The sequence below is a fragment of the Lepidothrix coronata genome, unplaced genomic scaffold, assembly GCF_001604755.1.
Source record: "Lepidothrix coronata isolate B3197 unplaced genomic scaffold, Lepidothrix_coronata-1.0 Scaffold212, whole genome shotgun sequence".
NCBI classification, from domain to species: Eukaryota; Metazoa; Chordata; class Aves; order Passeriformes; family Pipridae; genus Lepidothrix; species Lepidothrix coronata.
In genome coordinates this window covers 144,045-286,219 of record NW_016690392.1, presented here as the reverse complement: position 1 = coordinate 286,219, position 142,175 = coordinate 144,045, and the positions used below count along the sequence as shown (strand labels likewise).

At 47.2% G+C, this 142,175-nt stretch overlaps 2 protein-coding genes across 8 annotated transcripts; both read left to right on the top strand.

Moving 5' to 3' along the window:
- The first annotated feature begins 4,971 nt into the window (after nt 1–4,971).
- Nucleotides 4,972–19,944, top strand: EEF1A2 (eukaryotic translation elongation factor 1 alpha 2). The gene is made up of 8 exons (XM_017833183.1): nt 4,972–5,305; nt 6,853–7,075; nt 11,162–11,341; nt 12,384–12,680; nt 16,943–17,093; nt 18,322–18,578; nt 18,666–18,900; nt 19,593–19,944. Exons 2-8 carry the CDS (start codon nt 6,932–6,934, stop codon nt 19,718–19,720), a joined length of 1,392 nt encoding a protein of 463 aa, XP_017688672.1. The 5' UTR covers nt 4,972–5,305; nt 6,853–6,931; the 3' UTR covers nt 19,721–19,944.
- Nucleotides 19,945–31,678: 11,734 nt separating this feature from the next.
- KCNQ2 (potassium voltage-gated channel subfamily Q member 2) lies at nt 31,679–106,618 on the top strand. 7 transcript variants are annotated; one of them, XM_017833235.1, is made up of 17 exons: nt 31,679–31,974; nt 54,679–54,769; nt 55,971–56,097; nt 57,240–57,415; nt 58,290–58,415; nt 60,697–60,807; nt 61,699–61,794; nt 62,497–62,591; nt 65,901–65,930; nt 70,431–70,499; nt 72,351–72,380; nt 85,107–85,330; nt 86,139–86,244; nt 86,773–86,904; nt 89,787–89,894; nt 95,088–95,211; nt 95,952–106,618. In XM_017833235.1, exons 1-17 carry the CDS (start codon nt 31,679–31,681, stop codon nt 96,648–96,650), a joined length of 2,640 nt encoding a protein of 879 aa, XP_017688724.1. In that variant the 3' UTR covers nt 96,651–106,618. The 7 variants fall into 7 exon arrangements, with proteins under 7 accessions (XP_017688724.1, XP_017688723.1, XP_017688725.1 ...); XM_017833234.1 differs by having other exon boundaries at nt 86,136–86,244; XM_017833240.1 differs by lacking the exon at nt 31,679–31,974 and adding an exon at nt 46,138–46,238 and having other exon boundaries at nt 86,136–86,244.
- Nucleotides 106,619–142,175: the final 35,557 nt, after the last annotated feature.

Sequence of the window (142,175 nt, the reverse complement as noted above, 5' to 3'; positions counted from 1 at the left end):
GCTGTTCATGCCAAGGGCTCATTTCCCAGAAGGCACAGGGAATTGGCATCAGGACCCCCCAAAATTCTGACTCTGATCTGAAAATGGACACATTGGTGAAAGAATTAGGTAGAGAGTCACAAACTGTCTGATTTGCCTATTCAAAAGGGATGTCTCCAATTTGGAAATGCCAGTGAAGAGATACGACAGCTGTTCACTGCAATCCAGAGGCTTTTGGTGAACTTGGTCCCTCAAATTCCTGACTTTTGGTCCCTCTGTTCCTCTGTAAAATTTGGAAAACCATCTTTCAGAAACCAGCAGCAACACTGAGCAGGATCCATCTCTGCAGAAAACTCTTAGACCAGTATCTTCTTTGTGGGACTGGGGGAGATGTCAACTACCAGTCACTACCATCATATGAAAACAAATTATTCCCTAAAATAAATCCTTGGGCTTTGATGGGAGTTGATTCAGCAACAAGTTTTCTCATTATGTTCCCTGATCCTCATTTCACCCTCTGGATGCACCCAGAGCTTATGCTGCTATCCAGGTATTTCCTTTAACACCTCTTCTAAAGCCATCCAAAGACATGGGCAGCCAGGGCTCTTTTCACTCAGTGGCTGTGGCTTTACAGGAAAAGCCATCCCCGGGATTAATCAGGCTTTTCCTAAATGGGAGATGTGCAGAGCTGCCAAAACAAACACATCAATCTGTTGTAGCTTGATACAGCACCAGACAAGCTTTTTATAAACCCAGAGTTGTCCTGCAAACAGCCAGGCATCCTGCAAACAGCCCTAAACCACAGGGCAGAGGTGCCTTATCTCACTTGGGATTGACCTAGATTGGGGTCTGCCCCCTCCTCGGCACACAGGGAGATTTAAGGGATCAACTTCTCACAGCCCCCACAGATGCTGCATTCAGGCACCAGAAATGTCAGTGTCCATGATGAGATTCATCAAAGTGGTGTTTTTCTCCTTCTCTGGTGGTAAAAGATATTTCAGAGCACAGAAATGTTCATCCTGGTTGCTTCTCAGAAGGGCAGCAGCTCAGGCTGAGCAGTTTTATCCTCCACAGCCTTGACCCTGCAACTCAGCCATTTAGTGGAAAAAGGGTTCCTGGAGGAGCATTCCCATGGCACACCTGGAGCCATGTGCTGCCACCCACCCTCAGGATGAATGGGGGCAGTTTTCAAGGCCTTTAGGCATTGTCCCTTCAGCATTGCTGCCTCAGATCACTTTGGACACCTGATGGCTGTAGTTACACCAAAACCTCACTGGGCAGGTCCCAGCAGTGTGAGCAGGATGGTGGGTCCTTGGGTGCAGCCTGCCTTGCATGAGATACACTGCTGATCCATCAGGGATGACACCAGACTCCATCCCCAGCTGGCTGAGTGGCTGGAGGGCTTGAACATCTTGTTATCACTTCCAGAGTTTATTTTTAAACCTGTGGCTCCAATTTAAAGGTATCAGAAGCATGCACTGAGTGCAGGACCTCAAAATACTCTCCTGCTCCTCCTTCCCCTGCCTTTCTGTCCCACCACTCCTGTCTTCCTTTCCCCTCTCCAGACCTACAACATGAGCATGAGCTGAAAAACCTGCTCACATTGAAAGTTCCATGAAATCTACTCGATTCCTGGAAGTGTTCAAGGCCTGGTTGGATGAGACTTTGAGCAACCTGGCCTAGTGGAAGGTGTCCCTGCCCACATCATGGGGATTGGAATGAGATGAGCTTTAAGGTCTCTTCCAACCCAAACCATTTTGTGACTCCCTAATTCTATCATCTTTTCCTATTTGTGCCTCGGGCCAGGAGTGCTGCCAGGCAAACACACAGGGAGAGTCATGACACATCAATATGGGGACCTGGAAAGGCTGACCTCAAAGCCAACCCCAGGTAAACATGCCCTAGAAACCCCTGAGACGCTCAGAGGGAAATCCCATCCTGTCTTAACACCAGCTAATCTGGGATTTAACTGAAATGGGAATGCCTGTTTTATGTGCACCGGCAGTCGGGATTCCCATGGGATGCACGTTGTACACATGGGGAGAGGATGGCCAGTGTCTTGGTGTTTTGAGCCTCCACTTTCAGCAGGTGGTAAATGCTGAAAGAACTGAGTCCAAAGCATCTGCAAAGCCTCCAAAGCTGGTGTGGAAGGAGCTGGAAGCCTTACCATCAGAAGAAGAAAACTTAACACTGTCCACTCTATCCACAAACTGCATTTTGCAGGACAACCTCTGCCCTACCTACCTTTGATATGCTTTTCTGATGGCTGTTTCATGAGCCCAGCATGAGACCCTGCATTTCTTCCTTTCAAGGACTGCATCTCTATTGCTTTGCACAGGAAGAAGGAAGAAAATAGCAATTTACAGCTATTCCTGTGTCCAACCTGAACTTTTCCCCAGTGAGAGCAGAGCTTCTGGAGTGACATCAGGGCTGGCATTCCTCGTGGCTGCCATCTGCCCTGCCCAAAGCCTCACCTTCAGAGGACACCTGATGCATTTTATAGCAACAAACCCTCAAGTACTTAGGGAGCTGAACACGTTATTCCTGGGCAGAAACACCCCCAGTGCAAGGCAAATCCAGGCAGGCAGTCTGGGGTGTTCTCATCCCAGATCCATACAAATTAACAGCACTGTGGATTATTCACTCTCCCAGTCACATCGTGGGGGGTCTCTTTGGGAAAAAAATAAATCCCACTTATTTTTTCTGGGCAAATGAAAATTTTAGCATAGCTTAAAGCACCAAATCCCAGCCTGGGGTCTGTGGGCTGGGTGGGGTTGAGGTGATGATGAAAGGGGTAAGAGGTACTTGCCATGTATTTGTGCAGCCTGCCCATCCCTTCTGGGGGATGGGGCGCATTTCTATTTTCCTGAGTCACCCTAAATCATTTGGTCATGTTTTTTAGGGTGGGGGAATCAAGCCTAAATATGATGCACAGGAATTGTTTCAGCTGGGACCTGAATCTGGAACCAGATGGATGGAGACAAGGCGCTAAACTTCAACCGCCCTCAGATTCTTCTTGCTCAGGTCTCTGTTATTTTACATGGCTGAATATTTAAGGACAAATTGCCACTGTTTTTCAGGAGGGAAAATGATTGCACTCAGGCATGACAGTGGAGCTTGGTGGTCCCCAGGGAGCACATGTGTTTAGTGGAACCCGTTTCCCCAGGCGCCGGCCAGACCTGGGCTCAGAGCTGTGGCTTTAAGCTTCTCGGAGGCTGGGGGTAAAGTGGCTTAACAGAGCTTGGATTAGCCAGGTCTGACAGCCCTCTCTCCTACTCAGGTCCTGGACTATTTATAGCCTGATGGGCCGTCAGGCTCTATTTCAGTGCAGAGGAACAGTGCACTGCCCGGTTCTCTTTTTCCTGCCTGGGAAAAGGGGTGAAAATTAAAATTCTCTTTGCTGGAGAAGGAAAGGAGAGCGGAGAGTTCCATCCCATGCTCACCTGGCCCAGCATCAGAAGGATTTGGATTTCTGTCATCCCCATCTTCACTGGCAAATGCAGCTGTGGCCCTGCTGAGGGCAGTTCCCAGGCTGTCTGCAGCCCTTGTGTAAAAAAGGAGGAGATTATTTATTGTAAAAGCAATAAAATATGGAGAGAAAGAATAAGGGGTTTATATAACTCTCCCTCCCACACATTATCACACTTGCTGTCCATCTCCAGCACGTCCAGACCTGTAATAACACTGCTACCCCTATCCCAAAACAAGGCTGGGGCAATCCCTTTAAATGCTCTTAGATCCTTCTCCTTGGAAGTTTCTTTTTATTTTTTCTGGCATTCAGTGCATATTATGTTGTGCAAGGAATGCTAAATAGAAGTAAAAGATAGCTTTACTATCATATTTCTAAGATAATACCAATAAGCTATGTTATTTTTTAAAGCCTCCCTTTAAGCATTAATGAGAGGTCAGGAACATTTTAATCTACATGATGTGTAAGTTTTTAACCCTCAGTCTAGGAAGGTAAGAGTACCTTCCTAAGGGTAGCTGATTTAGAGGGTACCCCTCTCCTCCCAGCACCTGTGGGAGCACAGCCCTTCTGCACCACTGGCCCCACCAGGGGCAGAGCAAAGGATGTGGTATTTGGTGGCCCTGGGCCCCACTCCAATCCTGGCCCTTCACCCCAAGCTGCCATAAGGGGTCCAAGCCTCACTAGACCAGCACTTCCATAATTTCCTGTTTTTCAAGAAGCTCTTCTTTTTATCTCCCTCCACCCCTTGTCTTCCTCCCATCCCTCTATCTCTCCATCTCCCCATCTCTTCATCTCCCTCTCATTTCTTTATCTTCTTTCTCTCCTATCTCTCCGTCTTTTATCATCCCACCTTACTCCCATCCCTCTATATTCCATCCTGCTCTTTCCCTCGGATTTCAGTCTTCCATTCCTCCATCTTGCCATCCCTCCATCTTCCACCCCTCCATCTCTCTCCCACCTCTCCATTTCCCCCATTCCTCCATTTTCCCATCCTTCCACCTTCCTCTCATCCCTCTGTCGTCTATTCTGCTGTTTCCCTCCACATACCCTCCAGCTGCTATTTTCCATCCTTGTCCTTTCATCTCCATCCTTCCATTTCTCCCCACCTCTCCATTTCTCCCATTCCTCAATCTTCCTCCCATCCTTCTGTCTCAAATCTCTCCATCTCCCTTTCATGCCTTCATCTTTTATCTTTCCTATTTCTCTATCTTTATCCTTCCACCTTCCTCCCAACCCTCTATCTTCCATCTTGCTGCCTCCCTGACTTCAGTTTTCCAACCCTGCATCTTCCCATCCCTTCATCCTCCTCCCACCCCTCTGTCTTCCATCCTGCTGTCTCCCTTCAACCCTTGCTTCCATCCTGCTGTCTCCCTCTGACTCCAGTCTTTCATCCTTACATCTTCCCATCCCTCCACCTTCCACCCCTCCATCTCTCCCCCACCTCTCCCATATCTCCATTTTTTCCCATACCTCCATTTTTTCCCATACCTCCATTTTTTCCCATCCCTCCATTTTTTCCCATACCTCCATTTTTTCCCATCCCTCCATCTTCCTCCCATCCCTTTATCTCCCATCCTTCCACCTCCTCCCCATCCTTCCACCTTCCCTCCCCAGCCCCGTCCCCCGTCTCTCCTGCCTCTCCCTCCTCCTCTTCCTCCTCCTCCTCGTCCATCTCCTCCTCCCCGCGTCCCCCCCCGCGCCTCCTCCTCCTCCTCCTCCCCCGCCCGGTACCGCATTGCCGTAGTGCGGGGGGGCCGCTGCATTGCGCTGCCGCCGTCGATAGGTGGGCCCCTCCCGCGGAGATAAAGCCGGCGGAGCCCAAGCCGGCAGCCTCTGGCCGCCCCGACCGCCGCCCCGGTAAGAGCTGCGGGACCGCGGCGGGATGGGGGGGACAGGCGGGCTATGGGGAGGGAGGGGGGGATCAATGCCCCCCCTCGGGTGTGTAGGTGCTGCCGGCCCCTGGAGTGGGGGGTACCCTCGGGGAGGCAGAGGATGGGGCTGGACCGTTCCTTCATCCCGCAGGTGCTTCTTCCCGCAGGTGGGAAATAACCCGCAACCCACGGTGCTTCAGGGCATGAAATTCCTTCTAAATGTCGTGCATGAGGAGAAAAAAATGATAATCCCCTCTTCCCCCTCCCTGCCCCCCCCAATCCTCATTCCCCTCCTGCCCCCCCCCGCCCCCCTTCGCCTTTAAGATCATAAAACCCTGGAATGATTTGGGTTGGAAGCGACCTTAAAGATCATGTCGTTCCAACCCCCTGCCACGGGCAGGGATGCCTTTAGCAACCTGGGAAAAAAAAGGGGGGGGGGAAATAAATAAAATCCCCAATTCCCAAAGCGACCCCGCATTTCCCCCCTACCCCGGGTGCCGGGGATGGGCAGAAGGGAGAGGGTCCCGCACCCAGGGCTGGGCGCTCCGGGACTGGGCATCGCAGCGGAGACGCAAAATGGCCAGATCCGGGCTGGCTGGGTTCAAGGGCAGGAGGGACGGGGCAGCCGGGGCTCCTGCTGCCCAGGGAGGCTTCTCGCTGGGAATATTATCACTTGCATGACTGAATCGCTATTAGAGCAGCAAACTCCTCCTGACCTCCTTTACTTCTATGGGCAGATTCGTGAAATTGGATTTTATTAGACGTCAGATTAAAGCTCCTAATTGTGCCGGGTTTGTGTGCAGCTGCAGAGCCATGGCAACGCCGGGAGATGCCAAGACAGCTCCCCGGATATACCCATTTGAGTTTTTAGCCTCCTCCCTCTGTTTCATCCAGTTTCATGGCAGCAAAATATAATAAACCCCCCCACTGCAGGCTCAGAGGAGCCCTCGGCAGACCGGCTATTCGCAGCCCTGCTTGGGGGAGCAGCCGAGGGCTATTTTTGTCCACCCCCATTCTGCAGCCACCATGTTGTCACCCGAACTGTGCCCAGCTCGGGAGTGGCGAGGGCAGCCTGGGAGGACGGGCACCCTCGGCTCCTCCCAGGGCACCCACAACATGGAGGAGATGCCCTCGGGTTTGGAAAGAGCGAGAAAGGCAGCAAGGAGAGCAGCCCTGAGCCGGGGGAAGGTTTTCCAGGGAGGAAGGGCACCTTCGAAGCACCGATGACGTAGCCCTGGGAACTGGGGGTCTCCACGAGGAGGGCAAGATGCCGAAGAACATGGCATCTTGCTGAGACTTGGAGGCTGTACATGGCAGCCAGAAATAGCCCGGCTGGCCTCCTCCGGGGGCGGGCTGGCTCCCACCCAGCATGGGCAGAGCTGCCAGACGAGGCCGGGCACCCCCGGCCGGGCTGGGCCGCGTGGTCCAGCGGGAAGGTGGGGCGAGGGGAGGAGAGCCATCCCCGACGGGCTGGGAGAGGGGGCTGGCACGGGGGCTCCTTTGACGTGCCTGCCTGTTCCCCCCCTCCCGCAGCCTCCCCAAAAAGGCAGCTGCGTTCCCACATCCCCCCCCAGCGCCGCCCGCCCCGGCCAGCCCCGCGTAGCCCACCAGCATGGGGAAGGAGAAGACGCATATCAACATCGTCGTCATCGGGCATGTGGACTCTGGGAAATCCACCACCACCGGGCACCTCATCTACAAATGCGGGGGCATCGACAAACGGACCATTGAGAAATTCGAGAAGGAGGCTGCCGAGGTGAGGAGCCCGTCCCCCAGCGTGCCCCCACCCCTCAGTGCCACCCGTGGGGTTGCTCCACGCTGATCCCCACAAGCGTCCCACAGGCAATATTCCCCTTTTGCTGGCGCTGCCCTTCTCTTACCTTCTATTTCTCCCTTTGTTCCCGTCTATTTTTTACCCTCCGCACCCCTGGGTCTTCCCGACTTCTCTGGCCTTGGGAAAATAGGCCATTTGGGCGCTCGCCACCCTCTTTTCCGGAGCTGGGGGACTCCCTGCTGCTGGTTGTTAATGAGGGCAGGGGTATGGTGAGGTCTGCAGGATGGGTTAGGGAACCAGTGGTAAGCGCCAGGATTCTGGAAAAGCCGCAAGCCATGGTGTTTCAGGGCATGAAATTCCTTCTAAATATTGTGCATGAGGGTGACAACCTGATAAATCCTCACTGCCTAGCTCAGGGCTCCCCGAATTTCACTCTGAAACACCAGCTTCCAGTGCCTGCTGGAGAGATGATGCAGCATCAGCTGGACCACTCGTTTGGTCCAGTTAAAAAAGCCATTTTCCTCAAGCAGGTGGTGTGATGTGTAGTGTGATTGCTAGCCTTTAATACAGAGAAGCTGGCTGGAAATTTGAGCCTTTAAGTTAAATTCTGTTGTTTCACTCTTATAATGGTGGCATTTATAACAATTTAATAGTACGTGCATTTAGCAGGCTGTGACACAGCAAAGCACCACCCAGTACCTGTAATGTGGCAAAGCCTGAGATTAAAGAGAAAGAAATAGTCTTGAGAAGAAAAGTGTGAATTGGAAGCCCTGAGAAATTAATGATGGTAAATTCTAGAGAGGTGGGTGAGCCAGGAACAGCCTGGCTGTGTTAAGGATGGGGCAGCTCCTGTCACTCAGAAGATGGCTTGTCGTCATCGCTCCGGGAATCTTTAATGCAGATATCCCTCCTTTTTCTCCTCCCCCCCCCTTTTTTTTTTTTCTGGTCAAGATCATTTTTCATTTAAAAAAAAAGAGATTTACACTCTGAGCTGCCACTCTTGATTTGACATTTTGCTGTCTGTCTTAACCCTTTTAATTTGCCGATGGTATCCGAGCTAAACCCCCCATTTTCCTGCCTCGCTTTCAGCCTTTTTTTTCCATCCTTTAAATGAACACCTTCTTCTTCATACTAAATAATCCTTTCCCCCTGCTTTAAAACAATTGCTGATATCCCTCCATATTTCCCCCCTCCTTTATCTACAGTTCAGATAAGGCATGATAAGGTCATCATAGGTGTGATTGCAGCAATTTTAATTGAACAGACACTTTCACTGACTTGCCAGAATACCCGGGGACCGGAGGCTGCTATTAATAGCCTATTGACTGAGCTTACAGACTCCATTTTCTGATGCAGGGCTGGGGAAGGGTTTTCTTCCATTAGGTGGCATTCACAGGAAATGGAGGCCTGCATGCACCCAAAAAACCAACAAAAAATCCCCAGGGTCTGCTTTTTTTTTTTTTTTTTAAGGAGGGGGGCAGGGTTTTTTCTTTTTTTTTTTTTTTTCTTTTGACTCAAGGGCAGAGGTAACAGTATCTCTGAAAGAAGAGTTGTTCTATTTAAAAAAAATAATAAATAATTGGCATTTGTGGTCTCCGAACAGAAAGTTGTCCCTTCGCTGGGGTTTGTTTGGGGAAAATCAGGCTGTTTTTGGCACTGAACAGGGAAGGTATTGTGCAAAGCTAGATAATACCCTGGGTTTTTCAACACCGGCTCTGGGTAACTGAATATACCCCATGAAAGGAGGAAACTGTTTGCTAAATAAAGGATCTCATTTGTCTTCACGTTACGTGTGATGCTGAACTCTGGGGGGGTTTCATGCATGGTGACCAGCTGTTTGTGTGTGGACGTGGCTGATGGCAATAAGGGCTGATTCCCACTCAGCTCCCACAGGAGAGCAGGGGGTCTACTCTGTGCCTCAGTTTGCCCATCCAGAAGTGAGGGAATAGCCTGCTGATGGGGGAAAGGCTGTGGGATGTGCTGATTGAGCTTCTGCCTGAGAACAGCCCATTGTGGATGCATTGCACAAATGCACCATTCCTTGCTGTGTCTCCGTTTCCAGCATGTTGTAATGACTCCTCCCTGTTCCCCTGGCAAGAGGGGAGTTTGATGTGCATGCTGGAAAGGGTTAACCTTGGCCCATCCCTGGAACTGTTCAAGGCAAGGTTGGATGGGGCTTGGAGCAATCTGGTCTGGTGGAAGGTATCCCTGCCCATTGCAGGGGGGTTGGAATGAGATGATCTTCGAGGTCTTTTCCAACCCAAACCATTTTGTGATTCTATAAACCTCAAAGCTCCTGCTCTACTCTCTTGCTAAATTCCATGTCAGGGGGATGCTCAGGAGCAGAGATTTGATTCTGGATTTTTCCATCCCAGTGAGAGCTCGCAGCTTCCCCGTGGAGATGGGGCAGCACACTCTTGACCTGGTGTCCCCTCTGAGGAGGGGAAGGCTTGCCCCTGGCTTTAGGATTTTGCCTGTAATCCTCCAGAGCAAGCTGCAAAGTCATCGTGGCACTCAGCTGTTATGAAACAGGCTGTCACCATTAATTCCTTGTGCTGGCTAGGAGTGGGGCTGGAGTGTGGGAGCTGGGGCAGACCAGCCCCTGGGCATGGTGTGGGCAGGGCAGGTTCGGATGTGATGCTGCATTAGCTTTCTTGGCCAGGCTCAGCACTGAAGTGTTTGGTACCTGCCTTTGGGAAGCACTTCCCTCTGTTCCATGATTTATAACTGGCCTGAAGAAACCCCAGTTGCAGGGAACAGTGGGATGGATGGATGGATGGATGGATGGGAGCAGGGTATCACAGCTCTGACCTTGCATAGCAGTGGGAGCCCATTAAATCATGCACAAATGGCCTAAATTCCATTCTCTGTCTTAAAAAAAATTCATATCTGAGGCCAAGAGCCGATGATTGATGCTCATTAACCCTTTGCTTTGGCCAGGCTCCCCAGACTGCACCAGCACACAGCGTGGTTGGCAAGGGGTGGGCTCATCCTGCCCCATCTTCACCTTGGCAGGATCCCAGCTCAGACTGGGAGCACCACCTCCACGCTGGAGGGAGATCTGGCTCTCCCTGATGTCATGACGTCAAAGGACACAACCCAAAGGGGAAGGCAGCTCAGAAGTGCCACTGTGATTTACCAGGGAATGTGCTTTATCACAGGGCAGAGAGATTTACTGTAGCTAATCTCCCCCAGCGTGATTTTATGCATTACAATGTTGGCTGAGATTTTGGCCATTTGGCAACAACAGTTGGTCTGGCTGCAGCTCACAGCAGCTTTTCCTGTGAATTTGCACACTCTGTGGCAAAAATCAATCATGTTTCTATTCTGCTCATAGCAACCATCTCTCATTTCATTTTCTTTTAACCCATTCCACTCCTACACCTCCGTCACTCACACGGCAATGCCCTTTTCCACCAACCAGCTGCCTCACAGGTTTGATTCATAGGTTAAAATCGTAGAATCAGAGAACCATTTAGGTGGGAAAAGCCCTCTAAGATCATCAACTCCAACCATTCACCCAGCACTGCCAAGCCCACCATGAGACCATGCCTCTAAACGTGCATCACTGTGAAACCATGGGAAATAGAACAAGATCTCATAAACAGACCTTTTCCAATAACTGCATTAAGATTAGGAAATGGGATAAGTATATAAACATCCTCTCAGTGATATTTAGTGTGACAAGAAGCAGCTTTCCACATTGCTGTGCAGTTCACCATGATTTCCCAGCAGCAGTGCAGGACCGTGGTGTTGCACGGAGAAAACCCCATGGGATGCTGGCTCCAGGTCCTGCCCAACCAGCCCCACTCACAAATTCACTTCATGGCTCTTCTTCCAGCCTTTTCTACACCCTGTTGAGGAACACGTTGAGCACGATATCTCATTTCTCCTGTATTTATTAGTGACTAGATCATGGCTGTCACTGAATTTAGGGAATTTTGCCTTCAACGTTTGCCATGTGACCCTCTGCCTGTGTGAGGCTGGGAGGTGTCCTGGAGGGTGGGTGGCCATCACCAGTGCTGTGGGCTTGGATTTCTCACTGGTTCTTGTCTCTGTGTTGGCCAGATGGGGAAGGGGTCCTTCAAATACGCCTGGGTGCTGGACAAGCTGAAGGCTGAGCGTGAGCGTGGCATCACCATTGACATCTCCCTGTGGAAGTTCGAGACCACCAAGTACTACATCACCATCATTGACGCACCTGGGCACAGGGACTTCATCAAGAACATGATCACTGGGACCTCCCAGGTGAGAAATGGGAGCCAGGGAGTGGAGGGCTGCTGAAGGTGGGAGGCTGAGACTTACTGACAAGCCCAGGGTCACATAGGTGCTGTTTTAGTCCTTTAGGAGGTGGGTGCTAGAGAGACAAGACATAGAGGAGCATTGAGCAGGGTCTACCCATGAAGATGGGTGACACCAGGGCACCCAGCATGCCATAGTTTGGAAATTCCCTGGGCATCTGGGAGGAAGGGTGTTTTGGGGAACAAAGAGGTGGTTTCTCCACCTACATGAGAAGGTGGGGATGAATATGGGCCTCTCTGGGAGCTGGGATGCCGTGAGCTACATGCCTTTGTGTGAGGATATCTCCACATCCTCAGCCAAATGAGGTATACAAGAAACTTTCAACAATCCATTATGTTTTGTTGGATAAAGGAGACTCCACGGATCTTTTTTCCTTTTTTTTCCTTGAAACAGCTGTCTTTGTCCCATAAGCCACATCATATTGCCAGACTCAATGGTCTGCCCTTCCAGGGTAGAGTGGTTTCCCCTTATTACACTGCTGGACATTCCTGCATCTCCCTGTGGTTGATGGGTGCTGGATGAACGCCACTACATGCCCAGTGAGATTCCCATGGTGATGCCAGATGGGCTGGGCATGGATTTCTGTCAAACCCAGGCAGCTTCTGCTGTGGGCTCTGGGTACAGAAGTAATCTGGGGAACATGGTTTCCATGTCTGAAGTCTCACTCATCACCCAGGGAGGTTATTTGCAAGACTTCAGTAGGTTTTTAAGTGAGACTCTGTCTGTGGATAATCAAGATGAGGTCCTGGTCGGAGTCGTGCAACCTCAAGGGATCCATCCTGGTTTCCCACCCATGTTGCAGAAACATATGGATTTGGCAAGTCTGAAACAACATGGTTGGGTCAGTTCTGAGGTGGATCAGCAGGGTTATGGGTAGCAGCTGGCAGAGAGCCTGTCCCAGCCACGAGTAGCACTCATCTGGGACTCACTCAAAGCCCTCAGGGGTGTCACCAGGGACAGCAGCACTTCATTAGCTCTCCCCTCCCAGGCTGACTGTGCTGTCCTGATCGTCGCTGCCGGTGTGGGTGAGTTCGAAGCCGGCATCTCCAAGAACGGGCAGACCCGTGAGCACGCCCTGCTGGCTTACACCCTGGGGGTGAAGCAGCTCATCGTGGGCATCAACAAGATGGATTCCACAGAGCCCCCGTACAGCGAGAAACGCTACGATGAGATCGTCAAGGAGGTCAGCGCCTACATCAAGAAGATCGGCTACAACCCGGCCACGGTTCCCTTCGTGCCCATCTCGGGCTGGCATGGAGACAACATGCTGGAGCCCTCTCCCAATGTAAGTGTGTGTTGTGTTAGACTTCTCCCCCCACCCTGATGATCCTGACCCAGGCTGGACATGACCTCTGTGCTCTGAAAACATTTCAGGCACCTGCTGGGCACAACAGCCTGTGCTGGCAGCAGAGATGATGTGCCATGTGGCTCTGATTGACCCCTGGCAGGATGAATGGGTGCACTATTTGTGGGCACTCTGCGCGCTGTACCCTGGCCAGACAGCCCAGGAGCTAGACATGAGCATCTTCAGGAGATGATCTGTCTTGCTTTACTTCTGGGCTGGGATTTGAAGTTTTCACATCATCAGTCTCATGGTGACGTTGGAGCCTTCCCCTGCAATTGTCACTCTCAGCAGGAGCATTGTGTGTGTTTTTAGGGCATTGTTTTCTGAGGGAAATAACATGAGCTGGTCTCAGGTTTGGAATGGTTCCCACTGTGCAGCCTGGCTCCCTCGTGCTGGGTATCAGGTCCCTTTTCCCATCGATCCTGTGTGCCACTGGAGTGGCCTCATCTCCTGTTCCAGTGCTGGGATCTCACTTCTTAAGGTGACATTTTCTTGAGGAGGTACCAGATTTCCCATGCCCAAACCATAATTCCCTAGAGCATCCATCTGGAGCTGGTCCTTGTCCAGCTGATTTTTACAACACCTCTCCCTCTGTAATGGGGATGGTGGGGAGACAAAGGCAGGGTGCTCTGGGTAGGCCTGTACCATCATTTCATGTGACAGAAAGAAGAGCTTAAGAGGGACAGAGGCTTCTTGGCAGACAGGCTGCTGATAACAGTTGTTACTCTGACACTGTTTTATTGGAGAAAAAGCTACCTCAGCTTTAGTCTACTAAAGAAAAGATGGGCTGGAAAGTTCTGGCCGGAGGAAAGTCCTTGCTCTTCTGATGACGTGTCTGTGACCTTGAACAAGTTGCTCAGATGAGAAACCCGAGTGATCTCTTGTGAAACCAATGGGAAATTTGATGCTTTAAGGGGGCTTAAAGACATCACCTGTGGATTGCTGGGCAGGGCTTTGTGACGAGGGAGGCAATGCAAGAGTACAGCAGCAACTGAGGGAGTCAGGGATCGCAAGCCTGAGCTAGAGGAGTGTGGCAATGCAAACTCACACCATCGTGAAATGCAGCTCCTGCCTTGCACAGGAAAGGCAGCTCTCTTGGGCTGGCTTGGAAGGAAGGAATTGTTGGGGTGCTTGGGAGATTCCTATTCCCTGCAGATCAGAGCTGGGATAAAGGTCAGCCAAGGCCGTGCCAAACCCAGCCCCGTGGTTCCTGGGTGTCTCAAATCAGGCAAATCCCAAATGTCATCAGCTGCTGGGCTGGGAAGATGATCCTGAACAAATATCCTATTAATAGGCTGTAGAGGGGAGGCACAGAGCAGGAGGGGCTCAGTGGCCCCTTTCCTTTGGAGGGGTCTCAGGGCAGGTTCTCAGTGTGATGTGCTGCCCAGAGAAAGCAGGGGCTTAAATAACTGTCCCTGTTGTCATAAGGAGGCAGCTGGCTCCTGGGTGGGTTCCCAGGAGCTGCCTGAGCTATGGAATTGGGAAGAAAGCCTGGCCTGGTCTGGAACAGCATGAAATTTGCTGGAGAGGGTGCAGGGACAGACTCATCTTCCCCATATTGCAACACCTCTAGGCAAGCTTGAGCAGGAAACTGGTGTAGATATCTCTCTTCTCCTTCCTCACCCGAAAAAAGCTCTGATCCTTTTCACTCACAATTTCTGGACAGGTTTCACTGAAGCACAAGGCAGTCAAGTGACTTGTCTGTCAGGGGACTTATCAGAAAGTGGGGATTGGAGCCATGACGTCCCTGCAGCTCCTGTCACCTCTGAGCAAGGGGGGGTGTGGTGGTACATCAGGCTGGAGCCAGCTCTGTGTGGGAGATCCAGCCCACATCCCTGTTGCACAGAATCCCAAGGCCAACTGCAAAAAAAATGACAGCTGGGCCGTACTTCCATCAAAGTTTGACATTTAAGAGCTTTTTGGCAAACGGGGTTTTCTGTGAAGCAGCTTTCTCTTGCTGCAGCTGGCAGAATGGGGCCATTCTGTGTGGTTTGGGAGACTCAACCCATGGGATGCTGCAACACAAACGCACCCATCTGTGGTGCAAGGGAGTGAGATGGCCTGGCTCTGCATCCTCAGCACTGGGGTGTGTGGGTGGGGGTGTTGGGATGCTCATGGGCTGGGGAAAATCAGAGAAAGAGGACTGCTCTGTAAAATAGACTTAGGGTGCAAAAGAGCTGGAGCTCAGCAGTTATTGTGGGGGGCTGGGAGCTGAAGCTTGCCTGCCTTGCAGGGTTTGGCCATATCCTGCTTTTGCCATAGGAGTGGTGGAGTAGGAATTGCTGCTCGGGAAGCAGATTTGGGGAATACATAAGAGAGGTTTTATCATAAGAGAGGTTTTATTTGGTTGGCCACAGAAGGCAGCACAAACCAGGGTTTGCAGTTTCTTCTCACCTTGGAGCCACACTGAGGTTTCACAGAAGAGCTTTGCTCCCAGCAGGTGTCTAAGCGCGCCTTTATCTGATTTTTGGGATGTCAGAACTTCCCTGGATAGATGGACGGCTCTGACAGCCGGGTGTCACAGGCAAAGGTTGCCATTTTCCCATGTCCCCAGGCTGTGAGGGGCAGAGGGATGGGAGCTGCAGGCATATGGTGACTGTCACCCTCGAGAGCAGAGCCCGCGGGCAGGCGGCCGCCGGGGCAGCTGCTGGCACAAGTCCCTGCCCCGCATTTGGGCCATGCAGCAGCAGGCTGGGGGAAGGTCTGAGTCATCCTGTGCATCACATGAGGCTCCCTCACTGGCTGGATGGAGTTATCATTTTGCCAAGCTGTTGCCTGGCACTGGGACTGGCTGCATGGCAAGAGCTGCAGTGCCCTGGGGAGAACCCACTGCAGAAGTGTCCTCAGGCTCCTGCCACTGTCACCAAGGAAGACAAGTGGTGTCGGGCATGACCCCCTGAAAGGGGCTGATCTGAACACCTTGGGTGCAGGCTGAGTTCCCTGGCTGCACCCAGCTCTTTTCCTCACTTCTTCCAAAAAGTAGTACAGATTGCAGAATAGGTAACCAGCCTCGGCATAGCCTTGTCCTCCAGGGATGGTGTGAAACTAGGGGCACTTTAGGGGTCCCGTTTCACCCCAGCCCTATTCCTGTTGCACAGTGCCACTGGTGTTGGTGCCTAAGGGAGAAGCCGTGTCCACAAGGTTTATGATGGATTTGGGACACATGGGAAGCATTTGACCTCAGAATGGGAAAATACTGTCTAACCCTCTCTGTCTGCAGGGAATGGCCTTGCAGACTTTGATCTCTGCTTGGTGTATTAGGGTTGCATCAGAATCAAGACTGAATTTTTCTTGCTGGAAAGCTCCAGGTGTTGCTACAGCTTCCAGATGTGCAGTGTCACACCAAGAAAGCACTGCAGTTTCCTGCATCAAACCACAGCTCCTGCCAAGCACATTTCCATTCATCTCTGCTTCTTTTCTGGCCAGTTTTAGCTTCAAGGGTTCAATTTAGGATTGGAGCAGGGAGCACCTGTGAAAAAGAATTCTGTTCCTCAGCAGCCCCAGTGTAAGGCTGAGTTTCCAGCATCCTCCCAAGCCAGGGTTTAAAATCCAGACCCCAGAGGGGTGATAGCAGGAACAAGTGGGGAGAAGCATCTGTGGAGCTTGCCTTGAAAAAACTTGGATCCCAGAACTGAAGGCTGGGTGCTTTGTAGGTGGGACTTGGCTGCAGAGCCTGTGGTCCCTGTGCTGAAGGCAGCATTGCTGAAGGGCAGGACCCAGGTAGCTGGTACAGTGCCTGTGGATTGGTACTGGAAGTGGGAGCTGTGAGTTTGCTGGTTTTAACCACTTCCCTTCTTTTTCTTCTGTTAATGGATGCCTTATTCATTTCTAGAAGAGAGGGGCAGATTGAGCAAAGGGGGGCAGATAAGCCTGCAGGGATGGTGGAGTAGAAGGTGTTCCCAAGCTCCCAAGTGAAGGCAGGACAGTGCTGGACTGACTCCGTGGAGGTTGCCCTGGTGGGACATCTCTCTGGGTTCACCTCTGGATGCTGAGGACAGGCACACTCAGTGCATGTTGGAAGTGTTCAAGGATAGGTTGAACAAGGCTTGGAGCAACCTGGTCCAGTGGAAGGTGTCCCTGCCCATGGCAGAGGGGTCGAATGAGATGGTCTTCAAGGTCCCTTCCAAGCCAAACTATTCTGTGATTCTGTGATTTTGTGATTCTGTGATTCTATAACTCTGTTATTGCCCCTCTCTTTCCAGATGCCTTGGTTCAAAGGCTGGAAGGTGGAGCGCAAAGAAGGCAACGCCAGTGGGGTGTCCCTCTTGGAGGCCCTGGACACCATCCTGCCCCCGACCCGCCCCACAGACAAACCCCTGCGCCTGCCCCTCCAGGATGTCTACAAGATTGGAGGTGAGAAGAAGCCTTGCCAGTGTCCCTCTTCCCTCTACTTTAACCGAAGTCTTCATTCCATGGAAATTTGGGAATGACATTTCCGGGTGTTGGGAAACTGGAGGGACTAGACTCTTCAAACTAGAGATGATACTGGGGAGAAGGGTGATAGCTCCAGGGCAAAGACCCCATTTGAGCCCAGGCTGTCTGGGGTGGAGGTGGACATGCCCAAAGGTTCTCAGGAGCAGCAGGTTTGTGAGCTCTCCCAGGGAACATGTGATGCCAAAATGGCTGCAAGTCTGTGTGCCCCAGAGGTCATGGCTGGCCTGGTGAGTTGGAGGCAGCAAAAAACATTCTGTGACCCAGATGAGGGACAAGACCAGCAGGGAGGGCCACTGAAGCTGATGCCTCGACCTGCCTGTGCTTCCCAAATGCTGGTGTCCATCATCAGCACCTCCGCCTGCCGAGCTGGACCACAGCACAGCCATGTAGGGAGCGCGTGTCCCCTTCCCTCTGGAGAGGTGATGGGGACACTTTTCTGAGCTATAAATACCCCATGAGCTCTCTGACCTGCTGGCAGCAGTGGGCATTCCTGCTGACTCCCCAGCTGCTGGATTCGGCAGGCACAGCCTTTTCCAGCCCTTTTCCACATTTTTCCAAGGGCGCATGCACTGCAGAAGCCAGGCATGGATTGAACATGGGATTTAGCAGGGTTTTTAACGTAGTCTTTTGTTTGTGATGGAGATGAAAGGTGGTGAGCAGGTCTATGACCTCCCCTAGCTCAGCTGTGTCAAAGAGATCTGGTTTTACCATGAGGCAGATCCTTGGGAAGCAGGGACACTACGAGAAGAGGGGAGGTGAGGCAGCAGGGTGGATGTGGAAGAGCAGATGTCTCCAGTTAACCTTGCCAACCTCTTCTCAAGATTGTTCCTCTAAACAATCCTTCACCTCCCTCCAAAGGTGAATTTTACCACAGTCCCCTGATAACACGGGGTATAAAAGATCCCCTTCATTTAGCAAGCCACCCTGACAGCTGGTGGTGTGGCCACCAGGGATGTGGACAGTGTTGTTGCACACATGCTGTGATGACCCAGCCCTCGATGCAGGAGATGCCACAGCCACTCCAACGGAAGAGCTTTCAGGGCACACGGATTGCTCAGAAGTATCTTGCTTTTGCTGAATCCAGGCTGCGGCCCAGGGATCTACCAAGCAGATTACATTTCGTTGTGCTCTGTCCTTGTGTCCGCAGGGATTGGCACAGTCCCCGTGGGCCGAGTGGAGACTGGAATCCTGCGGCCTGGCATGGTGGTCACCTTTGCGCCTGTGAACATCACCACTGAGGTGAAGTCCGTGGAGATGCACCACGAGGCCCTGAGCGAGGCTCTGCCTGGGGACAACGTTGGCTTCAACGTGAAGAACGTCTCGGTCAAGGACATCCGCCGCGGGAACGTCTGCGGGGACAGCAAGTCGGACCCACCGCAGGAGGCAGCGCAGTTCACATCTCAGGTGAGCGGAGATGCTGCTGCCACCACGCACGGTTTGTCACCGTCCCCCAGCCCCCAGCTTTGCCCTGACACTGCTCTGTCCCACCAGGTGATCATCCTGAACCACCCTGGCCAGATCAGTGCTGGCTACTCGCCCGTCATCGACTGCCACACCGCACACATCGCCTGCAAGTTCGCTGAGCTGAAGGAGAAGATCGACCGGCGCTCCGGCAAGAAGCTGGAGGACAACCCCAAGTCCCTGAAATCGGGTGACGCAGCCATCGTGGAGATGATCCCTGGCAAGCCGATGTGTGTGGAGAGCTTCTCCCAGTACCCACCCCTTGGTAAGGGAATGGCTCTTTGGAGGTCTCTTGTGGAGGAGCATGAAGGCTCTGTGGGTGTGGACCTCACACTAGAGGTGCTGAGCCTCTCCCAGTATCCCCCACTGGTCAGACCGGGGAGGGAGCTGAGGATATTTTGTTGCTCCTCCATATGCTGGTGGGCTGGGATAGACTCTCTGCTAAGCTGTGTTTCCAAAAGCAGGTCTGGGCTTTCCCTCTGGGAGCAACAAGACCTTTCCTTCACAGTTACCAACCTGATAGTTTGTGAACACAGAGGCATTTTTCACTTTCCTCATCTCTGCCCTAAAAGAAGTGGTCAGGAGAAGAAAGAGGGAACTTTGCATAGCAGAGGCCACCTTTTAATTCAGGGAACTGCTGTGCTTAGATCCTAGAATGGTCTGGGTAGGAAAGGACCTTAAAGAGCATCTCATGCCATGGACAGGGACACCTTCCACTAGAGCAGGCTGATGTTGCACATCTGGAAGCTTGGGAGCTTGCAGAGGACAGGCGTGATCTAAATTTAATAAATACTAATTTAAACAGAGGGGAGTCTCAGGACCAGCTTGGTGGTCAGTGTGGGTTGATAGCTCAGGGCTGGTTCCCACGGGAACCTGCTCCAAGGAGATGCGTGTAGATCCCCCATCACCCTCCCAGAAGAGTGTTCCCCTCACGCCTCCCTGCTCTCCATCCCACAGGCCGCTTTGCTGTCCGTGACATGCGACAGACCGTGGCCGTGGGCGTCATCAAGAACGTGGAGAAGAAGAGCGGTGGGGCTGGCAAAGTCACCAAGTCTGCCCAGAAGGCCCAGAAGGCTGGCAAATGAATCGTGGGCTCCCAGTGCATCGCGCAGAAACCATCCCTGACACCAGGACGCTGCCACCGTCTCCCCCGGGCGCACGTGTGCACATCAGCTTGTAAGAGTTTATATGTCAACGACTGGATGCTCACCATTAAGGTCCAGTGGAAATTCTTTAAAAGGAAAAGCATGTTCCAGCGTTTGTGAGGCTTCATGTTAATTTTACCAATAAAACTGGTACAACATCCACAGTGGAAAAAAAAAAAAAACAACAAACAAAACCCAAACAAAAAAAACCACCACCCAAAAAAACCAAAACAAACCAACCAACCAACCCAAAAGGTGTGGAGCTGTGTGTGTGTGTGTGTCTGTCACTGGGAGGGGCTGGATTGGGTGTGGGTTGGGTGGTCCCACTTAGAGCAGATAGTGGGGATGGGCATAGGAGAGGATGGGATGGAAATTTGCAGGAAGCAGGAGAGTTGGGCACTCATTCAGGGTGTCACTCAGCACCCAGCCCTTCCCCAGCTCACACCCCTTAACTGATGCAGGTACCTGGGCTGATTCCCCCGGCCTAAAGCAGCAGCTGCTCTTACAGCAGTTTTAATACTCTCCTTAACCTGCTCAACCTCTGGTATCATCTGTCAGGGCCTTTATTATCATTTTTTTCATGCAAAATAAGTTTAAGTTAACTTCCTAGAGTTATGCCATTGAAAGAAAGGAAAATGGTATCCCCCAGCCCTCCTGGAAGGGTGAGCAGCATCGGTTTGATTTATTGTAATACCCCACCATTCTGGAAGGAGTGACAGAGGCTGCCTTGTCTCTTCACATGCTTCTTCATCTCTCACATGGTGAATCCCCCAGCCCTTTCCAAACAGCACAACGGGAACATTTCTCCCTGATTGAAGCCCAGACATGACTCAAAACTCCCAAGAAGCCCCAAAACTCATGGTCTTCACCCAGGATGGTGTCTTGTCTCCATTACAAACTTGCAGCCTGGGGCAAGGTGTGCACCTTTCCCAACTCCACCCAGTGCAGCTGTCCCAGTCCAAAGGGTTCTGGTTGCTGAGTGGTTAGGATTGATCAAAAACCAACAGCCAGGAGCTCTGAGGAGGGACAGAGTGGGAGCACCGAGTGCAAGGAGGAGCGGGAGGCAGCACAGCAGGGCAGGGAGATGGAGGGAGGTGCTGTGAGAGATGCTGCTTCCACCACAGCACCCCGGGGACATTTCCAAGGGACATTTCCTCCCTGAAGGCTCCATTAGCCATGTGCTGGGGTATCCTGAGGTTGTTTGTGCCCATGACACAGCTTTTAGGAGAAGCCACAGCGCCCCAGAGCAGGCTCCTTCCCAGGAGCTCTCTCTCTCACCACCCCCATCCACCAGCTTCACCTGTAGAAATCAATGTGATGCCCAGGGTCTTTGCAGTATTTGGGCTCTATGAAGTGCCATGTCCCTGGCATGCCACAAATTGGAAGGGGATCTGGGGATCCCTGCAGGCACAGCACAACCATGGGAGAAGGCTGTTTTCCCACTGATAGTTTAATCTCATCTTCCAGCTCCTCCTGCATTTCCCAGCTCCTAAGGCATGTTGTCCCCAGGCCAGCATGGCAGACTTGTGGCCCTTCCTGAGTATTTCCAAGGAGGAGAACATCTTCATGTGCATGTTTTTCCTTCATCCTTAAAAGCACTGGGAACAGGAACTCCTGTGGGAATATCACTCCCACGCTGTTCAGGAACCTCCAGCTCTCAGGTCCCCAGGGGAAGCCAGTCCCTGGCACAGCAGCAGGAGCGGGGACAACCTTGGGGTCAGGTGAGGGGCAGAGAAGAGCAGGCACAAAGTCTGCACCTCTATTGCTATTTTAGAAGCAAAAACAAGTCTGACAAAGCCACAGCTACGTTTCCATAGAAATATGCCAGGGGAGCTGTGAAAGATGCGCTGGTAGCGGCGCACAAGTGGTGTGGTAATTAACAGTGGGACTGCAGAACAGGAAAAATGTAAAACCCCGAGGATTTAACTCAGGCTTGCTCATGGCTCACAGCATGGCCGAATTTTCAGCCTGATTTCACTGTGAGTTGGCACCCCAGGTGATCTGCAGGAGCAGAAAGAAGAGACAGGGCCTGAAGTGAGATGTCAGCAGCAGCAGCATCCCCCATTTTGGGGCATTTGGGTCAGGATCTGTAGAGAGGCAGAATTAACAGAAATATTGTAATTTAAACCCACTTCAAAGCATGAGGCTCAAAAAAGAAAATTAAGTATGCTGAATTTCTGAGGATCTCAAATCAATATCAGATGAAGGCCTCCAGCCAAACCTTGGATTGAATCCATTGTGGATTTGTGTTTTGGGCTTGGATCAATGACCCAACACATGCAAATCACTGCTTGACACCACAGGGCTTGCAGGTGCCCTGGGGATGATGCTTAGTTTGGCATGACCCATTTTGGGGTTCTGCTAAGCTAATAAGCAGCCTGAAATCCCCTTGAACTGGGCTACAAGTTTGGCAAACCTTGTAGCGAGCTCAATTTGATTTGGGAACCATCAGCACTGTACCAGAGCAGGTGGGTGCGTGTGGCCCATGGCAGGTGATGTGTAGGGCTGTGCTGGTGAGATGGATTATAAGACTCTGACGACTCCTCCAATCCCTCCCTGCCATGGCAGGGGCGCTGGGACCCCACAGCCGAGAACTCGGCGGCATTTTTTCATAGCAACTTTTTTTTTTTTTTCTGGAGGCATTTCCCATCCCAGTCCTCCCTGCAGGCGTCGCGGTGGATCCTTCCCCTTCGTAGCAGCCTCAGCAACGCCATCGCGTGGAAGCAGGGACGAAATCCTTCTGGAACAGCTGCCAAGGAGGGGAAGTGCAGACCCACATCCCCGATCCTGGCAGGCAGCGCGTCTGTGGCGGAGCAAAGTGCTTATTGTCATTTCTTTGGGGACCAGTGCTTGCAAATGTGATTGTATTACCTGAAATTTAAAGCTGGTGGGGAGAAAATTACTAGAGGTTGTAGGAAAGTCAAAAAACATCAGACCCGATTTGAGTATTCAGCTGAGGATCAGCTCTTCAAGAGGTTGTTCAAGAAACCAATGGACTTGGAAGAAGAGGGAGGGAGAGAAAGGTGTGGAGGGACTGGATGTGAACCAGCATCCAGTTTCCAGAAAGGACATCCTGTGCACAGCATTGCACTGAGGCCTCGTTTGGGTTTCCTGATGGAGAAGGGAAGATTCCATGAATGGGAACATTCTCCAAGGGGTGAACAGACATTTCTGCACATTCCCAGCCTGGTGCTGGCTGTTCTTATGTCATCCACTAGAGAAGGAGGAAGGAGTCCCTTCTCCTTTTCCACCTCTACTCTCGTGTCTGGCTGTGTGCTGTTAATAATTTAAACTAAGTTTTCTTAATCCACTGGAGCTGATTGGCCAACTCAGCAGGCGTTTCGGGCTGCTTTAAAAAATTTATAAGGTTTTTGCAAGACTGCAAGTGAAATCCAGGCTGCAGATGCTGAGCTGGGTGAATTTGAACCGCCTGCTGCCCTTCTGCACTTAGGAGGCGAATTAAAGCATCAGCCACAACCCCTTGTCAGCTTGGGCACATCCCTGCAGAGACCTGGAAACGCTGGTGTGGAGCCTTTCGTGGCAGCTTGGACACTCAGAAAGGAGTTACAGAACTGCCTCTCCAGTTAAGGCAGCTCCTTTCCCATTGCTCCTTTTGTCTGTCACTGGATTTTGCTGAACCTTAACCCCACAAGGGCAGTGAGGTCCTGCCTGTCTCATGTTGACTCAGAACTCTAGCTGACATCTGGAGCATTTCAACAGCATTTGGAAACACATCCCACTATGGGACAAGACCAAGTAGAGACTTCCTGACCTTCCGTCCCATTCCTGCTCCCTCGGAAACCAATGTCACTGACTGCCAGGGAGGCCAAGGCATCCTTCAGCCTCCTGAACACCAGCATTCCCAGAAGACATCACCCAAGTGGGTCCTGCCATTGCCTGCTGGTGATGGAGGTGCTGAATCATCTGTGGTAGAGGTGGGAATGATGCACATTCAGCACGAAGTGACTACACAACCTCAGAAAGTGGTTTGAGATCCACATTTTCAGGTGCATCTGCAGCTGGAAAAGCACAAAGCAGCAGCTCTGGCCAGGACAATGCACCATTCCCCATCCATCTCTTGGCCTGTGCCTTCACTCTCACACAGAGATATTGCTGACTGGAAGGAGAAACCAGAGCTGTAGCACAGCCTGGGGTCCAGCTCTGGACCAGACCCCCTGTCTCCTGCCTTGGGCATAATTTGGCCACAGCTCCAACATTTTACGTAGAGGTACTGCAGCACCTTCAAATAACTCATTTCAGCTCTGTTCGCAAACACTCCTTTGCTGTCTACAAATTTAGGGTGGCCTGGTTTTGCCTGGTTTAGATGATTTGTAATCACCCCGTGTCTGGCACTGTTCTCATGCCTTATATCTGCTAAATGCTTTCTGCAATCCCAGCCAGCCCCAGCGAGCACCTGCCTGCCGAGCACTTAGAGTGATGAGTTTGGAAGCAGCCAGCCTTTGGGACAGGGATACAAGAAGGGGAAAGAAGGGAGGAAGCTCCCCAGATATCAGCTCTGAGTGCAGGTGGTGGGTGTGACAGCAGCTACTTGGCATTACCAGTTTCTGAGCCTGGGTTTTGGTGTGGACTGGAGTGCAGGGGGTTGTTGTCTGTGCCAGCCCCTGCCACAGCTCAGACATCAGCGTGAGGGGAAGATCCTCTGCGATGTGAGCCTGCTCTAAGGACACAGCGTGGAATCCTCCCCCGGCACTGACCTGGAGGACTGTGGTGACAAGCAAGGGCGGCTCGTGCCAGGCGGGAGGTGGCTGTGATTAATGGAGCTGCACTGGCCTCCTGGATGCTCCGGGCGGTTCCCATTAGAGCGATTGCTGGGAGGGAAGCGTGCTGCTGCAGGTCAATATGCTGTGGTGCTGTCACCAGCCATAGATCTCCACAGGGACCACGGGAAATGTGCAGAGAGCAGGGGCAGGGAGGGGTGGCTGAGGCTGGCCACACCTTCAGGTGCAGGTGAATTCCCTCTCCCAGGGTGGCCTGAGCCGTGGCCAGCTGACAGCTCATTTTTAAAGCCGCCCTCCCCTGCTCTGCCCGCTGCCTGCACACGCAGGCGAGCACACTGAGATGCTGCATGAGAGGTTTTGAGGGCACAGCCAGAGTGTCCAGATGCCCAGAGGACAGGAACATCCTTTGGACCAGTGTGATCGAGACAAAGTTGCAAGAACAAAACAAGGCCTGCATGAAAATCAGGAGGGAAGGGAGGGAAGGGAGGGAAAGTCGTCCTGCAGGCACAGCATTCGCATTGCTGGAGGGGACCTGCCCCTTGGCTCCGTCCTGCCTTATCCAGCACAGAGATGTTTCACAGAGGCTCCCAGCCTCCCACTGCTCCCCACGGGCTCACAGGATCCGAAGTGAGCCCACAAAGAAGCAGTTTCATGAGCAGTAGAAAAGGGTGGGTGTGTGTGTGTGTGTGTGTGCATTTTCCCGTGGATTTATGTTTCGAGAAATCATGGGTGGGTTCTCTGATGTCCATCACAGTTGTGTGGGTGCATCACCATCTCCTGCAGTGAGGAGATTTCAGGGTTTCTGTCCTCTCCTTGATCACATATTTTCACTCGTAGCCATCTAAAAAGTCCCCACAAATCTTTAATGAGGAAGATAACAATTGCCCATAAGCTCTGCAGTTATTAAAGGAGGGAAGAGAGATGCAGATGCACATACACCAGCTTTCCTCAAGACCTCAGGTTAAAGATAAATAAATCATAAACCCCTGCCCCTTTATGTTCTTTTGATTTCCCAGGTGTCCAGGCTGAGAGACTAAAGCAAGCCTGCAGCAAAAGCTCATGGTGCAGAGAAACTACGAATTTAGTTACTTGAAGAGTTTTTCTTTGCAGATGACACATGGTATGCTGTGACAGAGGCAGGAGCATGGAGACAGCCACGTCTGCATGGCAGCTTCCCAACAGAATATTTCCATTCTTTAACCTGAAACATGGATCAAAACCAACACTCCTAATTAAACCCAAAATCTAATAATCGTTCTTTAACATTTTGGAATGAAAAAAGTGAGGGAGCAGAGTTTATTTTACATTTGGAAGGGTTTTTTTTTTAATCTCTCTCAATAATGAAGAGGTAAAATAATTAGCCTTAAAGCTTTTTAGTATTTTAGTGATTGGGTTTGGTTGTCTAACTTGCCAAATGTGGATATTTTGACTTTTCAGCAAGAAAGAAAAAGAATAAAAAAAAAAAAGAAAAAAAAAAAAGAAAGAAAAAAGAAAAAAAGGCTTTTGCAACGGAAAAAAGAAAATAATTTTTCTTCATGCATCTCCCATGCTGCCACCCTCCTTCTGACAGGGAACCTCCCAGCCAGAGCCTTGTACCCCCTTTCACTGCTCCTCCCTAAGGAATACCAAATCCCTGGGGCACGATGGGCTCATCTCCGCAGACCCCTGTGACCCAGCACGGCTCCCCAAGTGCTGTAATCCCAACAGAGCAGGAGTCTCCCCTACACCCCAAACCCCATTTCATGCCCTCAGCACCTACCAAGGTGAGGCTCTGGAAGGTGCCTCCCAACCCAGGACACCTGGGGCCATTTGGATCCTGTTTAATCGAGTTGGTTTCTGCTCCACAGCAGGATAAAGCACAGAGGAATCTGCTGTGCTCCTCCTCTCAGAGATGATGTGTCAGAATCAGCTATTTCAGTATGGGCTTATTTCTTTCTGATGACAACCTCCAGTCCCTAAATATTCATGCAGGTTTCAATTCAGCTTTGAAGTTGATGGGAGGCAGGTGCTTGAATGGGAACAAAGCACCTAATGGGCTTTGTGGGACTGGGTCCCAGCCAGGATGCACTTATGATCCTGGGAGGTGTTTTACTGGGAGCAGAGCCAGTCCTGAGCTGGACTCCAAGCTCTGAAACCTGGCGAGGCTGGAAGAGCTCCTAGGTGAGACCAAGTTAGTTTTGTTGCTATAAGCTGTATTTTGTGAAGGGCACAGCGCTGGTTTGGAGGCACTGGAAAGGGGCTGCTGGTGGGAAGTCTTCCACATCTCTGAGGGGTCACCCCTAAGGAACTTGTGGCCCTCAGGGTATGGGAGGAGGTCCTGGAGCAGCCTTATCTCAGGGAGTGAGGTCTAAGAGCACAGAGGTGATGGAACTTTGATGGCGTGGCTTTGGTCCTTGTGGGTGCAGGAGGAGGCAGAAAACCAAGGAGGTCAGGAGGAAGAATGTGAGCGCTGGGAGACATGAGGAATGACTAAGAGAGCTAAATTTACAGAGTCTGGGAAAAGGAAGGCTCAGGGGCAACGTGGTCATGGGCTAAAAATACCTTCAAGGTAACAAGTATAAATGAAGAAAGGGAATTACACGTGGTCTCAGAGGAGGTGAGGGCAGGAGACGGAGCTGGAGGCTGATGATGGAAGCGTGGAGAGTAGAGATGGGGAAGGAGACCTGGTCAGTGGGGAATTTGCCAGGGGAATAATCTATAGGAGGCTGAGTGGGGCAGAAGCAAAGTGGTAAAAAGGTGACAGGGGAAATAGGGTGGGCACCAGTCCCTGTGTGACCAAGGGGCTTATTTTCAGCTTTGTGGGTGCTCTGAGTGTAATCCAGTTTAACTCAAGAGAATTCACCCCAACTTTGCTTTTTTCCACTTGCTTCTCCTTCCACATGCCCAGTCAAGTAGCTGATCTTTCCAGAAACTGGTTTTCCTTACAGTGAGGCCTCCACAGCACAAATTAATACTTAGAGCTCAACAATTTTTATCACTCTTAGAAAGGAGGAATATAAACTTCCTAGTTAAGAATGGAGTGCACGTGTCTCCCTTCCAGGTGAATTCAGTGTAACTTGGGGAGATTTCTGTTCATACAGTCAGACACTTCCAGCTGCACCTCAAGCTGATCTCATACAGCAGGATTTGTCCTGGGTTTTTCTGGTACAGCCTCCAAGGAGGTCAGTGCTGTCTAAGAACAGGAAGATGGATGGTGGTACAGAAATTTTGCATTCAATAAATATGTAATATAAAATAAGCAGCTCTGTCAGCAGCAGGATGAAGGAAGCCTGGCTTCTTGTCAGCGTGTTTCTTGCAAATTCTGATTGAAGATTTTTAGTGGCAGGGAGGGGTGGCCTCTCATGGGCATCTTTTCCTATGCCTAGTAAAGATGAGAATACAGCTTAAAATCTCCTTTGGAGGGAGAAGGAGGAGTCACTGGGGAGCCACTATCTGTTTAGGCTTCTAATTTTAAAGAAAATTAAGCTGTGCCCAAATCTCCCCATCCCAAATGCTGAAGCCTTCACTGAGCATTGCCTTCTGTTCTAGCCAGAAGTGTGTATCCCCTTGTCATATTCACCTTTCTCCTTTGGAAATCTGTAGATTTCTCCATTTGTGCACATGAATTATCTTTTTTACAGTTTTTTTCCCCCCTGTGGGCTCCACTTTATTCTGAAGAAGCACCACCTTCCAGGTGGAGTTCCTTGTATGAACCAACCTCTCTTGGGTCAGGGCTGCTGGTTTCAAACCCAAAAATGATTTGGCATGTGTTGGAAGGAGTCCCTTTTAGCCAAGCAAGTAAGGCACATGAATAATCAACAGTCATGGGCTCTTGGAGGCTGTTTTCTGCTCAGAGAAGAGGATGAGGTGGTGGGAGGCGAGGGGTAGCTGAAGCAGAAGGAGATGGGGGGACACTGGGTGCAGAAAGACCGAGCTGTTCATGTCTTTTCCCTTGGCAGGTTAGTGTTGCTGGGATGTTGCAGCATCCTGTACAAGGGGAGGTAAAACCATCTGCTTAAGGGTTTGAAAATAGCTCTGGAAGAAAGCTGTGAGTGACAAAACCCAGGCTACGGGTAGCACAGTTCACACAAACCACCAGCTGGGTGGGGATGGAGAAAGGGCTCTCGTTCAGTGTTTCAAGCAGAAATTTATCCCTGGAGTCATTCTACATGTTTCACACCAGTCACTTCTTACTATGTCTCAAAAATTGCCAGGGGACAGAGCATGGACTTTCTGTATCTTAATATGGATTGATGGATTTCATCCTTAGACCTTCAGGGTCTAAGCTATCTGCCATGGTGTTTGTGTTCTGAAGCCATCACTAGTGTTGAAAGTAAAGGACTGACTCAGTAATTCTGTTTGTTTGTGGAGACAAAATGTCCTTGGATCAAATAAAAGCACCTTCTCAGTACTGCTTTTATATACCTCATTAATTCCCAGTGTTAATGGCTGTGTCCTGTCTTCTGCCACCCAGCAGAAGTGACAACACAACTGACTTCATCTCCAAAATTACCTGCTGCGGGCTCTGTGCTGGACATCACAGCTCGATTTATGATTGTGTTCCAGTTGTTCCCATGAGACTGCTGCTCCTCTCAGGGCCACAGCTCACCAGGCACTGTGCAGACTGGAGCAAGGGAGAGCTCCTGTGAGCTGCTGGAGTGGCGTGTGGGGGCGGAAAGTGGAAAGCCACGTGCTTGGGGTCCCAATCATGTGCTTCTGAACACTCAACTACAACTTGCATTGCCAGCTCAGGGAATATTATCCATAGAGAAGGAGTTAGAGGCGCCCTAAGAGTCCAAGGTGAAGAGAAAGAAGGGGCGAGGCTACAGCAGGTCCTCATCCCCAATTTCAGGCCTTTTCTACCTCCCAAGGACTGCTCTGCTTACATAAGGAGGCAATCCTTGATGCCACTTGCTCACAAGACCTTGCTTGTCTTTGAGGTTTTGCTTCCCTCCCGAGTGATGCAACAATCCCTGACAGTGCCTACAAACACAGCATGTCTTTCCTCAGCCCATCCATGCCTTGGGAAGGGTGAAATCCCACCCCTTACCTTTCCCACTCCTGATTTTTGGTGGTCTCAGAGATAAAGGATACCCAAAGCTGTGCTGCAGTGAGACATCGCAAATGACCAACTAATTAGGCAAAGAGGAGTGCGTTGAATTTAGATTCTTCTTTAGGGCTCACAGACTATTAGTAATCTTGAATTTGTTAATTGAAAATTGCTTCCTCTGTTTGTTGTTGGCCTTTTTATGGAGGGGGATATTTCCTGCTTTGGGACTGCGTCACTGGATCTATAATAATGCACTTTGTACATTAGTGCCAGGCACATTTGTAATTGGCCACCCTATTAAAGAACACTAATGATCTTACTAGTGTTCACAAATAATGAATAGAATGGCCCCTCATTGAATTGAGTAATTTATTCGCTGACATACTTGCAGATCTGTTTTTCCAGTATTTAACCCAGCTTTAGTTTTCTGCCTGCCTTGCAGAGATGGCTTCTCTTTGAGCCATGTGTTGGAGAGAATATGGGTCACAGGAAACATACAGTTCATAAAAAATGTAGAGCTTCTCCTCACTGGCCCTGCTCTTAACGTTCATGGTAGGGGTTGGGGAGTGAGAGGCAGCAGCTTTAATCTCAACTCTCCTCTTGTCCATTAGTTGTCACTGGGATTCTCCTCATGAATTAGGAGAGGATCAAAAAGCCAGGACTTGAGAAGTGCACTCTGGAAGGTCATGTTGATTTTCTCATTTAAATATGAATTTCAGGAAAAGCTGGCAACAATACAGAGTGGCAGGATTGGTTTCCCAACTGCTGACTCTGCTAAGAGAGGGAATGAAACACAGCCCTGGATGGTTCCTGCAGCCAGGAAACTGAGGGCAACCATTTTGCTGCTTCTCCATGAATATTGTGCTGAGGTATTTGTGATGAAAGGAGCAGCTCATCTGAGCTTGCAATTCATGTACAAAAAAACCAATCTTGTCCTAAAGCCTTGTTTACTTACAAAGAACATGCAGAGGTGTGCAGTTCAGAAATTATCTGTGACTTGTTGGGTTGTAAGGGATAGAAAAGTCACTGCATAGGAATTGATGATGCTGGGCTTGATCTTATTTGATTGCAGGTCTTCCCACTGCAGTGCAATGAACTCTTTCCGTGGAGGATAACTGTGTGGGGCAGGTATCTCTGCCCTACCTCAGGCTTCTGCAGCCTATTTCTCTTCTCCTGAGTCCTGTGAAGGTGGGAAGGTCAGGAGGAAGTATTGCTTGGGGCAGAACCAGCCATGGAGAGGAAATGGTGCAGCTGGACCATAAGCAGTGGGGTGTTAAAGAGCTGATTTGGGTCAGCACATCTGCAGATGGGCATTCTATGCTGAGAGCTTGGTCCCTGGGTAACTCGGTGACCCCACCCCATCATGGTGCAGCTTCAGGGCATAAAGGAAGCTGAAAATTTAGGTTTTCAAGTCCTAAGGTGGTAGGTTGAACCTTCAGGAAGTGTGGAGAAAGGGAATGACTTTGCACATCGGGATTTGTGGTGAGGGTGAGCAGGTCTGGTGGCCGAGTGGCCAAGTGGAGATGGGACATGGATTGAGTCCTTCCTGGGAAGCTGCAGCAATGTCTGCACCCGCTGCCAGAGGGGCCACATCGAATCCACGGGGATGGACATCCCATGGGCAGGGTGCTGCCCAGCCCTTCCCATGGGGCTCTTGCAGAAGGAGCCCACTCCTTGGTGATTTTTGGGGGGATCCCATAGCCTGATTTGGGAAGGGGACGCTGGACACTGTGCTGGGGGAAGATGTCGGACCTTAAATTGAGAGGGGGATGCTGGAGGGGGAAACAACGCATTTTGGGGAACAATGCCAGATCCTGATTTTCTTGGTGGGGAACGGCCGGAGCCGCTTTTTCTTCTTTTGGCTGGGGAGGGGAAAACCCAGGTGGCAAACCCGGGTTTCTGGGGAGTTGGGAGGCGGAGGGGGGGGGAGCGTGAGATGCTGCCGCCGGCGGGGGATGCCAAGGGTTAAGGGGGCGGGCGGCGGCGGGGCGGCGCTGGCGGAGCCGATTGCAGCGGCTCCTGCGGCTTCGGCTGCGCCGGGTGCGGAGCAGCGGCGGGGAGCGCGGGCGGAGCCCCCCGCCGGAGCCCCCCGCCGCCCCCGGCCCCGCCGCCCTCCCCCCCGCCGCCACCATGGTGCAGAAATCCCGCAACGGAGGCGTCTACCCGGGCCCCGCCGCGGAGAAGAAGCTCAAGGTGGGCTTCGTGGGGCTGGACCCGGGCGCCCCGGACTCCAGCCGGGACGGAGCGCTGCTCATCGCCGGCTCCGAGAGCTCCAAGCGGGGCAGCATCCTCAGCAAGCCCCGCTCCGGGGTCTCGGGCAGCGGGAAGCCCCCCAAAAGGAATGCTTTTTACCGCAAGCTGCAGAATTTCCTCTACAATGTGCTGGAGAGACCGCGGGGATGGGCTTTCATTTACCACGCATACGTGTGAGTAAAAAAGGGTGGGGGGCAAACCTGATGGCAGAGACTCCCCCTCTGCTCGGTCTGCCCTCCTCCACCCCTCCCAGCCCCCCAAATGCGCCGAGGAGGGAGGATGCTCCAGCTGCAGAGCGGGTGCGGGGAGGGGATGCCGGGTGCCAGGGCTGGCTGGGGAGCCCCGGGGGATGCTGCGGGGGGCGGAGGCTGAGCCTCTCCCCCGCTCCAGAGCAGTCGGGCTGCTGGACCGGGCCGCCGCTGCATCCCGCATCCCTCATCCCGCATCCTGCATCCCTCGCCCCAGCCCAGGCGGTGCCCGGGGACGGGGCGGGAGGCGGCGATCTCCATGCGGGGAGGGAGGTGGGGGGGAGAAGCTGCCCCTGCAGAGCTGGCGGGTGGCTCCTCGGAAAGGTGCGATGCACCCTGTTCCCCCTGCCCGCTCCTGCTTGCGGGGGAAGGGGCTGCTCATGCGGTCGGTGCAGGGGGCTGGAGCAGCGGGAGTGACGGGTAGCGACTGTTCCTCCGTCTTGCTTGAAATCACCATAGCAATGCTGAGAGCAGAGGAACAAAAAGCTCTGCTCAGGCACTGTCTCTCCTCCCCCCCCTCCCCCCGCCCCAGCATCCTTTCCCCTCCCCGGCCCCATCTTTGCACGTTGGGTGGCTGAGGAGGGTTTGGGGATGCGTTTGGTTCTGGGGCTCTGCTCAGGGTTCTGGAGGTATTTCTTGTCCCCCCGTGGGAAGCGGCTGAAGTGGAGATGTGTCTAGAAAGAAATGCTAATCAGTGTCTGGGGCTCCCTGCCTGCACAGAGCCGAGCGGTAAACAAAGGAGCATCCCTGGGTGCACATCTCCCCCCCGGCACCGGGTTTTAGGCAGAAATGGCCCAGTTGACCCTCCTTTGGCAGAAGGATGCCCATCTCTGAGGCATTGCTGCATAGGAGAGCAGATGACTTCCCGTTGTTCCCAGGACTGCAAAGGGTCAAGATAAATCGCTGTGTTACTGCAACTCCCTTCCCTCTGGGACTTTCCACAGTCCCACCAGGCTCTTCTGCAGGCCTGGGCTCAGGTTGGGGTGCTCATGCCCTTGGTGTCAATGGTTGGTTTGGGTTTTTTTTGTTTCTGTGTTTTTCATCATGGCCAGGGCCTCTGTCAGCCCCGGCAGGAGGATTTTTGGGGCCTTTTCTGTTTTTTCCCGCCCCTGCCATCCTTTTGGTGTTATGCTATTGTAAAATAAGGAGTTGGGATGTGCTTTCTGGTCCTCAGCCATTTTGTACATTGTACATTGAGGCTTCCAGGGAGGTGTTAGTGGGACTGGTCGGAGAGGTGAGATCCTGGCTGGGTGGAAAGGGAAGCTTTTCCTTGCACTACTGCAAGTTCAGGTCCTTGGGGGATCTTGTGCCCCAAGGGAAACAGGAGAGGAGAAGAGAGAGCATCTGTGGAGCTCAGTTGCAGCTATGATGGGTCCAGTCCTGGGCACCCTGAGCATCCTTCATGCTCCTGGCCATCCTCTGGAGTTGTAGGTGGTTTGTGTCACAAAACCTTCCAGAATCGTGTGGAGGGGTCGAGCATCCACGCTGTGAGCTGGGAGCTTCCCTGTGCGTGTGCCAGGGATGGGGATGTCGTGCAACGTGCACTGTACACTGTGAAACACAGGTGAGAGCCCAGCTTGGGACACTGGGGTGGCAGTGATAGAGATGGAAGGGGCTGAAAGCCAAATGACAAGCAGCAGGGGTAGCCCTGACTGTAAGAGCTTTATAAAAAACTTTGGCTTCTTCAGCTACTGTATCTTAACTTCTGACCTATTTGGCTCTCTGCTTGGGCAGCCAGGAGTGCTCCCAGGGCAGGAGCAGGGTTACCCCAAACAGATCTGTTCCCAGTGCCAAGCTGGGGTGCCCATTGGTTCTCCCAGCCCAAGCAGCTGTGTTTCTTCTGGGCTCGTGACTCTACTTGAGTCTGCTGTGACAACACATGGAGCCATTGAAAACCATCCCCACCCATGCACCTGCTGGGAAAGAAAGGCTGAATTCAGGGCTGGAGTGGGAATTGCCCCAACGTCTGTGAAGCATTGGTGATATAATTATTTTTTTTATGGTCTATTGGGAAGTTATATGAATTCCAGTCTTCTGAACTGTACCTACGATAGGTTTAGCCTTGGCAGTTTCTGTTTTGTTATTTAAAGAGCTGAAGGATTTGGTAAACTTCATACAAAGTCCCCAGGATAAGCTCATGCACCAGTTATCAGCCTTTGCTGCCCGGGTGAGTCTGACATGGCCTGTGTCAGGTCTGTGAGTGTTGGAATGGGGCAGGGAGGGGCTTTCCTGGGTTTCTGTAACTGGGAGTCTCTAAGCCAGCCAGCCAGGACAGATAAAAAGCTTAGTTGCTGCATATTTGAAGATATGGGAGGATGATGAGACTGGCTCAAGGTCATAAAGTTTGTATGGAAGAGCTGGAACCATCCAGATGTCCCGATGGCCGGTGCAGTGCCCTACCTGTGCTATTGGGGTCATTCTGTCTCCTCCTGCCCCAAACCCCATTTTGTGCCAAAGCCTTGAGCACAAAAGCACCTTTAGCTCCCATGCTGCAGGAATGGGAGTCCTGAAAAAGACTGTGGATGAGGGTGCCTTGTTCTGCTACTGTCTTGGGCTCAGTCAGAACCCCACCCCAACCCCACCTGCCAGCACCCCTATTTCTCTGCTCCTGCTGCTCACAGGGACTTTCTTGCAGGAAGCTTTAGGAGCTATTTCCAGTGTGAATGAGTTTGTGACCGTGCAAGGCTGGGTTTTTAGCTTGTAGAGATGCTTATAGACCCAGCTGCGTTTCTAGGTGTGGAGCTGCTCCGAGGCCACTGTGCTGCTCCCTGCACCCAATGCCAGAACACAAACTGTAGGGACTCTCCCAGCATGGAGATGCTTTAACAAATATGAGAGGTGCCTCTGGGTCAGTACCTCCGACAAATGCCTGTCTGCAGAGGCCCATCTCCCAGGTAGGTTCTGCACCAAGTGATCGATGCTCTGCCTTGAGATACCCGTGCAGGTTGCATTTATTTCCAATGTTGCATCCCAGATCCAATCCATCTGATTTCATTCCCCCACCTCTTTCTGTTGTCACTCATTCCCTTCCACACCATTTCATGCACAAGGAACCAGGGAAATTCAAACCAGGGAAACTCCCCCGTTTCCCTCCTCACCCTCAACTCCAACTCATTAACATGGTCTCATCTCAAATGTTACCTCTCTAAAAGTGCTGTGAGCAAAAGTACAGTTTTATATTTTTGTGTTAGGATGCATTTTTATACTTAAAAGCTCTTCCTACACTGACACAACTGGGTGACCTGCTCATGGGAGCTGTGTGTATACAGATCATATGTAATATATATTTTGCATTGCCCCATGGACAGCTGAGCCTGGTGGGCCCCATTTTTGAGTGTGGCTGGAGGTGGACTCTGGTTCCCCTATCTCATCATCTCTCGGTATTCCAGTATTTCTTTCATCATCTTTCTTTTTTATTCCTCCCCCCACCCTTTTTTTTTTTGGCAGATCCTTAATGATGCAGCACGTGGCCTCATTCTGTTCAAGGCTGAGCTGAAACTTGAAAAGTTGAGCTGTGTCTAAATAGCAGATCAGGATTTTTGAGGGATGCAGCAGCACTCGGATCTTGAGGCAGTTTTGTGCACAAGGAAGCAGCTGGCTTCCAAAATGATTTGATTTTATTTCTTTGAATAATCTGTTTTTTTCCTCCTTCTATCCCTTTTACCTTGGTTACTGTAACCTGTCCTGTGCTCAGAGGTGCTGAGTTGGAAGGGCTGCAATACTTGAAAGTGATTTTATTTCAGGAGGGACCACTGTGTTCTGGGCCAGTCTAAGCAAGGTACTTGCAGTGGGCACCTCCAGAGCCTGATGTGTCTGGAAGCCCATTTGCTGATCTGTGGGTGAGCTGCTCATACTTGGCCTCTGAAGAGGAGGGGCCTGGATTTGGGGCAGTGGCAAGAAAACATCCTGGATTCAGGCACTTTTAAAGCTGTGTCCTCAGGAACCAAAATAATTCTTGCATTTCCTATTTAGAATTTAGAACCCTAATGCGCCTTTTTAACTGTGTTAAAAATAGTTTGGGTGCATTTTTTATCTGCATACTGTGCACCATACATTCAGTTAATTAAGCAAGTGCACGGACTTAAATTATAATAAGGAAGAACATTTCCTCTCTGTCTAATTCTCTTAAAATTTCCTTGTACCATCCCCATCCCATTTGTTCTTCCCTTTTAACCCAGCCACAAGCCACCTCTCTCTTCAGAGAGTCTCCTGCCCATGCTGCATCCTGGCATGGCCACAGTTGGCACAGTGGGAGCATGGGGAGTGGATGCAGTTGCTTCCCTGGAGGTCCAGGGTTTCTCAGTGCAAGGGTGGCCTCTTTTGTTACTCCTTCCTCTCCTCGGAGTCTGATGAGAACGTGGTTATTTCACACAGATCCATTCCCAGATAACCTCTCACATCAGAATTTTGGGGTAAAAGTAGTTTGACAGTCTCAAAACTCTGAGGAGTGGGGTGGTTCATGGCAAGCCCTCACCCACAGTGTTATTGCGGGCAGGTACAATGCCACCAAACTCAGCCCATCCTCCAGTGACATACAGGGACCTCCTGGATTCTCCTTCCCACCTCTTAGTTGAGTACTTGGGGTGAAGGAGCCAGCACAGATCTCGCACCGGTGCTGAGCTTCATGGATGTGCTGGGCTTTGACCTGCAGGGCTGGTGCCCTCAGCCGAGTGGTTGTGTCCTCCTGAGGGGCCAGGGGGACCTTCACGGTGTGAAGCCTCACGAGCTCCTCCCCAGCTTAGTCAGAGCTTGGTGGGAGCAACCTGATTTCAGTCGCTCTAATGTGTCACGTTCCAGGCGTCACACTCACCCCACACTGACATTAAGGAAATGAAAAACAAGCTGATCCCCTGGGTGACCTCCTTTTGGTGCTGCACAAACCTCACTCAACCAGATGAGTCTTGCTATAGCTCAATTTATTATTTATTATAAGAGGAAATAACCCGAAAAGCAAGCCCTAAATCATATACTAAAGGGAAGATGGGCACTGCTGAGAGATGCAGTTAGCAAAAATCAGGTTTCTTGATTTTTTTTGCATTGCAGCAGAAGGAAGGGACATCAGTAGGGTAAGAAATTGTGGTTCCTTTGGCAGGGCAGAGGGTTTGCCTGTCAGTTAGGCACCAATGGTGCTTACAACGATAAAAACACCTGAGTTTAGTGTTTGACTTACGGGATTTAAGTAGCAAACACTTAGCCCTTCATAATCCCTGTTAAGGCAGCCCAAATGCTTAGCTGGTTTCTTAGTTCTTGAGGAACAGATTCCTCTTTAGGTTGTGGTGATGGGGAGATGTGCCAGTCCTTTTTCCTGCTATGTGATGTCCTGTGGAACAGATAGAGGAGAGCTGAGAAAGGTGGGGAGTGATTCCTACAAAGGATTAAACTTTGTCTGTGGCCTGTCCCTGTTGGTGTGAGGTCTCTGTTCCCAGTGCATCAGAGCAGTCTCCAGCATCACACATTGCTTCAGAATAATGCAATATTTGTCCAATATTTAATGCAATAATGGTTCAAAAGGAACCATGTTGCAAAAACAGATTGTTGTGGTGGTCTATACTGAGTGTCCTGAATGTTTTTAGATGGGACCTGTGATGAAAGCTGATCTGACTAGTGAGCACATGACAGCAAAACCAGGTAGTGCAGAAGGACAGTGAACACAGTGGTTTGGCTGGTGCAGCTGGGTCCTTCACCACTGTACATTTAAATGGCTCCTAATCAGGTTGCAAGACAAAAAAAAAAAAAACCTCTTAGGCTATTCTGACAGTCACCTCTGGCAAAAGATGGCCCCACTTGGACTGCAGGAGTAGGTATTTAAGTGTGGCCCCTTGGTGGATGTGCCCATCTACCCATATTGAAAGAAAAATGTAAATTTTCTCCAGTAAAAACAAGTTGTGTGACACTTGATCCGACTTGTTCAGCTCGTCTGCTGTGACCTCAGCTCCCCACTTGGTTCTCCTGGCCTTCTCCTGGGTAAACTGCAAATGCAGCCTCCTGTGACACTTACAGTGGAGGTGTTTTGGGGGCGTCATGTGCAATTATTCTAAAGCACTGAAATAATTACTCACAGTGTTTGATGGGGAGCATCTCTCCCAAGGCACTGGCTGGGATGGCGAGAGCTGCTTTATTACAGCCCTGGGGCTTGACAGTCTACCTGTCAATAACTGAGGGAGTGCAGAGCATTCCTCCAGAACTCTCTGGTCTCTCTTGGGCATCACTCCAGCCTCTTAATGTACTTTTTAGATGTGTGGAAAGCTTTGGTGTTGGTAAACATCCATCCAGTAACTTTTTTTAGTGGATTGGATGTCAAAGGACAGCCTTTTCCAAGGCGTGAGAAGCAAGAACACCTCTGAAATCTTCTCACCACTTGCTCTTGCTGCTCTAGGGAGGTGATTTAAAACTCCATCAGAGTCACTGGGGCTGCTGGGTGCAGCAGCAGCCTTGGCTTTGCAAGTGCTGTGACTGAGCAGTCACTTGGTTTGTTTGGGGACTTAAAACGTCCAGTCATTTCAGGTGGAGTGAGCTTTCAGCTTGAATTTGGTGATGCTCAGATACAAGCTGGATTCCTTTGAAAATCCTATGGAAATCCCATAGGAGACTCAGTGCAGGATAATGTGGGCAGGTTTGCCTTCTGGAGGTGCCCAATGGTCTCTGCTGATGGCAGAGGGAGCCTAAGTTCCCTTGCACACCTTAGGGGAGAGTTGGTTGGGATGAGTCCAGACAAGGAGGACAGAAGACAGAGCCTGGCATGATTTCCAACTGAAAACTGGAGTGAGTTGAGGCATCTCCCACCTCCTTCCTCCAGCCCCAGTAGGAACTTCGGTGTTCAGAGCCAGAACTACACTGTGGACACCTCGCCAGGTAAGGTCAAGGTGAGAGATGAGGCTGATCCACACTGAAATGGGATGACCAGGATCTGACATCCACGTTTACTCAGCCACATTTGAGAAGTGGTTTTGAGAAAGGAACCATTGTAGCAAACCCTGATCAGCTCTTGTAGACCTGCAACCCAAGACTCAGGGGAAATCAGGAAGTAATCAAGCCTTGCTAGTACCGAGTGTAGTTCCTAAGCAGCTCCAGTTGTGTTTTGGCTCTTGGAGGGGAGCACCCGGTGGTCAGTCCCCATTCAGAGATCCTCCTTTTTTAATGCCTCCTGTGGGAGGGTAGGACAGGGAAAAGAAACAAGAGGACAGGCAGAGGGAATGACTGAGTTAGGAGGCAACTTCTTTCTGTCTGAGGATCCGGGCAATCCATCGTGGCTGGTGCTTGGTCTCTTCAGGATGGAATTGAAAGAGGCAGAGATTTTGCCTTCCGGAGGGTCTTTCCCAGAGATTCACAAACTCCTCATTTGTAAACAAACACTGATCTGCCTGGAAGTCCTGCTTTCTCATTTAGAGCTCTGCCAGCCTGGGGAGGTGACAGTGTCACAGCAAAATATGGCTGGGGTGGCAGTGGAACTGCTGTCACGCACTGCAGTGGATGAGCACAGCAGGGCAGGCAATCCTAACACAGCTGGGCTGTCACTCTCTATGAAGTTATTATGATGCCCAGGAAAAAAAAAAAAATTAGCTAGCAGAAATCCTGACTCACAGGTGACTCGTGTACATACCCCTCTTCTGTCTCTTGTGTGAGTGTCTGGGTACCTGCTGTGTGTGTTTCTTGCAGCTCTGGTTTGATGTGATGGGAAAAATTAATATGGGGTGCAAAAGAAAAAATTCAGTCAAAGAATAGTTAAAATAAATTGAAGGAAGAAAATAATACTCTGTTAATATTACATCAGTGTGTAAGCACCCCTAATGGAAGTAGAAGTCTACAAGCCTCTGTTTTGTGCATCAAGTCAAAGAGAGCCAGTCCATGCTTTAAGACTTGGTGTATTGAACAGTCAAGACAGATGAAAGGCATAAAGTAGTTGGGGCATTGCTGGTAAATGTTATCTTTGCTCCACTTTTCTTTTTAACAGTATTTCCTGTCACCTTATTTGCTTTTGAATTGGTGGGTTGGTTTCTATTCGTGCTCCTTGGGTTTGCAGAGGAAGTTGGGGTTGGCTTTGGCTACAGCAGACTGTCAGAGACATGGGGCAGCCCATCTCAGTGGGAAATCCCATGGTCTGAAGATCTCAGCAGAGTTAATGCTGGGCTGGGAGGATGAGGGTGGCACATCTTCCCAGGGACATGGATCACCCACAGCGGGGCAGTTTGCTGTGATCTCACTGTTCATTACAGATGCAGCACGTAGAGGGCTGTGCATGGGTCTTATTGACTTTCTCCCGTTCGAGTGTTATATGTGGCAGCAAAATGACAGCACTGGGAGACTTTCTCCTGCATGTTTATGGGCTTTTGCACAACTCAGAGTCTCAAAGTGGCCATTAATTGAGTTTATGCTTGCTGGGAGGTTCGTTACCTGATCTGAAGAATGTAATAAGGGATGTAAGAGCACTCCATCTTTCACTCAAGAGGGGAGCAAAAGAGGTAAATATAAATATCTGTATATTATAGCTGGACAAACAGGGAGTGAGGCTGTGTTGCCTCCTGCCACTCCAAGCCATATGGTGGTTAAGCCTGAGTGCTTCCACGTGGGGCAGTGAAAAACAAAAGCTCCCCCAATAACGAGGTCAACTCATTGGTCTTGAGGCTGGTAGACTGCAGGAAGGGCTTAGGCTGGTGTGCCCATTGCATCAATGTTGGACATTGTTTTTTTTCTGTGGTTACTCATCCTTCCTTTTCCTCCATGTCTGGCAAGGCTGGAAATGCCACGTCATGTCCAGTTAACCCCTTGCTGGGCCTTCCTCCAAGTTTTCTGGGGTTTATTAGCAATAATTCGTGCTTTGAGGACTAGTGAGATTCCTGAGTCATCTCCTTAGGCAGGGAGCTATTTATTTCAGTGTGTGTGTTACACTCCCCGGGAGTGGGTGTCTCTCTTCCGCTTTTGGATCCTGCCCTGACTCTATATAAAGACTCCTGGCTTGAATGAGCAGCAAAACCAACCCTCAAACTGGATCCATCACTTGGAAGGTTCGTGCTGCTGATCCTGTCTCTCCTGGCTGAAGGAGCATGGCCATTTTGAGCATGGGTAGGAGCTTGCATGGGACATTTGTCCACCTCGGGGTGTTACAGCTGCTGGGAGAGCTCATAGGGATGCAGAGGGCTGGGTGTCCCTGTCCAGGAGCATCTCTTGCTCTACAGTGGCTCATGACAGAGGGGTAGGTGTGATTTGTAACCTCTTTCCTCCCCAGAGGTTGATTTGCTGATGCTGTTGGGTTTTTGATCATTGTGGTTTTTCTTACTTAGGAGAGGTGAGATACTGAGTGGTTGTAATTCCCCGTTGGTATTAGAGCAGGGACTGGAGGTGCCATGGGCAAATGTGGAGGGGCTCCTCGGAGACACTGCCAGTGCTGGAGCTGCCAGGTTTGCAGGAATTTCGTTGTGTCATTTTTCCCAGGATGGGCCTTTTCACAGGCATGGTTGTGTGGTGGCCTTGCAGAAAGCTGCCTTGCTGCATGTGAATTTGGGGGTGAAGGAGAGCCCGTCACATAGCACCTCTCTGGGGAGCTGCAGAGAAGCCAGTGTGCTGATGGCAACGTGCATCCAAAAGCTGACTTCACACCCAATTAAGCATCACCCTGAGCCAGAGGGACAAGTCCTCATGTCATTATGTCTTGAACTCAATTGCTGGCACTTCATGAGGGCTCTGTTTCCACAGCCTGAGGGAATGAAGCATTTAATCTGTATCAGCATTAGAGAAACTTGGTTAATGTGACCTCGTGGTTTGGTTCTTGTGGGTAGTGGATGCACATCACTGTGGTTGTCTTTTTCTTAGTTATGGCTATTCCTGTAAGGAAGGAAATAGACCTAAAGAGAAAGGGAATTTCCTGAGCTCTTTGTAATTTATGAGAATTTTGCATTCAATTTTTCTTCTCCACATTTTTGTCTTTAAACATCTAAATGTTTTTAATGCTATCCCTAATTAGCAGCTTCTCGCTAATCATATCAGCTAATGAGGGGTAGGAAGAATTTCTGCACTGACCTTTTGTTGCTGCTGATGTTTTTCTTTTCTGCAGCAGAAATCAGATATAATTTGAAACCTTCTCTGAGCTGTCCCTTCTGCACTCCCTGATGCGTGTTTGTGGGTGGTGGGAGCATCTCGAGTCGTGCTAAATGGCACAGAGTGAGCTGCTGAGGGTTAGTCTGGGAATCAGTAGATCTCCCATCTAAGTCTGTGATAAACAAAATCGTAGAATTGGGTTGGAAGGGACCTTAAACCTCATCTCATTCCACCCTCCCTTCCATGGAAAGGGACACCTTCCACTAGATCAGGTTGCTCCAAGCTCTGTCCAACCTGGCCTTAAACATTTCCCGGGATGGGGCAGCCACAGCTTCCTCTGTCAGATTTAACACCATGTAGATCTGAAACTTAAATTGGTGAAGGTTTAACCAGCCTTAGGATGGAGGGAATGATTTGAAGTTTTGAGTATAGGGAAAGGTAATGAGAGTCTCTGAATAAGGCAAATGAATGGGACTGTTTTACTGTAAACATCTAGGAGTGGGTGAGACATATCCCAACCTCAGATCTTAACCCTGTGCTTTGGAAAAGCCAGATCTAGGAGACCTGCTAGTCCTTCAGGGCTTAACATTGCCTGGACTTGACCCATCCATGTGCAAGAACTTGGGGAGCACCTCCATCAAACTTGCCTTTTTTGCTGCCCCTCTTTGCAAATGCTCTGCAGAGCAAACAGCCTGCTGTGGGTGTGTGCTTGGCAGAGAGTACCTGCCCAAATCCCAGCCCACTGTAGAGAAACAGGCTGAACCTCCAAGGGGAGTTCAGTTCTCCCTAGCCCTCCTCTTCTGGCTCTTCCCCACATGGGAGCTGATGGCTGTTAAAAACCCCAGAGGAACTAATGAAGCTCATGAATTGCCTCCCCATCTGCGACTCTTTAGTCTGCTGCCACATCCCTGTGGGATGTATTGGGAAAAGTGGCCAGAGCCAAACCTGACCTGTGACAGCATTCCCTTTCTGGCTGCAGTGGGCCAGTGGGATGTGAACCCCACCTGGGTAACACAGGGGGCTGGTAGAACCCAGGGAGGTAAGCACAGACCTGATGGGGTTGCTCACTTACATTCCATTTGCTAACAGGCAGCAGGAATTAAATGGAGATTAATTAAATTTTTTTTTCTCCTCCTTCCTGCTTCCTCTTGCTCTTTGCTGTTTCTAGGGAAGACTGAAAAAATGTGCTAGAGAGGAAGCTCAGCTCTGAGCATCCCTTCATGAATTCAGAATATGGCCCCCGTGGGACTGCAGGGAAAGGCCCTCTAATTATAGGGAATGTCCTGTGAGGCCGGGTTACACAACCAGGATGGAGAGCTGCTCCTGCTCTGGTTTAGCAGCAGGCTGATGATGCTGTAACTCCAAATACTACCTGGCTATTATCCATTCATTGCTTTTTGTCGCTGTCGGTGTCCTCAGCGCACGGCACAGACCACTCGCGAGGCTCCGAGCCAAGGAGGAGGTGGGAGGGAGCGTGCGGGATCATAAAAGGGCCATTTGGTACTTAGAGTGCCCGGTGACATAATTCCCAGACAGCCCGAGCGTATCTCGGAGCCGGCTGACGAGTCGCCGGGGAGATTTGGCTCCGATGCCACCGAGTGAAGGTGACTCCTTCCCAGCTCTGGCAGGAGCAGGATGCCCTGATGGGGAATTCGTGCTGTGGCGTCTGCTCGCGGGCTCCGCACCGGCTGCTGCCGCTGGGTCAGGAGCCAAACCACCGTCCGGGAACGGGATTTGGGACTGTTGCAACTGCCCTGAGCTGTTACGCGGGGGAGGACGAACACCTTGGCTCTGGTGCTGGGCATGCCCTGGTGTCACGTGCTGGAGGACGCTGCTCCTGCCTGCTCCCGGGTGGCTTTGTGCTGTCATTTAAGATGCTGTGTTGGCTCTGGTCCATCTGAGCCTTGGTTGCTGGTGTGCTTTGCAGTGGTTTTGTGCCAGGGTTTGTTCTACTCCAGAAGGATTTGTTGTTTGCTGAGTGCCATGGGCATGCCTTGAACTACTCCTGGGCTTAACCTCAGCTGTGTCCCCCCCCCGTGCAGGGGGGAATCATTACCTTCTTTTCCAGTTTGGGAGCTGAGGTAGGGAGGAATTCAGTGACACAGTATGCCTGCAGCATGAAATCCAGCATCCCTGCTCCCCAGACTGTAACCCTAGCCTCTCCCTCCTCCAGCTGCAATAACCATTTCCCATACAGACAGCATGTATCCTTGTCCCATCAGGCCTTCCTAAGCTTTGAATTATTAAATATTGTCTCTGATCTCCATTATAAAGGTTGTTAAAGCACAGTTACTTATCAGAATAGAAAATGCTGATTTTGGCTTTATCTGCTTGTGGGATTTAATTTAAATAAGAAGAGTTTAAAAAAAAAAAAAGAGAGGAGGGCTGGAAGCATTCAAGGCCAGGTTGGAAGGAGCTCGGAGCAACCTGGTCTAGTGAGTGGCATTTCTACTGATGGCAGGAGGGTTGGAATGAGATGATCTTTAAGATCCCTTCTGACCCAAACCATTCTGTGATTCATGAAAAAAAAATCACGAGAAGCTGAGGTTTTAGGTAAACAAAGAGAAGTAACATCTTCACAAGAGGATGTCCAGCTTTGTCTCAGTACCCATGTGATCACTGGTTTGTGTCTTCTGTTCAAAACAAAATCCCATGCGAATTCATTAGTGTTAATAGGCTGAAGAGTGGTTGCAGCTGTGATTTCTGTGATGCCCAATTACAGATTGTGCTCTGGGAGTGCCCCTTCCCACACCCCCGCTTCCTCCTCCTCCCTCAGCTGGCAGAGACCTTGCCAAACCAGCCTTCAAGAGCAAGGACTGTACCTTTGGCTCAGAGGGAGCAAGGAGGAGGTGCAGATGCAGATGCAGAGCAGGAGACCCAGGGCCAGCTGCAGACTCCAACCAGCTGCTTTATTCTGCTGGTTTATCGTGGTTTCTGGGAGCCTGCAGTCCTGGCTGCGGATTGCTGTAATTCCCAAGGTCAGATCCATGCTCACTGCTTGTAAGAAGTCGGGTGGTACCTGCTGCTTTGCAGGAGGCTGTGTTTGAGCAGCAGGAACTCGGGCCATGGTTCTGCTGTTGGTTATTCCATCACTGTAGCAGGGTCTTGCCCCACAGCTGGGCACATCTCTGTATGCCTGAGTGGAACTGCTTGATGTGACCCAGGCAGGTGATCAATCCCCTGTATTTTCCAGGGGTTGAGAGTGAGCTGGGAATTGCAGGCAGGGTCTCACTGTTGTCAGGCTGGATCTGATTTCCTCTGGACCTCATGGAGAGGCACCATCTCCTTCTCCTGTTCCCAGGTTAAGCTGCAGCAGCTCTCCCAGGCAGCAGTACAGCGCGATGCCGCAGGGCTGGGGGAGCTGCTGGGGAACTTGGATCGTGCCTGAGAAAAGGGGGTTAAAAACAGGTTTTCACAAGCCTTTGCCTGCCATTTTAAATGGGGAGGATGTTTCCCTGGCAACGAGATGGATGCTTCCCAGCAGAGCATATGGCTTCCATCGACTTTGATTTACCAGCGTGTTGAAATGGCAGCTAGATAATCTCTTTTCAGCTTTAATGTGTCCATGCCCTGTGTCCCTGTTCCTTATGAGTTTTTAAAGGGTCCACACCTGCAGCGCTGCCCTTGCTCCCATCCCAGGGCTGCAGCTGGTGGGGTCCCATCCCAGGGCTGGGACCTGCAAAGAGGGACCTGCACAGAGGTCCTGAGCATAACCTGGAGCAAAGAGCTGCAGGGCGGGCAGGAAAACCTTCCCTGCCTCTGCTGCCTTTCACGAGCCGAACAGCTCCTCCTCCTCCTCAGAGAATATAATCCACATCCCTCTCTTCCTATTCTCCTCCCTGCTTTAAATCATTTTTAGATGTTTTCCACCTTTCACCACACAATCATCTGCCTCCTGCAGCTTGCTATTTATTGTTGTGTTTACTGGCACAGGGAAATAAGAAGAGGGAACAAACCTGTCATTTGCTGTGCGGGGGAACTTGGGGGAACTGGTTTCTGTGAGCTCGTGGCTTTCCCAGCCTGGTTGCCATGTGCCAACCCCGCCGAGCTCACATGGCAGCCTCCTCCAAGGGGCAAAAGCAGAGGAAAAGAGGTTATTTTCCTCTTTGCTGCCCTTCACTGGCTCTCCATCCTTTGGCAAATTTGATGAAAATCATGTGAGTCTCATCCGTTGCCTTAGAGGTTTATTCACCACGTAATTGATGCTGGTCTGAGCCTGATTCCCATCTGCCAGTGTCTTGGTGGTTCATAGCCACGAGCAGAAGTGAGGGTGCAAAGACAGGCTGTGCCCTGGCAGATCTGGCACTGTCCATGCAGATGTCACGAGCTGGCCGTTCTCTGCCTCGAGCCAACAAGATGCCAGCGTGGGTGGTGGCAGGAGGATGTCCCCATCACTCACAGGGAGCAGAGGGCTGGGGCAAATCTGGCTACTGCTCAGGGAAACTTTGCTGATGGAGGGGGAGATTGGTGCAAAAGGACTTTGAACTCAGAGTTGCAGCTCCCAGGATCCCCAAAATAGTTCTGTTAGTGGTGAAGTTGACTGGCAGCTAGTGTGATGCTCTCCCCTTCTTGTGGTATAACTGGCTGGTTCAGCAATTTTTTAGGGCTAAAGAGCACTGCCTTTTTAATGCTGAACTCTCTGGAGATCCAAATTTGTTCTGCATCCCTTCACCCTGGGCAGCTCCTCTGGGTTGCCTGTCCACATGGCCCAGGTGCTGCTCCTGGCAAAAATGTTCCCATCCCAAGAGGAGCAGCTTCACAGACATGGAAAGCACCAGGGCCATATTCTGCCTCCTCTGCCGTGAAGGATCATGCCCTCCTACCAACCTGGGGAAGGGATGTAGAGCTCCAAAACTGGCCACTGGCCTTTTATTTCTTGTTGTTGGACTTAATCCTGTGTTTTCCCTTGTGCCAAACTCAAGTGTTTCTCAGGCGTTGCAGGGTTTGGACACAGCTGAGCTGGACCCTCTCTTGTGGCATTGCAGCCCCTTTGGATTTCAGGGGGTTATTACTATTTTGCACTGGTGTAAGTAGGAGGGAACATGGTCCTGCTGATTGCAGCATTCCCATTATTCCTCTGGGTATGCTTTTCTACCCAGCTTGGGCATCATTGTTTTCTGGGGACTAAAATCAAAAGGCTGTGAACAAACTCTCCTGGGTCTTGGCTGTGAGCTCCTTCCTGATCACTAGTGGAATAAGAGAGGTAAAATTAAACAGATGTTGAAATTGGCAACTCTTAGGCACATTATACAGGCAGTTTGCAAACATTTCTTTCCTTCCCCCAAGTCTCTGTTAATTAAACAAACCGGTGAGCAAATGAAATTAGCAGGGCTTTGGTAATACTTGTGTTTTTTGCTTCTGTGTTATCCATTAGCCTCTGATTCTGAGAAACCACTTTCTTGTCCTCTAATTACTGAGGGATGAAGCTGGGGATAGACCCTGGGAAATGTCTGGGACATCCAAGTGCCTTCAACATTGCCAATATCTCTTGCCATTCTCCTTCGCTGTTGCTGGGAGAGAGCCCAAGAACACAGCTCTGGGGTCCTGCCTTTACAGAAGCACAAACCATGGGCTGAGGCATGGGAAAATTGAAGTTTTTAAGGGTGACATGAGGATTTTGAGCCATTTAGTTGCCTGCTGTGGGTCTGGGACAGTTAATGCAGCTGCTGAGAGCTGTCAAGCCTCTGTGCTGGCAGCTGCCTGCAGAGGCTCTCGGTGATGATGCTCGTTCCTGAGGTGCTGTAGTTCTGGGAGCTGCAGAACTAGTGCAAAGTCAGAGATGGGGGAGCAAAGCTGGAGGAGCTCAGGGAGATGGAGCTTGTCCTTGGTGGGTGGGAAACCTCAGGCTCCAGCTGAATTGCTGCTTCTGGGACAGACCTTTGAAAAACCAGCTACTATTCCTGTCTGCCACGGGAACCAGCCCTGCACGATTTAAGACAATCTTCCTATCTGCAATTAGACCAGAGCCTATTTTTGTGTAACCCATTCCCTCGAGGAATGTTTAGATGAGATGCAGCATTACATTTTACTGGGACTTCTTGCTTTCAACCCAGTTTTAGAGCTCAGTTAAGTCAGGTCAAGTGACTTGCCCAGGTCAGTCAGAGCAGCTTGACCTCAGCCAGAGAAATTTTGATTCCTGCATGCTCCAACCATGTGGTGTTTCCTTGACTTCTGAAATTTATTTTTCTTGGGGTATTGCAGAAAGGCAGGGCTTAAGAAACAGAAATAGCTTGATCTTTAAACAGAGATAAAGGTTAGCTTGGGAAGGTTTGTATTCCTGTACTCACTAGCAGTGATTCCTCAGAGGTGGGGAGAAAGAGGAGGCTCTTTTAGGGGAATACCTTGTGGGATGAAACAGAGGCAGAGCTCAGATTTCAATCTGAATAATACGGGTATTGCATGAGACAGCAACTTTCCCTCACATTAAAATCGATGAACATGCTCTGAATAAATGGCTGCACAGATGTTTTAAGAATTACTCAAATGTCCAATATTTTATACTCTTAATTTACCTCCCAATGCACTGTAATTGCACCGTGGGCTTTAGGATCCTCTCCCATGGGCTGTTTCTGCAGCTGCATGAACATGTTTCTCCCCACCAAATTTTTTGAAAGAAAGCCTCAGCCCAGCAGCATTGAATCCCAGCAGGAACAGACTCTTCTGGCAGGTGCACAGGCTTGATTAATACTTTGGGTTTTCCTCCAGACATCTGGCTCCTCTGAGGCTGCGTGTGCAGGGTGAGGAGAATACGCAGACAAGCGTTTCCAAGTGATTCATTCTGGGTGAGGACAAAGAGGAACACTGGAGCTAGAACCTTGTATGCAGTCATTATTATTAATAAGGCTTTTATTCAGAGTAAGTTAAATTATTAGAGCCAGCCTGTAAAAAAGCCCAAGCAATTCCTTGCAGTTAACTCTTTTCCCACTGTAAGTGTTCAGATCTTGATCTCCATTCCCTGGTATTTCTAGATGGCTTTTGTTCTTCGAGGCTTCGGTCCAGAAAAGCTCTTAAGCTCACTCTTGCTTCTAAGTGTGAAGATACACAATCCTTTGCTGGACTAGGGACAAGTTATGTCATACAAAACCCATTTCTGCTCAGATTCCTGCAGTTCATGGGTTTGGATCAAGACTCTGGCTCTGGGCACTGGGTACAGATGCTGCTGCTTCTGCTCTCTGACTGTTACGAGCAAGAGCAAAAGGCTGGAGGAGCTCTTGGAGTGGAAAGTGATTTTAGAAGTGGTGGATGTTGAAGGAGGAAATATATGTGAACCTATATCCTGCTCTTATTTCTTAGAGATGTGCTGCCTAAATAGAAGGAAGGCAGGAGAAGAGGTTTTCTTGTGAACACAGGCATCACCTCTGTTCACTGAGAAGGCACAGGATCTGGTAATGCTGTCCCAGACAGGCCTTTGATAATGATTTATTAAAAAGTTTATAAACCATGACAATCCCTGCCTTGGAGCCAGCTGGTGACCAAAACCAATGTTTCCTACCCACATGGATGCTCAGGGATCCTCCAGGCTCATCCAAGGAGCGTAACTGCAGGAGAGGGAATGGAGCTGGGCATGGCCAAAACCGCAGGGAGACACCATCAGGAGGAATTTTTGGACAGGACACCATTTATTAAGGCACAGGACCAAAAGGCAGGACTCCCCATTTCTATTTTCAGCTCTTGTAGTGACAGAATTTGCCTTGGGAGATGATTTTGGCTCAGACCGAGGGATGTGGAAACCTGAGGGATGTGGAAACCCGGAGTGAGGCATTTAGGCTTGTGTTTAGCCTTGTAAATGAACAGCCAGGTTGTAAGTCACTGCAGGATTGCTTACATGAATAAAGATGATAGATGCTCCTGGCTAAGAGTAGGTGCCATATGACAGTTTTTATCCCTGGAAAAGCCATGGCTTTCTCACAGTTCTGCTTTTGATTCAGTGGAGGTTTAAACTGAGCTGTAAATACTCCCATTCCAATTGTGAGGCTCTCTGAGCACTAAAAGGCATTTACCAGTCTCTGTTTCTCTTTGATACAGATGTTCTTTCACCTTCACTCATTGTCATTGCTGCATTTTCCTGGCCTTTGATTTTCATTGAAGTTTTAGGTACTTGAACTGCAGCATTTTACAGAGACCGCAGCAAATGGATTGCTGGGATTGCAGATGGATTGCCCGTAAGGATGTTGGTTTTCTTTTAGCACAATCATCAATGTCTTTTTTTTATATACCCAGAGTAATATTCATTGTGCATCTCCTGAATGCCTGTAGTAAACTGCTCTTTCCAGCTTTGCTCCATCTAATTTAACAAATAATGAACGTCCCAGTTCCAGGGAAGGCCAGCAAAGTGGGCAACAGTTAAAAAGTTACAAGTTTTGTCACCTCCTTGTGTTGTATCCATCTCCATCACATCCAAGAATCTGGTTGCTAATTAGTGGTGCTCCACCAGAGGAACCCCAACGTTTCTGCATGTCAGAGAATGTTATTTGAATATGAGTATTTCAGGAATAAATTCAGAGGTCTTTTTAAATTCTTATGTAAATGGGTGTGTAGATTCCAAGGGGGTTTCTTTTGGAAGGCAAATTAGATGATTAACCTGAGAAGCTTTATGATGATTCCATCATGTGCTTTCACTGAGGAAAAAAAGAGAGAAGGACAATCTTTCCTGTTTCATGCCATTTTAAGTATTCTTTTTCCAAGAGGGAGTTCAGTCATTCCTTTTTCTGTTGCTAACCTGAAGCAGAGTGGATATGAAACACGGATATGCAGATTTTGTGCTGGGATTTATAAACTGTAATAAGAAGCTTGCACGGGTGTTTTAAATCAACATAACCTTTGGATGTAAAGTCAGACTTTGCAGGTCTTTGGATTTATTGGTATTAGCAGCAGTCAGATTTGCACAGCTGAGTCTTGGCTGAGCTTAAAGGTCTCAGCAACAGGTGTGGGGCATGTCAGAACAGAAAGTGGTACTGGATGCCTGTAGGAATGGATGGTGGGTAGAGAAGATGCAGTGACATGAGGTGTCCTTCTCCAGGAGGCTGGAGACAGCTTTCTCCTTGCCATCACTCTGCAGAGGAGACATTACTCCCAAACTGCCAGCTGCCGTTTGCATCCTGTCTGGGATCTGGGAGAGCCTGGTGCTGACTCCAGCCATGCATCATGTAGGACCCAGCTCCTGTCTGCTCAGGAGGAGGATATTGTCTTCTCCAAAGCTCTAAGGAGAATTGGCATCTTTAATGTAAAAATCATTAGGTGGGACCTAATTAATGTTCCTTATTACACATTAACATTTCCCAGAGTCAGGCTGCAGACATAATTTGCTTTCATTAGATATGTAGCTTTAAAAATTAGATTCATCCCAGTATCTACACTATTTATTGGCTTGTTTCCCTTTCCTTAGCTATCCATAATTATCTGAAGCCCTTTCCTGATCTGTCTGGTTAGATTAGGTGGAATTAAAGCAGAGTCCAGCTTCCTGTTCCCCACTGCCCTCACTCTGTGGGAGCTCAGAGGATACACACAGTCTCCAACACAGACACAGTTCTTAGCTTGCTTCTTCCACTCCTCTATCCACAAGGGTTCTGTAGATCCCTCAAAGCCTCCTAGGAGCCATACAGACCCCAACCCCCTGAGTTCAGTTTGTTTGCAGAAAGGTTTCATTCTCTGAGTCTCCTTTTTCAGCCTCCCAAAGATTTGTGGACCACAGGGTCAAGCCCAGCAGCTGTGCATCACCATGGAGCTGTTTTGGGATGCTTGTGCAGCTCACCCTGTGGTGAGCCAGAGCCTTCATCCCTTGCTGTCAGGACCATTCCTTACCTGGGGGCTGGGACAGGGGGTTCCTTACTCATCAGGACTGAGACAGGGAAGGTTTTTGTCCACGTGGGATTTGGCCATGGAGCTCCCATGGCTTCACTGAATGAGCTGGTGCGTTCCCTGTTGCCTCCCATGCTTGGCAGTGCAGTAATTAATGCTGGCCCTGAAAGAGTGATCTGCATCAGGTCTCCCTGGCAATGGGAGCCCTGGGGAGCCCGGAGCTGAAATTACAGCAGTGCTGAGCTGGCCCTGGGGAAATGAGGAGAGCGGAGAGGCCGGGGATGAGGCTGCAGTGATGTGCTGGGGAAGGGAAGAAGCAGCACCGACATGTCCAGCTGCCCCAGCAGTGCCCAGAGCTGCCCCAGCTCTCCCCATAACCATGGTTTGTACAATCCATCCTTGGCATGTGGAGTGATAAAGCAATTTCTTTTCCTTTTTTTTTTTTTCCTCTGTCCCATCAATATCTGTCTAGTGACAATTGAATATACAAAAATCTTTTTTTGTGGCATGTGTCCCTGCCAGGACTCATCATTTAAGAGTGGTTTCCTTCTGGATCCATCCAAGGTGGTCACCTGAGCAAACACTGTGCAAGCCTGTGCTGGTATTTGCACTTTACTTTCAGCGTCTCCTCAGGCATTTTACAGTGATGTTTGGTCACAGAAAGAAATGCAACTCACATTCTGCTTATTTAATCAGAAAACCTAGGATTTCTTTTCCCTTGATCCCTTTCTATTATCTTTTTTTTTTTGTTTGCTTTTTTTCTCTTCTCTTTCTTCTCTCATTGATTATTCATTTGTTTCTCACTTCAACACAGAAGTTTGCAGCAAAATCTGGGCCACCCCAGGAGCGGGGCTGCCTGACCCAGTTTCAGCTCCTTCTCCACTGGGGTGCAGGGCTCTGCTCCCCCTGCAACAGTACAGGCAGCAGCAGGGGTCTGTCTCCACTCCCAGGGCCTGGCCCAGGCAACTCAGAGGATGTTGGGATGGATGGAGTCCATTTGACTGCAGGGCAGGTTGTGGTAGGATTGTTTATGGCAAAGGTTTTAAATAAACAGCCTGGGGAGAAAAGATGTTTAAGTGAGACCTAGAGAAGACATTAAGGGACATCATGAGTGAGTTTGAAAGGAAAGTTTTCTTACTCTCTTGAGGTTTTTTCCGAGTGTCTGGGTACCAAACCTGGTGTTAGAAGAGAAAATTTGTAGTGAGGAATCAAGTAATTATCCTTATCTGCTCTGTGCTGAATTCATCTTGTGGCTGACAAAGCTCAGCCTTGGCTGAGATGGCTCTGAAGGTCCCTTACCTCCAGCAGTCCCTTACCTCACCACCACATTTCAGCCTGTGGTTCGAATAAGTACTGCAAATCTCCCTATTTTTACTTTTTGGTGTGACATTAATGGTCACTGCAAAGCCACAAGCACGACCTGTCGGTGTGAAACTCCTTTTCTTTATTCACCGAAGAGGAGCAGCCCCCACCAGCAGAACCAAACCTTATAAATATTCAAAATTCAGTTTGTAGGAATGTGAGACAAAGTCAGACAGATGAATTATTTAATGCTCTTAAAGAATGCAGCTTTTAGTTTCTCCTTGCGCTGGCCTACTTTATTCTATTAGTAAATCAATCTCCAGTAAATTAATTTCCCTCCCTTTCTTGCAGCAAGCAGTGGGCATGGGTGGAAACCTCCATCCTTGAGCAGATGCCAGGACACCTCTGTAGCTGTGGACTGAGGCAATGAGTGTTGGAGGAGAGTTGAGCTCCTGTCATTCATTTTGTGCTCTTTGATGTGCATTAGAACACCCAGCACTCAGGAGAAGCACAGAGCATTGATGGGGACAGGCTGTGAGTGACAGGCTGGTGTGGCGCTGCTGAGGCTTTTGGGAGGCTGCCCGTGGATGTAGATGTCAATGAGACCTGGATGCACGCTGGGTTTTGAGAATTTCCCCTATTTCATGGCAAATAAGAGACTGAGAGCGCTGATATCAAAGTTGGGTCTTCCCCAGCTCATGGCAGGATGAGGCTCCTTTTGTCCCTGCAGGGCTGGGACGGAGGCCAGCTCAGGTCCCTCCCCAGTGGCAAGGGTGTCTCTGGCTTCGTGGTACCAACAACTCCAAGATCACATTCCCTAGGACTGGATCAAGCCCTTACTGTGTCACGTGACTGGCCACAGAAAAGCAGAGTAACAACTACCAACCTCTCACTGATGCTACAACAAACCCCAAAAGTCACCAGCTTTTCCAGGCAGTGAGGAGTTAATGTGGAGTACCTGCCTAAGGAAGGAACATTAAATCCACCCAAAAATGTCCTACCCCGACAAGAAATGTAGTCCCACTCCTGTGTGAGCTTTAGTAGATGTAGAGCATCAGTGGAATTCTTTATGGGTTCGTGCTCAGCCTGTGCTCCTGCCTCTCAGCCAGTCTGCTCCCTCTTATCCCAGTTAGAAATGTTCCTGTTCATTTGGATGCTTATTGAAAGCGTGTTGCAGAAAGACCTGACAGTTCCTTAGGGAAATAATGTCAGAGGTGATCAGAGCTGCCAGCTGGGAGGGGAATCGGACTGGCACTGACCAAACTGGGAGCAGTCCAATGGGTCTATCCACGCATAACCCTTTCAAAACTGGCCACTTTACTCACCCTTTTTACATGGTGTGATAGCAGCAGTGCAGTAAATACTCATAGAGAAATAAGTCCAAAATTGCTCTCTGGACTACTTTGATGAGTATGAAAAAATCCTGCCCTGAAGACTGACCTTCTCTCTCTCTCCCCTTTTTATTTTATTTTTTGTTTTAATATTTGTGTTATGTAGTTTTCTACTAGTTTTCTCCTGCCTGGTGCTGTCTGTCTTTTCGACCATTGATGAGTACCAGAACAGCTCAGAAGGGGCCCTTTATATCCTGGTAAGTGGGGGCCAACAGTAAGGTATTAACATAAAGGCAAAACCACACAAAAACCTGAGATTGGGGGTGTTAGAGGCAAGGATTTAAACTGTCACTTGTGAGAGGGGGACCAGTACAACCTATGGGTAAGAAATGTGAAAAGGAGAAATCTGTATCAGGAATAAACTAAAAATATTTTGAAGGGTCTTTTAAAACCTTTCTTCCTAGACTTTTTCTCTTTCTTTTCTTTTTCTTTCCTGAATTTATCTTCAATTTCAAAACGCAGTAGCAAGACTGATCCCAGCTGAAAGCTCCCAGTATTTAAAGCTGCAGACGCTCTGCGTTGGGAGCAGCCGGCGGAGCTGCCTCCTCTCCCACACTATCACATCCCTGCAACTATTTGATCCACCATGAAGCTGCAGAGTTTTGTTCCTGAAATAGCCCGGCATCCCTCACACTGACAGTGTGGCTTCTGCCACCAAGAGCCAGCAGAGATCCTGCCACCACGGCAGTGGTGCAGGGCTGCCAGATTCACACATCTTTACTTTTGTCTGTCTTCCTCTTCCCCAGTCCCTGCCCTACATCGACATCAAAAGGTGCTGCAGACTAATTATGGGTTCATCAGGTTTGACACATGAGAAAGCTGAGAAAAGTGCTGCTAGTAAAGAACTCAGAGGGAAGGGAGCGTGCATGGGATGTTCAGATGGTGATGGAAAGAGCTCGCGTGGCATTAAAGGATGGAAAATCTACACCCCCCTGCACCAGATAGCCCAGCACACTCAGGCAACCAGGCCACTTTTCTAGGGAAAAAGCTGAAATCCCCTTTGAAGAGTCCTAGGATGATTCCCGACCAGTGATTCCCATTTCTGCTCTTCCCTGAGCTGCTCAGCACTAACCCAGTCGAGTCCTGGAGACTAATGGCAGGGAGACAGGGAGGTGCTTGCCAGTCCTCTGATGGGGGACACAAAGACAATAGGGACAGTGTAAAACTCTAGTTCATGGCTACAACATGCAGTACCTCTCCCCACCCTGGGTGGGGTGAGGGAAGACACAAAAGCAGAGATCTGATGATCCTTCAAGCCTGGGCTCTCTGAACGGTGCAGACAGCTTGGTGACTTGTTGTCCGAGGTGTATTTTCCTGAGGTCACGTGTTTGTCCCTGATTCTGGAGCAGGCTCTCCACCATCCTTCTTTCCCGACTAACAGCGTTGTCTCCCTCACAGGAAATCGTCACCATCGTGGTGTTTGGGGTGGAATACTTTGTGAGGATCTGGGCGGCCGGCTGCTGCTGCCGATACCGGGGCTGGAGGGGAAGGTTAAAATTTGCCCGCAAGCCTTTCTGCGTCATCGGTAAGACCTCCTTCCCTGCATGAGATTCCCCAAACCACGATGGCCACTGCAAGCAGTTGCTTGCACAGGGCTCTGGTGTCTCGCATGCATTTTGGGGGTTGATCTTCAGCTGCTTCGTGATCAGGAAAAAGCACAAAGGCAGAAGTCCTAATCCACGGACGTGTTTTTTTGTTATTCATCACGGCGTGTTCCCTGTTTTCTGCCAACCTGGGAGCCATCCCAGTGCCCTGTGTACCTCAGGCATCGCTGACAGCTGCGCAGAAAGGGGGGTTAGCCAGGAGAAGCTGAGCATAGGAACTGGGATCCTGCAATCCTGTGTCCAACCTCCACACTGAATCGTTCACGAGTCACTGAAGCTCGGTGTGTCACTTTGCCTTCCCTGGTGCTGATGAGCTGCCTCACAAGGGAGTTATGAGACTTAATTAATTCTTGTTTGTAAAGTACTCAGTGAGCCTCCTATGAGAGGGGCCATCTGGGCACAGCAGTGATTTTTTTCTGGGATAAGAAATGGGCAGAGAGGCCATGCCCTTCGCTATGGAAGCTGCCTTCAACTGTCCAGGAGCTGGCAATGGTCATATGCAGGATTTGAGCTTATTCCACAGAAAAAGACTGCTATAAAATTTGCACAGAAAATTAGGGAAGAGGGAGGTTTACCGAATCTTCGTGTATATAGAGAGAAAGGCTTTTTTTTTGGCCTATTTCTTGGTCTTTGTCTGTGAGCACCTTAGGACTGCTATGCAGGACCTGGAGATTTTCATTCCCAATTTAGATGGTGTAATTCCCAGCTTTGTGTAACAGGCAGCTATGGCTGATAAAAAAAAAAGGCCAAGCATTTTGCAAGGATTTAACCCAGTTTAGCAGTGTTAACACTGAATCATATAAAAATTCAGACTTCGCAGTATTTGACACATTTTTTATGGATGACGAGCGTGGAGAAGGAAACCAGGATATTCCACAAGGTGTGTAGTAGCTCCTTTCATCCAATTTAAGATTAATGCCATGTCCTTCCAGCACAGAATACAAGTGACCAGGAGATCATTCTCATGCACAGCCTTCTGCTGCCCGAGGCAGTGGGAATTCCATCCCCTTTGGTAGTGGTCCAGCAGCACTCCTTCAGCTTTCCCTGCCCTCTGTTCCTGCAGACATCATGGTGCTGATCGCATCCATCGCCGTGCTGGCAGCGGGGTCCCAAGGGAATGTCTTTGCCACCTCAGCACTCAGGAGTTTGAGGTTCCTGCAGATCCTGCGCATGATCCGCATGGACCGGCGGGGCGGCACCTGGAAGCTCCTGGGCTCTGTGGTCTACGCACACAGCAAGGTGAGCAGGTCCCAAGCAGGGATATCGAGTTGCTCTTGGTGTTCCCTCCCCCACAGAGGCACTGCTTTGGTTCAGTTCTCCTTCCCAAAGCTCTCCCAGGCCTGAGGAGATCGGAAAGACACCGTAGGTAACTCGGGAAGGGATGCAGAGTCAGGGACAAGGTCTGATGGAGTGCTTTGACCAGTCAAGGAGAGAAGGGAGAGAGAGGTTCAGTCACAGAACTGATCCCTGGTATAAGGTGATCGGTTTGGGAAGAGTTTGTTGATAATTTTTTGTTTACTGCTTCTGAATTTATGAATTTAACGTTTCTCCTGTTTCCTGCACTTTTTCTCCCCTGAAAAGCTTAGTCACCTTAGCCAGAACTATCACAGGGAATTTGTGGGTCCCTTTTGTCCACCCTTGCATTAACCTAATCCACAAATAATCACTTCTGTGAATTCTGAATTAAAAATTCTCTGCAATTGGGGTATATTGCATCCAGACCCCAACTTTGCAGCTCCTCCTCTGTAAGTAGAAGCCCCAAGGATTTGAGGATTCCTATTTCAGTTCTAACTATGTGAATTGGGGAAATGCTAGAGTTTTTTAAGTCTCAGGTCCATATCTTGCAATAATGGAGCTATTAAATGCCCTTCTCCATTTGCTGTATGTGTTTAGATGTTGGGGTCTTCAGGACAGGGATTGCCCCATGTGCTTGGCAGAGCCACCACCTCATGGTCCTATCTCAAAAAAGTGTCATTACTGGCCTCTAACCAAAGCCCTCAAACCTAAACAAATGCAGGGAAAGTTCAGATCCAGCCGCAATCAAGTAACTCAACGTTCAGAGATGCGCACCAGGGTTGCAATTATTCTCTTCTTTCCTTTAATGATCTCGCAGGAGCTGATTACTGCGTGGTATATTGGCTTCCTGTGCCTCATTCTGGCCTCTTTCCTGGTATACTTGGCCGAGAAAGGAGAAAATGAGCACTTTGATACATACGCAGATGCACTTTGGTGGGGTCTGGTAAGTCATTTTCATAGAACAGCTGCTGGTTATTAAAATAAAACGTCCATTAACCCTCCATCTTCTATCACTTACGTGAGGCATCGACTTATAGAGTGCTTAGTTAACATTTTTATTAAATGGCTTTGGGCTGCTCCATTTAGCTCTTTTTCTTATACAAACCTCATAGAAAACGTTAAAGGATCACATTTCTGCATTAGCTGGAGCTGCAGGGGAACGGGGCACTCACGTGCTCCCAGCTGTGGGATTTAGCTCTGTCGTGACAGCAGAGGCAGGTCAGACAGAGACCCCACACTGCTTTGATCATTGTTTTGACAAGTATTGCTGCCCTTTAATTATTTAAATTGCACTTGGGCAAGGCGCTGTTAAACACGCAGGAATAAAGTTTATAAAATTAATAGGGTCTAAGTACCAGAAAGACTCCAGCGGGGCGAGCGCTCCCCTTCACATCTCTGCTGACAGAGGAGGAAAGGGCAATACTTTTGGTTTGCTCTGTGTGTGCGTGTGCATGTGAATTATTGGATTACTCAATTAACAAAGAGAGAATTAATGACGTTCTAATCTTCTTGCGTTATTGTTCTTCTGCTCCATCACTAGTTTGGCCTTGATTACAAAGCATGTAATGAAAATCCCCGATCTGATCAAATCCCAATAACAGGCTTGGGGAGGAATCGGCTGATCAAGCAGCTCCTCTGTTCCAACAAAGGGGAAAAAAGCAGTAAATTGCTTTTAAAGTCCCTTAGTTATGACAAAAAAATAAAAACAAAGCCCAATTTGACATAACCAGAAATTAAACAATGGGGGAAAAGTGACAGCCCAGATTAGAGCTTAGTCTGGGGAGAACCATCGGCAGATTTATCCCTCCTGCTTCCCAGGCTCTGCAGGCCTTCAACAGAGGATCATTGCTCTGCCTTTTGGGATGCAGAGATGCACCAGACTGTTTTGCCACTGAGAAACACAGAAAAAAAATTGAGCCTCATTAAAATAAGTAGTTTCTGTCATTGTCCAGCTCATGGTTCCAGTACAGGCAGATGTTAAGAGATGGGATAAATCAAATTTCAGGTTCATAAACTCATCCTTTTGTTGATCTTGCTGCATCCAATCCTTGTAGTTGTCTATAGAAATTATAAAAAAATTGTAAACCAATTTTGCAGTGTTTATGGAGAGAGCATTGCTCCGACTTTGTTTCAGTAAGAATGAGGCATGTAGATGCATTTTTTAACCACTTTGTCAAAATAGCATCTAATTGATAAGGCTTTTAGTGGGCCTAATTAAAGGGCGCTTTGGGATCATACTTCCATTTGTGTAAAAGTGATTTTATTCTGAATGAAATGCATATTTCCAATGCCACATCAGTGTGGTGTCAGCTGCCATCCCTGGGGCCAGCTCTGTCCATGGAGGCTGTGGGACAGGGACACTTCCATGTGTCACAGGGACCTTTGGGATCAGAAGTCTCAAAGATGTTTCTAATCAGACCACTCCTCGCTGCCTTGCCCTGCCAGACCCAGGCTCTCCAAATCCTCTTGGAAGCCCTGGGGGAATACCCAGCATTTCCCACTGCTGATGTCTGTGGACTGAAGTGGGTAAAGGTGTCTTCTCCTGCAGTTTGACATTCAGGGGATTCTGTCTCCAACAAATCCCTCAGATCTTTCCCCAAAATACAGACAGCAACTTGCCAGCTCTCTCTTGCCGCATTGCAAAAATGCTGAGGAGGGGAAAAAACATTCCTAAATGAGGTGGTATGAAGGAGCTATAATTCATCCTCTTGGTCTAATAGGCTGTTTTTAAATAGGAAGGGAGACCAGCTAATAGGTACTGCTGGGAGGATTGGGAACAGGCAGAATCAGGTCTTTATGCATGCAAATAGCCCTGCCTGTTTTCCTGAGATGCCGAAAGGGAGTTTGGGGGAACGGTGCGGGTTCGCTTCCCCTGCCGAAGGCACAACCCCGTCTCCCGGGGGAGGTTCCGAGCTGCCGCCAGCCTCTGCACCAGATGGCAGCTCTCTCCGTGACAGCAAAAGGCACAGAAAATGCTCCCAACTGGTGCGAAAACCCAGCACGTGAGCAGGGCGGGTGTCGGGGCATCTGCATCCTGCAGGGTTGCCCATCCCTGCTGGGTCCTCCGGGTCCCCGAGCTGCGCCTTCCCTTGGTCAGCTCAGGGCACGCAGCGATCCCGGCTCCTCCATGTCCCTCCCGCTCGGGTGTTGCGGGAGTTTTGGCCGTGTCGTTTCAGTTTTAAGGCTGTCTGACCAAGGGCTGGGCACTGATCTCCTCCCTGCAGATCACTCTCACCACCATCGGCTACGGGGACAAGTACCCGCAGACCTGGAACGGGCGGCTGCTGGCGGCGACCTTCACACTCATCGGCGTCTCCTTCTTCGCCCTTCCTGCCGTAAGTGGGACGGTGCTGGGAGTGAGGTCTCACTGGGAGGGGGTCTGACCTCCCTTATCCCCAGCCCCTGGAGCTGGTGCCGCTGCAACAGCTGCATCCAGCAACGTGATGCACCCTCCTGGCTGCAATGGTCTGTGGCTTTTGAATCAAAAAATTAGGGAGAAAAGGGCAAACCCTGTCTGAATATCCACAGCTGGGGTGCTTTGAGCAAACGGGGTGGAAATTCTAGATTTGGCTCTGCACAAATATTTATTGGGGCAATATAAAGGATTTTTTCCCTCAGAGGGCTGTTCTTGGGGGTAATTAATAGCTTTAAACTGAAAGAAGGTAAATTTAGATTGGCTATTAGGCAGCAATTCTTCCCTGTGAGGGTGGCGAGGCACTGGCACAGGTTGCCCAGAGAAGCTGTGGCTGCCCCGTCAAGGCCAGGCTGGACAGGGCTCTGAGAAACCTGGTCTAGTGGAAGGTGCCCCTTTCCATGGCAGGGGGGTGAATGAGATGAGCTTTAAGGTTCCTTCCAACCCAAACCAGTCTGTGATTCTATGATTACACCGTTTCAGCAAATCACTCACAGATGCATTTCAGAGTGTTGCACTGATCTGGATCCCTGTGGGGATAATTTGATGAATGCCAACACTCTGGGGTTATTTTGTGTTTTATCAGCTGGCTGGAGGTGGTTTGGGAAAAGCTGCAATTCCAGTGGGTACCAGCAAAGTCTGCTGCCCCTTGGAGAATGTCTGCCAAGGCTGCTGGGTTGGAGGCTCCTTCCTTCCTCTATGTTTGAAACAAAAACTGAGCCAGAAAAAAAACTTTGGAGGGAAAGCTGGCCACAACTTTCAAGTGAAAGCTGAGCTAAACCCCTGCTAACTGCAAATTGTTGTTCTCTTCCAGGGCATCTTGGGTTCGGGGTTTGCTCTGAAGGTTCAAGAGCAGCATCGACAAAAACACTTTGAGAAGAGGCGAAACCCAGCAGCGGGCCTGATCCAGGTGAGGATCACATCCAAGGAGCCTTGGGGTTACATTGTCCTGGTTTTGGGGGGCTTGACAGACTTTTAGAAGTTGGGGAAGAAATGGGCTGGTGAAAAGTGGGGCCATGTGTTTAAGGTGTGAGACAGCAGCTGGTGACTGGTTTTGTCTGGGAATAAATGCCAGGAAATCAACCATGGGAAAATAGCATATGTGGCAGGGAATCTAGGGGAGAAAAGGAATGAAATTCAGCCCAGCACAGCAAGACAAATGCATTAGGACAGTCTGTTTTCACTCATTCTTTTTCCCCAAAGAGAATATTTATACTGATATAAAATTACAATTGGGAGCATTTTCTTCATGATAACAGATGTCCGTGCAGAAGGTTGGCCTTGGTGTACATCTTGGAGATTTGAAAGTAGTCATTTTACATTCCCCTGCTCCTCTCTTTCCAAATTTTTAACTCCTTAATAGGCAACAACACCCACTTCATCCTGCCAGTGTATGCCTGAGACCCACGAAATTTTTAACCAGGCTCACATGGTGAGGAGTATCATGGTGCCACCCCAAATTTGTCATGTATCAAATCAAAGAAGAGGCAAAATGCTGGATCCATCCCATAGAAAACAGAGGGAGGAGTCAGAGTTGGCCGAGGTTTATAAACCTGAGGGTGGTGCTGGCCATGCCTGGGTCCACAACCCCACTGTGTCTTGTCCCCCACAGGCGGCTTGGAGATTTTATGCCACCAACCTGTCCCGGACGGACCTGCACTCCACCTGGCAGTACTACGAGCGCACCGTCACCGTCCCCATGTACAGGTACCTCCTCCTCCAGCTTCCTCTTCCACTGCCTTCCTCGTGATGCCACTGCCTCCACAGTTATTTCCGTTATCTGGATATATAGTTTCATTTATTTGTTTCTGAGTTTTTTTCATTGAAAAAGTTGATTTCAAGAGGCTCTTAAGGGCTGGTGTATGCTTTGTCTTTCAGAGTTTTTTTGCTTTGTATTTTTTGTTGTATTTCTTTTTGACTTGATTTTAATTTTCATGTTGCTTTTTTTTTTTTTTTCTTTCCATGTCTCTGTGTGTTGTACATGCTCTTCTTTTCCCCTTTATTTCTCCATGTCTGCTGGTAGTTGCATTGTGTTGTGACAGTTGCCGTGCCCAGGTGTGAAGACCTCCCTCCAAGCTGCTCTGGATCGTAGGTAAAAGCTGCCCTCACCCTACTTGCAGCTCCTCGTGCCCTTCCAGGCTCTCCTTGCTGATCCAACTGGTCTCTAATGGTCCTTCTGCCTTTCAGCAAACTTTTCTCCCTCCTTTGACCAGCCTGGTACTCTCCTGGGTGCATTTGCCCTGTGTCCTCCTTTCCTTTCCTTTTATTTCTCTGAGATGAGGAAAACCAACTCAGGATTCAGTGAGCGTTTTCCCATTTCTTATATTTCATTTATCCATCCCAGTCTGTTGACAGGAGTAGGGAAGGATGGTGGAGCCTTGATGGATGAGGCAGATAAACACCACTGAGTTTTGGCAGCATCCATCTGCCTTGCTTTACCTGCTCTACTTATTGTACCCAGGCATTTTGTTAAGGTTAGAGCAGTGCTGTGGGAATTCACAGCCTCTTGGGATTTGGAGTTTCATGGAAGTGGGGACAGAGTTCCCTGTCATACCTCAGTGCCCTCTGGGACATGGGGAAGTACTGCATCCTTTATGTCCCTCTTGGGCTTGCTGGTATCTAAGGAGGAGGCTTCCTCAGAAGCTAAAATGCACAGTGTTGCTATTCATTTTCACCCCACACTGCCCTGCGTCCTGCATCCCTTTCTGGTGTGTTTTTTGGGGCTACCCAGGTCCCTCTGGGTTTGTAGTGGGGTTGAACATGTTGGTTAGATGTTCCTGTGGGGTTTTGTTGGGCATGGTGGGGCTCCCTGTGCCCCATCTCCCTGCTCCCACACAGGGCTGTGGTCCAGCACTGGGTTGTGCCAGTGCAGGTATCATCCCTTCCTGATTTTTCCCGTGTTACTGGTGTCTTTTAGCCCTTGGGCAGACAGTCTGGATGTATTTCCTGGGGTAAGCATTAGTATATATTTAAAACACAGCAGCCAGCCTCTTAATCCAGCATAAAAACCTGTTGGAAGTCACATTGTTGTGGTCAGTTAGTTTTTATTGGATTCATTCCCAGTGTGTGTCCGATTGGTTGCTTTTTCCCTGGAAATTGATGAGCCAACTTCAAGATTTTCTCTAAAAAACCCAAAACAACAACAACCCAACAAACCAGAACAAAGCTGTTTTCCAGTAGCATTAAACCCACCCATTGAAGCTCTCCCTCCCAGTATCTGATCTTCTGGCTGGGATCAGCTACTGGATAGGGTGAGGATGGAGCCTGGCCCAAAGTCCACTGCAAACTGCAGACACCCAGGGCTTTTTTTCAGTGGATTTTGCCAGGTTTTAGTTCTCTTTGAACTACTGAACTTACCACGCAGCCAGACATGCAGTGACACCCTTTTGATTGCAGAGTACTGGGGTTACTTAATTACCTGTTACTTAATCCGCTCCTTAAAACCTGTATTTCCAATGGAGCTGGTCCACAGGAGGAGAACTAAGCTAAAGAGCTCCAGGAGGGACTAAATAAAAACTTTAGGGAGGAGAAAGAAAAAAAAAATGTAGTTAAAAGAGCCCACTTATCTTGAGTAAGAAGCCAGGACAGATGAGTAGCAGGGTTGTAGCAGTTTTGCTGGCTGATGCTGTGGGTGCTGCTCAGCCCCACTCTGCAGTGTCACCCTGGGCTTCCCTAGGCATGGGTTTCACTGCAGTCCCAGCTTCTCCCTTAAATCCCAGCTCCTGAGCAAGTGAACTGTGGGTGCACTGATGGATTCAGGCATTAGTCAAACGGCATTTTTTACCAGGAAAGGAGTGAACACCTTCTGAGTATATTTTGGGTGCACTCAGATAAATTAATTGGATTTTTTTTTTTTTTTGAAAAGGGAGTAACTGTATGTTCTGGCTGCAGCTTCTGTCACTCACACTGACCATCTCTCCTTGCCCACCCACTTCCCTGAGCTGGCTGGCAGGCGCTGGCAGCCCTGTGCTGGTGCTGGTGCAGCCGTGGCAGCACGTCAAGCCCAGCACCACATTAAAGTGATGGCTGCTGACACGTGTCTGCAACCCACGGTGTGGTTTGGAAGTGGGTTGGAGGAACACAACATCCCCCTCCCTGGTGCCCCGGGGGTGATCTGCAGTCACCAGTACCTTGGCACCCTTTCTGCTCAACATCAGGCTGCTTATTCCTCATAGCAGGAGCCCTGTGCCTTGAGCTCATCCGTCTTCCCAAGGCATCTCTGAAAAGGCGTGGCTGCTTGATATGAGCAAATTGTTACACATGCCTTGGAGGAGCTCACGTGGCTCCAGAACATCACTTGAATCACTGCAGTAGAGCTGCTCTATCTTGTTTGGGGAAAATATGGTGGCTTCTTAGAGAATCTCAAATTTAACCTTTAAATCCAAAATGTCGTAGAACCAAATCTGAAATATGCACAAGGCTTCATTGTGAGCAGGTGTGGCTTGGGTTGTGATGCGTGGGTAACTTGGTGCACTCAGACATCCTAACCTGTTCTGCATCAGCCACTGAATTTACTGGGAAAAAAAGTTTGCTCTCGTTGTCGTTCATGAGAGCAGAGCCTTGATCTCAACTACATTCATATATTGGTCTTCACTAAAAAAAACCACAAACCCATGGGGCACATCCTGCCCAAGTCAGCAGCCCAGCCCGAGGAGCTCCTGGCTGGCGGGACCGAGGGCTGTGGATGTCCCATGGAAGGTCTCTGGGAGGCCCCCACACTTTCCCTGCTCTGTGGTGCCAATTTGCTCTTGGAGCAAGGTGCCAGCTGCCTGTCCCCGAGGGTGACACGGGTGTGTGGTGGTTTCTGAGCCAGCCACAGCGGGGAGCGAGCTCAGCCCACCCTCCCGTGCTCACCTGTGAGCCTGGCCACAGCATCTGCTCCCGGGGAGACACTTCGTTCATATGCTAATTTTCTTTATTCTGTTTCTTTTTCCCCTTTCCTCCACCCCACCTCTTCCCCCCCTGTTTTTCTTTCTCTTATCCCTTTGGTTTTCTTTGGTGAAAACTCTTGAAAAGCACGCAAACGCAAACGTATGGTGCCTCCAGGTATGAAGTGCATGTGACTCTGAAAGTGTGTGTCATGTCACTCCTTGTTCTTCATTTGGGACTGTAATATGCAAAGCCTTGAATTAAAAAAAAAAAGAAAGAAAGAAAAAGAAACCTCTGAAGATGAGTTTTTTCAAAGGAATGAGTGAAAGCTCAAAGCAGACGCCCCCTCCTGCTGCTGACAGACTAACCCCATGCACCTCCATGGCCATTTTAGCTATTGGTACACTCAAGTGTTGGGAAACTCTGCCAAAATGATGATGTAAGGAAGGAGAATGGTAGAGTGCTTGATAAGCTTGCTTTTTTAAGGATGATTTCTTGATGGTCTTACCCCCCTCCTCCAATCCATGCAACGCTTAAAAGGGAGACGTCCCCGTTCATACTTCCATTTCCCTCTGCCATCACTCCTGCGTGTTCCCTTTCTCCAGCCCTCTTTTCCCACCCTTCATTGTGTCATTTATCTGGCTCTATGCTGCAGGAGCTGTGCCCACCCAGTAATGCTGGCTTTGCTGAGTTTGCTGGTGTGGTGGCACCATGGGACCCATCAGTGGGAGCACAGAATAAAATCTCCACAGCAGCTGTGCCTGCTTTTGAGGACAGCATGTGGAGGAGAGAAAGATCTGGGATGCTAAACTGAAATAGTCATTCATTTCTTTGAGTAATCCAGTCTGATTTTTGGGAAAAAGATGTTTCATCTCAGCAGGACTTTTCCATTTCAGTTTTTCCTTCCAAGACCAACCTAGAGCCAAGCAGTTATTAGCCACAGTTATTCAATCTGGGACTTAACCTTTTGGGACCAATCCAAATGCAAAGACCTGGATGTGACTGTGTAAGATTTATGATAAATAATGTTATCTCAGGTTCTGCAGAAAGGAGTAGATTTGCAAATCACAGGCATATTTTAAATGAGATGGGTATCTGAAGGTGTAGTCAAGTTAATATTTTAAGATGGGGAATAAATGACTTGCATTTCAAGACTGCAGGCCAAGCTCTCTTTTTAGAGCAGTTTAAATCCTCACTAGAGGCAGTAATGCCATTAGAGCTGATGTGATTTAGTGTCTGATTTCCAAACCCAGCTCCAGTTTTCACAGATGTAAGTTTTATAGCCTTAGTAAATCACACTTACAGCTTTGTGTGCTTAATTTACACCAAATTGCATCAATGAACTGCAAGTATAATGTTAAAAATATATTTTCCTGTTCTGCTGAACAACAGTCTGTTTTGAGAATCAGACATTTTTCTACTGCTGGGAGTGAAATAAGAATGTGCCACTTCCATCCCATTTGTTGTAATAAAGTATTTTATGAGTTTCATAAATGTTCTCAGTTGTGAAAAATAGCTTTAGCCGGAGACATAAAGTCATGGTTAGGGTAAAAATTGGCTGCTCATAGGAACTCTAGCATAGCATGGAGACTCATTTAGGCCCCCATCCCATTCCAGCATCCATCTCCTTGCCACCCTCTCCCTAACTGTTCCTACTGGGACTGTTCAAAAAAATCATCGTTGTCTCTGTGTGCGTGTCGTGGTGTGTGTGTGTGTCTGTGTACGCTCCCCCCTGTGTTGTGTCCTGCTGCCTTCCCCTGGTGTTGTGGGGTTCTGGTGGTGTCCTGGCCCGAGGCATGATATCCCCACTGTCCCCTAATGCTTGACAGTTATCTGTGCTGCCAGGAATAGCGGGTCTGCCTTCCCTCTGGATGTGGTAGCCGGCACCTGGAGTTACTGTGGCGTTTCTCTGTGCTCCTCTGGGCGGGGTGATGGGAGCAGCTGTGGGTTCCCCTGGGTCCCCCTGCAGCAGTGTTTTTGTGGTGGGTGGCATGAGCTGTGTGTGTTCCCTGGTGTGCAGAGCTCCTCACCCAGCTCCCCCTTAACCAAAACGTGCTTCCCTTGCTAACAAGTGACACACGGACCAGGAGGAGAGAGAGAAAACAAGAGGCGCCCCAGCCAGGGGTGCTTTCTGCACGTCTCTGGAGGACACGGTGGCACCTGCATCACCTGCCCCCTGGGCACACACACCAGGGCAGGGGGCCAGGCATCCAGCATTTCATAGCAAAGCTCAGTTAAAGAGCTGTGCAGAGTTCTGCCTTTTGTTTGTTTGTTTGTTTTTGAGGATCTGGAGAAATGGTGCGATGCAGCAGCTGTTCCCCAGGCTGCTCTTGCAGTGACAGGTTAGGCTGAGCATTTAATTGAGATTAAATTGAGATTAAATTGAGTACATGGATGAGTTTACACCCATTTTTAATAATTATTATTATTATTATTATTATTTCAGTAAAATGTTGCTTATTTCCATCTCATGTTTACCAGGCCCATCAACCAACCACAGAAATGGTGGATTTCTGTGTTTGCTGTGTCTCTGTACCTTTGCATGGAAACATGGCCACCAAGAGGTGGCCACTTTCAGCACAGTGCAGACCATGGGCTAATGCAAAAGAAGTAGCTCCTTTTGGAATCCTGAATCCTTCAGTTTAGTGAGCTGATGAGCTCTTCAGCTGAGACTTGCATGAGTGAGAGCCCTGGATTTGTGATCCCAGCTGGAGAAAGTAGGGCTGTGTTCTGCTGGGTATGGACCTCCCTGAGAAGCTAACTCACCAAAGAACAGTTGTGCACCCTTCATTAGCTGCTGAGTACACTTTGTGCTTGATTTTATGCACCACCGCTCCCATCTTGGAATGAATCTCCAACCCCTACGGTGGTTTTGAAGGGAGGTAACAGCCCAGCACTCATGCACTGCTCCACTGAACCAAGGTCGGCTTCATCCTGATGACTGGAGTGAAGAGGATCATTAATTCAGCAGATCAGGATGTGCTTTTCTCTGGATGGAAGCGAACAGAGCTGGACTGGGGAGCTGAGCCAAAATGTTCAGGCCTATTTTTATTCTTTTCTCCATACTTAGAATTGGAAAATTTTCTGATTGCCTGAATCTTGTGAACACCAAATCTCTGCTGAGCAACTGTGGTTTTGAGGATAAGTTTCATGCATGCAGAGGAGAAGAGGCTTTTCCAGTTGGTTGTGGTTTTTTTTTTTTTTTCTGAAGTGTAAAACTACTGGTCTCATAATGGCTGAAAAAAATGTGGGCATGAATATCTCTGCCTTTATTTTACAGTAAGCAGGAGCCCCATTTCTTCCAGCACCTCAGCTGAGACCAGCCTGTTAGTCTGCAAGCCCCTGCACTCCTTTCCTTCCCATCCTGAGTTGCAGTTTTGGGACAGTTTGAGTAGATCCTTCTTGCTTCCATTAAAACCTACATGGCTCATTTTCCAGCCAAGCCATAAGTACAGGCTGCCTTTGGGCTGTGGCACTTTGGGTTGTTGTGGATGTGGGCAGGCACAGGCAGCCTGTTCCCAGGTCCTTCCTTTCATCCCTGAGACACTTGTCACCAGTGTGACCTGAGGCAGCTGCTGTGCTGACCCTGCACCCTCTGGGCACAGCGGTGCCATGTGGCACTTCCACAGTTTGACAAGGGCATGCTGGTGGCCCGGGGACGATTTTGCAGCCAGTCATGAGATGAGCCCCATTGGCCTTGACCCTGAATGCAGAGCCCCCAAGTGAGCTCTTAAGCAGATGCTGCTCTTCCCAGCCGTGTGCAGCATTCTCTGTCCTCCCCCCCGACGCCTCCAGTTTATGTTTCTCTTGGTTGAAAACCTGGCTGTGAATGTCAGCATTAAATATTTATGGAGCAAGCCCCAGCCTCTCAGGATCTGAGGGAAGAAACCAAAAGTGGATGTAGGAGCTAATTCAATGGCTTTTAGCACAAAAGCAGGACAGGCCACAGGGTATTTGTTCTTTGGTGGTTTTTTTCAGTTATTAACCAGGATTCCCACCATCAGGTTCTTTTTTTGTAACTGAGAAAGGAAGGAAGCCCATGGTTCCTAGAAGGCAACAATACAGGATTTTGCCTAATTCTAAGGCAAAACCTGACATGGACAGTAAAGAATTGGTTAAACTTGACCCTGGAGCACACTACTGTTTCTCCTGGGATGGCCACAACCTGAGGTCCCTGTTTTCTCTGCCCCATAAGCTGCTCCTTCCCCTGCCTCCCCACATTCCCAAGAGCAGCAGGGTTGATTTTTCCTGTTTTGCCCCAAAACTGGAGTTTCTCTCCACTTAGCACACATCCAAAGTGCTGACCTCCAGCGACAGCAATGCCAACCTGCCAGACTACAGGTGGTGAAACAGCTCTGCCAAAACACCACTGGGCTGCCCAGGAACCCTGGCAGCCACTTGGTTTTTGGGAGGTTCAAAATCCAATGGTGCAGACAAGTTTCTCTCTCTCTCTCTTGCTGTCTCTTTCTCTCTCTTACCCCACTGCTCTGCCTTAGGACGCTGCTGGAAGCAGCAGCCAAATCCCTCTCCATCCTTCCCGAGCTGTTCCCCAGTTGCAGTTGATGGCACAAAGCTGGTTCTGGTTGAAAGGATGGGGCAGCCGGGGAAGTTGCCAAGGCAGGAGGCTCTGGAATCAGCTCTGTCTGTATATTAATGGCTTTTGTTTTCTCCCTCTAGACTAATCCCTCCTCTGAACCAGCTGGAGCTCCTGAGGAACCTGAAGAGCAAGTCGGGACTGACATTCAGGTTAGCAAGAGTTAAGAGAGTTTGGAAAGCACACACTTTGCAACCTTTTTTTTTTTTCTTTCTTTTTTACCTTCCTGGCTTTTGCATACAGACAGCCTTGAAGATGTGAGAGGTTTGACAGCTGGTCCCCCATGGGTCCTTCAGTGACCTCCTCCCTGTCCCTCTCCCATGCTCTACATGAATTCCTTCAGCCTCACTTGGCTCTGGAGCAATGTCACAGTGCTTGACTGACAAGGAAAAGTTGTATTCTCAAAGAGGGTGATTGAGGTAGTTTTCCCAGCTTTCCTCTGACCTTTTTGCTCTTCAACACCCTCAGAGGAGATTCAGGCCCACAATGTGTTCATTCGTTCTCTGTTCCCTCCAGTGAGTGCAGACAAGGTTGCAGCAGTGAGAGACTTTTGCTAAATTTTGCTGTGGTAAGGTATACAAGATTCTCCCAGAAGGCCAGGAGTCCTGCAGCTTCACCCTCTGCTCAGGAGGGGTAATTCTTGGGGTTTTCAGCAGTCAAGGCTGCCCTGTTGGTGAATGGGGAGCCTGCAGACCCTGGGAGGGATGGAGAGATGCTGGCTGTGGTGGTGGGCATTGGGGCCCGCTGGGGATGCACGGGATGGGACCTGCCCTGGGCTGTGGGCCTCAGCCAAGAACAGAGATCTGTAGACCCCTGGGTCAGCCTGAAAGCATTAAAATATGAGTGTTTGAGCTAGTGACTGAGGCTGGGCTTCCAAGCTTTTCTGAGCAAGGAGCAGAGGGTGGAGGGGGATTTTTTTAGTCTCTCCAGCTGCTGCCTTTAGCCAAAGGGAGAGAGATCAGGGTCTCTGCAGGTCTCAGCAGTCGCTGCTGAGTAGTGGCAGGGCCAGGGCTGGTACAGCATCATGCTCGGAGAGCGTCTGTGTTAGGGAAGACAGACCTGTATCTGCTGAGAAACACAGTCTGTTCCCTCTCTTGGGGGGCTGCAGGGGCAAGGCTGATTGGGGTCCCACACTAAGTGCAATTCCCCATTGTGTAGAGGTTGTGATTTGGAGTAGTTGAAGGCAGAACAGGTTTTCCTCGTTGCTGGAGGGAAATGCCACCACAATGCCTGGTCAGTGAAGGTGAGATATTTTTTTCAGTGTGGCCTTAGCGTGGCTTGCAGTGTCGTGACTGCCCTTTTGTAGGTGTTCAGCTCACTTTGTCCTCAGCGATTTTTCAGGGCAATCAAGTTTGGGATCTCAGTAGGAAACCACATACAACAATTGTGACCTTTGCCAGTTACTTTGGTAAAGTAGCTGCCAAAGGCTTTGGAGGCAGAAACCCCACCTGGGGTGTCAGGATGTCAGGGCAGGGGTCCGTGATCCTTCCCACCCACGTGCCCCTCCCAGCACCCTGCGTTGGCACTGCGGCGTGAATCCATGATCCGGAGATCTGACATTGGCTCTGTCCCAATGACCAGGGAGGAAAAAGAATGCAGGACCATGGGAGCCATTCAAACCCTTCCCCGTGTTCAGAAACATCAGGACAGTGCAATTCCAAAGGAAGGGGGCTGCTCTCTGAGCCCACAGAAGTCCTCCTGTGCTCACACAAATCACACGACCCTCAGGTGTCTCAGTCCTGCGTAGGCACAAGGATGGGTTGGGATAAACTCTTCAACCCTGTGCGTTGTATGTGTCTTCTCTGAGGTTGTGTGAGTCTCCAGTGATCTTCTGTCCAGGCCAGAAACTCCAGGAATTAAGCGCTCCTTTCCCTTTCTTCTGTCCACAACTTCCACTTAGTTGTATTGTTTGGTATTGTCGTTTCGTTCTGTTTTAACAGTGAAGCAGCAACGTCTTTTTGCCACCTGACACCATGCTAATGTACTATTGCTTCTGTTTAAAGGAAAGAGCAGCAGCCCGAACCATCGCCAAGGTCTGTATCACTGCCAACACGCCATTCCCATGCATTCCCTGTAGATTTCTGTGTACGTGTGTGCGTGTGTGTACCATGTCGTGGCGCCATCGAGGGAAGCATTCTAGGTATTGACGTGCTTGTTCTGTGCTGTGCCAGTCCAATGTATCCACGTGTATGCTGGACCTTAAATCATATCCTCCTTCCAGTCTGCCTCGGGCTGTAGCTGCGAGGGTAGCGAGGCTGCGGGAGGTAGGGAGAGTGGTGGCAGCACGGGCAGAGCTGGCAGACTCTCACCCGGGGTGACAGCAGGGCTTTGGTTTATGCTTCTTTATTTTATTTCGTTGCTGGAGTCGTAGCTGGAGTAGCCTAACACGGGCTCAACGTGTGCCGATGGGTGGGTGATGCTTTGCCCGTGTCTCCGTCACCCAAGGCCGTGCTGGGCAGAGGTGACATGGGAACACGGAGCCATCACCGTGTCACCAAGTCAGCAACTTCTCCTGAGCTCCTCTCGCTGCAGGGCACTGCACGGGGCCGCGCCGACCTGCTGCTCCGTGGGACACAGGAGGGCTCTCTGACACGGCGCAGCGTGGCATGTTAGAGGCACCCCTTCTCTACCCCCTTCCCTCTGGATGAGGCACAGTCCCTGCTCCATCTTCCCTCCACGCCTCGAGTCCACGACGCAGAGCGTGGTCTGAAACGTAGCGAGCACTTTCCAAGGGCAGCCGTAAATCTCACCTACGGGAGAGCTTTTCGCTACTCACGTGTCCCAGGGAAAGCAACAGGGCTGGTGTTTGGGATACTCTTAGGATACTTTTCATCCTCTTAAAGGTGTTTGATTCTGGGATTTTTTTTTTGTCCTATATTTTCCCAGTTCTTTTAAGAAGTAATTCTGGGACTGAATCTCTTTTTTTTTTCTTGGGTGAAGAGACACAGAACTGATGATCTGTGGAGATCATCTGCTTGGCTTTCAGATCTTCCATCTCATACCTCAAAACATAGCTTACAGCCTAAATTTTCTCAACAATGAATGTGTTTTTCAGAAGTACAGCTAGAGCCTGGCATTCTGCAGATGTACCTCTCAGCCATGCCTTTTAGCTTATAAGAGGCCAGAAACTATTTTTTCTGTGGCATAAAAGCCAACCAAAGATATCTGGGTAGATATGGTGCTGACTAAAGAGTGAAATTTAATCTTTCCTCCTTCCTTCCTTCCTTCCCCCTCTCCCCTCCCTCTTTTTTTTCTGTCTTTCATTTGAGCTTTTCTTTGCAAGCAGAACCTCTGTAGCATTCCATCCACTTTCCTGCCAAATAACCCAAATCTCCAAGATCATGTTTCAACTATCCAGATTTTTTTTTTTTTCCTATTTGGGGTCTCAAGTGTAGCTTGAGCAAAGGCAGCCTCCATCCAGCATTATTAAAACAGGGAACATTACATGGGAAGGACTCTCTGGGAGCAGACCAAGGCTGAAATCTTGCCTACCTGCCTGTGGCATCAGGAGGGTCAGCATTTCATCCCAGGGTCTGGCTGCTCCACTGCTCTGTCGCAGCCAGTGATATACTTTGGATGCATTAAAGGGTAAATCCACATTTCTCACAATGTGACAATGAGACAAATCTCTGTTCAGCTCTATCAGCTCCATAGAAGAGGAGATCTGAGGTCCAGCAGTCCCTCACAGGGTCACATCAACCAGCAGCTCTGTAATCATAGGTATTAGTCTTATTTCTCAGGCACTAGTTTTATTTCTTATTTTTGAATCTCAGTCCTGTCTTACAGGGTTCATATTCACCAGTTAAAACATTAGGTTGTATACAATATTTCTTCGTAGAGGTTGCAGGTTTCTCCCTGTTCATTTTCTACATTGCCTTCTCAATCTTATGTCACAGAAAGAGGTAAAAATAGTCCTCCCCTAGCCTTTTCCAGAGTATTTTTTACTATATAGGACCTATATATAGGTCCTTCATCAGAGTAATTTCTAAATGCTGTTTCCTGCTCCTGTGGTGCATCTGTCTCTTGTGACACTGATGGTTTTTGTTGCTAAACCCAGACCCAGGAGGGCTTAAGCTGAGGGTCTGCAGCTGCTTTGTAAATAACATTAGAGTATGTTCCATATTGTTTAGTTCAGCTGCCATGGCAGCACCAAAGCTCTTTCCTTCTGTTTTGTTAGGACAATATCAATTCTACCTGCTCCCACTGTTCTCTTTCTGCCTGATAATGTCTCAGACCTCAGGAAGGAATTTTGCATTAAGGGAGGACCAAATTACCTATTTTCCCCAAAAAAATTTTCTGTATCTTTTACATTCACATCCCAGATCTTCCACCCACTTTAATTTCTAGCAGCCTCCTGGTGATTCTCAGTGTGTCATCCTGCCCTTAGAAAAGAGAACTCATCCTGTTTCTCTGCCCACCCAATAGTTAATCACCCAGTTGCTGATGATGCTTCACTCAGGAAGCTCCTGGGGATGAATTGTCTCTCGTAGCAGAACCCAACTCCAAGCTTTTATTGCTTCAGCTGGTAAAGGATTTACCACTCTCCATTTCCATTGCTGTAAGGAAACAGTCTAACACCTGGAGATAGCAGGTGTAGTGATGTGTAGGAAGTGGGTGATTTCCTATATCCCTCTTTCCATGATTGATACACCACAAAGTCCTTACAGCAAATGAAACAGAAAGTGTTTTCTCACTATTTTGCATCTTAATGTATTTTAAGTTTAGAGATTTAGAGAAGGGATGCTGGCACAGCTTTTGGGAATGTGCTGTGCAGGAAAAACATCGCCTTGTGAGGTCAAGGAGCATCCCAAGCATTCTGTCAGCTCACAGGGTGGATGTCAGAGTCATGCTTGTTCACAGTGGCGATGCTGCCCTCTGACCCCGGTGCTGCTGTGGCCGTGCTGATTTCTGCCCAGGCAGCACTCAGAGAGCTGCTGCCGAGGGTGGGAGGATGTGAGGAGGTGATGGGGTTAGTGTTGCAGGGGCTCAAGGTCATCTCAGGTGGCTTTTGCTTTGGTCTTGGCATAAAATGGGACAGCTGCTCTGAGAAACAGGTTACGTCCTTTCTCTGTCATTTCTGTTTTGTTTTCCACCACAAGCCTGTCTGAATCCATCTGAGACCGAGTGCTGGGAAAGCTCCTTGCTGACCTGCTCGGGGGCCAGGAGCTCACCTCCCCCAGGCATGGAACTCAGGCTGTGAGGAGCAGAAAAGAGGCTGGCCTTTTTCTACATGCTACATACCTCTTCCCCTGCTTTTATTTTCCTCCCTTTTTAAAAAAAGTAAAGCTTTCAGGGCCTCCTGTTACCTGTTGCTTTGGGTGCTGTGTCCACCCTGCCATCTGCCCTGGCTGAGCAGTGCCCCCCTGCCCCTCCCCAGGCTGGCTGTGCTGCCAGGGCACTGAGAACCCATCACACCTCCGAGACTACTGCTGTCATGCAGGGTCCAAATCGAATCCTCTCTGCCTCATATCCCCAGGGAGGTGGGGCTGCTCTGTGGTGGTGCTTTCCTCACCCCTTCTGCTGCAGAAAGGCAGCAGAACAGACTGGTAACGGGGTGTGATTACTCTTCTGTTAATTAGGGGTGAAATTAGCTGTGGCATCTCATTTCTGTTTATTTTGCTTTGATTATAATGTCAAAAAGACACATGGTTAGCCAGGGCTATGGAGGCTCCTGTACAAAATGTGGGCTTCAGATGCTCTTTAACAGATGGTTTGATAAACATCTGAAGGCATCCATGACCACATTTATTCCTCTTGTATTTTCCAAAATACAATGAGATGAAAAGCTAACAATTAATGAGCCAAATGATCGTAATAATACATTAATATCAGAGAAAAAGAAACAGAAGGATTCCAGGGAACTGGGAAGCTAAAACTCAGATTACTTTGTCCAGCATGAGTTCAGTGCTGTAGGTAATGAGAAGAACCTCTTTGGAAGGTTGTTCTCAGCTGTGGTTTGTCCTTGACCCCAATGAACTCAGCAGGACCTTGGCCATGGATTGAGTGGATGCTGGACTGGGCCACCTTGTAACGTGTGTGTATATCTGTGTGTATATCTCTCTATCAGTGTATGTTTATGTCTGTCTGAGATACACACATTAATATCTCTGTCCAGGGGTGTGATTAAGGCTTTTGTATGCACTGGAGGATGCCTTTGGTTGACTCAGTGGGCCCCTGCTCATCCAGCCTAGGGTGTCCAAGGTGTCCCTAACCTCTACTGCCCGTGGAAACCAGGGCCAATCACAGGAACCCAAGGGGCCACATTAGCCTGGGCTGGCATTTGCCCTTCTAACTATTTAAACTGGTGTCAGAGACTCATGCTGGGACTGACAGTAATCTGGAAATAATCAGTTGCCTTTAGGGGAGCGGATTATTTGCACGGAAGGAACTGCATCTTTCTGGAGAGGCTAAGAGGAGAGTAACCCACACGTCTCCCTGAGGCTCTGCATGCTGAATGTCCCACTCCCACGCCAGCTCCAGAACAGCCCCAGTAGCACCACCAGTCCCTGGGGCTACCTGGGGATGTGGGGTGCCATTGTGGGCACCTGAGGAGTCCCTAGGATGCCCAGGGTGGTGTCGGCTGAGCTTGCATGGGATGCTGTGCCCACGCGCTCCTCCGACTGCCGACTTCAAGCGCAACACGAAATTGGGGTTTGATGCCCTTCAGCCTTTTCAGTCTGCCCATGAATTTGGCAAGTGCTGCCTGCTGGTGGTTGGTGGCCTGGTGGGGTGATGGGGGCCACATCATTCCCCTTCCACAGGTAGAGGGCTGCTCCATGGCGTGGAGGACCCTGGTCGTGGTGGTGATCTCCTGGCAGGGCAGTGCCTGAGCAGTGATTTGGGATGGAGCTGTGGTGGTGCCTTGTCAAAGTCAGTAACTCCCCAGAAGTGGTAGGGCCTGTCTAAAAAGCACCATGAAAGCCAGATGTGTGAACACAGATGTTCAACTCCCTTCCCATAAGGGACTGCACCACACCCCGTTTTTATCTATTTTTATTTTTTTAAATGCCAGGCTTAATTTAACTCTATTTCCTGTATGAGAAGTGCAAATAATTCACAAATTAACTAGCTTTCTTTGAGAGTGGGGATTTTTTGGGGGAAAAAAAAAAAAAAAGAAGAAATTTGAGCTTTTTTGATACTGTTTGACAAAACAAGTTAAAGTTTTGGCTTTCCATTGCTTAGACAATTTAAAAAAACTTACGGGGTTTTTATTTGTCTAGAGGAAGAGGAGAGTATTTTTTTTTCCAATGCAGATGAAAAAAATCTTCCTGTAGTTAATTGTAGATAAACTGACGCCACCAACTCAATGCAGAATGCATCAGTTCTAATAATGAAATTTACTGACCACAGTGAGACAAATTTCAGAAACCCTCTTGATTTTTAAAGTTTTTCTTTTCACTTAGCACTCAAAGAGAACAATCCTGTCATGAACCCGGCCCTCAAAACACCTGTCTTTTAAACCTAGAGTCAGTAATCAAAAGTTTCCTGTCTGGCATTTGCTTCCAGGTCTAATTTTTACTCTCCCCTCATTTCCAGTAAGAGCAAACCGTGCAGAGAGTCACTTTGCGGATGCTGCTCAGGAAACTCTAGGTACCACGGGAAATGCGTCGCACGAAACTAATCAAAAGCTGCACGGCTCATTCTCCCTCTACCCTGCTACCACCCGTTCTGATCACTTCTCTGCTTAATAGAGGTACTAGATGAGTAAAAAAAGGTGGAAGAGCCTCCCCACTGCCCGCTCAGAAATCAGAGGCTTCCTTGTCTGCCGATCGTGCAGAGCACGTGAAACCAAAGAGATGAGGATGGGGAATTTGTTCTGGGCTAGCAAGCCGGTGTCTGCTGAGCGAGGGAGGAGGCCAGGACATGAAGTTTAACAAATGATGGAAAATTAAAAATTAAAAAAAAAAAAAAAGAAAAATTAAAAATTAATTTTTTTTTCTAAGAAAAAAAAAACAACGCCCCTTCCTCCCTATCACTCCATCCCTCCTCAGGGTCCAGGGAGTCCTTGCAAATTGAATTGCACTGTACAGCAATGTCCAGTTAGCAGCATGAGAAATGCCAGCTTCCTACCTCTGCTCAGTCACCGTTCCTTTGGCTCTCTGAACACGACAAATTGACCTTTCCTAGTCTTGTGGCCTTTGGAAGCCATGGCTTGCCTATCTAGCACCTCTACTACGCAGCTAGAGAAGGACTAATCTCAGCCTGTCCCGCCAGACGTAGGGGACACGGGTTCCCCTGAGCGTTGACATTGGCATTGTGAATGGTTCTGTTTCTAGACCCCGTGGGGAACAGACAGCTAGAGCTAGAGCAGAGGGTTTTGTACAAGCAGGGTTTGCATCTCTTTCATCAAGCTGACAATTGTTAGGTGGCTTCAGGGAACTCCCAGCGAGCATCCCTTAGCACACCCGTGGCCATAAGGGTACACAGACACACATATCTCGTGTTACCTGTGCGTAAATACGTCTACATCCACACCTGCACTGGAAGAGTCTCTTCCCCCACCTCAGGCGCTGCTTCCCAGCAGCAAACATGCACCTTCTTGAGAATTCCCTTTTGCCCGGAGTTTGCATGCTGTGAATGCTGGCAGGGGACCCCCCCTCAGCTCCTCGCCCCGCAGCCAGGCAGGTGGACAGCCCAGGAGTGGCAGGGCACTGAGCGATGCCGCATGTTTGTGAACTCGGATTTTTGCATGCTCTTTTTTTGGAGTCCGTCTTAATTCTCAAAATCACCAGTCTCTGTCTCCCTCAGAAAGCCAACAAACTACAGCTTTAAAAGCATAAAAACTACAGTTCTAACAGTATATGTATCTCTGATTTTCTTCATTGTTTCAACTTGTATCTTTTCTTTTCTTGCAATTTTTTTGACCTGCTGGCTGTTTTTGTTATCTGTCAGTCTAGAGGTTAGGACTCATGCCTGAGGCTCGTGTGTACCAGGAGCTCAGAAGTAGAGTGGTAAATCCCATCTCTGAATGGGTAACAAAGAGGAATGGGGCATGATGTAGGGTTCATAATGAGCAGTTCTCCATGGCAGGAAATCCTTTACACCAGCATAAATAGCCTGAACCTTTGAGTCAGCCTCCTGCTGCATGTTTTGATGGTGCTGGGGCCTTCCTTGAAGTTTAGCCTTGAAAGCTGTGGTTTAAATAACGGGTGATCAGCAGTTGCACAGGCAGCATTTTGAGACATTTCCAAATGGCAAAGATTTGGTCAATAGTCTAGCTGAAAAAATTATCCTGACTTCTGCAGTGTTTCCTTTTGCCAGGTGAGGTTGTTTTATCTGGGGAGGCATAGTGTGAGCAGGGACTCCTCCCCAGAGAAAGCCTCCTTTCAGTTGCTTAACGTTGAGGTTGTTTTTGGCAGAGATGAAAACGAGCAGTGCTGTTCGTAATGCTGTCCTCTCATCTGTCCATGTCCAGTTCTGTGTTCTGGAAAATCAGCCTCTCTGATCTCAATGTCTTCCTTGCATGTCTTCCTAGGCATGGATTTTTAACTGCTAAAGCCAGTGTAATTTTTTTTTTTCCTCTTTTCTACTGAATTCCTTCCCACTGTGGTCCTCATTTCATCTTCCCCGTTTCGAGTTCTGCAAGGGAAAGGGAGGATGGAACAAAGTATTACCTTGAGGTCTTCTTAATCCATTGGTGACCCTGAAAAGGAGGATTACAGACTGTAGTTCTTCCAGTAAAAAAGGAATCTGGAACTTTGGAGTAGCTACAAGGGCATCTTTGTTACCTGCATCCATCCTGAATGTAGTGTTATACACCCTGTGCTTTAGTATAACTGTAGGTGAACTGTGAAGGGACATAAAAATAATTCAGATGTCTTGTTTTCCTGGACCCTTGGGTGCCTGCCCACAATCCCCACTGCACAGGCTCTTGTGGCAGATGCCAGCACTTTGATGCATCTAAGGCTGAGTGCTAAAAGCCTTCATCTAGGATGCATAAAACGAAATAACCGTAAACGATGAAGCAATCATGGAAAACTCAATGTAGGTAAATTAATAGGAAACTCCTTAGAAGCTGTGGTTTCTTAATGTACTAAACCAATGATCTTTAGTCAATAACTGCAATAACACATTAATTTTTAGACAGTAATGTAACTACACCAAGCCAGGTTATCAGGTCTATCGTGTTCTGCTTTGTAAGAGACTTTTCCTGGTGCACTCACAGATGAAGGCACCTCAGAGACCTGACAATGGGAAGAAGTGGCACCCAGGCCAGTGAAGGAAAGGTGTCTGCACGACCTTTGACTGGCCTGTGGCTCTGGGTGTCTTAAAAGCTTGCTCAGGAACAATCAGCCAGCTTGGAGGTGCAGTCTGGCTGTTCTGCTTTGCTCCTGAAATGCAAAACAGCTGAGCTGGCAAATAGCAAAAGGTTGGGAGGACATGCAGGATGTGGCTGATGTGGTGTCTGACAGCACTCAACATCAATTTGGGAAAAAAAAAGGCTGTGAATTAGGAAGAGAGGGGTGATTGTAATGGAATGCTGCAGAATACAAAAAGCCAAGGTTACAGACTTGAGGCTGGCTCCAGTGTCCCTTCACTCATCCAAGGCCCCATGCTTTCCCGTGCTTATGTGGTGGCTGCGGGGATGGGGCAACCCCAGTCTTTGCCATTATAGTTCCAGTGATTCCACTGTGGTTGTGAAAGAGGAAAAGAAGAGGGACTACTCACTGTGACATGATCACTGGCTGACATTTTCTTTCCCTTATGCCCAGGTTATTCTGCTTCTAGAAACTCCATCCTCTAGGCTGAATTCACCTGAAATCACTGGAGGCAAACCAGGCTTGAGCTTGGCCCTCTCATGATTTCTGTTTTAGTCATGGCAAGTTTTGCACACACAGTTGTATTTTCCTTTCCTTCATATCCCCAGTAATTGGTTTCTGCCTCTTATTCACACCTGCAATCAGACTGGAGCCCAGTCAGCCACAAAGGCTGTCATTCATTCCTGGCACTTCTGCTTGGTTTTAATGAGCAGTTCTCATATGCCACGAGCTCAGCACAAACTCTGGATTTAAAAAATGTACCTCATTTACCAACAGGAGACAAACCCTTTCTCCTGGCCACAGCTTCTCAGAAGAATGAGCACTGATACTGGTTGAGTTTGGATGCAGAGATGGATCTGAGTCTGTGCTAGTCCAACTCAGTTTGGCTAACTGAGGAGAAAAAGAAGTAATGGCTCAAGCATAGTTTAAAATCAATGACAAGACATTACAACTGATACTTTTTATTGATCCAAAATTACTGCTAATGTAATGAGTCCACATTTTTTAAAAGTGCTGATTTAATACTGTAGAGAACTGGAATGAACCCCAAACCAGAGTGTTTCAAACAGGACCTCAAACCCCTGGTGTCCTAAGGAGGCTGATGGCAGCTCATTTTGAAGGTCAGCTCTCAAGAATTTCTCTGCTGAGTGCTGAGCTGTTGGACTTAAATGAACCAAAATGCAAAGCCCACTAGAGCAGTGAGAATCCCTCCATCAGCCGTGGCCCTTTCATGTCTGTCCAGCACTGGGCTCTCATTTTTTGGCTGGCAGCTGAGAAAAACCAACTCAGCTTCTATCCTTCATTAAATTCAAGTCAAAAGCTGAAAGTTTTTTAAACCATCTCCAAAGTCAGCCTGGAAATGTAATTCTTTTGTTATCAAATATGTTTTCATAGATGCCAACTGAAAGCGGTTACGAGGATGTAGAGCTAAAGCACACCCTGTTAGGATGTTATGGCTTCCCATAATCTGTCTCTGGTTGCAAAGCCACAGTTCTCTCTCCCTTCCCTTCCCCTGGCACGAGCAGGGCACGACTGTGAGCATCAGTCCATGCTGTGTGTGTGGCTGGGGTACTGCTGTCCTCATGTTCATGTCACCAACACATGCACTCTCCACTGAACTGAGGCTCATCTACCATCCTCTCGAGTGACATCCAAACACCCCTTCTCCAAGACACTCCACGTGCCTCTGCATGACTTTCTGGTTGAATGAGAACATGATCTTGGATTAGCTGGCAACATATATCCCTATATATGTCTGTATTTCTTTGGGACTTTCTCCTACCAGCTCCTGCTGACCCCAACAGCATTCTCCTCTGCAGGGATTGTACTTGCATGTGATTCCAGGTGTCGTTTCCAAGGAGAAAATTGCATGGCAGAAGGAAAAATTTCAATTAATTGTTTGTGTTGTCTCATGTCATCTGTGTTAAAAAAAACAGGTTGTATCAGGTGTTGGGTTTTTTTCCTGAGTAGTGAGTACTTGGGAACAAAACCCACCCAGATCTTAGCTGTTCATCAGATTTCTGTGAGATTTTTCAATGTGTTGCACCTCAGGCTGTCAGGCTTGAAACTCTTTGCTCATATCCCTCACCGAGTTGAACTCTTTCTTTTTTGCCTTTTGTGATTCCTGCAAACATTTTCAGCACATTTATTGTGGGAATGGGAGAAGGTCCCCAAGGAAAAGGCTCTGCTTTACTCAGTGAAAGGCAACTCATTTTATGCTGGGATCGGTGATGGGAGCAACACAGCAGAGGATGAGGCACAAAGAGACTGCTTTGAATTCTGAATATTTCTGTGTTGCTGATGCATTTTTATAAAATTTATTTTTAGAAAAGACCAGGTAATTCAAAGCATTAGTACTGCTGAAACTCAATGGATTCAAGAAATATTCTTCTGTAAAATCAACAAAAAAATAAAGGAAAAAAAAATCCAATTGGCCTATTTAGAACCAAATGACAAAATTTCAATCTGGTTTCTTATCCAATAAACACAGAATGAGAATTGCTTTTAAACCTTTGGCTCATTATGTGCAGTGATTTTGGTAGCATTAGTGGCTAAGGCTTACATCCAGAAAGGTATTTAGGCACGTGCTTGTTCCCAGATTCCTGTGTGCATTTTTACCTCTGACCTGAATTTCAGCTCTGCTGAAGGTCTGTTGGTCCCATGGCTTTCAGACAGCCCCTGCAGGTGGGCACCAGACTGGGAATTCAGTCTCCAGCACTTATCTGAATTAATAATTCATCATTAATTGGGTTTATTCTGCCTTTTCTAACTTGCTCATGAGCAATTTTATTTTCTCTCGAATGTGTCTTTCAATGTGCAGTTGCTGCTGAGCCCGTGGCCACAGCTAACCCTGCCCTGCAGCACAGGGGATGCAACTCTGCAAACTGCTGCCTAAGCACCTTTCTCCCCCTGTCAGTGTTTGTTGTCTCGCAATGTAAAGTGACTTTGTAAAAATAGCACCTTCTTACTCGACAGATCTGCTCCCTGAGTGTCCTCGGGTCACGTCTTCTCCCTTTACTGGGCAGGGAGTGTGTCTGCTCCTGTCAGCAGAGAACAGCCGGCGGCTGCGAAAAGGGAGCCGCGTTTTGCTTTGCTTCAGAAACCAGCAGCCAAGCTCTGCTTGAAGAGCCCCGTGCCAGTTTTGAAGGCAAAGGAGGGCTGTTTGGCTCTGAGTGTTCAGGTGGTGTTGCTGAAAGACGCACGCAAAAAAAAAAAAGCAGGTCTTTGGTTGGTGAGCTAGAAATCTGATGTGGAAATCAAAATTTCCTCAAATGTTCTTCCTGTGAATTCAGGCAGAGCATTTGCAGCAAAATGATAAGTGGCTACTGCGATGGTACAGAGTGTTGGGAATTAAATTCCTGTTTTCACTCAGTTTTGATATACCTATATATAAAATATTGGCTCTGTGTGCAAGTACGTTGCACTGGTTATCCAACCTCTGTCAGTGTAGTTTAATCATTAATTGCTATTGAGAAAATATCAAATGACTCAAAAGTACTTGCAGTTTGGTTTCCCCAATGCTGTCTCTATAAAGTTTGCCCTTTTGTAATGATTCACAAAATGTCTTTGTTCTGCAATTTTCAAGTGAAAATTTGTTATCTTCATTTGAGTGAAAGGTTTTAATTGCAAATTTCAGAATTTGGAAACTAGTTAGAGCTGGGTTGCCAGCAGACTGTTTCCCAGTGAGTTCATCTCTGTTTCTGCAGAGTGCTTCTTTTCAAACCATAAATCCAAGGATTCTAGCAGGAAAAAAAGTAATAAAATGCCGTATTCTGAAGTTGTAAAATTTTGCTTTGCATGTTTATGACACCCGTAGCAGACCTTCAGGGAGATGGCAGCTTTTAGATTGAATTTTTATAGGATACGAAGGAGTTGCACATTTAAGTGTTTGTATTTAAGTGTTTGAATATATGACTGGATAAAGAGGAACCCTTTGGAATATATAAAAGGGGCAGATCGTGTTTTAAGAGGGAGGAAGTGCAGGAGTTGAAGAAAGGGAAAGGACAGGTCTGAGCACCAGAAGCAAAGTGTTTCCACGAAAGCTAAAAGTTTTAAGATAATGGGTGATTTTTTTATGGTATTTTCTTATTAGACATAGTGTTTTGGAAGGCAGTTGTGAAAGAAAAGCTTCCTAACTCGTGACCGGAGCTGATCAGTGATTTAAGGAATCATAACCTCATTGTTGATGTCATTCTGTCCCGCCAGCCCTGGCATCCCACAAGGGGCTTCTGTTTAAGTCCTCATTATTTTCTCTCTCTTAAGAATCATTCCCATTTCACTCATGATGACGGAAACATCTCTACAAAGCTTTCTTTTTTTAAAAAAATAAAAAACCCACATATATTGGAAAAAAAAAAACCAACAGCAAAACTACATGTCACTGCTGCTTGGAAGTGCTCTTGGTTTCTAATGGCTGGTGGGGAAGGACTGCGTGGTTTCCAGAATGACTCCTCCTGCTGTCTCCTTTTTGTCTTTGTTTCAACGTGTTTCTCTGAACAGTCAGAAGGTCAGTTTGAAAGATCGTGTCTTCTCCAGTCCCCGCGGTGCTGGCACCAAAGGGAAAGGCTCTCCACAGGCTCAGGGCATGAGGAGGTCCCCCAGTGCTGACCAGAGCATCGAGGACAGCCCAAGCAAAGTGCCCAAGAGCTGGAGCTTCGGAGACCGCAGCCGAGCCCGGCAAGCTTTCCGCATCAAGGGAGCGGCGTCGCGGCAGAACTCGGAAGGTGAGGGTTTGGGGCACCGTGAGAGACCCCCAGATTCCCAGCTGGCCCCGACATCCTCTCCCTCCCCACCTAAGGAGGTGCCATCCAAGGTGCTTATGTGGGTCTCCTTCCCCCCCCCAGTCCTTTAGCTTGGAGTAGCCTGAGGAACCTGATCTAGTGGAAGATGTCCCTGCTATTGCAGATGTGTTGAACTAAGTGGCCTTTTAAAGGTCCCTTCCAACTCAAACTATTCAATGATGATTACAAGAGGCAACAAAAGCCCTTCTGACACCCGTGACAATGTATATATTTCGGTATATAGGGATGGGGAAAGGAGGAAGAGTCAGGCTTTAGGACAAAGGGAAATGACCTCAAGTTGTGAGAGGAGAGGCTTAGGTTGGATATTAGGAAAAATTTCTTCACTGAAAGGGTGGTCCAACCCTGACACAGGCTCCCCAGGGCAGTGGTGGAGTTGCCAACCCTGGATGGATTTAAAAGACACGCAGATGTGGCTTTTGGGGACATGGTTTAGTGGTTGGGCTTGGCCCGTGCTGGGGTAATGGTTGGACTCAGGGATCTTAGAGTACTTTTCCAACCCAAATGATACTGTGATTCTCTGATCAAGAGATGGATGAGAGCTGCAGTTGGCACTGCTGAATGTCACCTGGACACGTCTCAGGAAATGCTCTGCTTTGGATGGTCAGCAAAGGCATCTCTGGTGCCTGCCCAGGGGTTGCTGACTGTGATCTGACTCGTCTTCCCTTGTGCGTCACCGGCACGGGAAATGGTAACATGTTGTTTTTATTCCTCTCTCTCCCAAACCCAGAAGCAAGCCTCCCTGGAGAAGACATCCCCGATGAGAACAAAAGCTGCAACTGCGAGTTTGTGACAGAAGATTTGACACCAGGGCTGAAAGTCAGCATCAGGGCAGTGTGGTAAGAGAGGGAGAGGGGGGAAGCAGTCCAAGAAAGTAAATAATAGGGAAAAATTAGTGTAAAGCCCAAGAAGTGGTGGCAAATGCTGACATGTCTGTGCTGCAGGCTGTTTTTCCCCTGGGTGGCTTGCCCTGCTTTACAGAAAATTTTGCCAGAAAGGGCGATTTTTGCTTAGGGAAGGAATAAATGGAGAAACAGGAAAATCTCCCGCAGGGATGCATCCAAATGATCGTTCTCACCAGCTTTGAGATTTAGCGCTGACATTTATAAAAGTGATGCAGACAGCACATGCACAGATGACAGTCCAAGGGGCATCAGGGACCCCCCATCGCAGACAGGGCTTCAGCCACCAGCCCCCGCAATCCCCTTCCCCTCTCCTCTTGCCGCATCCTCTCCCAAACCTGCAGGGTTGGGATTTATTCCACTTTCCTTCCAAAGCAGCTCCCTGCAGTGTTTTTTATCTGCCATTAAGCGGGTCAGGCTGCAGCCCAGGGACCATATTTTGATTCTCCTCTCCATCTCCTGCAGCATTATGAGGTTTCTCGTCTCCAAGCGCAAGTTTAAGGAGAGCCTTCGGCCCTACGACGTGATGGATGTCATCGAGCAGTACTCAGCTGGTCATCTGGACATGCTCTCCCGGATTAAAAACCTTCAGGCCAGGCAAGAGACCCCTCTCTTTGCTTCATTTTTTTTCACTGGTTTTTGTTCATTGTAGAGGTATTGTCACGAGAGAGACACTGTCCTTTGCAGCTACAACTTATTCTTTTCCTAAGAGAAATCCTCAAGGAAAACATCAGTGCCTGTGGCTGGAACCCACAGGGATGAGCAGGGACTGCAGAAAGGGAGTGTTATGCCACTAAAACTGCCTTACTGCCCACCATAGGACATACAAAAATCGTGGCTCATCCTCCTATTTTATTTCAGGAGCTTTTGGCATTGTATTATATCCCATAGGTAAGGTGTGGACGTATCTCCATGGTCCAGGATGCAAAGGTTGGTGCCCCAGTCTTAGAGGCAAATGTGGGTCATTTGATAACTTTCTGGAGTGGTATAAGAAAAAAATTTGGTGTCCTGGTTGTGGCCCTGCTGCCACAGACAGAGAGAGCAGTGAGGAGGCAGCAGCTTCCTCCCACATTGGGATGCTAAGCTGTTTGGGGAGGGATCCCTCCTGGGATGGCACAGTCTGTGCAGATGGGGGTTTCTCATCCAAGCTCACCGATGTAGGTGGGGTTTAGCTGAGCTGTGTTTTAGCTTCTGTGCTCAAATTTTAGGGGGAGACATGTTAATTTTAATAGGAGAAGAAATGTGAAAAGGGCACAGATGGAACTGAGAAGGTTCCATTTTATTTTCAAGTTTCTCTTGGGAAAAAAAAACTTCAAACAGAAAAATCTGGTCCTTTGAACAGAGGATCTGAGCTAAACCTTATTGTCTGACCACTCCTCCCTCAGCCCTGGTGGCCCACATTGAAAAGGAGACCCCAAACTCCCAACACCCACGGCTGTGTCAGCTCAGCAGAAGTTCTGCTGAGCTTGAAGGACACCCAGAACAGTGGCAGGACTTGGCCATAGGCAAACTCCTGTCAAAATAATACACCATTTATTTTTACATTTGGAGAATGAAATTATTTCTCTTGATGGTTGTGGCAGCCCAGCTTCCTCTGAAATCTGTTGAGGAAGTTTTCCTCTAATTTCAAACCCATCTAGGTCCCTGGTAGAGTCAGAAAATGTGCAAAAAAATGTGTTTGGGTATGCAAACAGCTAACATGAACCACAGGAATGAAGTAGGAAAAATGTCTTGGGAAAAAGAGGAATTTCTCTTCTGCCATGAATCTCTCAGAGACCGTTTTAACTCTGCTATTTTTGATATTCAAGACTCAGAGGTAACTTTCTCGGTGTTGCTGCACACTGTGCATTTCCCAGAAGGTACATTTTCCCTCGCGATGGAGACTAAAATATCCTGGAGAATTTCCTCTCTCTGAGCCTCTCACTCCTGTTCAGTACAAATTCACTGATTATAGATCCAAGATGTGTAGCTGAATATGGAGGGGGAAGAGGAGGAGGAGGGGATTGATATTTCCTGGCTTTAGTAACCTGAAGTAAGAGGCCTCCAAGCTGCCTCTGCAGTGGGTACTGAGCCACTGGGGTTGTCATCTCTGCTGGCTCCAGGAGGGACACCTGAATTTTCAACCCAAGCTGAAGTGGCAGATTGCCTCACTGCCCACCCAAGTCTCCCACTGTCAAGCCTTCCAGGTGATGTGCTGCAAAGCCAAAGTAGTTTGTTTGGCTGCTTTTTGCTGGGAGATTGGGGTAAGGAATTGCAGCTTTCAGAGACCAAACTGATTTGTCCTCTTAGCAGTACCCGTGGAGCTGTGAGGATGAGGTTCTGAGGCTGGATGAGGCTAGGGCTGCCACCCATCCCATCACAGGGAAGTCAGGAGGACCAGGAGCTGCTTCAAAAATGTGAAGTACCTGGATTTGAGACCCAAGGCTACCAGGCAGCTTCACTGTTCCCACTGAGCAGGAGATCAGTGATGATGATGGGAGCAGATCCCTTTGGGGCCACCCTTTGGAGTCCTCATCATCATAGCCAGGTGAACCAAGAGGTCCCATGGCTGGTCACCTGCCCAGTACCACTGGAAGGGCACCCTGTAGACAAGGTGTGTGCCTGGGGTGGCCACGGCCAACGTTGGTTTGTGGCCAACGTTGGTTTGTGGCCAATGTTGGTTTTTGACCAACCAGCACCAGGGCTGTGCACCCCTGCAGTGGATCCCAGGGTGGTTTGTCACAGGGCACCTTGGAGAACAGATATTTTAATTTCCCTTTCCTTCATCAACCAATCTGGGAGCTGTGTTCCCCCTGCCAGCTCAGCTCGGCAGGGCTGGCTGTGACCTCCCGTAGCCAGGGCTTTGGTGGATTACAGCTGCATTCAAGCATATTTCTGGGGTGTTTACATGCACTTTCCTCTTTAATCATTAAAGCCTCTGTCACTGTGTCTGCAATGTGCTCTTTTCAGTGTTGTGTTCACATTGTCTCGTGTTTCATCCTGACACCTCGCCAGCCATGGATGTCTCCCATTCATTGAGTTACACAATCCCGCAGCGTACCTCGCCGACTCCCAACAGCTCATGCTTCCCTGAGCTAGCTGAGGATGTGTTCCCTAGCCCTGGAACTGAAAGGAGAATGAATATATGTTGTTTCATATCCAACCACCTCAATGGGATATTGCTACACATATGCAAATATATTCCAGAGGGTAAAGCATGTTGCCTGTTGTATCTGGGGCGGGGGGAACTCCTAATGGTGTTGCCGTGGTGCCTAAATCTCCAAATCTTACCCTGAGGTGGGTAAGACACCAACAACCAGGTGGTAGGAGAGAGCCTTCTGTTTCCAGCGGAATATATTTTCAAATTCTCTCTCTTTCTGTCTCTCTCTGTCGTTCTGTTTTTCAGTTGTTTCCTTCTGCAACTTTTCTGACCAACTTTTCTCTACGTGTTGCTTCATTATGCATTTTGCTGGTGTCTTTTCTCTTATTTACTTTGCCAGGATAGATATGATTGTGGGTCCCCCACCCCCTTCAACTCCCCGGCATAAGAAGTATCCAACCAAAGGACCCATGTATTCTTCCAAAGAATCTCCCCAATACTCGCCTAGGTTAGGATTCACCAAAATGCCGCTTTCTCTGGGTTTTTTCATTTGCTTAAGGTCAAACCCCTTTCATGCCAGTTATATGACGGCATCTATCACTTAGCAAAGCAGCCTGTGAAATCCTGACACAAAGGGCTTGCTACTCTGGGTGTGCTCTGATTTGCTTTCAGTGATGAGCTTTCAAACCAGGCCAGCCAAAGGAAGACAAAAAAGGGACATTCATACAGTCATCAATAACCATCAGTTCCTTCAGAGAGTGTGTTTTCTATTGTCAGTCTTCTTCTAGGTGCTAGAAGGCTAAATTATATCTTCCTAAAATCTCATATTTTATCAGGCTATCTTCAGGGGTAAAAGGTGGAATATTTACCCACAAAGTAAGAATGAAGTGTTTTGTAGCTGATGAACGCAGTGATCTCTGTTTCTTGCTGATGCCACTCTACTGACCATGGAGGAAAAAAATATGTTAAAATATTACTACCATAGGACTTACATTGAAAAAATAAATAAATCCTGATTTTCCAAGGAAAAAGAGCAGGAGTCAAACCCAGTCCACAGTGAAATATTTCTCATTAAATTCTCTTTAAGTAAAACCATACCTGAAGCTCAAGCCATGAGGAACATATTCTCACCAAAATACCCATTTTAGGGCATTCTGAGTTCTGGGCAGCAAGGCCATGACTGGGCTGTATTTTCACCTTGCATTGATACCACTGGAGCACAAGGGAGGTATAAATATTTGCCAGAAAGTCATTTTCCATGCAGAAACAGTAGATGATTCTTAAATGCAGAAAGCTTAGCCTCAAATATTTTTTTTCCTAAATATATTTACCTCCCTAAGCACTAATATGTGACAAATCTCTTGATTTTTATTTAAGCTGCTCTGAGTAATCTTCACTAGAGAAATGTGAGTAAAAGGAATATTGAAAGCTTACCCTTACCCACTCAGCTAGCTCAAACATTTAAAAAAGAGAATTTTCCAGAAGCCCCAAGCTTTATGCTTGAAAAAAAAAACAGAAAAGCATTTTTTCCCATTTCTCCTCCCTGCCAAATGATGAGGCCCCGAAATAGTATTTGAAAATGAAATAACCTTCTTATCTGCAGAAACATTTAGATTTTAAAATAAAAATACATATTCAAGTGGATTTTGTTGTATTTAACCTGTAAGATTATACGTGCAACAAATCTTACTAGAGGCAAGATTTTCATGTGAAAGCTTGTGCCTTGCACAGAGAAAAGTTGATTTCTGGATATGAGGGGAGGAGGCTTCAAACTGGGATATTTATTTTATTCAATACAAGTCTGTTGCTGTATCAGCTTCATGTTAATGACTTTCTCTTCCCCTGTTTTTGCAGTTTCTAATACTGATTAAAAATCTGGTCACACATGCCCACTATGCTCCTGGGACATTTAGATTTTTATTTTAATAACTGCTCCCTTTTCCAGTGAATTTTTTTTTCTTTCCTCCTTTATTCAGCTGTGGCTGCAGAAAACAGCGGAGTCCAGAAGGCTGCTGAAGTCTCTGCTCCCACCCATTAAAAGGCTTATGCTGTGCTTAAGTTTTGGCAGCTACATCCTCCCACAGGCACCAGTGGGACTTGTGAGGTGCTTAGGGTGCCTGATGGATGGGAACCAGAGCTCTGAGCAGCCCCAAGCCCAAATCCACTTAGAATAAGTGCAATCTCAGCTGTTATTTTTTAGACAACAGTTATTGATCAAAATTTGTTTAGAGCAAACTTTGTTGCCAAATGAAAGGGTAAGTAGCCAGTCCTGTGACATGGATGAAGGGGGTTTGGCTTCAATGCCTGGATTGTTTACAAAAATTTATAAGAGATAAAGAAAAAAAGAAAAGACCTGAATAGATATTCCCAAACACTTCATTTTTATCTCATTTGAGCCATTTGACCTTTTTGATGTCTGCTTCTGGCCCGAGGGTGACATATTACACCTCTTTGCATGCACTGTTAGCATGAAGCATAATGAAGCATGAGAAAACCTGCACTGTGGCTGATGCAAGACTTTACATTTTTTTTGTATCATTAGAAAGACGGGAAGATAACAAAGTTCACTTTAAAGAGCAATCCCCTTGTCTCTCTCCCTCCCAAACTAAGACCCAGCAGAGCCTACCAGGAACAGCAGATGGCACAGTTTGTCATGCATCCTTAGAAATCTTTGAATCCTCTTCTGCTAGGAAGGGAGAAACATGGGGCTGACTCTGGCCAGAGCTTCAGCTGAATTCTTCCCTCTGCACGTGTGTATTTGGCACAGCCAAAGGAAGTGTTGAGAGGACACAAGGCTGCCCATGGGGTGTAGAGGTGTAGAAGTGGGATGGCCATCTCAGAAGATTCTTGGCCCTTTGTCACGCAGTAAGAACATAAACTATCTCCCTCTGCTTGCAAAATGGAAATAGAAATAGAAAATGTTCTGTCTTCTTCATCTTTCAAGCTTTGTGGCCCAATTTGGAAAAAATCTCAAAATCTTACAATGGCTAAAAGGACCTCCTGCTCTTGGCAGTCCTCAGCTAGGTACAGGTGGGTTGAGAGCTCACAAGGAATTTCTTCTTTTCTCTTACATCAGATAAGGCACAAATGAAATCTCTGTGCTTTGCTGAGGGTTGGAGCACTCTCCTGTGGTCCAGCTTCAGCCATGGGAAGCAAAGGGGTGGGAGATCTCGAGCCTGGTTTCTCCCATCAAGAGAGAAGGACTTGGTTCACCTTCTTCTCCCCTCTCTGCACTGAAGTCAGTGTCCCACAGCTGCCCCTCACACCATCCTTGGTGCTGACCTGCCCCCAAGGCCAGATCTGGCCCTCTGGTTCCTCAGGGCTGTGTTCAAGTATAGACACAAAGGGAATGAATCAAGCAGGAATTCTGGGCTCTGGTGTCAATAGTTTATGGGAAAAGGCTTCTCAATGCTTTATGGGTGAGCTCTGTGAAGGACTTCAGTCTTGCCCCTAAATCACAGCAGGTCTAGAGGCAAGTTGTGTCCAGCCTGAAGGGGATGGACAAGTCAGTGCTGTTCTAGATGATGCTAGTGATCATTCCATCTGTGAAGTGCCAGCTGGCCCCTGAAATGGGCTATATGAGGTTCACTTACCAGATAGCTCTTCTCTCAAGACATGGAAGAGAGCAGAAGTTCTGCCTCATTTTCTGCAAGATTAGAATTAGGGCTGCACGAGACTATCTCTGTTATTACAATGCAACACTCATTTTCCCTCTCTGTGTTACAGTCTGTCCTGCCTCCCTGCTCTACTCAGCAACTGTTGAGGCACATCTCATTTCCATTAGTGGACATATATCAGTGTCAGTGCTGTGCTGGATGGGACAGGAGGACAGAGCACCCCGTTTGTTCTAGGCCTTCTGCAGCATTCAGTGGCATTTAGACTTTGGGCCTCTTTAAACGCATGTTCATTGTTTTACAAGTCTACTTGCTTGTGCATACAGGAGAGGAGTTCGTACAGTGGCTGTACTACGCCTTGACTTGTGATTCCAAACCAAGGTAGCCCGAGGTATCCAATTTAACAGCTCTTTGCTTACATGGTAACGGCATTGTCATAGGATTTCTTGTGCTGTATGTCATGTCAGTAGTTGCATCCCTTGTGGGGAGTTCCTGTACCTGTTAATAATTTCCTTCTCCCATTACAAGAGAGAAATAAGGCATGCATATTCCTCACACTTGTAATTATAGCACTTGGTGCTCCTTGTACTCCTGTGCTTATATTGCTAAGCAAAGAGTCAAACATGGCTTTTTAAGCAGAACAGTATTCTGTCACATCCCTGCCCAAATGAAGTATCTTCTGGGATCAAAGCTAAACTCTGAAATAATTGTTGGCTTATATTTTCTGTCTTTGATGTGATGTGCTCATCCACTTCATCTCTTTGAGCCAGAGCTGGTGCTGTAAACTGCTGTTGCTCTAATATAAGCTAAGGGAGCCACGCTGGTCCATACCCACTGATACCTGTCCCTTAATGTCAAACAGCCAACATACGTATGAAGTCCCTGTCAAATGTAAAGAAAACAGATGGCTCCTGTGTTGGAAATAGCCTCACGTCTCATTCCTTTCCTTGGTTTTTGTTTGTTCATTTTCCCCTGTCTGTCTGTGTTCAGCTCCTTCCTTTTCCTCCTCCTGGTGCATGGACCCATGGCCCACACGGCAGAACTGCGTAAGAAGCATTTTGAGTTTTCGCTCAAGATACCTCAACTTGGTTTCAGTCAGATTAATTAACCCTTCTTTTCCCCTGCCACCCTTACTTTTGGTGCATTATGCAAGAGTAAAGTTTGCCTGGCATAGAATTAGGCTGTAAACCGGCCTGCCATTAAGAAGCTGTTGCAAAACTGAGAGGCTCCCCTGACTTTTGAGGGATCAAAAAGCTTCTGTGTTTATTTCTCGAGAAAATTTATATTTGATGCCTCAAATAAGATTGAGTTCCAGCTTCCAGACTGGCTCTTCCCTCCCTTCTTCCTATACTTATGGAGCTGTATATCATCCCAGGTGTATCTATACTGGGAATGAGAAGGTGCAAATGTAACGTGTGTAAAGTTAGTACCTGTATCTGCTGATTTGGCAGGAGTATCCTCTGCTGTTCCCAGCTTGGAGCTCTGCTAATAGAAAACATCTGATACAGGTGTGAACTGCAGTATCTTTGAGATGAAAACAATCTGTTAGTGTTTGGTGAGTTATGGCCTTGATGTAATTCCACTAAAACAACACTGCACCTGTTTGTCGGGATCTTAGGACAAGCAGCTCATTTTCATGGACGTGAGAATTACACACGTGCATTTGCACTGAGGAGAGGAAACTGCTGCAGAGACTGAAAAAATCCCATTGGTACATGCCAGATAGAAAACTTGATCTCCCCCCAAAATAATAATTTCTCAGTGCAAATAAGGAGTTAATTGATTTGGAAGAAAGCCAGTTAAAGAAATTCTTTGCAGTGGGTAAATTTACTGTGCATAATGTGCCGGGTTTTATCTGTATAAACAGAAATGGATAATTTCAAACTCTGCTAATACTGCTCTGAATTTTGCATCTGAATTAACACTTCAGTGCCACTGCGTGTCTGTGAGTAATTTGGAGTGTTAGTTGGGCGAGAGGCTGTTGCTTTGTCCCACGGAGGCGCGACAAGCGGAGCCCTCCTCACCTGCTGCCTCCAACTGACTCCAGGTCCTTTTCCGGGGGTGGGGGGATTTTCTGATCCCGGTAGAGTTGACCAGATCGTTGGGAGAGGATCCTCCATGACTGACAAGGATCGGACCAAAGGGCCAGCAGAGGGGGAGCTGCCTGAAGACCCCAGCATGATGGGCAGGCTTGGAAAAGTTGAAAAGCAGGTATATTGGGTCAGGAGGGGGTTCTTGTCAGAGGGTGTTGCATGCATTGCGCTGGTTTTCTCTTGCCTTTTTTCCCAAGTGAGATGTTACCATTTAGTTAAAAAAAAAAAAAATAAGAGCCAAGATTATTTTGAAAAAGAAGGAAGGTGGATGTTATGAAAGGTCCCTAGATGTCTTAGAAGCCTAAATGCCACTTTCAAACAGGCACTTTGGAGTCTGTGACATATAGTCTTCCTTTTTTTAGTGAGTTTGTCAAAAGTTTACATTATTTCTGAAAACAGCACATTGGTTTCTTTGCCACCACACTAGACACATTACAAATGAGTCCCTGAGCCTGGCTGCTCTAGCTGATGGCCTTGCTGAAGATATAAAATCTTCTTGGAAGATAAGGCTCAGAAATCCCCCTAGCCATTTGAGTCCAGACAAGTGCCAAGTGCAGGAAGGAGCTGGAAGGATGCAGGTGTGCTTCATCTTTTTTAGAATTTGGTGCCTGTCAGAAAGATTACAGCAGCATAAGGAAAACCCTGTAACAAGGGAAACCCTGTAACAAGGTGGAGAATTAAACCTGGAGAACAGGACAATTAAATATTTACTAAGGGTTTGAGGTGGTGTGGGTCAGCATAGGCAGAGGTCATCTATGAAGCCCAGTCCCACTCTTGCTGCTCGATAGAAGTTGCTTGTACTCTGGATGTTAATGTGCTTCAACCTGCATGTGGCACTGGAACTGTGGTGTTTTGCAGGTTCAGTCAATGGAGAAGAAGCTGGACTTCCTGGTGAACATTTACATGCAGCGGATGGGCATCCCACCAACAGAGACGGAGGCTTATTTTGGGTCCAAAGAACCAGACCCAGCACCTCCCTACCACAGCCCCGAAGACAGCAGGGAGCACATTGACAAGAACGGCTGCATCATCAAGATCATCAGGTCCACCAGCTCCATGGGTCAGAAGAACTTCTCCGCCCCACCAGCCCCAACCAACGCATGCCCGCCCTCCACGTCGTGCCAGCGGCAAAGCCATGGCTCCTCTCCCGTCGGAGACCCCGGCTCGCTGGTCCGAATCCCACCTCCGCCCTCCCACGAGCGCTCCCTGTACAGCGGTGGGCACAGGGCGAGCGCAGAGTACCTGAGGAACGAAGACATTACAACCAAACACCATGAGAGTGCCATGAGAGACAGCGACACGTCCATCTCCATCCCCTCGGTAGACCACGAGGAACTGGAGCGCTCTTTCAGCGGCTTTAGCATCTCCCAGTCCAAAGAGAATTTGGACATCCTTAACAACGGTTGCTATGCAGCCGTGGCCAAAATCAGACCCTACATTGCAGAAGGGGAGTCAGACACCGATTCTGACCTCTGCACGCCCTGTGGTCCCCCTCCCAGGTCGGCCACGGGCGAGGGACCCTTCAGTGACATGGGCTGGTCAGCCCCCCGGCAGTGAAGCCTTCCTGCAGCCGCTGAGCCACGTCCAAGCGCTGGCAGCTGCCCGCTCCAGCTGTCCACATGCTGAACTTCTCAAGGAGATCGACAGCTAAGGTTTTCCTCCTCCTAGGACATCCTTAGCTGGCAGATACTTTCTTGCAGCTTACTCTGGGTGGGGGAACGAGCAGGTCCGAGCCTGCGGTTGTGGAAGAGGTCACGGTGGTGGGCCAACTGGAGCCGTGAAGTCCAGATTTCTTTCATACTCTCTTTCTAAGATCATTAGGTGAAATTATTTCATGGCACAGGGTAGGCAGTTTGCATTTCTTGGGAATCTTCAGAAGCGCAGGGCAGGAATAAATCACCCAGCCAGGGCTTTTGTAGATCACAGGAACTGGTGGCTGACAAGTGTTAGGTGGGAGTTGCTACGTCATGGCACCCGTGATTACACCTTTAGGTGTTTTGGTGTTTGGAATGAACACATTATTTCCGGCTTAGATTTCAGATCACGTGTAATTACAGGGGGTTGGTACTCTGTGGTTCCTCATTAGCTGTCAGGAAGGTGGCATAATTCCAATATAATATATGGAAATGTTGCATAGAGCCCCTGGAGGAGAGGGATGGTGGCCAGGATATTTGCATGAGCAAAAGACATGGCCTTGGAGTGGGATAGGTTAGGATACTGCTCTGGACCAGAACAGTTTGGAAACTATCCCATCTTAGGAAACTGAAAAACTCAGAACTATGATCTTGAGTGCAAGAAGAGGGACAATCCAGGGGGCAGAGAAAAGAGACAGAAGGAGGACAAGAGACTACAGGGGCTGGAATTTTCTATTTTAAACCATGTATTATATTTAATTATCTCTCCTCCTGCTGACAAGGGACCTGGGGGTGCTTTGAAAGCAAAGACAAACCAAAGGCAACCCCTCTGGAAGGCTGCCATGGTGTGAAGCCATTCTCATGGCCATTGTGGAGGCACAGCCACCAGGCCAGAGGGGGAGGGTGGATATGCAGGATTCTGTGGTCCCCGTGTTGCTGTGAGCTGCTGAGCTCCATCCTGTGGAAGCCCTGTTGGTCAGAATGGGCACTTTTCTTACAGTTTGCATCGTGCCTGAACACTTTTGCACACACTATGCCTGTGAAAATCTTCCCTTTCTTCTTCTGCCCTGCCAAAAAACTCACACCCATGTTCTCGGGACATCCTTTGGTTTGTTTGGATCCCTCAAGCTGAGTTAAGGGGTTTTCTTCATGGTCTTTCAGAAACCTCTTACCCATGCTTGCCTGCGAGTTGTGCCAATCCAAGTCTGCCCCGTTTCATTGTTGTTCAAGTACTTCCTTTTGGAAAGATCGTTGTGTCATTACCAGGAACCTCAGTGGTGCATTCAGCTGGGGGAAGGTGAGGGGAAAAGTGATGCTCAAAGTTTCTTTTGGGACCAAAACAAAGTCACAAAGTGATCCTTTCCGTGGATAAATTGGTGGGGTTTTTCTGGAAGGGGGTGGATCAGGAGAGGTTGTTTTTGGGATCCATCTCCAGGGCTGGGACACCCTGGCTGGCATTGTGCCTCTGAACCCTCCTGTGCTTTCACAGCCCAAATCCCACACGTGTTTCCTGCTGGGGCTGTGTCTGTGATTTCAAACCCTGTCTTGCCACATTTTCCCTGTGTCTTATCAAGAGCCTGTTAAGGACATTTAGGTGAGAATTTCATTTCTGTGTGGCCTTTCAGAGGTTGAACATCGGCTTGCTCGGGTCAAAGGGAGACTCACAGCCTGTTTCTCTCCACCTGTTTGCTTGACCAGGCACAGTAACCAGGAGAGAGCCAGGATGATTTCAGCCTTAGGGAAGATGTGGGTGCAGTCTGAATGCTTGCAGACAGGAAATAAAGCTGTTCTTTTGCTAGTGCCCAGGACCAACACACAGGTCTTCACATGAACTGAGGAAAGGGAATAAAGGCTCTGCGCAATTTTTCCTGCCATTTTTCACCATTCAGGAGGGGAAAACATTTTTCTTAGGGGGACCCTGGGCTTCCAGCCATGCTGCTTCCTTTCTTTACCATTTGAGCCATATTTTGGTTAACTTCTGCAATTTTTCCCTCTCTGTTTGTGCTCCAGAACTCTTTTTGGCTCCAGATTTCTTTGTGCAGAGTGAAAGCAGCGATGCCCTTGACTTCCACACGCAGGCAACTTTAAATGCCAAATGGCTGTAAATTGTGCAGATTTGCCTGTGGCATGTTCCAAAATGAGATGCCTTCTGGTAAAGCAAGAAGTGTCAGCAGGTCCTAAATCAGACTTGGTGGCCTGTGTTTTCTACTGCCCACAAGAATAGAAATTGCATTAGGTGAGGCAAAAATCAACATTGCTCCAGCCAGCTGCTCACTGCAAATTTTGTCCAAGTCAGAGATAACAAAGATTTATTGTCTTATTTGTTTGCAATTACCTTTCAAGGCCTGCTGGAAATTTGTCACAGAAGGGTATGATATAAAGGCAAGAATGCCAGATGAGGCTGAGGATGATGTCATGCAGTCCTGTTGCAGCACAGGTACACGACTGGTCTTTTTTCATAGAGTCACAGAATCATAGATTCATAGAGCCATAGAATGGTTTGGGTTGGAAGGGACTTTAAAGCTCATCTTCAGGGCCTGCATAGGAAGAATTGAGTTTACCCTCTTCAGCTTACTGGAGTCTATAAAACACATCTTTTAACGTGTATCTTTAAAAGTTGTTGGATTTGTTCCGTAATCACTAATTGCAGAAAACTGGTTTTATACATATGCAACACAGATCATATCTGGCTGCAACATATTTCACACAGAATTTTTTTTGAAAGGTGTGAGATTTATTCCACGTTTTTCTGTGGCTTCATATCAAAGAAATTCTGACACACACCTCCATCCACAAGCATGCCATAAATCATCACTTCTCATTCACCCAGACCTGGATTTGGGGGTTAACTTATACCAGAATTAGCTCCAAATAATGCTCCTTATTTCCCTGAAATGATTTAAGCCTGCAGAAACAATGACATTGCCTGCTTGTTGCTTACTGACATAAATAATTTAATTCCTGCCCTAAATTGTAGTCCACTACTCCCTGCAAAGTCTTCACCTTCAGCCATTGAGCTCCCCCATGCCTGTATCACTCACTCCTGGTGATAATCTCCCACAAGAAATCTTAACTACTAGATTAAAAGAAACTAAATCAGTTTTGCTAATAAAGCAATCCCAATTTTAAAGGTCCCAGCAGGCTTTAAGAGGATGGACAAGCAAACTTTGTCCCACTGCTGAGCCTCTCTTGGGGTGGTCTTTGCTCCCCTCTCCCTCCCAAGTCTTGTTGCATGTTTTTTGGAGGACAGAAACAAGTTTTAGGCAATGCCAAGTGTGGACAGAGGAGTCCAAAGAGAGCTGAAGAAGAAGTGAAAGCCAAATTTCCAGCAGGCCATCCATCTTGAACTGCTCCAGGGATGCCCATGTCCCTGTGTGGTTCTGTGCCCAGAACCTGTGCTGAATGTGAAGCCATGACCTTGGATCAGATCTCCAAGAAGGTTTTGAGTGGGCTTTTTTTTTTTTTTCCAGAATCTGGGTCTAGGTCTAGGGAGAAATACTGCAGTTGACTCCCCCCTGTGGGATGGAGCAATGTCTGGGACTGGGACCTGAACCCACAGTCAGTTTTTGGGTGCCTCAGGTACAAGTGTGAGTTCAGGTGGTCTGAGGAGTTCATGTCTCTGACCAGGCGACGTGTCTGGAGATGTTGCAAGGTGGCCTTTCATAATGTGACCCCAAACATAGGAACAGAGCACTAGCCATAAGTCAGATTTCCCAATATTTGGGAAGGGACTTTAATGTTACTCAAGTGCAGATTTTGTATGTGAATTTCCTTGTTGAATCATTTTCTTAATAATACTTTTTAAAGCTAAAACTGTCAAGGAGCTCACCGAAAACAAACCTCTTGTCCAGCTCAGAAAGCCATTATATTTCTTTAGGCAGACTCTGTGATAGATCAGATTTTCTAAAAATGTGTTTTATTTCAAATGCTACTTAATAGATCCAAATAAATTCTGCAGGGTCATTACTATTTACAGATAAATAGGTATATTTTTACATTTTTAATTGATTTTTAAAATTTTAAATTATGTGAATTTTTAGAACAAGTTTATATTATCTACCTGAGAAGCCAGAGCATCACCTCAGATACAAATGCTCCCCTTCCAACCAGTTACCCAAGAGAAAAGAACACCTTCACTCATACTTTTTCCTAGAGAGAATTACTGGAAACCTCATTTCCCTGATATCCTCAGACTACTTTGGTCACAGCAACATTATTGCTAAAACTAAAATGTAAAAATTAAAAAAGAAACTGAAATTCCTAAGGACTTTACCCAAATGTTGTCCCATATGAAGACCCTTAGCAGTGAGTATTTTTTTGGGAAATGTTAAAAAGCCCAGGAGCAGGATAAGGATTTCTGTTTCTCCCTCATATGAACCCTCAGGCTGAGAGTGAAGCCCTGAGCCTCCAACCTTTCCTTCCCAGCACAGCCCTCCGACTGTAGCTGTGCTCCTGCATCCTCTCCCATCCCCTCTCTCCATCACAGGTCGGCATCTTCTGTTTTCATCAGCATCCTTTTCCTGAACCAGAAACAAGGAAATCAGATACAAAAGCTCCTTCACCTGCAGGTAACATTGAGGCTGCAGAGGGCCGTGGTGGAGGGCTGAGGGCAGCAGCCCCTCCGAGCTTCACGGGGTCACTGCTGCTCAGAGGTGTAAAAGCAAACTCTTGCTTTTAGCACACAAAACACCCCGACTTTTCTGCCTCACAGAGCAAAATCTGCTTCGAGCAGGGGTGTGGGCTCATTGGTTTTTTTTAACAATAACAATAGGGTGGGTTTTTAATAATAAGGATAATAATACTGCATAGGAATCTTCTTTAGTATATCTTAGTGTTTGATGCCCCAGTGACACAATACTGCTTGCCTTATATTAGTGTCTAGAGGGAGAGGGATTACACACCTTTTGATACACTATTAATCACGCTTCTAATTTAGGTAGCAGCGGGGTCCTTTTTAACCTATGAATGTGCTTTCTGGACTATCTCACTGACTGTACTCTCAATTTTGCCTGCTACTGCATGCAGCCTGAGATGAGTAGACAGCAGTATGCTCCAGCTGTATCTGCACTCCCAGATTGCTGTAGTACCTGACAAGGTAACGTTGCCAAAAGCATCATTTTGGGGAGAGCCTGTCCCCACAGTGACCATCTCATACGGTGCTGCGGTGCTTCTGTAGGTAACACTGATATACCAAGTGTTTTTCATGCTGCAACCGGTCTTCACCCCATCCCTCTGATACAGCATGCACAGACTCCACCTCTGCTTGTAACTACGGGGTAAAAAACCCATGTTTGTACTTGTGGTTCCTTCAAACGTGCACACGGGGAGGAAAAAATATGAATTGTGTTGGCCGTGTGTAAGAACCTCCTTTCCATCCAGATGCCTCTGAAAAAGAGCATCCCAGATACCCCTTTCTGAGGGTCCAGAGGAGCAGGCAGTGCCAAGGATGGAGGACTGGTCTTAATTTCAGAGATGCCATTTGAACCCACATGTGTGGGACTTGCCATATGTCTGTTTTAATTTCCATAGGACACTCTCACCTGCACCCTGCTTTGGGGTGCATGTGCGTTTGTGCCTGCAGCACAGCCCGAGGGGCAGGGGGGTTGTCACTCCAAAACTTTGGAAATCCCTCTTTGAAAGTTTCATTCGCCCTTGTCTACAGCCCTTGGTGGTCTTGGGGACCCTGCAGCTGTGCCATAGCCATTCCTCATGGAAGCATCTCTTACTCTCCTCATGGAGTGGCACTGAGCTACCTTTTTATGTCCATAAATGTTTTGCCACTGTTTTCCCCACTTTAATACCAGACTGTCACGAGGCCTTCAGTGTTTGCCCATCTTGCTCGTGTTTGCATTCTCTTGTATCTCTTGGCACTGCTGCCATGATCTAGTTTGACCCTGGTCCTATATCCTCACCTTCCTTATCCATACTATTTACCAGTGAAGCTGTAATGCCAGAACTCTGCACTGGGACTTGCTGTTGGCCTGACATCACTAGATGCACCAGAGAGCCTTCATATTTGGTTAGCATGACAGTTTTGCTTTTTATTGGCATTTTATTTGCTTCCTTATTGAGCCACCATGGCCTCAACACATCCCTGGTTTGTTCTGCTGGAGCCTTTCCACCCAGGGATGGAGTCTGTGTTGTCCCTCTGTGCAGTGCCCTGTGAGGGTTTGTCCCCATGGCTTTTGCTGATTGCAGTGAAACAAGGATGAGGGTTCAGTTCAGGTTTTCTTGTCCAGCTGAACATCTCAGAGAAGAGCTCACAGGCTCTACCACTGTGGATGCTTTTGCTTCCTGAAGCAGGAGCTGTTTTCAAGACCCCCATCCCCTTTAGTGACCCATACATGTGGCTGTGCATGGCAGGCTTGATAATGGGGAGAACTGGAAAGCAGGTGGTGCAAGCTGTGCTGTTTCCAAAGCTGCCAGTGAACCTGCAAGCATCTTGCCCTCTCCCAGTTCCTGTAAATACAACTGCAGATTAATTTCTCGAGCAGCATCTGTTTGCCTAATGCTGAGAAACTTGAGCTCACTGCAGAGCTTTCCAAAACTCAGTGCCAAGCTCAGGCTGGATTTCACCTGCAGCTACACTGATAATTTTAGGGCAGGGCTAATGATTTCAGGTAGAAGCCATGTCAGAATCTCCAGTTTATGTGGTTCTGACCCCAAAACAAGGCTGAATGTCATGCTGCCAACAAAGCCTGCCTTGGAATTTCAGCTCCATTTGACACTGATGACTCTGGACCTGGGGAGATGTTCTCTTCTTCCCTCTCCACACAAGAAAAGGTCAGCACAAGCCTTGCAAGCCACAGTGGGAAAATGCCTCCTTACTTTGATATGCCATGGGCACTTCCCATTAAAGCAGAAGCAGCATTTATTGGTGATCCCTTAAACTTGACCAACACAGTGGCCATGACCCAGTGTTTTCCATGTGCAGTGATGCTCATGAAAAGGGTTTATCACAGATGTGGATATGGAGGTCTCAGTCCTTTAGCATCTCTGTGAACACCATGCTCAGCCTTGCTGAGGACAAGTCATCGAGGCTGGTGACAGGTCTTTTCAGTCCTGCCTGGTTATTTGCACTGGTCCAGCATCTTCCCTGGAGCTGAAGTTATCCCATGCTCCTGTCAGCAGGCAGAATGGAGACCTTTCCGTGTTGGCTACTCTTCCCTCCCCAACAAACCCTAAAATTTGAATTTTTTTCACTTTTTCTCAAAAAATTCACGCACAATGTAGACTACCTGAGACCTTCAGGAACACCGAGGCAAAACCAGATATAGCTGATAAATGACAGAGATTTTGTTATTTTAAATCAAGAGCATGTAAAGCATAGTGGCAGTTGCTGCGTGGTATATCAAATGCTTTAGGAGATTAAATAAATTATTCTTATAAATGTTTCATTCTTTTATCAGTAATTTGTATAGGTGGGTGCCGCTGTTCTTACGCAGCAATGCTCCACACACTAAAACTATACTCCTGTTTCTCCAATATAGACGTTGTATTTATGAAATTTATCTTGCTTAGTGTCACTTTGGCACATTATCCACGTGTGCTGCACACAGATTGCACATTACATGCCATATGCTGGTAGGTATCTCTACATGTAATCAGCGTATGTGCGTTGAACAGACACCAAAGTGTCACCTGCCTGGTTTGTGATGAGACTCAACATAACTGGGAATAGAGGAAAATGAACACCCTGTTAAGAAATTTACTGCATTTGAATGCTTCTTTAAACAGATTTTATCAGGAAGCTAAAATAAGAGATTGCCTTTGTAATGTTAATTAAAAAAATAACCGGAACAAAACAAACACACACGGCCCATAAATACTTAACAGCTGCTGTATTCCTATATATTCTTCATTGCTATACATTTGAACTGTAAATTCTGTACAGATTGAATGAAGTTCACAGTTTATCTTTGTCATAACCTGCAAGATAAAAGGACAACACAACTTTGGCTGCAAAAACACGTGCATGTGGTTTGTGTACATGCACCTACGTGTTGCTGTATGTGCACGTGGATACGAACACGTGCACACACACACGCTTCAAAACAGATAAAGCTGCATCTGAGATGCACAAGGAGGGGGAAAAGTTCAATTCTGGAGGTGAGAGAGCGGGTAAAACAAAACCAAAAGACTGTTTTAATAATGTCTTTCTATCAAAAAGGAAGATTTGCAGTGGGAATTGATGTGTGACTCCCATCCCAAGGAGAAATCTTACTTCTGAAGGCAGCACAGGCCATGCAGCAGAGCAATGCAGTTCTTTAAATGATAATTTCTTTGGCTTCCTTTCAAACAAACAAATAGAATTCAGTGGCCAGTGCCAACTTCAAGTCCAAAAAGCCCATTCCTAGGATATGTGGCCAAACAGTTGTCCCATGCCATCAGAGAGCCAGGGGTGAAGGCTTTACGTGCTGTGACAGAGTGTCCCAAAGCAGCAGTGCTGGCTGATGGCAATGCCATGGTCTCCCACAAACCTGGCTCCTGCCCAGGCAGAGGATCCCACTGCCTTGTGGGTCTTACCCTTGCCTACATATTTTTAAAAAAGTCCCTGGTTAAGAGATGTTTAAGAAAAGAGTCATCAAAAGCCCATCTTTGATCTTAGAGTTATGGAAGAAATGACTAGGTTATAATCACAAAATCTGATTCTCAAAGCAGATCAGACTTCAGACTCCAATTGCCTCTATTCAGAGATTTCACCAGCCTCACTAAATGAATCATCCTCTAGGATTTCATTTTACCCATATTTTCACAGATATAAGAGTTATATTGGGTACAAGTTACCCTTCAGTGTTTAATCTAAATAAACAAAGGCATGAAAAGCTAACTTTTCCAGTCAAGTACTGCTGAATGCCATTGAAAAAATAGCAGTCAAATTTTTGCATTGGCCTGAAATTCGTCTCTAGGTCCAAAGTTCTCAGCTTTAAGAGCTGCAAAAAAAAAAAAAAAAAAAAAAGTCTTAAATAGGTTACTAAGCAAGGGGTACATCCATTGCTGGAGTATGTTGCCGTTTCCCTGAGATACCTGGACGTTATCCTGGTTTATAACAGCATCTGACTCATTTGGCCTTAACTGGGCTAAAAATGGTTCATGCATTTGTCCTGACAGTGAGAGCTGAGAGGTGGCTTTCACACTGGGACGAGGGTGGGTGCTGCACACCTTCACCTCCCGCTCCTAAAACTCTGGGGCTCGGCTGAGCGCGGAAGTTTGGTTGTCCTTCAGAAAGCAAAGACAGCTGCTGCTTTGCTTCCTTTCATTTGCTCTGTTGCCTTGGCTTTCTTGCACTTTCGTTTCATCTCCAAAGAATCTCTCATAATGCCTTTGGTACTTATGTACAATTTTAAAACATTTTGTATGTATGGAATGGTACACACTTTCTCTTGTAAAATAGCAATCGGGCTTTCCTTTTTTCTCTTTCTTTTTTATTCTTTCTTTTTTTTCTTTTTTTTTTTTTTCTGGTGAATGTGTAATTTCCTCTGTACATTTTCAATCATGACTTCGTGCAATGTACATTTTATAGGGTCAGGTGCCAAGGGAATGACCTGTAGTCTCCTAAGGGACTCAGCTGGAAGCTGAGTGACACAGTCACAGACGGTTTTACAAAAGCACTGCGGGAGAGCGACGTAGCCCAGACTTTTACACTGAAGCACTGAGTGTGATTCAGAGTGTACCTTCACATGAAAGACTGTGGCAGCTGCAAAACTCTACATGTGTGATGTGAAAAACAGCAGCGACAGTTGCAATCGGAAGGGAAACGGAGGGAAATTAAATAATCACAGTCATTAATTTAAGCCTCGAAGCATCAGAATGGAAAATTTGCATTCAGTAAAAATACCAGAGATTTAACCTTCATGAGATGAAATACACATTTATTTTTCTTTGCACTTCTTCTGTTCTCTGTGTTTCTTTATTTCTGGGGATTTCTTGGTGTTTTGGGGACATACTTAATGGCTGATGAAGAGGAGTGAGATGGTGACTGAGGGCCTGGCCCTCCCTGGCATTAAACCTTCACAACTCCATTTCTTATATCTAATGTTAAACAATACTTTCTGATTTATAAAATCAAGCTCAGAAATCTCAAGTGCCCTTAGTTACAAGGACACTGACCCTTCAGAGTCCTCTAGCAACACTGACTTTCTTTAAGCCACATCCTGACAGATAAAAGATTGGAATTCTTCACTACCCATGCCAGCTCTTCATCACCCTGCTAAAAATTGAAGCTGGTGTCATTGAGGTGGGCTCAGAGCCAATATATGGCACTGGGAAGGGATTTTTATCTGTTATCCCACGAGTTATCTTGCTTACCAGGCATCAGCCCTAAATTAAGAAATCACGTGCTGGATTTTGGAGCGCTGTCTAGGAGTGAAGTGGATTGACTGACAGTGCTTCCCACAGCAAGGGTGGCTGATGAAACAGCAGTTCCATTTTGTATGAGAAAAGGAAAAAATAAAATCCTTCCTCCATACTGATATTTCTTCCAGAAAAATGAAATGAGAGAATTTAGAAGAACCAGGGCCTGTGTTTTAAAGAGCCTGCCAGTCATTTGGGCAAGGCAGTGAAAGAGGCTTGGCAGAAGGAACACTGTGCTCAGGCACAGCAGCCCCTGCTTGTGCCAGAGGACTTGGCTCGAAGCCTTCAACAGCTCCATCCTGCCCAGAGCTATTAGAGAAGGCCAGGTGTGAGCATTTCCCCGTGGGTACAGCACACTGAGTGTGCTTAAGGAACATCATTAGATTTTATCTCATTATGTTTCACACCAGTGAGATGAGCAGGAGAATTCTCAGTTTGCTGAGGCACATTCCCCTATCATCTGAACAGGATTATGTGCTGCATCCAAAGCCTGTCCTGCAGCATCCCCCACAACCTGAGCAGGGATGCTGCTGGAGCCAGAGCAGAGCAAAACTGCTGGGCAGACCTGCAGCCCTTGCTCACATGTTCACCAAGCCAGGAGAGGAGAGCAGGCAGGAGGAGGCATTGCTTTTCCCTGCCAATTGGCCCCCAGTACCCTGATAGTCCAGTCCAGAAGAAAACTCAGGAGGGCCCTTTTCCCTGCAGTGGTGAATGTCCCTCTTTTGGCAACAGAAGTAAATGTTGGAGCCTCAGAAGAAATTCATACAAACCAACTAAATCCCCTAGGATTGTGGTTGCCCTGGCTATCATGGGGACACATCTACCTGCTCTTCTCAAAGCTGGAGTTTCTCAAGGGAAAATGATTTATATTCAAATTCTTTAGGCAGGGATATTTTGCCCTCAGTGCTTTCTAGCATGTGGTCCCTCAGGATGCCAGGAGCTGGATCCCAAGGAGGTGTGACAACACGATGCTGCAGTAACTCAGGGATGCTCCCATGGAAGTTCACAGCTCACTGATTCTAACGAGGTTTAATAAGTTAATTAAAATTTTTCCCAAACAAGCATTGTTGTTTGGGATTGTATATGCACATACAGGGTCTGAAGTTCTGCAGGATGAACCCATTGCCAAAATCTCTGCTGTGCTCTGTACCTAAGCAGAATCCCAGTCTGGGTATTTCTGTTTGCTAACTAATTAGACCATTTACTATCCTTGGAAATTAAAGGAACATTTCTTGCTTATTCACTGGAGGGGTAAGCAGGAATTGTTACAAGATGAAGGCTCAGGTTGTAAAATGTCAATTCTACTTTTGGGCACCCCATTTAAGACACCTAGAGCTGATGCTTCTCAGTCCAAGGTGAAAAAAAAAGGCCAACTCCAGCTTTTGATCCAAATAACACCTGATTCCAATATTTGGGTTTTCATCTGCCCATCTGGGTGGGCAGAAACCTTTTTCCTTCCCGAAACTGTGCAATAACTCAGTGGCAGAACCATGAATGAAATCTCTCTGATTCATTTAATGCTGCTCCAGCTCTGCTCTGGGATATAATTTACCCTTATTGCCTTCTTGGCAGCTCTCTGCCATTTCCATCAATAGTAACCTAATGGTGGTTTTGGCTATAAAGTGTCTTTCTGGAAAGAGAAACCTTTTTCAGCAAGGTGGTCACTCTCTTTATGTAAGGAAGTTAATAATACATAGTTAAAGAGAAAGGCAGACTTAAATGGAAGTGGAAGGAAGAGGGCATGGGACACACTTTAAAAGCTTATGTAATTTGGCATGAATAAGGAATTTGGTGAATAATGGAACATGAGATTGTTCATACAAAACTCATGAGCAAACTTTTTATCTCCTTGCCCTTGAAAGACTGTTAACACGAGGCAGAGGCAGAGGGAGGAGACTTTTGGATACTATTAAAAAGGCCATAAGATTGCTCTTCAAACCACTGAACTTAGTTGCTAAATAAAACAAATATCCCTGAGCTCCTCTTTCCACTTTGGCTTTGGTTGTGCCAGTCCCAGGCACTCCCCCATGACCAGACCTATAAATTACACATTTCCCAATGATTTATTAAACCAATGTTTTAGATGCAGTGACACACTTTATCACTCCAACTTTCTAGTACCAAAAATTAGTAGAAATCCTTGCTGTTTCTTTTTCTCCCTGTGTCACTGGTCAGCACCAGTGTGAGGGTTTGGTTGAACTGGCATTACTTTAATTTTTGCAGCTTTCTGCTCAATTCCTTTTTGAGCACAAAAGCAGTGCATGGTTTTGGGGTTGGTTTTCCAAACTGAGAAAAAAACATGGTATCTGTGTCTTTTCAGGTCCTGATTTTTTCTTAAAAGATAAATGCTAAAATGTGATTTTATTCTTTGTTTTCTCCTGACTCAGCTGAAGCTTTTACTGAAATAAGAGTATGAAGGAGCCAGTGAATATAAATCAATGAAGACACTTTCAATTAGGTGGTAAAACCAAACAGCAGCACTCACCAAGGCACAATGGATGAACTGGGAGAACTGGTGCATCACGTAATCCCAGCTCCCTGCTATTCACCAGTGAAGCATTGTCAGATGGATAAACACATGGAGGCACATTTTCTTTGTGTGGAAAGGGAAATAGCAAATATAAAAGTAATCTCAAACAAAACAGCTCCTGCTCAGTAGTGACATGGCCAAGGGAGGTGGTGATACCTCTGGATCTCCCTCTCCTAAAGATCCAGGCGCTGGCATCGCTTCAAACCCACCTGCGTTAACTTACCAACGTGTGCTGCCTGTATGAGAGAGGCTCGAAGCTGAAATGTCCTCTCCAGCCCATCCTGCAGAAATGCCAGAGCTCCTCTTTGGGAGGAGGGAGATGAGCAGCCTGCCCGGAGCTGGACCCTAGATGGCAGAGTGAACATGCTGCTGAGCACCGCGCTGGAAACCCGCCCGCTGCTGCTCAGCATCCCCTAAACGGAGCAGACTCATTCTCCTCCTTTTCCAGCTCAGCTTCTGGGTCCTTCAGAGCCCAGAAAACCCTTGGTAACTGTAGTTAAACACCAATTAGACAAACACAGTGGAATTTCTAAGGACTTTCAGGGACACATCCCTTACAACCAGCTACCTTTGGAGCTTTTTTTCTGGGGAGAAGCAGGAGATTGTTGTCAGAACTGAGCACACACACACACAATGTCCCCCCAACCCAGCTCAGTAGCTCAAAGCATCTGGATTTCATTCCCAAATAAGGGAAGAGTGCAGACAAATTTGGGGTCTTCCCCAGTTTTAGGAAGTCTCCCTTGGGATGTCTCACTCTGGCTATTGTAGAGGAAAACAGCATTACTGGCAAAAATAAAGGGATTCAGCGCAGCCGGGTTCTTAAATGGGACAAAACATGTTTTCTTTTAAGGAACAGGATATTTTGTGAGGTGGGAAAAGCTGCTGCATGGGAAATACCAAAGACCTGAGTATTAATATTTCCTGGCCTCTTGCCTTTCAAGATGAGGGTGGGAGGAGAAGAAACACATTTTGATTTTATCCCATGATTTATTGATAGCATCGAATATATTATTCAAAGCTTCCTTCTCGTCTGAGGTCTGCAGGCTTTCTAGTTCAGCATGGCAGGAAGGGCTGGGGTGGGGGGAGATCCCCTCTTGTCTTCCCCATCTCAGCCACATCCCTCTGGGTATTTCCATGGCAAAATAAGGACTTCTAGATTAATATCCTGTGAAAAGCCAGCATCTGACCAGGATGTGCCAGGCTGTGCAGGCACGACACTCTCCCCAGCAGAGGGTGCAGGAGCTTTATTTCCAGAGTCGACAGCTCATCTCTTGGTTAATTTGGGATATTTATTAGTGCAGTGGTGGCAATCAGGTCCTGTGTTCTCACACCTGCATTGTGTCCTGCAGATTACAGACTGTGCTCACCTCATCTAAAGGCTTATCGTGATAAAAAGGAGCTCCCACATGGATTCAGGTGTATTTCAGATGGAGGGAAACATGTACAATTTCCCCCCCATCATGCACTATTGCAGGCTGTCCTGTGTTCAGCAGAGCTATTTAGCTAATGGACACACAGCTCTTTGAAGATGTATGGCACTTTGTAAAGTCCTGGTATGATTGCTCTGCATTAGTCATAAAAGCCAATGGTGCAATTCATCTTCCAGCATAGCCTGGAAGCCTTCGGGACCAGCTGGAGAGCTGATTTACTCCATCCCCTCCTAATGGGGAGAGGGTAGGGAGGCTGAAGCTGGCCTTTGATGCTCTGTGGTGGATATTGATAGGGAGGGTGTTTGATACAGAAATGGCATGTCTGAGAGAGGAATAAAGGCAGGTTGTTTGCAAATCAAATTTCCACAGGTACAAAGTCGGCAAAGTGATGTTACACAAAATGCAAGAAAAGCTGTTTTGACGGGTTGGAGTTTAGCAAAGGTGGGATAAATACCACCAGTTCTGCAGAAATAGGAGCTCTTCATCAACCCCATTTCCCCACAGCATCCCAGACTGCCTCCTCCAATGGCACTCACACTGAGACCCACAGGGACAAGGCTCCTACTCCTGTCCAGTGGCTGAGGTTTAGTTGGAGGAGGGAGAAAAAAAGCCAAGATCACCAACACAAAGTTCAGCAACATTTGAGAATTTTACCTGCCACTTTATGGGGTTTTATAAGAGTAAATCCTAAATTGGCTCTTCACCACATTTTCTGCACAATGGGAATTTTGATCAAACTAACCAGATCTCGAAGTTGCACCTCAATCATCCCAGGTGAATGAGGACCAGGAGAAGAAAAAAAAAGAAAGCAAGAACCTTTTCAATTCCTTTAATTTCCAAGATTTCCAGTAACCAGAAACCACCTGTACCAACTGATGGGATAAAATCTCAGTCCTGAACTTTGCAAGGCAGCGATTCCTTTAAAATGTTGGTGGATGGATGTGTCAGGTGCTGAGCTTCATTCAACACTCACCCTCTTGCTGTACTAGGAAGAAATGAGAGTCACTGAAAGGAGAGATCCAGCTGAAGAATGAAAGGGAAGGCAACCTTGTCCTGCAATGATAAATCCTGGTTCCTATTATAACACTGCTGCAGTGCGTCATAGTCCTGCCCTGCTTCCAAGCAGGTTTGATTCCCAAAGTCTGTTTTCTCCTTCAGTCTTTGCAGATATTGATCTGTATGAAAATGGATTTTAGAAAGAGGAGGGGAGAAAACAGCCCCATGGCCTTCCCTTTATTCAACAGTCAGTCACTTGAAAAATACCTTGATTATAGATTGGCAATTTTCTCTGGCTGCTCCAAAGCAGAAAGGCAGGGCAGCTGATGTAGGCAGAAGAGCAACACAAGCAGCAGAACTTGCCTCTGTAATCTGAAGAAATACTTATTGCAGTGGTTTTTTTATCCTATTCAGCCCTTTTGATGAAGAGTTCAGATAACTGGTTTTGTGTGAATGTGGTTGTTTGTTGCCTGCTGGTCCATGGATGCAGTGCCACTGGAGCTGTTCATGCTTATGAGAGCTGACGAGGTTCCTCTTTACTGCTACCCAGACATGTTCCTCTACTCCACATCATGTGGGATGCCCAGAATCCTTCACAGGAGCCATATAGGTGGGCTCCAGTGTCACATGTGAACTGTGGGACAGCAACAAGGATGCTCCCAAACACTGTTCACATCCCACTGAGTAAACCAGGTAACTCCTTCTTAGACAGTGGGACATAGAGGGCATCACAAGACAAGTTTAGGGACTGGGACTCACTGACCATGACCGAGCATAAAGAGTTTGGGGCTCCTACAGTGCAGGCATCTGATACAAGCCAGAGTCTACTGGAGGCAACTCACAGAGTTTTGCTCACGTGGCTTTGGAAGAAGTCTCAAAACTTTTCTATTTATAGATGTTGTATTGCCATGTAGTCAGAGAAATCTCCAGGCATCTCAAAGATGTGGTGGCAGATGAGATTGGTATCTGATTTCTGGAAATCCTTGTTCTTGTGAGTCCTTGCACTGCAGTTTTCATTTTTGTGCAAAGTATGGTTTGTGCTAAGCGAAAGGAAAAAAAGAAGAGCAATTTCTACAGAGGAAAAAAGAGATCCTGTTCTCTTGCCTTTGGCCAAATGAAAGTTAAAAACAAGCTTTGTTTTTCAAGGATGGGTGGGCAGACAGCCAGAGGGCTTGTAAAGAAAGCTCCAAGCAAATCTTGACCTCTCCCTCCTGGGCAGAGATTTTTCCCCCTGGCTGGGGTTTGTTATAAGAATCTACTTTCTTCACAAGGATTTTTAAGAGCCTTTAATGAGTTGCCTGTTTGGAAATCAAAAGCCAACTAAACATCACCACAGCCTGCTCTTCACATCTGAGGGATACCATCTCCAGCATATCTCCCTCTCCAGAACAGTAAAGGGGGGCATAGAAAATAAGTAAATATCCTAAATATCTGTTAGTCCTAGAACCTCCAGCCACCAGCTAGAGCAAAGGCAAACCAACTTTCCTTAAGGTCTACACAGGGACAACCACTGAAAGAAATGCTTTGCTGAAAATACTCATTAATTCCCCGTGTAGACAAGACACAGAGAAGCTCTGAAAGGTTCTTCAGATGTTGAAAGCTCCTGGGTTTTGCCCTCTCTAGAGCTGTAGATGCAGAATCCTGGCCAATTCCTGCCATACTACCATTTGCTGAGTGAATTAAAAGTCTGTGCTTATCATGGGCACACAAAACAAGTGTTATCTCTGTAATTAGACCGTTAAAACACAGCACAAGCTACAATTTCTCATGATAACAAAGTAGTTCATTAGCATAAGTCCATCAAGAGCAGATTTTAAAAATAATTGGTTTAGATTTTGAGCTAACATCTGCTTTGATTATTGGCTCTTGGACACTTTGGTTTTAATTGGACAATTTAAAGAAAATGTTATCCATTGCCTCCGGTCTTGCTTCAATAGAACATTTCTTTTTAAAGAAGAGTTCTGTGAAAGTTTGCCTTTCTGTAAAGAAATGTATGTGGGCAAAAAAGTCTGTAATAACAGCAGCTACAGCCATTCTTAACTGTAATGGTGGCCAGGGCGCAAAATTAAAAGAAAGTGAAATTGGGTAGCATTTTTGAAAGTTTAATTCCCATCCTCTGGATCAGAGCACAATGCCCTGGAGGAACCAAGACTCTTGCAAATCAGTTTCTTCATGTGCTGGAGATGCTGTTCCACTTGGGGTTGTATTTTTTAAAGTGGCACCCAGGGACCTGCTGTGGGGTCCCAGCCTGGGAGCTGCCTGCACTGACGGTCCACGCTGGCAGAAGAAAACTCAATACCTCCTGCACAGCCAAGAAACAGGGACAGAGAGACAGAGGGAGCTTCTAGAAACGGCCCATGAAGTTTTCTGTTACAGAGAATGGATCACATGGGCAGAACATCAATTTAGAGAGCTGGAAATACACAGCAGATGGAAGAGACTTGCTTGTGCCAGAGCAGAACTTGGCAAGCGATGGCTGAAGCTGTTGAGGTAACATCAGCTTCTGTTTCATTGGAAAGCTGTGTGTATTTTTCTTTTTAACCTGAAATCCTGTTGCCAAAAAAAAAAAAAAAATGTGAGCAAAAGAGATTTTACAGCATGTGAGGGAGAAGTGTCAGGTCAAAAGCTGAGATAGATCATCGAACCTTCCTTTTCTAAAGCAATGTCAATCCTGGCCCATCCCTGGTGCTTCTCCTCCTGTTTTTCAAACTGCAGCCTTCGGCATTGCCAGACATCTCCTTTTCTGCTACTGCTTTCCAGCAAGTCTGTATCCTGTTCTCAAATCACCCTCTTACTGTCTCCATAAGCCTGGACCATCCCCTGCCCATTTCTGTTGCTGCAATCCTACTTTGGGACTCCCCCATCCTCCCAGGCTTCCCACAAAGGTCTCTCACAGAAGGTCACAGCTCCCCCAGGTCACTGCTCCCATGGAAATTAGGAAATTTCCTTCCCAGACAACTTTTCCCATTCCAGCCCAGATTTCTGGGAATAGCAGCCTGCCCACGTTTGGACACCTTGCCTGAAACGAGGCAGACGAAGCCTGTAAAACTCTTTCCCTGACATTCAGAGCTGCTAATTTTTTAATGCAAACTGTTGCCTTGGTATTTGCATTTGAAATGAGTTTGCATTTCCTTAACTGTGTTGCCACCCCCTCCACAGCAGTAGAGACTCTGTAATTTTACGGGAGCATTTGGGAGACCAGGTTGTCCCTGAGAGCTTTGCCTGTGTCCCCAGGATGTGCAGTTCTTGAAACACCTCAGTAAAAGGACGCTGCTGCCCTGCTTGGTGCTGCCAAGATTTGTCCCAACAGGCAAATCCCAGTCCTTAGAAACCGGTGGTTGTGGAAAAGGACCAGTTCTGGCATATTCTGCATTCCTAATCTCTTTTTTTTCTTCCTGATTTTGTGACTTAGAAGCTGTAATCAAACCATTTTGTTTCCTCAAAGGCATTTCTGAACAGCTGGTCATTCAGCACAGATCAGCTTCTGTCAAGCATTATATCCTGCAGGAAGAATAAGACGTAGTGTAGATGATCAAACAGTTATAGTTTCCTTTGCTTGGAGAGAGAACACCATGAGAATAAAGCAGAAATGAAAGATGATGCATTAGTTCTTCATATCAGATTCTCCCAGAATTTTTAAAAAACTGAAATTCTAATCAATTTAGTGATTTGTAAGGGAGGACAGGTGCTACTGCCAGCTAATATAAATGTATTAACTCTGAAAACTCTTATAACGTTTGGAAGTTGAGGTTAATTTTAGTTAAAGTCTAGCTAAAAAATACGGAGTGACACACACTTCAGTGTGGGAATATCCTGAGACGTGACATTTTCAAAATGGACATTTTCAAAGTGTATCTTCAGGTTTATGTACACCAGCATTTGCCTGAATTTAAAATCCTGTTTATATGTGGAAGCAAGGATTTGATTGCACATAGCCTACCAGGTTTGCTCTAGGATGATGAGAGATTTTAAAATGGAAAGTTAAAGGGTATTTCATCACTCTCTTTTGTAGGGGTGTTTATTGCAATCACTCATTGTAGGTACCAGGTCTACAAACCTCCACAGAAACTCACGTCAAAAAAAACCACTGGGATAAAACCCAGCTTTTGCACGTGGGTGTTCAGTGCAGACCGAAAGGGAAGTGAATGGATTTAGTGCCAAGCATGAGCACATTTCTCATGAAAATGAATCAATTCCAATATACTGAGGGTGAAGGAGAAATTTCATGCTTTGGTAACTTTTCCTGACACGGTAATTTATACGGGCTCTGCCTGTGCAACCACTGAAGTGCTGATACAAGTGTTTTTCCCAAGGAAAACACAGCTCATTTCCCCTGTGTGACACCACTCAGGGTCGCTGAAGCTGGAGGAAACCTCTGGGTGCCTCCTGCTCCATCCCCCTTCCTGAGCAGGGAAGACCTGGCTTTGAAGTCAGACCAGGCTGCTCAGGCCCTTTTGCAACCAATTTTTGAATGTCTTCAGGGCTGGAGACTTCACGGCCTCCATGGAAAACCTGCAGGGGAAGCCTGCAGCTGAACAGCAGAAGGGTTGACACAGTTTTGACTCTCTGCTGACGACCCAGTGGTGGCTGTTCTTATCAAAACAGAGTTCTTATCAAAATAGAGACAGCACTCAGCTATCTAAACTCCACAGACATACACTTGTGCAGTTTTCCTGCCAAATCATATAAGCACATAATCAAATGAAATCAAGTTATGTCATGACAAGTTTAAGCTCACCAAACAAGAGGAGAAAACCTTGATCATGCCTTTATTCCTTTGGATGGTGAAATGTATTTGCTCAGGTTTCCTCATTAAGTCAATCTAACTTGACCATGTGAGCTGGCACCCTGGACCAGTCCATGCTGCTGTGCATTATGGAAACAAATTGGGGGTCTCCCCTCAGTCCTTCCCTTTTTCTCTCTGCACAATAAAAGACAAAAGGCAAATAATGCAAAGGTGAATGCAGATTTGTGTCAGGATCATGGGAAAAGTCAGTGCTGTTGCCTTTTACAGGGTGATAAGGACTGAATAGGGAAGTAGGAAAGAGTCTGTGGGCAGCAAGCAGTGGTTTGGGAGCTTTGATTTAGTGCTGTTTGAAACAGTACAGTCTGATCCAGTGTGATATCATCCGGACACAAATAACACAATTGAGCCAGCCAGAGAGGGAAGAAGATCCTCCCTGTCCTGAGAATCACAACATGGTGTGATTTCAGGCTATGATAATGAGCATACAGCCATTTATTTCACACCAAGAATGATTGCATTCAAGTCTTTTTACAGCATTGATCGACCAGGTCTCAGTGGGAATCCCAGGGAACTGACTCAAAAGCCCAAATTTATCCCCCGTGGGTAGAAAACAAAATCTTTTGACAGACAAAAACCCCCACCTTGATAATATCTAGCCCTAAAATATTCAAAAGTCACCAATGCACTGAAATTTCTGCTTCCTATGTACTGGCTGCTGGGATTGACACAGCATCCAGAGCATCCCAGAGCTGACTGAAAGAGTCTGAAAAGGTCTCAGGTGTCTTGAACCCTGGTTTCTCAGCCTAAAATGCAATGTTGTGATCCCTTCTGTTAACTCAGAATCCCGGACTTAATTTTTAAATTAAAAGAGGAGCCTGTTATATCTGGCTTCATCTATGAGCTTATCCCTTGTGAATTTTGTGGGGCATCTATCTGTCCATCCATCCATCTGTCTGGTCATTTCAGACCATTTAAACAGTGCCTTCAGGTATCAGGCTGCAGAGTTGCCTTACAGCAGATTAACCACCAAGAATATTTCTTCCAATGCAATTCAGACATGAATCTCATGTGACACAAATTTATTCACCCAACTACTCTGTTTTAAAACTAGAGAAATTCAGTGTGTGCTGAATTTATGAGAAATCACCAAATCATAGCAGTGTTGGCTGGAAAGTGCTTCTGGAAGCCCCTAATCCAACCTCCAGCTTGAAGCAGAACTGTTGCCAACACTTGATCAGGCCAGCCATGGCCAGAAATGCCTGACCTTGTGGATTTTATCCCTGCCCTTCACATTGTCCTATTTTCCCATGTTTTAATCCCTCAGTTAGCATTTGTATTACTCTGTGTCCAAGAACCCTAACTGACATCATGCACCACTGTGCAAAAAGATGCACAGATACATAATAGATGTGATTTGCCTGAAAACTGTCAAAATAAGCAAGAAATAGCACTGTCTTTATTTTGCAGTTGGAGACACATGGAGGTACAGATCCATACATTATATGCCTTAGGGCAGATGGAGGGCAGAAGGGACACAAGAAGAAGGAATATTGTGACAAGTGAGGGACTGAGCTTGTTTCTCAGGATACAGACACAGACACACTGGTGGGTGTGACCGATGGGGAGTGCAAACGACAAAGTGTCAAGACTTCTGTATCCTGATGCCTGGAACAAATTAGCTCACCAGAGTTCAAAATCATAGAATCATAGAATGGTTTGGGTTGGAAAGGACCTCAAAGATCATCTTATTCCAATCCCCTGACATGGACAGGGACACCTTCCACTAGACCAGGTTGCTCCAAGCCCCGTCCAACCTGGCCTTGAACACTTCCAGGGATGGGACATCCAAAGACTCATCTGTTGCTATCTTTAGTCTTCTAGACCCCAGCCAAAATTTAATCCAAACCAAGAAAATCCCATTTGTCTCCTAATCATTTCCCACAGTGAGAACATCCTCAGGAGGGGCAGTCCTTGCTGATCTTCAGAGTTCTCTCCTATTGCAGCAGTCCATGATTTTCTGTGATGATTTACTCACCAAGAACACCTCACAATCAGAGGCTGCAGGACCTGGGCTTGCAGTCTATTCTGGGAAGGGAATCCATCTTCATTAACTCTGTAAGCAGTCATGTGCATCCAAAGTCCTACATTAATAATAACCGGTCCCATACTTGATTGAAACAGAGGCACGAGTCCAACACTCATTAAATGCAAGGGCCCAAATCCCATAAACATTCCTGGTGCCTTAATTACGATATAACAGAGAATGAATAGCAGTTAGTCATGTACTTTCTGACAGACAGATGCTCTCTATTACAAGGGCATAGGGAATATAGACCTTATTGGAATGCATCGAGAAACAGCAGCCCTCAAAAGAGCCTGAAGAAAATGTCTACCATATTTTAATGATTTTTTTCCCATTTAATTTTCCACTTAAACAAGACAGCGGTATCAGTTTACAATCAGCTGAGACTCTGACACTGGCTCCCAGTGCTTCCTTATCACATTTACAACAGCTCTTTCCTACAGCGTGGTTGGAATTAGCATTCGGGACCAGCAGCAGTGCAGGCTCTCGAGCCAAGCACCTGTATACGATGGAAATTAAAATCAGAGGCCAGAACCAAAAGCCAGATCATGCAAACAAGCAACCCAACTCTCCAGAGATGTAGTATAGACTGGAGCATTTCATGCTGCATTGAGCATGAATGTAGCCTGATTTCCAGGTCCAAATCTGTTCTTATTAAAGGCATTTAGAGCAAGGATAATGCACAAGGCAGCATTCAGGGTTGGGGGATCTGCTTTGCCACAGATTAATCTTGATCAATCACTTTGCCTCTCTGTCAGTTCCCTGTGAAACGAAAATGGCAGGTTTTTTCCATCCACTCTTCAGGCTGTGGATTGCTGAGATCTTCTGGGCAGGGGAGAGGGCAGAGGAAGTAATAAGCAGAGTTGCCTGGACAAGCTGAAATACCAAATGCTTATTTGAGTGGGAAAAAAAAAATCCCACCAAGAAAAAATTAAAAAGCACAGATACCATCCTTCACCCATTAAAATGCACATTCATGGAAGAGAAAACCTGCCTGCACTGAGAGCTTGGGGACAGTCCCTGTCTGAGATGGCTGCTTTCTATGTTTCTGACTGTGCATTAAGTTACCTGAACACAAAGCCTCTGTGCTTATCCCTTCAGCCCTGTCTGCTCACGCAGAGCAATCCAGCAGAACACTTATCTGTTGCAGGCAGGCAGCTCTCCACGGCTCCCAGGTCTTTGTGCCTTTCCTCCCTCTATTTGGAGGAGCGATGCTGATCTCCCTCATCAAGCCTCTGGTCACTGATGGCTCCCATCAACAGCAGCTCCCCAAAAGGTGTTCCACTATCACTGGCTCCAGCTGGAGCCCGTGCCTCTCCATCCCTCCCACCACAGTGCCCCACCTCAGACAGCTGGGTCCTGCCACTGCCTTGTACATCTTTCCTTAAACATAGGCTGAAAAGAACCCAAAAGTAAGATTTTTCTTTCATTCGCGGCCATTTTTGCAGTGTCACAGACCATGGAAAAGTAAAGATCATCATTACCTTGTAAACAGGTCCAGAGACAAGGTACCCACCTTATTGGAATGCATCAAGAAACAGCAGCCCTCAAAAGACCCTGAAGAAATACAAATCGTGTCCTGACTCAGAGCAGCTCTCTCTCCTCTTAGGGGTAGGGACTACCTGGTCCCAGTGTTTTAGCTGGGCACATCCCTCGGGGAGAGGTGGATACAGCTTTTCTCCTAAATCACTGAGTTGTGATTTGGTCTGTGCCCTCAGAAAGGAGCTCAGAGAACTTTGTCCAAACAAAGTCTTATTTTTTTGCATGCTGTCTTTCTAGCCTGAGGTTACACACTGTAATAGTAGAGGTGTTCTGTCGAAGCCTGGGTTCTGGGCAGCAGAGCCTTGCTGTGGAGATGCTACTTTGTGGATTTGGGCTGTGTATCTCAGATGCCTGCTTTGACCTCCAGCAACAGGAAGGAGGATGAGATGTGCTCATTGCATTCAAGGCATGGCACCCAGGTCCTGACCACTCAAGTTGGCCCAAGAGAAGCCTGTGCTGAGCTGGTGGAGGTCAGACTTTCAGATATTCACGGGTTGCAATCACTTGCTGAGGTGAGAAGTGTTTTGTAGCACAAAGACCCAAACCCTGTCTGGGAAAAGTGAGGCAGGACCCATCCCAGGGTTGAAAGGCAGACTTATTAATCTTCTCCTCACATGGTCCCAAGCAGGTCTGAAATATCTGCCAATCCCTAGTTTATATGAGGTAGATAAGAGTCTGGAAAAACAAGATTATATTCACTAAACACTTCAAAGAGAAGTGGCAACAGTTCCATGCAGCAAACCCAGCTCTGCCTTTCCTGGGTGTCCAGACAGAGCCCGTGGGGATGGGACGTGACATTTGCTTCAACTGAAAGCAACAAAGGGACTGTCCCCATCCTTGTCCCCATCCCTATCCCTGGACAGCTCTGCCTGGCTGTCCCTGCCATCACACACTTGGACCCTCCACAAGGCACACGGCAAGCACTGCAGCAGCTCTCTCCTTCAGAAATATTAAATCTGCGTTTTGCTTCTCCCTGGTGTTTTCTTTTCATTCCAGATGGCACGTGATTAGAGTCCTAATTGGCTATTAGCTTATCAGCAGCATCCCTAAGTACTGACCAACCCCTAATAACTGAAAGCAAAAGGGAATTAAGGAACAGTAGATTGGCTTGCTTAGCTTATAAGGTTTTGCATGAAGCAATTAACTGGAATCCTCTCGGTTGGTATTTTGTACCCCCGTTGACACCTTTGGAGGGAAAATCATTATGAGAAGGAGAGTAAAAATGTGAGAGGGGAATATATTGGCACAGAATTGAGTTCATTCTTTTATCTTTAAGCAAAAAAAAAAAAAACAAACAACAAAGAAAAAGTAAAATGTTATTTGTGCCCAAGTGCTATTCCCACCTCCACAGGCTCTGAGTCACTCTGACATGCACAGTCTAAGGTGTAACAAAACCCCATTTGGTTCCAGCAAGATCTGTCAGTCGCATCCAGAAGTTGTCAAAAAACAGCTGAATTCCATGGCTTTCACTGAAATGCTGCTGATTTGTATCCCCTTTGATACTCTGGCCCTACCTATGCCAGGTGTGACACAGAGAGAGAGGCCGGAACAGTTGAGGTGATCAAAATAATACTACAAGGAAATTGGAAGCCAGCAAAGACAACAAATCAAATGAGAAGCTAATGAGGCATTTAGGGAGGCAGAGGAGAGGGAGAACATCTCATCCTGAAAGGATATGAAGGAAGGAGGCGAATTACAGAGCCAGATATAAACCTGGTTTAGATGTGACTCATTCAAAATGGGAAAACCCATCCCACTAAAATAAAGCACAGAAACTTGTTCAGTGCTTGGAGCGAGGAGCACCAGTGGATACATGGCATCTGTCACCTTTCTGATCAGCAGAGGTCCTTCCCCTAAATGTTGCACTAAAATTACATTCAGAAGTGAGCTCTAGAGTCCTTCCAGAAAGGGGAGCAACCTGCTTCGAGCTATATTCATCCTGGGAAATGAAATAGAGAAAATATTCCGCTTTTTTCATCATAGCTTCATCTTTTCTTCTCCACCTCACTGTTAATTTGGGATAGTTCATGTTCCAGAGGTCACAGGCACATGTTCTCAGGTCCTGTGCACTTATTCCAGGCTTTACTGCTCTGTTGATGTGCTCCAGCATGACAGTGCTGCATATGGGAACGTGCAAGTCCTCCTTTCTGAAGGCAACACTGCAAGGATAAACACTTCCCCTTACCAATTATTTTCTCCTCATTACAACTTAGAAATCTATTTATTGCCAAATTGTCCATCTTCAGCCAGGCTACATTTAGAACCACTCGTTGCTGCCCTTTTCTAAATATAAAATCCCTCCTGCTACGGCTGGAAATTTATTTAATTTCCCCGTTATTATAGGAACTAATTTAAAATTTGACACATTCTGAGGATTCTCCCTATCTCTCCTCTTGTTTGGTCTAGTTAAAATTAAAAACAAAATAGAATGTAAGTCAAATCCTGAGCTGCTTTTGAAAGGCATAATTGATCCGTGTAACCTGGGCCCTTTGAAGCACCAATGGAAGCTCGTTATCACACAGAGCTGACTGGTTTCTCAGCGTGTCAGACAAGCTCTACAGGTGGGATGAAGCCATTCATGTGATATTTTATTCATACGTGGCTGTGCTGACACAGTGCTGATAACACAGTGTCGCTCGGGGGGAGCTGTCGGTGTGGGAGGTGTCACAGCTCAGTTTGGGGCTCTCAGATTTTGGCACAGCCCCTCCCCAGGCAGGCTCTGCCCTCAGCCCTGGTCAGGCAGGTTCACATTTCATTTGTTACCAGAACAGTCTATAAGTAGGCTCCTTGGCTAATCCTTCAGGTGGCAGATCCTGGACTCTTTCCCAGCTTGAGCATCTCGAGGTCAGAAGCCGGAACCAGCCAGTCCCTGAAGGATGTTATTGGGTTGGTTTTGTCAGGATGGAAAATTTAGGGTTGGACTTATAACATCTTTCACATTTTGGATAGCCTGGGAAGATGGTCTCCTCACTCTAATTTACTTGTTAGATGTGATCATACGTATAATGCTGTGTTACTTGTAGTTTAGAAGAAGGGCAGAGAGGTGGCAAAGTGAGTCCCCTTCCCCTGCCCCATTTCCCACGGCCCTTTCAATCTGACAAGGCTGCAGACAAACACCATTGCCACTATGGCTTGGGTTATTTACCAAAAACCAATCTTTTGGCATTTGAAAGGAGGAGACCTTTGTGTCCTGTGAGAGGAGGAAGGCAGCTGAGAGCCCGAGAAATTGTCTCACTGTTAAACTTTTTCCTTCCTGGAGACAGGGTGAAGACTTGCACACATGCTTAGAGTCTCCCTGAGTCTTCCTCTATTGAAATCAAGAGCAATTGTTAGCACTGAATGGGAGCTTTTGTGGGGAAGGATTGCCTGGGTTTTGTTTTTCTTTTTCTTTTTTTTTTTTTAATTTTTTAATTTTTTTAATTATTATTTTAAATAAAGGTAGTGGGAGATCCCAGTGAGAAACTGCTTGGGCCACTCAACAAGTAGGACACAAGAAGGGAGGGTGTGTTCTGTGTGGAGTGGTTGGTGATTTGCTTTAATTATTAAACCTCAGATGAAGGTCCATGTTTCACATATTAGCAAAACCTGAATTTTCCATCTTGCAGTCAACAGATATTTAGTTTTGACTAAGTGAACTGAAACTTCATCAAACCTCCCCCTTCTCCAACAATAAACTTCATGGTGAAATTCCACACTGAACCAATCCCCAGCTCAGGGTGTGCTTTGCATTGACATCTCCTCTTAGCAAAAAAGAGGGGAAGAAAGGAGTAATCTGAACTGCAACACTTTGTATGAGTCTATTAATGTTTGATTTCTGGTGCCCAGAAAGAGGATGTTAATAATGTATTATTGCTGAAGGCTCTACACAGCCTGGGGAGGAGGACAGCACTGTGACAACTGAAGCAGTGAGACACAAGTGTGAGTTCCAGAACCAGAGACATCCACCAGGACATTTCCATCATATAATTTGCTCTTAAAGCCGAAGTTTTAAATTTTTTTTAAGGGTTTCCTTTACAGGAGGTGACATCTCCAGAGGTACCAAGCCATGCACTGCTATCCCCAATTACTACATTAAGGTGTCTAATGCAAAAATCACCTTCCTGAAAAGATGGCAAAAACCCCAACCCTCTCTAAAAAAACCTCCCAGGCCGGTTGTGGTTGTGATACTTGTTAAACAAATATTAGTGAGCAGGATGTGACAATTTAGCTCACTTTGTAAATAAAGCACTTTGTAAATAAAGCACTTTATCCCTTTGTAAATAAATCCACTCAACTCATCAATGCTACACCAGGAGGGAGGAAGGGTTAGGGTACTCTTTTTTGAGGATAAAGCCCATAAGCTTCTTAAAAATACTCAGTGTATTTAAGTGTGTTAAATAACTGCCTGTGAAACCTGAAGCAAGAGACCATGAATCTTTTTCTCTCCCTGACTAAAAAGCTAAGTAAAATATATGATGCATCTGCATTATAGACTCTTAAATGAGAATCACCCAAAGAAGAGCATATGACCTTAAATTTAAAAATTTGTCTAATGAAAGCTATTTTCTAAGAAGGGCATTATTACACTCTATGAGAAACTGTGATATTGGTGTATTCTTCTCTTCTCCAGCAAGACTGACAGTGCCTCTGGTCAATGCCATTAGACTAAGGCTCCTGAAAGTCTTTGAAATGTTTTTCTTCCAGAATGAAAGGGGATGAGTCAGATCAAAGTTGAATAATGCAGGCTAAAAAGCCCCTCTTTTCCTTTTCCACTTCCTAATTAAGATTAATGTGTAATCTCCATGAAGACAGAGGTTCAGCAAAACCAGGGAGTGGAAGTGCTGCAAATACAGAGCCAGAACCTTTCTTCACTAATTGAAGCTTTTCAAGTAGCCTCCACAAGCCATGAAGAGACAAATCACCCTCCAGGACTGGGTGGGTAGGAAGAGAGGATTGCTAAAGAAAAAAGCAGGAGGAGGAAAAAGGGAAAAATAAATATTCTGAATCGTATTTTTGATGGAATTTCCAATTCCCTTTATCAGCCTGTGAATGCTGTCCAGCTCTATGTGGCCTGAAATTGGTGACATTCTCCCTAATGATCATCTTGAAGACCAAACCCAGCCATTTACAACGTGTGGCTTTAGAGCAGCGTTTGAAGGAAATAACACTGATTGTCACTCAGTGAGTTTAGAAAGTTTGGGGATTTTGAATATTAATATAAGCATTTCTTCCAGAACAAACTCATTGCTGTTAACACTGAGCAGCTGAAGAGGCAGAAGGTCTCAGCTGCTGCCTTTTTTTTTGCTGGCAAAACATAGGAGTGGAGGCAATTTTGGGTGTTGTGGACCCGCCTGGCTATGCCTGAAGGATTTGCCTGTTCACTCTCTCCTTTCTTGGCAGAACAACTTGTCACAGCAAACCAGAGCATCCCAGGGACTGCTCAAACCTGTGCCAGGTTCAGCCTGGCCTCTGCCTGGCTCAGGGCACACAGACAAGCAACAAAACTATGTTTTGTGATAGTTTACTTAAGTATGGGTTTAGCCCTTTTGTCCTGCTGACTCAAATCACTGATACCTTGTCACATCCCACCCCTTGCACAAAGACTAACCCCAGCTCCTCTGCTCCCAGCATCTGGCCAGTATTAGATGGTGGCCACTGGAAGGGAGGTGAGCCAAGAGGATAAATAATTATCCCCTGGTGTGGCGAGATGGGCTGGGGGAAGGGAGGAAGAGATTAAAATAATCTTTTTGGAAAATGGATCAAAAAGCTCTAAGCAGAGATTATCCACAGCCCAAGCCGGGCCCGGCGCTGTACCTTCCATAAATAAAGAAACACACCAATAAAGTGAAAAGTCAGAAGATTGACATAAACCCCCCAGAAATGTGTGGCTATCTCACTGCCTGGCTGTTTAGACCTACCAGCAGCAGCAGAATGACAACAGACAGATTAGACTCAGCAGGGTGCCTTTTGAATCTATTCCACTAATCGCCTCCTCCCACGGGCTTATTATTATCTCGTGTGGGTAAAATCAGCTTGTTCCCAGTATATCCCCATACAGGGCTACCAGGAAGGCCCTCTAGTAGGGCCTTTCCCCTTTTCCCACTGGTGACAGATGAGGGCAATCCATCTTTAAAGGGTGCCAAGGGCACGGAAATTGCACAAAAAATCAGTAGATTGATTTGTGATTTTTAAATTCACAGTAACAGCGGGTTATGCTACTTCCTTTAGCATAACCCACAACACATAGAGAAAATATGCCATTACCTGTCTCCAGAACTGATGTTGGGGAGCCCCAGCAGAGCCAACAGGGAATGTGGGGACGCAGAGTAGGACAGGGTGAATTTGTGGGGACAGGCAGAAGGTGAGAGAGTTTCTGTGTTACCAGAAGCATCATCGAGAGAGACTCCCACACCCTTGTCCCACAAAGAAATCCCAATATCTGTAGAGTGAGGATGCACCTACCACTGATGGTCACTCCTGAGCTCTCTCATCCCAAATAGAGTGAGTGGATTCAGAGATGTGGAGGTGGAAGAGAAATGCAAAACTGTTACATTTTTGCCTTCGGTTTCTAGTTTCTTAAGAAAAAGGATAAATATTTCATGACTCCTTTTTGCTTAAAATAAAATGCTGTGAGTCAGAGAGAAACTGGCAGCCAGATCTAGTGGGCAATGTTGAAAGATGCAGCTGGTTGTCTTCAAGCTGAAATGCCGTGGCACAAAGTGACTGATAAAGGATGCTGGAGTCAAAGTGACAAGTGACCGTTCAAGAACACTTGGCCGAAAGCTCAAAATGCTCCCATTTCTGTTTATAACAGGATTATGTTTTAAGTTACACAAAGGGAATGGGCAAACACCCAGGAATTCTTTGCATGCAGGTGGTGGGCAAGAGCAATAGAGGGGCTGCTTGTTGTCCAGCCTCTGGTCCATCCTGGCAGAGGAAAACAAAGCTGAAAGTTCATTTTATTTTGTTGGATCATTTCTCCTCATTCTCGTCTCGCTGCCTCGCTGCTGCTTTCATTTGGAAGTAGCATCTTCTAGGCAGAGATTCAGCCCAAAGCCTGGGCAGCTCATCTGCATCTGTCTTTCTTGAGGAGCAAATACAGCCCTTCTCCCCCCTCCCTCCCCCCGGCAGTGCTGAGTCATTATTTTGGCATAAAGCACAGTCTGCTCTGCAAAAGGAAAACGGGTCTCAGAGGGGCATTTTTCCATGCTTTGTCAGACACAGAATTTGTATAGACATGCGTGTAAACAGAAAGGCGGTGTAGGTCCCAGCAGGGGTGAGGAGGGAGCAGAACAAAAGCTCAGACGTCAGAAAGGATTTAGAGTGATGGGGAATGAAAGGAAGGACAATTTGAGGTGGGGAACGAGAAAGGGAGAGGAGAGAGGGGGGCAAATGTCGGGAAAGGTTGAAAAAAATGGAAGGGGATGGAAGGAGGAGGGGGAGCAGCCAGGCGAGAGAAAATGAGATTGTAAAGTGATTAAGACTAAACAGGCAAAGAGCTGCGTTGTGGGGGGTGGGAGGACCCAGAGTTTCAGCAGAGAGAGAACAACAAGTATCGCTGGACAGGTCCGACCTCCCTCGGAGGCTCAACCCAGCTGGTCCACAGGTAGTACCCGGGTATCGGCTGGTTTTAGTGACCTGCTGTTTCAGGGCTCTGTATTGGGATGCACAGGCCAGAGTTTAGTTCCCAACATCTTTCAAAGCAGGGGTAGAGCAAGTCAGCCTCCCTCCCCGGGCTCACTGCAGGGCTGGAAGCAAACCCTTGGGGTGGTTGAGCCTCCTCTGCCCTCAGAAGTCACAGGAGGCTCATTTTACAGAGGAGACTTTTTCCCACCGTGTTTCCACATTCCCTAGGACAGAAAAGCCCTATCTTTCAGTTCTATAAATAACAGAGGTGTTTCTCTCTCACCTGCATGTTCCCAAGTCCCCGCAGTAGGATTACCACCTGCCTCTGCCCGTGTTACATCATGCAGAAACATAAAACTCTTATTTTGTACTGAATTAAAATGAGATTCCTGGATTATGCATGAAAAGGTATTTTAAAGGTAAGAGCCTGGATGAAGAGCAGGGGACAGGTTGTGTGCTGCTCACAGGGCGAGGTGCTGGAGTCAAGGTCAGTAAATCAATCACCATCCAGGAGACAGAAAAGAAATTGGATGTTGCAGAGTTTCTCTGACATGCAGATCCTAAACGTAGTCTTTTGGCCTGACTCCAGTGACAGAAATAAAAGGTTTCATTCCCTGCAGCACCCTGGATGCTTCTTCTTTCAGCACCTGGGCAATTCTTCTTCCCAGAGTCAAGACAGCTTTCATGATCCATCATTGCACTTACTTGAACTTCTTGCCCATCCATCACACGTGTCAGCACTCACAGCAGCGTGGACCTCACACTTCACATCCCTCAGATGCCTCCTTCCCCTCACAGGGCTGACTTGCCCTCAGGTTTTTGTGCGCAGAATGTCAGCACCATAAATTATTATTGCCAAGTGAAACCTTGGGGCTGCTGAGATAGCCCAGCAGCCCACTCCTCCACCCTTTACCTTCAGCACTGTATAAATCTAACCTTCATCTGACAACTGAAAAAATAATAGTCCACCACTGCCTTTTGGGTTTTGTCAGGACTAGAGCTGAAATACTTTATCGACACGAATTCTGTCTGACATCTGTATTTATTTCAAATCCCAGCCTGCCTGCCCTCTGCCAAGAATAGCTCCTATTGAGATCAGCCCTGCTAATTGTATGTGCAAACGAATCCAAGTATCCCCCCAAAATGTACAAAAATCAGCAGGTAGTGTTTGCAGGGATCTGCAGAGCCAGCCAGGTAAAGTACATGGGGGATTTATTGTCCAAATGCTTTGTTGTTATATAAAACTGTGCAACTCCTTCATATCCCGTGGGAACATGATTCATAAGACCATATCACTGCATCAGGGCTCAAATGTGTCATACAATTAAATGTGATTAACCATCTTCCCCAAATCAATTCAGACATTTCAACCCATTTCAGACATTTTTTAGTGTGAGTGTTGAAAAAAAAAAAAAATTGTTCTTAGGAATGGCTAACCATGGGGGAAGAGGAGAAAACATCTTCATTTGCTTTCAGAACAGATTAGCTGCCCAGTAGATGGCAAAGACTCAGCTGGGCATTGGGGCCATCTGACAGCTGCAGGAGGACACAGCCAGTTCTCCAGCTGCTGGGACCAAGTGGAGCAGTGTTAGAGAAGGCAATGCCAACCTCTGGTGAGCAGGTAGAACAAAGCCAAATGGGTCCTTAGGCTGCTTCGGGTTTTGGTTGGGTTTTACCCTCTCCACGTCTTTGGTTTCTTTCTGTCCAAAGGAAGAGGAAAACTTGTTATCCTCTGACTAGATGAGAAGTGCAAAGCTCGTGCCAGTCCAGATGACATGGAGAGAGTGTTGTTCCAGCAAAACCCACACTGGTGTGTGGCTTCAGGGGGAGAGCCAGAGACCAGACCCAAAAAAATGAAAACCACAGCTGCATTTCCAGCTCAAACAGCAGCTTACTCTGCTTCCCTATTTTGTTTGCCCTTGACCAAAGTCAAGTTCTAATTAAGAGCTAAGACATGAGTATCAGAGAACTACCACAGCCTTTATTTTCCAAGGTGAATAATGGTAAGTAATTAATATTTGTCCAGGGGACAACTTACTTCAGAATCTCAACTTTTTTAAGCTGTCAGTTAAAAAGCGTATTTGTAATGGGCTTAACAGTTCCTTCCTCTGCAATTCCAGGAGGGAAACCCTGGATGAATCTGTACTGTTAGGTCTAAAAAAGTAACACAAGGGTGATGTGGGAACAAGGATCCAGCAGTCCTCTGGGTGTGTGAGAAATCCTAAGTGTTGCTGTGCAGAAAAAGGGCTCCTTTCCCACCCTGTTCATTGACACTTGCAGATGCTCAGAGGAACATGGAGGGGGATCAGGGACCTGCACATTGTAACACAGAGCAGGTTTGGGGTTGTTTCCTCACTCCCCATGCACTCACTTCTCTTCTCCATGCCTCCCCAAGTGAATCCTTAAGCCTGCAGGATTTTGCCGTTGCCCAAACGCTGTTAGGAAGGTTTGGAAATAGATAACCCACTGCACCCCCTCCTCCCCTCATCCCCTCCTGCACATCTTGAAAGACAACATGGCACAAATTGCCAGCAAAAGTAGCTTGGAGAGCATTCAAGCCACATCTAATGACACCACTCAGCCCCTAAATGGTTGTCACTCCCATTACAGAATTAGTCCTGACAAGGAGTCATTCTCCCTGCAGTAAACACACGCAGAGTGTGCAGCAGGCTGCTCCCAACTTTATTCCTGTGATGGTGCTGCTGAAGCAGGCTGATGTTTGCCACCCTGACGAGGTACAGTGAAAAAATGGTGATTTTCCAGATGTGTTAACAACCCCCCAGTTTTAACTTCCTGCTGAGCCACAAGCACGGGGGCTCAGTCTGTTCTTTCCTGCCATAAATCCACCCATTTCTTTGAAGTACCCACCAAAAGGATAATTATTTATCACCTCGGCTCACCTGTCTTTTCTCATGCAGCCCATTTCTGGAAACCCAAGTGCTTTCTCCTTGGTGCCTGTCCCTCCTCTGGGGCTTCAGGTTACTAATCCCACCAGAAAAGTGGCACCTGCATCTCTGTGAATCAGCTTCCTCTTGTTTCATTTGTAGCAAACAGAAAATATTTGGAAAGGCAGTTTTTAGGGGAAAAAAGATAGCAGAAAAGACAGAACCCTCTGGGTAGGTACTATCAATGAGGGACTTAGAATGGAGAAGATCCACAGTGTTAGGCTCCATCTTTTCAGGGTTTTCCTGCCTTCACTTCATGCCCTCAAAGCTGTTGTTCCCCATGAAATTTCCATTCTTTAGTCTTATCCCTTCCTTTTTTTTTAATTTCTTTATTTTTTTAAATTTTTTTATTATTATTTTCTTAGCTGAGAAGTGAAAAGAAAGAGAAATACAACCAGGACTGATAGGAAGCTGAGCTTGATCTTCTGCCTGACTCCAAATACATGGAGAGGCAAGGAAAGGGTGGAAGCAACTCATTGCTATGCTGTTGTTGCATGCGAGGGAAAGGCTGATGAATACACAAAATGGCCCATTCCTGCAGGGCAAGGTTATCTCCCTGCTGCTCGACCCCCCTGGCCTCAGCAAGTTCCTCTGCAGAAGACAACCAAAGTGCCATTGAGCCAGAGGAGGAATTAGGAATCCTCTTCTGCTCAGCATGAGCAAACAGCTCAGATCGGAGTGTGGTCCTCTCTCTGAAATGCCTTAGGCTTTCCAAACAAATACAGCACACAGAAATCACAGTTCTCTGCTGCATCATAATCCCAACCAGCAGGGTCTGAGGGTTAATAAACCCTAAGAATCTCGTTCTCTCCGTGCACATCTCTCTAAAAGTATGAAGCTTTGTTAACCCTGTTAACACAGACCTCACAATTTGCATAGAGTCAGTGAGTTCCTTCTTGCTAAAGCCTTCCTTATCTCCTGTTTCCTCTTTTAAGAGGTGGAGAGTTACCCTCAGACTCTGTTCTGCAGCAGATCCTGTGCAGAGGTGATCCTCTTGTGAGGAAGGTCTCACATTTCTCAGGAGTTTAAATCCACTGCAGACTAAGTGTGGATGTAAGTTTATTCAGGCAGAGGCTGTCAGCAGCAGTTTTGCTAATTATTTTCATTATTTTTGAAGTGTTTGGAATTTGCATCATGCTGCAGAAGTCAAGTAGGTTGGTCATAAAGCTGTGAAGTGAGAAAACAGCCATGGCTTGTGTCCAAGTTCAAATCCCACTATCCCTGTCCTGCCTGAGCACTTCTGGCTCACAGCACCTTGTGTTTAGAAGTACCTAGATAAAGAATTTTTTCTCTGCTATATAGAGAGAGCAGATGAGCTCTGTCGAAAGCTGGAAAATGCTCTTTCTTTCTGGAGTCTGTTCCTGGTCACTTGCAGGTTTAAATTCCATGCAGATGGGATCAGGTGAACCAGTTTTCATCCATCACTTGCCAGGAATGTGTAACCAGCACTAAATAGGAATCGTTCACCTGGTGTACAAGAAACAATTTTTACACAGCTCTTGAAGACCTTGTGTCCTTGACTTCATGGGATTTCCCATCCCATCCCTTCCCAGTCTGGGGTGGTCCAAATGGTTCCTGTGAGATTGGGCTTTGCGAGTATCTGCAAAACTGATCCACACAAACAAAAATAAGGAATTGTATTGACTTCCTGAACCCCTGAGAAACCTCTGGAAGAGTTAGACATGACTTTGAAGCTTGGTTCCACCTTGTTTCCCCCCATCCCATTTGGTACCTTTTGAAGTTTCCTCTCATTGTTCCTCATGGATCAGTCTTTGATGTCTCTCTCAGGGAGTGACGATAAAAAACAATACGTAAAAATGTACAAATATATATGTGCATGTTATATTTATTTATCTATATATTTATATATCAAATATATATTTTATGTGTCTATTTAAATAGGGTGTTTTAAGTGAGGCTTTAAAGAGTTTCTATTCCCTGCTTAAAAATAAAAAAACATATTTATGGAAAATGCAAACCTATAACTTCTTATGACAGTAAAGTTATGTTTATTTAACCTATTTCCTGTGCTGGCTTTCAAGTCTTATCCTGGAGAAAATGTTTTGCCAATGCGTTATCATATTTTCACAACTTGGACTTTAAAGGAAATAATCATCTGTGAGCTATTTTTTTTTTCAGATCTTCAGAAAATTTAAATAGCATTTCTCTGCCTTCATCACAAAACCAGTTAAGCACTATCTGACTGAATGCACGAGCAGAAATATCTCATTTCGTTCAAGCTTTTAAACTCTCCCTGTCAACAAATGATTTGAGCATCTCTGCAAAGTGTACTGTCACTTCTCTGCCATCTGTCAGATGTCACTCTTTCTCTCTCATTCCCCGAGGAGAAATGTCAATTGCTGATTTATATTTCATGTTTTCCTTTACGAAGGAAAATCCTGTTAGGATACGAATGAATTCTGTGGCTCTTACTCAACTTCTCAGAGGCTATTAATTGTTCTCTTCCAGTCACTATGTAATTCCTTCCTACTGACATATTCTGTTTGTCTCCTTTTTTTTATAATTTTTTTTTTAGCAAACCATACCTTCTGTTCATTTGAAAGTAAAGGAAGTGTAAACAAGTTTCAGCAAAAATACTAATTGTTTGTTGATACTGCTGGGAAGATGCTGCTGTGGAATCAAAGGTCTGTGGATAAGATTAAATTAGAAGGGAGAAACATTATTGTAACTTCTCATGTCTAGGACAGCCTCAGACTCACAATCTTTGCTTTTGGAAAAAATATTTTTAAATCACCCATGACAAGCCATTTCCAACCACCTCTCACTTACTCTGAGATGATGAGAGTTTGCATATGGGCTGACGTGTTCAGATGGAGATAGACGGAATTAAGAAACCCTTTTGATTTTAAATCTAAGCAAGAGAGAGGGAAGAGATCCTTTTACTGCTGTATATTTAAATTGATCCATTTACATCCACGGTCTGTCCAGTTTCAGTTCATAAGAATAGCTGGTAAAATGATGGGTTTCTACCCGTGGAAAATCATTGTTAATTTTGAACCAGAGGACCTCATGGTTAGCAGTTTTTGTCTCAAGAAGTGTGATGACAGTGTCTGACCTTCCCTTCTCCTTGGATGCTCCTGACGAGCTTCCCATCATCTGGCTCAGAGCCTTGTGGGATGAGTAGTGGCAGAGGAAAAGGCACCATGGTGCCAGAGGGGAGCATCACAGTGGGTTGTATTGGAGAGCCAGAAAGAGCCCAAATTTAGATAAATTGTTAGAAACCCTTTTGAAACTCTCCGTGCTCTTACTGCCTTCGAATTGTGTGGGCAGTGGAGGAGTGGATGGAGGCAGAGCTTTTGCAGCAGGAGTACTTCACTGCAATGACCCTGGAGGAGGAAAGCAGGGCTGGTGGTGCCCAGGGGTGGAGTTTTCCCTCTATAGGGGTGGGGGGCAGAGCTTGGAAATTTCCAGAAATTTTGGCCACAGTCTATACTTCACTCTCAAAAGAGATTTACTCTTTTGAGAGAAGAAAGTTTTGGACACAACAGGTAAAGAACCCAATTCGCAAATTTTAATAGTTCCCGTGTGTTTATTTCTTCTCCATCTGCATTTGATAATTTCTCTCAAGCTCTTTAGAGTCTTCAGCTGATGGGTAGGATTTTCACTTTAGCTTAGAAAAGCTGATGGTTTCAAGATTTAATTAAAAGTAGCATTTATGAAATTTCCCCATTGCACGGGGAAGTATCTGCCCCAACCTGATGCTGTACATCCAGTGATGCTGCTCCAGCTTTGAGAAGAGCCTTGGCTTGGATCAGCAGTTCTGACTGTGGCTGTGAGGTGAAATGGACACTCGGGAGTGATTATTTACAGCCCACCTCCCCTGCCTCACATTTCTTCCTTTACTGGAAAATACCAATTATCTTTGGTTTAAAATGCCATTAGGAGAAGCTCAGTCTGTGGGGAAGCCAACCAGGAGCTCTGGTAACCTTCAGTTGTATCCCTACGGTGGGATTCACTAGGAGAGAGCCACCCAACACCCCGTGCCCCTCCATGGCCTCACCAGGAGCATTTTCTCACTATCCCAGAACTCTACTCGAGGTGAATTGTGCAGTTGGATTTTTGAGCTGGGCATCTTCAGCAAGAACAGGTGCAATGGGAAGCTAAATAACAGATGAATAATTTTGACAGAAAAATGTAACACATTGCCCAGAGGTGCCTGATGATGTCATTTGCCTTGTTTTCCCCATGCTTGAGATGATGTGCTGTTCCCAACAAAAGGTGAAAGACTGCTCACCCCTCCGGATTCCTGCACGTTACAAATTAGATCCAGATGAAGCTGACTTTGATTTAAACACCCTTGCAGCAGGAACATCGGGGAGCTAATTAAACTTGCAGCAGTTCACCTTTGTGAGAGCTTAATTAGCTGAGATACTGCCTTCTCTATATTTATCTCCTGTAGCTTCCAGAGATACGTGTCAAAACGGGGTTTGATTTGCAGGTTGTGTAACCAGGAGCGTGCAGGAGCTCTTCAGTTCATCTCCCTGGAATGCTGGGTGATGTGTGGGGTCAATGGTAATTTATTTTTTTTTTTTTAACAAGGAGCCTGAATAGTCAAGGTCCCTATAGGTTTTCAGAGACACAAGTCCATAATTTTAACCTGAGTTGCACTGTGAGATGTGTCAAACCCTTGCAGCGTTTGAATTGCAAAAGCAAAGCTGTTGCATGTCCAGAGTCTTGTATTTCACCTCTGTAGGTGTTTGGATCAGGAGCACGAAAACCCAGTTTGATAAATAGTCTTTATTTCCAAAGCACGTCCACTTAAATAAAATAAACTTTTATTTATTTAAAATTTTTATTTATTTGTTTGTTTAAAATAAAGTAACAAAAGCCACTGAAATCCCACATCATCCCTCTGCACAGCACATGCCTTGCAGCAACTTTTCTTCTTGACTGGGTTTCTTGGGGTGTTAAATTTCTCCTTCTCTCCCTCTCCTCTGTCATTTCTCATGTGGAGATGTAGATGCAGGTTTTCAGTGCACATGGGGCAGGTACTGCCTTTACTGAGGGCAACATGTGATGCTGGGTGGGAGAAGGACATACTATTTGTGCATAGCACATTTTCCCCAAACCCATGTGTCTGCCAGTTCCATGAAAATCTTGAGGAAAGCTTAAAATCATGAGGGTCTAGAGATGATCCCAAGATTTGTTTTCGTGTTTGATCTGCCTGTGATTTCTTAACCTCCTTTTTTATTTTAGCCGTGAATATCAGATTTACAAGCTTACATTACAAAATAAAAAAAAATATATAGATTGTTTTATGGCTCCACAATCTATAGTTTTAAAGGAAAGGCATTTCACAGGCAAGCTTTTTGAGAGTTGAGTTTGGAAAGTTTTGTTCATTTGTAGCATTTTTTTTGGCAGTTATCACTAAAATCCTCCCAAATCCCATCTTGGTAGCCCAGGCTAAACCCAGTGACTCAGCTTCACATTCTCTCTTTGAATGGTTTAAAGGCTCACATCCCAAACACGTGAGCATTGTGACTGTGTTTCATTGTTAGATTTGTACTCTCTGGATCTGGAAACTTTCCACTCCTCCTGAGAGACTGATATGACCAGTGGCTTCATTGAGCTGGTACAGAATGACACACACAGCCCAGGGTGCAAATAGCACCTTGATTCCTCAATGTATCTCCAAATAGTTTAGAAATAGCAGGTGAACACTATTGTCATTAAGGTCAGGTCACCTCTCATATATATTGTGAGAAAAGTCATTGTACTCGCTGTAAAATTAAAAAAGTTATATAAAAATCATATAAATGCCACAGATCACAGCAGTTCTGGAAAAGAATTGCTTTAAAAGGACATATACCACTGCCTTCCCTCCAAAAATACCAGTGCTCTTGGACAATACCTGTGAACAGTCCATAATAGGGCAATAAATATTCATCAGGGCTTTGGTGGATGGCTTTGGAGGACTTCTAATTACCTCTAATTAGGCTTACAAAGCCTCCCTTGTGCACACTTAACTGGTTCAGACTTTTCTGGTTGTCAGTTCTTTCCTCCTCTGAAGGCCAGCTCAGGGCTCTGCTCACACCTGGCACCTTCGCACAGTGTCCTCTGCCAGGAGAAGGAATCCAGGGAAGGGAGGTGATAAATTAAAATGGGGACCTGAGGAAAAGGGACTGTCCTGCCGGAGGTGGGGGTGCCAGTGCCATCTCTGGGAAATGCAGGGAAATCAACCTTCCATCCAGCAGCTTTATTGGAGTTAGGGTATAAATTTAAATTTTTGGTGCAGTGGCATCTGAGGGACAAGGAGAGCCTTGGCAGGGCTGGGCAACACTGTGTGGATAAAGCTAAAGGATGTACGTGGCTCTGAGCTCCTGCACTGTGACCCACACTGCTGACCCCCTTGGATGTCACCTACACAGAGATCTTTGCAGGGACTGTCTTGCGGGCATCCTGTTTCCCACTTAATCAGTTCCCAGGGCTGCCAGCAGCTAGATTGTTTGGGTAAAGCTGTTTGCATCTTGGATAATCACTGAGAAGCTGAGGTGCTGATCTAGAATGATCAGTCCCCTCAAACATTTGGGGAATTGCTTGTAATCAGTTGTTGCTATGGCTCTGGACAGATTTCTCTGTATCCTAGCAATGATTGTCTCTGACTGAAGCTTTGACTGCTACAGTTGGGATCCTGATGGAAATATCCAGACTGTCAGCCCCTTGCCTGCTCTTGTGCCGTCTCTTCCAGGACTAATCTCCTGCCCCCTCCACAAAACTGATAGCTTGCCTCAGGCAACGTCATTCCTTGCAGCCAAGCAATTTACACCTTGCTGAAACGATTGTGATATTAAAATAACATCACTTCTGCAAGGGACCTGACTGGATTTTTAATAAACCGTGGGGCTGGTGTGATCAGTGCTTATGAATCACTGGCTGTAACAGAGAGGAGCCACTCGCTGCCTTCCCAACCACTGTCAGTGAATCCCCTTCCAGAAGCCTCATTGATTTTTTCCTGCATAATTTATACATTTGTGCTTTCCTTCTGTGTGACTAAAGGACCAAACAATGGCAGTGCTTTGAAGCAAATATCCCTCAACGAAACACCTTCATGAATTCCAAAACTCTTTCACTGACAGAAGAAGAAAACGCTAAGTAGCAAATGCCAGCAATAAAAAAATATTGATGTTATGTGGGTTATCAAAGCCAGAAAGTTTTCCACAGTTCCAGCAAACAGCATTTTCCAGAGTAGAGCAAGCCATGATGAAACGGAGCCAGAGGTTTGCCCTTTCTCAACTTGCTTCCCCCTGGAATTCTGCAGCGGCGTCACTGGCACAGGCTGAATGTTGTTGACACCTGGTTAAGGGCTGAGGTTTGGGACTGCCAGTTCTTGGGGTTACACCACAGGGCTGGTGACGACTGCTCAACAGCCTCTGCCAGTGAAGTCAAACAAGCCTCTGACAGCCTCTGTTTTTTTCCCTTTCCTATAGCTGTAAAAAGTTGTAGTAAAGAAATGAAGTATACTGTGTCTGTAGGATGGGGATAATAAAGATTGAAAAGAACCTCATATATGTGTATCATATCCCAGGATTTTTAAGAAAAACTCCTGCTCTTTGGACTGTGACTCGTGTTTGCAGGCACTTCTCTATGTTAAGTGGTCAGCACTTTCTTCCTTGCACAAAGCAAAGCTCAGCCCAGTGATTTGAGTCTTCATTAAGGACCGAGATTAGAAATCTCTCTCCAGTAGAAAGGAGATGCCCCACAGGAGCCTCTTCTGCTGGAGGTGTTTGAATACACGGAGCAAAATGGCTCTTCAGTCCTGCAGCACAGCCTTTATATTTGCTGTTATAGTTGATTGATTTTTCACTCTGTGCTGTGTGCAGCTCTCTGATTTCTATTTAAAAACCCCGTTGCTCAAGGAATTTATAAGTGTTATATGTTATATGATATATTTCCAAAGCCAAAGGATCAAACTCAATTGCTCTCACGTAGGAACAGCTTTGTATCCACCAAAATTTTCAATCCACAAAATGGACATAATTTGTGATTTCAGTGTTCTCCTATTCCAAGAACCTGGCTTGATTCCACTGCCAGTAACAGGATCATGACTGAGAATATCTGAGGATTGCAAATATTCTATTATAAGCGCTTTCTGAATAGGCAGAGGGAATAATTTCTCCATGCCCATCTTTTTTCCTTTACACAAATCTAACTTCTTGCTACAGCCCACAAATTAGTCAGCTCCTCTCTGCCTGCAGGAAAATGCTTTCATCAGGTTTTCAAGAAAAATAATGTTAGCACAAGCTTTGCTATTAATGAGAAGGGGTATTGTAATTTGCTGCACATTTTCATGTGTGAAAAATCTGAGGAGTCCTTTTTAATTTCTCTCCTAGTCCATAATGGCAAAATTTGAAAGAATGGATGAACTTTTACTCCAGATGGTCTGGATAGTCCCGAGGACTTCAAGGAAAGTAAGTAGAGACAGGTTGTTGTGGGTTTGGAGATTGTTTACAAAAAGAAATATGCCAGTGTCCTTGTCTTCAAACTTCTAACCCCAGATCATTCTGTTGAGTTTGGTTGCATTTCCGTCGTCACAGATGAGAGGAGGTGGTAGATCTCATTCTTTGGGTGTACTTTGGGTGTTGGTTTGCCGTGTGGGAACTTCAAACCCATGGAGCAGGAGATTAATCATACCAAGAGTTGTGTTCCATAAGGGAAGTTGGGTTCCATAAGGGAAGGAGCCGTTTGATTTTTAAACCCAGAGGCCAGAGACGGGAATGGATTTCTGTTCCTCCAAGTTCCATCAGAGCTGAACGTCTGATCTGAAACCAGTTTCCAGTTGGAAATGCTACAGGAGATCAAAAGAGGAATATTTCATCCCCTTAGAGAACAAACTTTTATGTGTGTTGCTCAGTGTAGAAAATGTCTTCTTCCTCTTGAACAGTGAAATAAAAATGACATGACTGTTTCCATTTGCCAAGAGCATTTTCAGCCTGAGCCAGCCCAAAGGCACAACTTGGTATTTTCAAGTGTCAATCATAGATGCTTTCCCTTCAGCTGGTGCAGGGTCCAACAATGGGCCATATGGGACATCAGTCTGTGCCAAAAGAAGAAGAATAGAATCAGGAATAAAATATGTCAAAGTATCTTCATGCTAATTCCAAGCTCTACAGTCACAGTGATGGGAGTTGTTGTAGTCATGCCAGCCCAATCATCTTGGTTGGCAAAATTAGAAGCAGCCCAGGTATAAATATCCCTGAACTTTTGGATGTTTGGAGTGGCAGGATGAGGCCTAAAGGCATCACGATAAATTGTTTTTGTAGACAAGTGCAAAAAATAACCGAGTTCTTAAATAGCATGAGACTGCTGTGGTTTTCTGACAATTTGCTGGGCATGGTCCAGATCTCCAAAGATATTCAGGCACTTGAAATCAAGTGTTTGTGTTCCTCTACTCAGACTGAGCAGTGTGTAGTGCTGTAAATAACTGCTGTGTAAATACAAGTGTTGCACATGAATCTGAACCCAAGTAAAGGCCAGTGTGTCATTACCATGCAGGAAAAGAAGCTGTAATTTTAGAGGAAGACACTATAGTTTTTTGGAAATCAGTGGGAAATGGGGGCCTTTTGGAAAAACTTCCTCCTTAATCAACAAAACTCTTGTGATCCAGAAAACTGTGGGAGTAACAGATGGCTGATGTTTCTTTTCCTGTGGGCCAGTCAGCAGGAAAATAATAGAAGCATATGTCTTAATGAGCAGAAAGAAGATGTGAGCTTGAAGGTACAAGTAGCATGGGAGGTGGATGCAGACAAGTCAGGTTGTACCTTCCTGGTTATTGAAGGGCTCTCTCATCTGTTGCACAAAAAGAGATGTGAAGGGAGAAAGGATCTTTGGCCCTAATCCAGGCTTATGGCATGTCTTTCTGGAGCTCTTGGACTGCCCCCTCTCCACCTTCGTAGGTGCACACTGGGGAGATGCAGCATCCACATCAGGTACCAGTGAGTGTGGCCACAGCCTGTCTGCAGACATAAAAAGCTCTAAAATCCCTTTTTTATTATTTTTAACTATGAACATAGAATTTGTAGTGGGTACCAAAGGTATCTCAACTGGCTTGATCATAGCCAGGCAGGATTGTAGCATCTCATCAACTCCCAATTCCATACATTTCCTAAAAATCCCACCTTTCTTTTCCTGCTTGTGCAATATTTCTGAAGATTCACATCCTAAGACTGTCTGTCAGCTACATATGAATGAATCCAGCCAGCAGTGAGGAAACTGATGGAAAAATAAGAAGCTGGAACAGAACTGTCATTACAACATCTACTGCAGGAAGCTTTTGGATAGAGCTTAAGGAATTATAAACATGTATTTTTTTTTTCATGTCAGCTCTTCCTAACTTAAGAAGGAAAAAAATGCTTTTGAACTCTGGAAATCAGAAATCAGAGTTTCAGGGTTGCTTCCAAAGCTGTGGGAAAGCTGCCCTTATTTCCCACACAAGCAAGGCAGGACCTTGGTGCCAATGAGTGTGAGCCAGTTACAACTCAACTATAATTGAGATTTAAGAGCTATCATTTCCTATTGGTTAACCAAGGAAATATTTATGGCCAAAGCTTTGTGCCAAGCACAATATTTATGACCAAGTTTTTAGCACTGGCTGCATTTTTTAATGCTGATTCTTGCACAGAGGACACAGATCCCATTCACACTGGTGTGGGCATGAAAAGAAAGCCTGAAGTCATCAAGGCAGAGCTTGGAGTGGCAATGGAAGCTCCCAGCTCCTGCTCTCCAGATGGATGGACAGAGCCCCTGCCCTTCATAGCCCAGGGTGTTCAGCAGATTTATGACACTTCACACACTGCATCAGGCCAGGAGCTCAGAGGAGGACAGCTTTGTACTGGCTGGGAAGTTGTGGTCTGTAGCTGCTGCACATTATGGAAAGGAAAGGGAATAGATTTGTCAACCAGTCAACTCCAGATTTCCTTAGTGAGTAAATTGGGCAGTGTTTGCCCTCTGGTGAGGAAGGACAAGAGCCTAATTTAGATCTAAAAGCTGAGCAGTGAAACCAAAGCTATCCTTGGAGAACAAACTTGTCTGGAGAAACATGCTTCTGTTCTCTAATTTAAAAATCCATCTTCTTGGATCTTAAGAGAAGTGAAAGCCGCCTCCTTGCTCTTTAGGGGCTCTTTACAATGAATTCTGGCATTTACAAATAAGACATAGAGGTTCATCTGATCTGTAACATGAGCTCTTTAATAGTTGTAG

Coding starts and splice junctions, on each gene's coding strand:
- KCNQ2 (XM_017833234.1), top strand. CDS start 31,679: ATGGTGCAGAAATCCCGCAACGGAGGCGTCTACCCGGGCCCCGCCGCG. Junction 31,975..54,678: donor TTCATTTACCACGCATACGT/GTGAGTAAAAAA, acceptor TGTGTTATGTAG/TTTTCTACTAGTTTTCTCCT. Junction 58,416..60,696: donor ATGCACTTTGGTGGGGTCTG/GTAAGTCATTTT, acceptor TCCTCCCTGCAG/ATCACTCTCACCACCATCGG.
- EEF1A2 (XM_017833183.1), top strand. CDS start 6,932: ATGGGGAAGGAGAAGACGCATATCAACATCGTCGTCATCGGGCATGTG. Junction 7,076..11,161: donor TCGAGAAGGAGGCTGCCGAG/GTGAGGAGCCCG, acceptor TGTGTTGGCCAG/ATGGGGAAGGGGTCCTTCAA. Junction 11,342..12,383: donor TGATCACTGGGACCTCCCAG/GTGAGAAATGGG, acceptor CTCCCCTCCCAG/GCTGACTGTGCTGTCCTGAT.